At 40.1% G+C, this 144,179-nt stretch overlaps 1 protein-coding gene across 8 annotated transcripts; it reads right to left on the bottom strand.

The window, feature by feature from the left end:
- Nucleotides 1-93,343: 93,343 nt before the first annotated feature.
- Nucleotides 93,344-141,160, bottom strand: LPIN1 (lipin 1). 8 transcript variants are annotated; one of them, XM_071807068.1, is made up of 22 exons: nucleotides 141,010-141,160; nucleotides 131,911-132,111; nucleotides 130,510-130,605; nucleotides 128,623-128,957; nucleotides 128,130-128,249; nucleotides 126,894-127,001; nucleotides 123,533-123,662; nucleotides 121,358-121,667; nucleotides 119,762-119,855; nucleotides 118,252-118,439; nucleotides 117,019-117,112; nucleotides 115,634-115,703; nucleotides 112,910-112,987; nucleotides 112,693-112,785; nucleotides 111,238-111,314; nucleotides 108,709-108,853; nucleotides 106,998-107,146; nucleotides 104,853-104,939; nucleotides 101,904-102,056; nucleotides 99,952-100,066; nucleotides 97,876-97,979; nucleotides 93,344-97,083 (listed from the first exon to the last, which is right to left on the bottom strand). In XM_071807068.1, the coding sequence occupies exons 2-22, from the start codon at nucleotides 132,100-132,102 to the stop codon at nucleotides 96,924-96,926; spliced, it is 2,898 nt and encodes a 965-aa protein (XP_071663169.1). In that variant the 5' UTR covers nucleotides 132,103-132,111; nucleotides 141,010-141,160; the 3' UTR covers nucleotides 93,344-96,923. The 8 variants fall into 8 exon arrangements, 7 of the variants coding, with proteins under 7 accessions (XP_071663169.1, XP_071663168.1, XP_071663171.1 ...); XM_071807067.1 differs by lacking the exon at nucleotides 141,010-141,160 and adding an exon at nucleotides 140,829-141,001; XM_071807070.1 differs by lacking the exon at nucleotides 141,010-141,160 and adding an exon at nucleotides 140,865-141,001.
- Between the last annotated feature and the right edge of the window lie 3,019 nt (nucleotides 141,161-144,179).

Below are 144,179 nucleotides of genomic sequence, written 5' to 3'. Positions count from 1 at the left end.
TCTGTGGCAGTGACTCTTTGACCGCATTACAATATAACATTGTTTGAAGTGGTGAGTTTGAGAGGGCTTCTTAGTTTTAAAAATATGGATTATAGTCTTGTCCAAAAAGCTTAGCTGAGACTGAGCTTCTTTCTTCTTGGTATGAGAGAACTATATAGTAATATACAGTCACTGTCCCTGTAAGTCAATGATCTAAATTGTAGGTACAGAAGAGGTAAAAGTACCTACACTAGTAATTTTAAGAAACATCATACTTCTTGCATGTGCCTGACTTTGCATACACTAATCCACTGTCTGTGCAAAAATTACACTTATGCAGAAATGTTTGAAAACAATAGATTTCTGATCCGGACATCCTCTGCATGCAGATCAAGAGCACACAGCTGGATGGATGTGCTTTTTGAAATGTATGTTTAATGTTTGTAGAAAGCACTGGCACAGAATAGCACCTGCACAATGCCATGGCTGTCCTTTCTCTGTTACTACATGTGAATAAACTCATACTTTCTACTGAACGTTGCTTATTACGTGTTCATACAGCCCCATGGAAGGCATCTTTCCTCACCATGCCATCAAAAAGAATGAGAGCAGAAAGACATTCCTCCCTGTGTCATGTACCCTACCTCAGGCTTGCAGGGGCAATAGCAGATCTGCTACATAACCTGGAACCTTAGTTTGGGACTTGAGGAAAACATCCATTGACATTGCTATTTCTGTGTGTGTTTGCAAGCTGAGAATGGACAGTCACAATCGGGTTCCTGAAACTGATTACAGTGATTCCTTCTCAGGCTCTCAAAAATGAGTTAGATACTATGTTGTCAGAGCTGTTCCAAGTCTCTTGGTGTAAATGTGAATTTGCCCTCCAGTTTGTTAAATGTCTTGCGGTGATTTTAGTAATGGTCAATGTAGTGGCTAATTCACCATTGCATTCTTATTTCTGCTTCAGGATATGTTTAGTCTTAAGACTCAATTCTGAAAAACCTCCTTAGTTTTTTGAATATTAACCAGCCAGATGAAATATCTCTGGCAGAATGCAGGAGATATATGTTCTCTTTTTTCTCTGCACAGCTCCAGGGGACAAATTCTCACAGTATCCTCTGTGTTGAATCCCCACAAATGTTACAAAATTGTATCACTACATTTTAAGCAGACAATGTTAATGAAATGTTACCCTGACTTCAGATACCACTGTTTTCTCTGGTACTAGCATGACCGGATTCCCAAGTGATACTTGACATTGTAGAGCTTACAGTTCTTTTTTCTAGTGCAGAGATCTTTAGTGCAGATTCAAGGTACATTCTGAGTGCAACTAGTTTTACTCATGCCATTTCTGGCACAAAGAAGGGTAAAAAACAAGTGGACTGATCTCTCTTCAGAGATTTCAGGACGACTCCATTACCAGGTTAACAGCCAACCCTGCAAAAAAATCAACAGCCTCCAGGTGACCGAGACTAAATATTTCATCACAGACTGAGAAAAAAAATTTAAAAGGGCAAACACTGTGCAAAAGCAACCTTTAGGAAGGTTGTTTTCATTTGATAAAAAATGACACAATTTTATGCCTATGTAGTAAACTGGCAGTTGGACTATTCTATTCTATTCTATTCTATTCTATTCTATTCTATTCTATTCTATTCTATTCTATTCTATTCTATTCTATTCTATTCCTTAATGTCCATATTTTCATTCCTTGCTACTCTACCTGAGCCTCACAATCTGGAAAGTGAGTCATAACCCTTCACCACTCAGTGACTTAAGCTGCCTCTCATTATAGAACTTGTAAGTTTGGCTGTATCTATATTAACAAAATAAACCTAGCCCAGACTCAGATTGAGTACTCACACCTGGTCCATGCTGCTGCATGTTTTCAATCAACTAAAACATTCTGACTGGAGTCAGAGTTCAGCATAAGCCAGGGAATATCCCCAGCATGGATGATTCTGATTTTGGTTGGAAAGAGGGTTTAAATGAATGAAAGTCTTTCTGTGCCATCTGTCCTCCACCACAGAGGGCGATCCCTAAGTTATTATTACATTGTAGACACAGCCTAGCAGGCTCATGATTCAATCTGTCCTGCCCTAGCCTAGACCGAAGCAGTCCTCTGTAAGCCATTAGTTCTATTGATCTCCCCACGGTTATTTTAACTTTCAGTCCCAGTCCCAAACAGTACATTGTTTAGAATAAATTATTCCTTTCACCTAAGCAGAAAAGATTCATAGTAGTTCTTCTCTTTTTTTGTGCTGTGGCTCTGACTTTGAAATATAGTTGGGTTTCCATAAGAAACACTCAGTTGTTTGGAAATAAACTGTATTTATCTTAGAAGTAAAAGGCTGTGCTGTGAAATCAAAATGAATCTCCTACTGTTTCTTATCTAGACAAACAAAGGTTTAGAAAGAAGAAATTAATGAGTGAGGAATAGTAACTCCAAATGAAGGAACTGTTTCATTAATAGGTTTGTGACACTCATACCTCTAGCAGCAGAGAATGGACACACAGACCCTGGGCTGACTCCCAGATCCATGGCCATGTGTGACAACGCTTTATTTCAACTTTGAATCACGCACAAATCCAACTATTTCAGAATTATTTGATTTTACTTCCTCAGCTGTACAAACCAAATCCAACTATCAAATAGAGCAGATAAAGATGTGTCCTAATGCAAGATTTATGAATACAATGATCAACAGAGTGATATTGGGACTTCATCTAGAGTGGAATTTCTCTCACCTACTCATCATATCTGGAAGCTGTACATCTAGTGTATACTGGTTATTTTGGCTGTTTCAACAGAGAAAGATGCCTGCAAATGGTGATTATTTCCATCCATATTAGACCCTTATTTTTAGACAAGATAAATTGCATTCTGGAGATAATTCTCCAGCTAAAACTAACTTTTAAATAGCAAATATGAAGTGAAGTGAATCTCTTCTTCTGGTAACCTGTCCTTGAAAATCCAGCTGCTTTCCATGAGGAGTTTTTTCTTTTTTTCCAAAGAACAGCAATTTAACAAGCAATACATTGTTTTTTACCAATCTACTCGTGTTCCTTCTTGCTCTGTCAAGTGTCTAGTTTGTATCTCCACTGTGTCCAGGTGCCCTTCTGCCTTTCCTTCCTTTCAATAGTGGCGATCTGCTAAATCACTCTCTTTTAATTACCTACTCACCTCTGCTGTCAGGCTTACTATGTACTGCACAAAGGCTAGGCAGCTGGGATATAAAAGATGCACCTCATTATGCTGACAATGTTTGGTTTTCTCTTCACTTATCTTTCTCCCACATGTTTGTTTAACTCATTATATATATATGTAATTTTATGCTTTAATTGTGAATCTTTGGTGCAATTAATCTATTTTTTAACTACATCTGATACAAGAGATAGCATAACCGTGCTCAGATCCTCAGAGCAACGCCTAGCTGTTACCATAATTTGGAAAAATAACAATTTTAAACTGTAGTTGTACAAACAAAGGGTAAAAAAATAACATAAATTAATCATGGATGAATCATTGCTTTGATTAGCATTCATCGAGACATGAATCAGTGCAGCATTAAGTATTTTTCAGTAGATATTCTACATATCTTAATTGATCTCTCTTTCTGAAGAAAAATGTAAATATCTGGAAAAAAATTTTGTCATTTTTCCAGAGAAAGCTGACTATTAGATGTTATCTATATGGACAGTTTGCACAAAATACCTCTTGAACCATTTATAGTTAATTTCATATATGCCTGCTCTTATTCAAGGATAAATGCTACCTTTTTTTAATAAATGAACTTTATCCACTGTACAGTCCATGTAAAGCACAGTACTTTCATTCTTGAAGTAAGCATTTCCAATCAGCTATCCTCCTCACCACCAACAATTGATGCTCAATTTCCTTCCCTTTGATGCTGACTATCAAATTCAATTTTATAACATTATATCAATCTTCTTTCCAGGTAAAGCACCAGATCTTGAAAGTTCATTTAGACATTTCGGTATGGTGATCTGGGACTTGACTCATTTTTCCCTGACACAAATGGGATACAAACCTGTGTGCTCCACATCTCCATTTGGGACCAATAATTTGCAAAATACTTAAGAAAACTCATTAACAAAGATATAAAGCCTATTCACCACTTCTTACAATGAACAAGATATAGGAAAAGCTTAATAGCTTGTTTTCTGCTAAAAATAAATTGCTTTCCTGCAGCAATCAGAATTCTACACAGAGTGTGATTCCAGTAAATAGGTATTGGTTAGAGTAAAGGCTTTAAAATCAAAACTCTTTGGGTTATTGGCATTTCGCATGTCTCTTCATACTCCTTAAGATGACATGTCCTCAGTTTACACACTACTAAACCAAAGACTAAGTGAAACTTCATTTCATAAGATACAATAATTCTTCAGTTTGCTAATACTTTTATTAAACATTTTGAATTTCTTAAGTAAGAGCACTACATAAAGTGCATAGCATTTTTGCTGTAAGACTCCAGGACTTTGAGAAATATCTGCTAAAAATAAGCAAAGTTAGCAAAGTCTGTAAATGTAGCTTCTGATTATTTCAAATTGCCAATGTTGGAGCAGACCAATAAAGCCCTAACCTTGTTTCAGATGCTGAGGATTCACTCTTTGGACCACTAGGAATATCATTCAACTGAAGACACACAACTCCCAGTTTGAAGCTGTGTGTAGCTAACATGTGAAGGGTCAGTTTTGGTGCAGTGGGAAGTACTTTACTCCTGCAGGTCACCACCTGCACATAGAGCAAGATATAGATATAAACATTCCCACAGAACTTGGAAATAACTTGTTTATGAGAAGAAACAGTGCACTCATTTTTCTCAGTCCAGAAATACGGAAGTTCAGAGGTTGATATAAGCATTCCTCAGAAGGAATAAACTGTGAACTGCCTTTCACAACTTTTTTAAAATGTTTTTTAGGGAAGGATAGCTCAAAGAACCAATGATGAACTGTAAAGCATTCCTACTGTAGGACAACATTTTAATCATGACCCAGGCATATGGTCAAAAATCTTCACCATAAGAGGCAGTACAGTTGTCTATATAAAACGGTCTTGTGGAAATAGGTAGTTTCACATCACGAAAAATAGCGCCACAGCTACTGGAACTAACCAAAGCCCCTTGTTTGCCGTACTAGTGGTGAGATCAAACATGAGAGAGTAAACATTAAGTCAGGTCCTTTCCTGCAGTGGTCCATCCCTGCAGAGGTCCATCACACTGGTACCAAGGCCCTTGCTGGGCTGCCCTGGCAGATTTTTGGGCCACTAAATATTCCCGCCTTCTAAACCCTTCTGCAGATGTATTCCAGAGTGCGTTTTGATAGCACAGAAATAGCACATTCCCGCTGCTGTTGAATACCTGGGATACAGATCACATCAAGCAGAAATCAGGACTGAGGTTAACTGATGGACAAGTAAAACTATTTAAAAACCCTCACCATTCCTCACAGAGTATTTCTTTCAAGGCATGATTGACTACGTATTCCTCTGAGCAGAACTTGCGTGGCTATCTTTAACAACACCATCTGGTGATTTCCAGCACTGTACTAGATTTTTCTTGAATGAACTGGGTATGTAGAAAATTATCACTATAGCACCTGAAGGTTGTGTGGAAGTCTCATCTTTTGAACAGGAATCAATTACGTAGCTTTTCAGTATCTAACAGTAATGTATCCTAACCAGGAACCAGTGCTCTATAGTCAGCTCTGTAAAAATCCATCTCTGGATGATGTTGAGGAAACTCAAACTGGGTGCGTGCAGCTGCTACTGTTTTGAAATGCTTCTGTTACATTTTGAGACAAAAGTTCTGTAAGTATCTGTTTCTACATTTGAAGCCTTGTGTAATATGCATGGTTTCTTTATGAGATGTGATATCCTGTTTGGATTTTTTCAATTTTATGCCAGAAAGAATACATTTCAAGCTTACAGTACCAGACTAAAAAGAAGAAATTATAGTCCCTTAAAGACAGAGAAGGAATGTTAATTTGCAAAGGTGTTCATTTAGGTATAACTAAGAAATATCAATATTAGGATTGAATAATTACAAAGAATGATGTAAGGAGGGAACAGTCTACAATAGGAGGTTCTGGTAAATATTTCAGTGATTGGAATCAATATTTACTTTACTTGGTTTACCACTGTACAATATATCTACTAATCCCTGGGAGTCCGACCCTGCAGCCAGGGAGGCCGTGCTGGAGGGGTTTCTGCACAACAGGTGTTGCCTTTATTTTTGCTGCTCTCTGGAATGCACTGACCTCTCATCTGAGACATTCTGCTTTTTCTTTCCTGCTTTTAAGCCCAAACTTAAGGAAATACTCTCCTTACCTAAATATTTGGCACTGCAATGTTTTTAGATTTTGTGTTATTAGCATTTAAGATACAGTTTATATCAGAGATTTGCATGTCTTACTGGAAAGGTGTCCTGCAAATAAAATGTATTTTTGGTTAGCACACATACATATAAATATGTGTATATATATATATATAACCACCCTGAATCTGATGTTATTTGTGGATATCAGATGTAGTCAGAAACTCCAGCCCTGAGCATTTTTAAGTATTAATATCCAACATAAAACATGCAATACATGAAAGACTCTGATTCAAGGCATTTCAACTGGAATTTTCTGAAGCCAGAGGTTGAGATCAGCCTCTTCAGATGCATTACAGCTAAGAATACTAATCAAAAAATAACATTGGACTTGCAAAAACCTAGCCTTACATTTTATACTAACTTCTGTTTCTAATTCAAAACATGATTCAAGATCTATGTTGAAAAATAAACTGCAAATGTAGAAAGGCCTTCATGCACAGTCTATAATTACAGTAATAAAGTAGAAGGAACTGCTTATTTTGTTGATTTCTTTTTACAGAATCATTTCCACATCCTCTGTTGTGTGGCGGTTTTTCCAAAAAGAAAAAAAAGGTACAAATGGTGAGGCACAGAAAATCCCCCATGGGGTACGTTGATCTCTCCATTGGGCAAATGGGAAGTGAAAATAGATTCGAGTTTCTCTGAAGTATTAATGGCTGAATGTAAACCACACCAACAACATAAGTCTCAGTGTAAACATTCATGAATGACACCCAAGTTAAATAGGAAAAGGGGAGAAAAACGTCCGAGCCAACAGAACAGTAATTGAAATGCAAAGTGCTATTAAAATCAATATTTGCACCTCTTCCTAGGAAATTTTTCCTGGGAAAATAAAAAAATGGAGAACTGTGCAAGATTAGACCTTAAATGCATCTCTGCAAAAGATGTGGCTATTTAACATAGCACCAAGGCAAAGCAGACAAGTTGCGTGCTGGTAGAGGACAGCTGGCCAGGAGGATGAGAGCTACTGCAGTGACCTCCTACCAGTGGTTCTTTCCCTCTGCAATCAAGGCAATGCCCCAGCACATCTCTACTGCAATGACCTAACTTTCACAGCTGGACATTGTCAGTAGTATTTACTAGCTGCATCACTGCAAGGTCTGGATGCTGAGATCCAGGCCACCAGCTGCTCCCTTTTATAACTTCACAAAAAAGGCACCCGGCTTTGCTTTAGATGCCTTCCTGATGGAAGAATTTTAAGTTACCAGTAGCTGACTCACCTCAGCTGAAGTTGTGTGTCTAAAGCCACAAATGTTGGAAATCCTTCCCACACTGCATAAGATAAATTCAAAAAGTGCTCATCAGGAGATCCAGTGAGTGGCAGGATATGTCTATGTAAAAAGCTCTGCTGGCACAAGCTGGTGATCAGAGTGTGGCTGACGCATTCAACCAGTTCCAATGTGAATGATGCACACAGAGAGGCCTCTGCAAGCCAAGGTAGCAGTGACAACCTGTTTCAGAACCAAAGCTGATGATTTTAAGTGTCTTAATTCCTGAAAACTCAGCCATCTTTGTGATGCTGCCTTTACTGCCTAAACTACTTAACCATGTAAGACTGCAATGAAAAGAGGAATTAACTGCTAAAGGGAATGAATGTGGTTCAATTTCTCTTGCAATCATGTTTTATCATCTTACTTCATCTACTTAGTCTACCTCAAATTCACTGTGGTAGTTAAAATTTCAGATTTAAAATAAATACATTTCACATGGGAAAAAAATAACCTAGATAAAGAACAGTCCAGCCACATTAGAAAACATACAATCTGTAAAAAACCACTGCCCCATTCCAAGAAAAAACCCAAAGCTGTTTACAATCAAGACAAACACAATGCAATATGAACTAAAGATGCTGATTTTGCAAATAATACCATGCAGGTGCACTGCTGTTAAGTTTAGCTAGATTTTACAAGCAGGTACAAAAATTAATCGGTGTAGAGAGGGAAAAAATCCAAGAACGGTAAAAGAGTGGTATTTGAAATTAATATAATAAATAAAATTCAAATAAAAAAGTAAAATAAAATAAAAGGATAGTAGTTCTTTAAAATAACAGAAAGGTATTTCTTCATAATGCTGTGGTTGGTGAAATGGTTTTACTCTGTGATATTAAAGTAATGATTGTTACGTATATAAGTGCATACATTGTAAAATGTTTCGGCTGCATCTGGACACTGTATTTATCTTTAAGAAATAGTACCTTCACCATAAATACAGATCAGGTTATCTCAAAATCATTTTAGATTTGGGTTGAATAAGTATTAACAGTTGCAACTGCAAAGACTTTTCCCACAAGGTTGTAGTCATCTAACTGCCAACAGCCATATGGCCAAGGGCTAAGGGAGGTTGATGGGAATGTGGCTTTCCCTGCTCTTGTATTCACAAATCACTTGCATGTCCCTGACCCCAGAGGATGAGCAAAGTGGCCATGTTCTCACTATCCTTGATTGAGGTTGCTTTACATTATATCATGGCTAAACTTTCATGGGTGTGGGAACAGGTTCTCAGATTATCTACCTGCCTGGCAAGTGTCCTTGTTATTAGGTTAGAGATATTTTTGTCTTTCTCAGAGATGGAGTATGGCACATTCAAGTAGAAGATGCTCTTGCCTGATCATTAGGTCACCCACTTGAGTTTAGTTCCCTACCCAAAATGAGACAATTTTTTTTATTGAACATACTTCTCAGATCATTTATACAGCCAGCAATCTGGCAGTACTTTAAGGAACAATTCCCTCCATTCTGCTTCAGGAGGTCTTTTTTTCTATTAAACAAACAAGCAGATACCAGCAAAATTCAGCCCAATCCTTCCCTGCACACCTACAATTTAGCATTACTGACAAACTTGCCACTGGATCTCTTCCATCCCAGATGCCCAGGCACTAAATATGCAGCAACAGGGGAAAGCAGCAGCAGCTTCTAGCAGCTTTGCAAGTGTATCCTTCATTTCTTCTGCATTTCTTGCAAGCAAACAAAACATTAGTTTCAACTTGAACACAGTTTTGTGGCAAATGCCTAAAGGTCTAATTGTGATGTTTTAAACTGGCAGAGCAATAGTTAAAGAAGTTGCTGTTGAGTCCTGCACATACAGTAGTACAACATTCTTATTCTAACTTCGCTTGAGCAATTATTGTGACTTTCAATATTAATCCTAATTATAGGACTATAATGCTTTCATAAATAATTTTAAACACTGTTCTAATGACTAATAAATATAATGAAGAGCAAGCATAAAGTAGGATGGATCCAGTTAGATTACTCTTCAGTGTCTAATATCCATGGCATGTTTAATGATTAGACTTCTGTCCATCTATAAATAATTATAATTATTTGCATTTATTACTATCAAACCCAGTAATTTGGCTAATTACTACAAACTGTAGTTAACATATTTTCAGTTTGCAGCAATAAGTCTTTTCTTAATTTCTAATTATCACCATGTCCTATAAGTCTCTTATTCCTGATGCCATTTAGCTTTGATAAAGTGTCATAAATAAGCCTTCCAAAGTTTCTTAGCAATACAATCTCCTTTATTTAAACAATAGATTTTCATCAGTACATGAGTATGTCACTATATATTACTTGGAAAGGTGTTGCAGCCTGTGGTTTTCAGTGAGGATTAGATCATTCAATGGCACTCTCCCATCCTGATAGCCCTCTTTGTCTTCTACATAGTGGCATGCAGTCCCGGATAAAGTCTCTCCAAGGGCTGTAGTAGTTTTAAAATCACAGAATTTGAGTCTTACTGTAACAGGTTGCCATTAGTGCAATTCTATTGACTTTGTTGGCATTACTCCTAATTTACAAAAGTGTTATAATTAGATTGTGACTTTTCAATACACCACAGAATGCAGGTTCCCTCAGGAGCCAGCCTTCCAGGTAGGTTTCCAACCTGTGCAGCTTCTGGTCACCTCACTTGCTACCTCAGCAACCCACATGAGTGGCTAATAGATAAGGGAGATAGTGAGAATCCTGGATTTCACCTCCTCAGGTCTCAAGGACTCCACAGCCTGACTTTTGGGCAATTTTGTAGGCTCCTAGAGCTTCCAGGTTCCTAATGAACAAGAGGACAAGAGTCTGCCTTTCGAACTCATTGCTCTTTAGCAACCTCATCTCCCAGTCTACCAGCATTTATGGCTTCAGTTCATTGGAGCAAGAAGCCATCAGCCCTATGGCTGCTGACCCTGGGCCACCCTATTAGAAAGATTGCACTTATAAAACATAGGCTTACTTTAGTTGGAAATATTGTAATTCCTGTCATTAATTCCTTCACAAAACAGAATTGCATTTTCTCACATAACTCTAATTGGGACTGTCATCATGCATCAGGCTTTTATGAGCAGTGAATTGTAACTTTTTTTTCTTTTGTGACTGATCACTTTCACACATCCCAGTTCACAGTCTGGACACCTCAGAAGCCTTTCACATTTTGTGTGAATATATAGTTCAGGTCACCGTGTATTCAAAGGGAAGTTCAGACTATGGGCACGCACTCTTCAGAGCCTTAAGCCTTTCAGTGCTATTTGTCACCTCACAGAGAGCCTGCAAAGCAATTTCCCATTCTAACTTGATTATGCTTTATACCTAGAAGTAGATACAGCAGCAGAAGTGGGAGTAATTACATGTTTTTTCACAGACTGCAAATACCAGACCCATAAAAATATGGGAGATTGCTCAACTTCTAATTTTATTTACAAATAAAGTCTGATGATTAGCACCATTCATTCATCTCCCCTGAAAATGTTCTGAGCTGGGAAAACGCTTGGTTTTACTGGTCACCATTTGCCTTTTTAGTGAGATCAAAGAGCTCTTGGAACACAGAAAGGGAATGGAAATTTCCTTGTACTGATCAGAGTAAAGACGTTTATTTTAAAAAGAGAGAGGATCTAGTTCTGGCTGATGTTAGAGAGAAGCATGCATGTGCATGTTAGATTAGTGGAACCATTCATGAATCATACATTCTTACCCAAATATTATCTCTGAAGTGCTAGCAAAGCCAGTGTCGTCTCATGTTACCCAGTAGGGAAGTGCTGGCCTTGAAACACAGGCCTGCCCAAGGGCTAGTTTAATTGACACAGCCAGCTTTTCTAATAATGTGTGTTTGCAGATTTGCAGGCTTGATATGTTGTAACAACACATCCCCTTGTAGTCTTTCTCCATGACTTGCCATCTTGCAAGACCTTCACTCTGCAGCCAGTTTATCATGTTATCCACTGAGAAACCTGGGCTGGGTGCCACAGACTCCTTTTGTGATCTTGGTAAGTCATTTGGGGCCAGAATTTTACTCACGCTTAATTTGAAAGTTATTCCCTTGGTTTTAGTGGGATGACTCAAGGGGTGAATTGCTGCACAGGGAGAGTGCAGTTGTGAAATTCTAGGCCTTTGGATATTTTTCTAAGGACCATCTAAAGAACCCAATATTTGCATTTGGGTAATTTAATGAGTAGTCCTTTTGATCCTAAATAAATTTGGGAAAGACCACTTCTGAAGAAAAGATGTTGCAAAAGACATCCACAAAGTGAATCTTCTTGCATTAGTCAATCCAAGGAGTTCCTTCTACACTTCAGGACTGGTATGTGTGAAGATACCACTTACTTTACCAAAGGATTTGGGTTTTCAAATGCTTTGAGTAACACTGAGTTCTCCCTTGCAGAGTTGAGGACAATTCTTCTGAAAGACGTCTTTCCTGCTTGTAGGCATAGTGATGATGCCTGTCCTTGTTACCGAAAATAGGACAGTGGACAACCTCCCAAAGCACTGTGAGGTTGTCCTGTTGAATGAACTACATCTTAGCAGCTGCTTAAAAGCTGGCCACTTGGTTTTGCTGCTTGAAATAGAGAAAGGCCACCCATTCCAAGTGTTTTGTTCTTTGTCTCTCCTTAGCATGTTTCTGCTTGGCTCATAGAGAAGCTGGAGAAGATGTGGGGAAACAGATTTCTAGATCCTTCTTCCTATTTCTCCACTATCTTTTCACCTTCCTACCAGTCTGGCTAACACAAGATGTTTATTAATAGCTTCCTTTTCTAGACTCAGGGAACTCAAGCCAAATTAGCACCTGAGTAAATGTGTTTTCTTCTCTAGGTGGTATCTCAAAAACATGAGATTTGTTGTTTGCAAAAAGGTTGCAGCTAATGTGGATGATAATGGAAACCTGAAGGTAAATGTGCTTTCCATCAGCTTTCTGAGAACAGCGGTCTTTCTATGTAAACAACTTTGCTGTTTAGTGTTTTGCAAACTTATATATGAATCACAATTTAGGCAATTAACTTTGGTCCCTCAAGATTAGCAATTTGAGCCTAGACCTATACAAGAAATCTCAAAGGTTCTATAAGAACCTTTTACATGTTTGTGCATGTATTTACTTGCCACTTTCCAGTCCTGAACTTCTATAATTATTTCTGTGCTGGAAAATTGCTTAATATAATACATTTTACAAGATTTGCTCTTATAAGTTCAAAACCAGAAAGAGTTTCTTACCTGAGCCAGCAAATGTTTCCAAGAGGTTATACCTGAGGCTGTCTGACTAGTCCAAGGTCAGATATTTCTAATACAAAGCAAGATTCAGCGGTAAGATCAACAACCTTACAAAAAAAAAATCCTTATACTTTCTTCATGCCCTGTGCAACTAAATAGGACAGGTATTTTATTCAACTTGCTATTTATTTGGTTTTTATGCAGAAAGGAAATGGAAAACCAATGTAAAAATTAGCTATGCCATTCATGCTCATTGATAGCAGTTTTATACTTGCCAAGACTTTTTTCCTGTACCACTCAAAAGTGGATCTTGGCAACTGAGTGACTGGTTCAGACACATTCTTTAGAGACAGATCTTTGGTTGCTAACATCTCTTATTCCCAAACCATAAACATCTGTGTAAAGTGCCTGTAAGGCATAAAGACTGCATAAATTACAGAATACCAAGCTTTGATTTCTCAGCTTCAACCATCTACAGAAGAAAAATATTACCATTAAGTTTTGTGTCCTTATATTTTCCCTGTGTAAAGCAGCAGTCTAACCTATTTACAGCTGTCGGTCGTCTGTTACCTCTGGAACAATGAGTTCCTTTGCTTCAGTTTGGGTCCCAATTAATTCAGCTCTAATCAGGGTGTCCCACTACAGCTAGAGATCTAGCCAGTAGGCAAGTGGCTGTAGAGCCCCAGCTCACAGTCCTGCCTCTCTCCACTCCACCTGCATCTCATGTGCCAGCAGATCAGGTATCACTGACTCCCTCCAGATTCACATGTATGTCCCATGCCTGGAGTACAGGAATTTGAGAGGTCCACATCTGGAGCACAGCATCTTGAATGCAATGAAATATATTTCCATTGGGAGCTTAGAAACTGATCAGTGATGAACAGCTCCAGACCAAGGCATTTTCACTCTACAAAACTACAACAGTGGGTTACTGTAACTGGTAAGGACACAGTCATTTAGAGAACAGTGTGGGTTTTTCAGTCTTGACCTAAGTTTAAAAAAATCAAAAGGTAGTTCAAAAAGTCTACTGAATTAATCAGAAAGGAGCAATTTTTGAAGACTATGGAAAAAGCAGGGTTGGCTCATGAAAAGGTTTTTAGGAAAAATATTAACAAGTGCTTAGCAAAAACAGGGTGGGCCAAGCTTCTACAAGCACTAAGCTGCTTTGAACAGCCCTGACTTTTTGTCTGTGATTTTGTTTCTGAATGCTCAGTCTTACACACCAGAAAAGATGCTGACTTTCTCCTAGAAACGCTGTGCTATCTACTCAGGCCCCTGTAAATGTGCTCAAAATAAGCAGTTAAATTATATATTACTTTAAAGTTGTAAAATGAAATTAATGGCAATTTGATTCTATTTTCTTAATACTTCTCCATCAAAACAACACTGTCTGGTCTGGGGGTTTTTTGCCCTATCCCTGTATACTGTTGCAAGAAGACTACAGTTCAGACTAAATAAAAGGTGTTGAACAGAGAAGACTTACAGGTTTTGATGAATAGTACTGGAAAATCTACACTCTTCCCACAGGCAAGTCAAATACTCCAAACAAAACTAAAGCTGATTTTTAGGAGATAGGAGAATATTTTTTTCTTTTTGAATACAGAACTTTTGGATACAAATACATATGGGATCATTCCTAAATTTAGAGCCAAACCTAAACCTTCTGTGGTTCACTCAACCCTGTGTTTCCATAAATAAACAGATCGTAAAAACGACAATTCAAAAGGCAGATAAAATCAGGAGAAAAAAAGGAAATTTACAGTATAGTGATACAGAGATGTAAAATTTTGCTCGTGAAAAAAAAAAAGGAAAGAAAAACTACATTGGATACTGAAATTATAGAGAAATGCTATCAGTACTTTTCTGAAGTTTTATGTAACTCTATTTTCTAATGTTTCAGATTTCTGCTTTTTCTTCTGTTATCTTTAGAGGTTTTATGAGAAGATTCATTCTGAATGCAACAGAAATATTTCCTTTTGAGTTTAGAACAGAAAAATGCAAGCCTAGTTCCATTAAAATATTTTCCAAACAACCTTGCTTACTAGGTTTGCTTAGATAGATGAACCAAATTTAAAAGATTTCAGCCAACAAGATTTTCAAAGGCACCTAACGATTTTAGACATATCTCCCTTAACACAAAAATGAGAAGGATAGTGCACTGAAGAAACCAGTAGCCCAGCTCCTCAAAAGAGCATTGAAAGCCTCCTCCTATATATGACAACATATCTTCTGGACTTACATCAACACCGAGCCAAGTCTACACTTCAGTTATTAAAGACAGAATTTAGGTACTAATAGGAAAATGAAACTTTCAATTGGGGGGAAAAAATGTACAAACTAAATTATTTTTATGAATTCCAGCCTGTTTCATGTAGTCATTCATTGTCATGTCTTGTATTTGCCACATACTTGCATATTTTTTTCCCAGAATACTGAACAGAACTCATACCATAAGTGCTGGCTGTAAATGGTAACTGTAGGAAACAAATAGAGATATAAGCAGATGGGGATTATGCAGAAGCAGGCCTGTGTCGGTGGAATAAGTTACCATCCTCAGCCTGCCACCAACTGCTTATCATGCCCTCATCTCAAAGGTTATCCAATATCACAGCAGAGCTGCTGAAGGGGAATCTACTGTACTTGCTGCAGTCAAGATAACACAAGTTATCAAAATCCTAGTCAGGATAACCGCATTTGACTGAGACAGATTAGGGAGCTTGCATTGGACAGGTGTCTCTGTGGGCATGCAAAAGCAGCAGCTTCCAAATGAAAGCTGAGAACAAGGACCCAAAAGCAATGTCTGCTAGCATGGAGGGATCTGGAACAGGACATTCATCTGCTGCCTAAAACACATTCTCAAGACCTTGTCTTCCTCATATGCGCAGTTGATATTCAGCAGGATGGGGATGAACAGTAGAAATTCTCTCAGGGAAGTAGTCCTGATAGGCAATGTTAATATTCCACATACTGTTTTGAAAGCCATGCTTGTGCTGGTAGATATTACCGGATAGGAACATTTGAGAATCCCTGCTATGTTTGGGACTTTTGGTAGACTGACTATAAACAGATATTCTCCATTTCCTCAATCCTTTGTTCCTGGTCACTTGTTTTACAACTGCCTGTTGCACAATCCAGCTCTAAATCCTTGGTGCAAATGGCTTTGATGAAATTCCAAGCACTACTCTATTTTTTTAACCAACTAATAGCTCCCCAAATTCATATGGTTTGGAAGTCTGGTTTTAGTCAGTCACATAGGGATCAATAGCTTCTCCTTCTTGCTTTTCTTTTACCAAAAAATACTGTCTTTCTTATATTGTTCTTTCTTCTTAAGAGTCATGCTCTAGACTCAGCCAGGATCCATTTCAGTTCTTCTTTGGCTGCCGTTCTATAGAGCACAAAGCAATCAAAGAGTCTAATTTTTAGACATGGAACTTGTAAACTATTTTTGTGCCTATGGAGTGCGAAAAGAGAGCAGGTAAAATTTTAAAAAGCTTCAGAAAGCGAAGTCAGACTGAATATCAGAGATTAAACACAACATATTCTAATCTAGGAGTCTATGTATCAAGAGAGGTTACATCCTTTTAATTCTATAGGTAAAGCATCTCAGGTCCTTCATTCCCAAATGTGTGAATTTCCCTAATGTTCACAACAGATGTGCTACTATATGCTTTTAATGTATCGGGAGAGGGATCATCACACCGTTGAAATTATGCTTCCACTTTTTGACTGAGATAACCTTTGAATAGATGAACAGATTAAAATACATTTGTATCAGACTAGCAATTGCTAAGTCTTTTAGGATCACAAATAACACGAGTTAAGGATGGGGAAAAATAGTAGCATATAGCAAGGAAAAATATCAGCTCTTCCCAGAATCAGGGAAGTGTTGCTAAAGCTTAGAGGAGAGGACTGTTCCAGCAGACCCATACCAAACATTTTCAGCACTGTAAAAATAAATTATTTACGAGAACCTGAGGAAGAAAGAAAAGGCCTGGCTGGAACAGGACTGATCCTACCATAGGATGGAGTAACAGAGTAGGAAGGGATGAGAGTGGTACAAAGAGCAAGTGAAACAACCTTGAGAGTAAGCTAATGTGCTCCCTGCTGCTATGAAAGAGGTGGTTTGGATAAAGAAAGGGGAGCAAAGAGACTGCTGCTTCTTGTGGAGCCAGGCCTCCATCCAAACCATCATGTGCCTTCAGCAACAGCAGCAAACCTGGCTTACCAGGGTTTGGGTATAGACAAAGCAGGAAGCAAAGCCAGAGCTTTTTGGCTGCTCTTGACAATCTTCTAGACAACTGCCAACTCTGCCCGTACATAGGCACCTTATCAGCTCTCTGAATTTCAAGTTAATTCAATTCCCAGATTAACTCTTCCTCTGTTGTGGGAGGTTATCTACGTATTTTTAGGGATACTACTTAGATGTCTGGTTTCTAGGTGAACAAGATGTCAGGGGAACTAGTGGGACTTTGAGTCCCTTCCAGAGCCTTTGCTCTGAAGAATCAGGAAATGGCTTCCTCTCTACTGTCATTATTTTCCCCGACTCGTATACTGCTGTGAGGCTGGACAAGATCTATTGGGAATCTAAATGAGGTCAGGGGCAAAGTCTCTCAACCAAGGAGAGCATGTCAATTTTGATGTTCTACAGGAGACAGTTTAGCTTGAAGCTTTGTTTCTTCAGCCCCAAATCTGCAGAGATTCAATACACAGCAATTTCAAAAGATCCCACGTAATTCAAGGGCACTTTTATTCACCATTTAGTTAAGGACCAAATTGCAGTAAGAGAAGAATTTTAGCTGGCCCCCAGAGTACAGACATCATCAATTTCATGTCCCAGAAACCCTTCAGGAACGTATTTTTAGCCTGTCTGAGCTTCTGTACAATCCCTGAAAGGCATCCTGTTATGAAGTAGATAACAAGAAAAAAAGCACACACTGCTGACATGCAAGGGCCCAGAGCTGTTATTAAAAGAAGTAAATCCCCCTCGATCTCCCTCAGCCATTCCTTCCTCTCTCCTTTATATAAGGATGTGAACTCGAGACAGATTATTGCAAAAATACATATTGTTGGATTGTCAAGGCTGAGGCATAGCAGACTAAGGCTGCATCTATACCAAATTTAAATGGTATTACAGTGAATTCTCTGACCTGGATGACAATCAGCACAGTCTGGCCATGTCTGTATTCTCAAAATCCAAACCAAGGTGTCATATCCAAGCTGCTTGCTGTGAATTGGGCTTGGCCCATTCTGCCCCCCAGACTATGACTGCGAATTGCTTGGGAGACTCTTAACTGTCTCCTGCTGAAAGTATATCAGGTATCCTGCTAATAATTTGAGATGTTATTACATTTCAGTGCTTATGCTTGGACCCTGACTCAGTTTAATAGATTAAAATAGTTTTAATCTGAGTGGCCATTAGAGAGATAATTCAAAATCAGTCTGGGGCAGAAATCACAGTCAGTCCGATCACAAATGTCACACGGGCAACTGCAACATTCTTACCTCTAAATCAGGCTTTCCAGCTGGACTTCATCTCCCATGCTGTCCTGTAGCAAAGCAGTGAGAGTGTTGGCTGTGATGACCCAGAGGAATTGCCATCCAGCATGGCAAGCACAAAGCCATGACACACACAGATGTGTGAGGTACCCGAAATACACCACACAACTAAAAGGAAGATCATTAATTAGGCCTATACATTGTTTTGATCAATAAAACCAATGCTATTCTCTAGAGATTTTTAGTCTGAAAAAAGCCTAATTTGCCATAAAAAATATTTTGACAGAAGATTTCCTGTTTGTTTCAATGTGTCATAGTAACTGACTGCCACAGGGCAGAATAACACTGCCTAAAGCACTTCTCCCTGTGGCATACGTTCTGCATGCAAGGCAGATGAACATTTGCTTTTCACTCTCTCACATTTTCTGCCACATTTCCTACAAATCTTTATTTTCTTGACAGTTCTAATTGGTTATATTTTAATCCTTATCTGGCATTATGCACAGAATTTTGCTAGTTCACCTGGTAGAAAGAAGAATTATTACACAAGACATAAATTGGACTAGTTTCAAACGAGTTACCTATCAAAATATTCTTATTGCCTCACAATATACAAATCAGCTTTACATTGTCCTCATTTCACTAAAGAAGTTAGTCCTATGTCTTCAGTCAACCTTAAGCATTTGTTTAGAATGGAGCCAGGCCCAGTTTTACTGAATAGAGATAAAGTCCAGTGACACCAAAAAGACTGTGGTTAGTGAGTCACAGAGGAATGTCTTTTTAATAAAGTGATTTTAAAAAAGGTAATAAAACAATGTGAGTTCAGCATGTGCTCTATTGTTTTGGTGAATTGAGGCTCTAGGGTACTGTTCAGTTGTTCTTGTTCTCAGTGAAATGTCCCAGTCAACATACAATTAAACAGGGAAGTTATGAACATGAGAAATATCTCTTTTCTTGAAGTAAAAAGAATCAGGCTAACAGGAAACAGTAAAAGAAGCATGCATTCTGCCCTGCTGAAGTCAGGTAGAACTTTAGTCCTGATTTCAATGCATCTAGAGCAAAAATCCCAGAAGATGAAGCAGAAAAACAGAAGCTGTATGGTCATGAATGGTAAGATGTCTGGAATTAAATAGAAATCAAAAAGGAAGAAAACAGATGGAGGCAAAGTCCCATCAGGATTTAAGAATGAATCTAGTCTGGCAAAAGTTTGGACAGACTTCCTAAAAGGAGAGACAGATGATGGAATATAATCAAGTCAGAATGGAGTTTAATGGTTCACAAGACTTTAACAAGACCATGGCAAACAACATTGAAGGTTAAATAGCCATTTATTTCTGAAATCTCTATCTTTTGCCCAGAGCAAGGATGCTTAGTGCTATGGCTTACACTGATTAATTCCTAAAATATATTTGGAGAGAGAACAGATAAGCAATAAAAGACAGAGAAGTTGCTGTTTAACTTAATGTTAAAGAACAATTTAACTGCCATGAGCTAAATTCTGAATTTTGTTGGACTAAAAGATGTAATAGTGAGGTGACTCTGGGTTTTGACAAACTAGATTCTTCCTTTGAAAGACAATGGTTTTAAGTGGCCAGAGCACCATTGACAGGGTTTGTTCTGCCCACTTCTAAATAAACCAACCTGCAAGTTTTGGAAGAGGAGCAGAGTAACTCTGGTCCCATACTGCAGGTGGGATGGAGACAGAAGAGGCAATCATGAGAGATGAGCGAGAGCATGTGCTGCTCCAGGGGCAGTGGAGGAGACCATGACCTCAGCAACAGAGTCACAAAGGAGTCAGGAAGACGATGTGACACTCTGAGGTGTGATAGCTCTGGAGGTCCCATACCCCTATTTCACCTGATAGAGTACACTTTTTTTCATCTGGAGTTCCTGGTCCCTTCCAGGTTTTGGGTCAGCACAGGCTGGTTTCCAATGGCAGGGTAAAGTCTCTGAGGAAGCAGTACTCCAAAATTCCAAACCCTGCTAACATTTCCAAGCCCTTCTTCACATTTTTCCTTCACACAGCACTCTTAAATTGCTGTAAAACTGAGTTTTGCCACCGTCAGCTCCAAAAGAAGATGTTGGTACACGGTGAGGCTTGGGGCGTTAGGGGGATGGAACGTGATCCCCATGGCAGGGGTGGCTTCTGTGGGAAGAGGTTGGTGCCTGAAATAATAGCCCCTCTGCAGGCCAGAACTGGGCCCATCAACAGTATGTGGTGCCTCTGTGAAAGCACGTTCATGAAAGGGAAGAAAACACTGGAGACAGAGAGAGAGGAGGAGAAGCAGCAAAGGAGGAACACCAAGGCCCGAGGAGAACGAGATACTCCACAGCAGAGCGGACATTTCCAAAAGGACTGCAGATCATGGGGGATCCATGCCAGCTCACAAAGATTGATCAACCACAAGCCCATCCATGCCTCTCTTTGCTGAAATGAAGGGATTGAGTGTTAATGGTGGTAATAACAATTGAGGAAGAAAGGAGTCAGGAGTGAAACTGAGCCTGGGAATGGAGAAGGAAGGTTTTTGTCCATAAGTTTATTTTTGTTTTTCTTTCCCAATACCTTAATCAGTACTCAAATATTTACATTACCTGGCAATAAATGAAGTTAAATTCCCCAGAGTTGAGTCTGTTTTGCTTGCATTAGTTACTTCCCTGTATTTTGATGCATGAGCCCTCTCATTCCCTCATCCTTCTTATTTTCTCCTTCTCCATCCCACTCAGTGAAGGGAGAAAGCAAGTCGCTGTGTGGGTGTTTGGCTGCCAGCCAAGACCAACCCACTACAGATGCATTATCCATCAAGATGACAAAATTCAATTTTGTCTGCGGTCTGTAAAATCCGAAGATTGGTTCAATATAATGTTCAATTACTGTATATCCCATGTGGTACCCAGGTATTTGGTGATTCCAGTCTTTCTTATAGAGGAAGTGATTTTAAATTAATATATATCAGAAGGAGAAATTGAAAACTGTTCTCATTTTGATGTTTTTGTGGTGAGGAAGAGATGAAGATCATACTTCAGTATGATTGCACTGGGAGCAATGGGGTTATTCAAGATCTGACCACAATATTACTCAGTTTGGAATCTGAGCAGAGTCAAGGTATTCTGTGCTAACAAAGAAACATCATGAAAAAAAAGGTATGTTCATGTAAAATACAGGAGAAAGCCAATTTCTCCATCAAGGAAGTTAAAGAAAGCAAACCTAAGGGCTGAATATCTTTTAGCATACCTCCCAGGTACTGCAGTGTATTCAGAATCACGCTACTATCATTGCAAATTCAACTGCAATACGTGATAAATGCCAAGATTTGAATGATGTTTGGTGGAAGAAAATCTAATATTGGTTTATTTATAATTAAATTTTATCATTAAGGAAGGTGTGAAAATTACAAGGTTCTGAGCAAGGAGTTGAAGCATATAGTTATTTTTCTTGCCAGCTAAAATGTCAATGTTAGATAATCTCCCACCATTAGTGCTACACAGATGTTTTATATTTAAATCTTACACAATATCTGAGCCCAAGAATATGTAGAAATCATATTGTCTGTCTTGAAGGACTTGGTCTCTCTAGATCAATCGAATATTTAGGGTTAGATGCATTGAAATGAAGCATTGAAATGACTTGGTCTTCATCATACAGTATGTCAGTGATGGAAACTAAGAAAGTTTGAATCTTGTAAGTCCACATTAATGACCCAATCTCAAGAAGTCGTGCTTCCATCTTACATAGTGTTAATGAGGTAAGTTTTTGTCTGATAAACACACAGTTATCTCTAGCAGTATTCAGTTCTTCCTCCTAAAAGTAGAAGCAGATCTGCTGACTTGTATTACAGGATTTTTTGTTCTGGGCACCTTTTCCCAATGAACTTCACTGTGTCTACCAGTGCATTTTACACAGGCTACTAAACATCCATCAGATGGAAATGACTCACAGTCTTTACTGATCAGGTCATATTTGAGTCAGTGACCTAGAGATGAAGAGTAATAACAGTCTAAATTGCTTTCTACCATACTGCAAATATCCATACACTGAAATACAGCTGGAAGATGCAATTTAACTTACTTCAGTTTTATAACAAGTATTATCTGTTGCAGTTTTAATTTCAAAGTAGAACCTTTGACAGTTCACTACTTTCAAAGCACTAACCAACCAAATATAGTTGTGAGGAGCTGGGAATGCAGGCATTTGCATGCGAAGATCAACATTGATTTTGTGTTTTTTTTCAACAGCTGCAGAGTTTTGTCGGCATACCAAATGCTTCATTTCATCTTTGCAAAGTTTGTTGATGTTAAGATTCAGAGACGGAAAAAAAAAATTGTGAAAGAATTGCAAGAAATATTGTTGCAGTCGCAGCATTCTCAGTATAATCAAGTATGCTTTGTGTGTTTTGAAGTATTCCCAAATCAGGATGGGTTTTCTTTTTCTTTGGCTGATTCTTCCATGGACTGAAATATTTGATAAATGGTAGCAAGTGCTATTAACCAAATGATCATAATTGTTGTTAATGGTGGCCTTCTAGATGGTATCTATTGTAAATTGACTTGAATATGATGTAATTGTGTTAATAAACTTCAGAAATCATTATAGTATCTTCCACAGTTCAGAAGGAGAATTCCAGGGCCTCACGTATGATATTCTTTAGATCAAAAGGCAATAAATCTGCAAAGAAATAATTACTTTTCTGCACTTCATTTATAGCATGAATTCAAATCTGATTTGCATTCAAGATAGCGTATGAATTTTCCATTATATTCACTTCCAAGGGTATTGAGGGAAAGTAAATTTGGTTCAGTTTTATGCAGACCTGAATACAAAGCACAGCTGTACTTGACACCCCATTGTTCTCCTACTGAAAATATTCTTATGGTGTTTGTTCAAGAGACTTTTTATGCCAGCTGCAGTTTTCACACTATTCCCAGTAAGAATTAAAAAAAAAAAAAAAAAAAAACATATAGAACAGCAGAAGCTGTTTTAGCTCTCTGCAGTAGTGTGTTCTGTGAATATGAAGTTAAACTCTTGTTGCTGTCTCCCTTCACATTTTAGTATTGGTAACTCTATTTGCTCTAATAAACCAGGCCACAAACAGTACTCCTTATCTAAGGATGCTGGCAGTGCTCCCTGGTACACTGTTGATATGCATGCAGAAATACCTTCTTTTATGCCTTGAATGTAATGCATACATAGTATTGGGACAAATATTTCTCCACAGGAGTTGAAAGCAAAATCTGTCATTTCAGTGAAATGGTGCATGTTACTAAATGACATATGGATTAGGCCATCAAGGCCAGTAGTAATTCAGAAGAATATTTACTGTAGGAATTAAGGCATTAGTTTGGTGAATAGTTTCTTGAATGACCATGTGTAAACATTAGTATAGTTGAAAACAGCTTAAAATCTGTTTATTCCCACAGTACAGACTAGATAGACTCCTAATTTAGAGCCTTTATAAAGGCTATGTAGAGCATCTGTATACAGAAGGAACCAAGAAAGAACTGAAGGATACATTTGCATTGTGTTGATTTGGTTGCTACTTTTCCTTGGTTTTCCCATGTAAAAACAGCATACATTTGGGTTTACAGCCTGTCAAGGTCATGCTGAAAAGCTGCTCTACCCTGAGGCATATTGACTTCTCTCCCCAGTCGGGTATCATCTGTGAAGTCACTAACAGATGTTAGATTGACCAGCCTTTACTTCCCAAGATTATCCTTGTTTAGACATGACAGTCATGAGTAACCTCCCCTCATCATCACAGTCTTCCCATGATGACAGAGAGCAACTTTACAATGACATTAACCTGGCTCTCTCAACACTCTTGGATATATCCCTTCTTGCTGCACAGACATGTGTATGTCCAACCTGTTTACACACTCCTTATTCAATTTTTCTCTACTGTGGACAGTGCTTCACAACCCTACACTCTACTGCTAAGCTCAGGGACCTGGAAGCCATGAGGACCTAAAACAATAAGCATTGAGTACCATGGTATTTTCCATGCCCTTTATCCCATTGAGCAGTGTGCCCATATTTTCATTAGGCTTCCTTCTGCTAAACATGTATTCACAGAAATCCTTGCCCATCTGTAAGTCTTGGTGCCTCCCTGCACTGTCAATCCTGGGAATGATGTTCCCTATGGTTAGCAAAGGCCTGGAAAATGAGGAATTTATATATTTTCTAAATGCAGTACCTGTAAACACTGGTGTTGGGCATGATACAGCATGAGGTGTCCGAAAGCAACACTGCTCATCTCTCCCCACCCCCTCGCCAAAAAAAAAAAAAAATAGAAAAAAAACACCTCACTTTCTCTTCTGCTGCCTAACAAGAAAGGTATTAATCCTATTCACCTTAGCTTTTAACACTGAAGCTTCCCAGGCACCCAACATTCCTCTTCAGTGCGGACCTGGAACTGCCTTTGTCTTGGCAGACCTCCACATCATGCTGCCTCTGTTGTCGTGTCTTCTCAAACCCAAAATGGATTCTAGAAATGAGACAATAATCATCTCTGTGTCATCTTTAAGAACTCCACAGGCACACCCTGAATGCAAGCAGCCAAAGCTCACCCCACACAAAACAGATGTCTGTCTTTAAAGTTGTTCTTACTTAAGACAGCTCCTCCTTCCCATGCAAAGATACCACTACAGAGACACAAGGCAATGCATGATAAAGGCGAAACTGAGAGGTAGAGGGAATGGCAGTTGGCACATGGTAGTGACATCTCATGCAGCAATATGGAAAGAGATTATTCCACCGAGATGTTTAAAAGAGTCTTAAGTCTGTACTAGAACAGAGGACAAGTATTAATAGTCTTGGACATATGAATACAACAGAAACATCTTCAATAAAATCAGTATTTTCAACAAAAACACACATGATTAATAAAAGCCTTCTCCTGCTCTTCCTGTCCTACTTCCACTGTTATCAGTGGAAAACCTTATTTGTTCCTCTCTATTTCTCTGGTAGCTAATCAGAGTATTTCCCTGAAACTGAACATTCAGTTTGACAGTCTCACTTATGAATATGTTTCTCAGATGCTGAAACCCCACTGAGACTAGTATTTCAGTATGAGTAATATTTCATCACAGTATGTTAATTTAGTAATTCATTTCCATTGAGGGATTGTCTTATAGAACATGTCAATGGAAGCCTTATTGTTTCCAAAAAATATTATGTCATCCTAATGCAGTATATATCCAGTGCCTGCAGCTGCCTTCTGTTTAAGACTTGTTTCATTTAAGTTTATAACATTCTGAGAGACTTAATTCCCATTCATAGCTGCTTGGATCTAGGTCTTTAGTTTTATTATTGATGTGATGCAGTGCGATTTATCCCTCTAAAAGCTGTTCTCAGCTGAATGGTTAAGCAAAACATCAATCCAGCCCCAGGGCTCAAAGCTAATCTTTCAGCTCATTACATTTTAAAGATTGCAAACAGTCAGAAGTCCCGGAATTTATGTAACTTGGGTTATATACAGTAAAAGCATGTAAAAGTTATATAACTTAATGTTCATATCAGATGTTGAAAAATAATAGGTATATCAGATGCAGGAACATTACAAAAATGTCTCAGAGGAGTACTTAAGGTTATCCTTTGACTAAACACACACAAATAGCAATGTATTTTCACATACAATTAATTCTCTCACCATTTGAAAATGAAATGTGTATTTTTCCACCATTTAACTTTTATAATAACATTCTCATAAGTACTTGAATAATACTCTCAAATCTTTACAAGTTTAAATTGAATTTATGAACAGGTTAATTAATTTTACTGTCCTCATGATGGGAACATCAAAGTTCCTGTTTACCTGGGCTGTTAATAGCTTGGTTGTAGAAGAGTATTACAATTAACACCAACATTTTTTCATAGAAATATCTAATGAAGTACACAGTCAGATTTCTAAATAGAAAAGCAAAAATTATGTCAATTCAAAAACAAGATCAAGAATCGCATTCCCATGTCTTTGCTTTTACCTCTTAGGACACATTGTAAGATATGCAGTCCGTGAATAGAATTGCACTATCAAAATAATCCAGACTTTCTGTATTTAATTAAGAAGAGATATCTCTTCCTTATGGCACAAGATGGATATAGAAACTCCTGTGTGGTTCTCCAGGCTGTGTTATTAAGGAAGCCAAGTGAGAAGTTCCTAGACATTCTTTCTGACCTTGAGCTCTATAAATCCCAGCCTAACACCCTCCATGCTTACAAAAGTATAGAAATTTTAAAAACACTTTTTTTTTCCTCTTCTTCTTCAGCTATGTCATTTATATATTATCTCCTGTCAGGCTGTGGTGTAACACTGTGGGTTTTTTCCTACCAAAACAGCCCAATGCCCCAGATGCTGCCAGTCATTGGAATACCCCGTTCAAAGAGCCACAGAAGCTGGCATGCCCCTCATATGCAGTGCAACACTGTTATCTCTCATGCACTTGGCCTGGGACAGCTGATATCCCAGCAAACCGGTTGTCACACTCATAATTGGATTGCTCCATGCTACATGAGGCTCAAGCACACAGGGAAAAGCATCAGGAGACTGGGAAACACAGGAGTATGAAGGACAGTGCATGAGGTGGATGGAGAAATCATGTTATTTTTACTCAGGTAAATATAATTCCTCACTTCTTTTTGTTTCAGACAACGCTAATGTAGTCATTTACTACACCAATATTGGAACTCTTAAAAAGTACTAAATGAAGACTATCACCCCTCCAGGATCCTATCTCCTCAATGGAAAACTAAAGACTTCTACAGAGGACAATTCAACCCAGCTAAAATCCAAATCAATTCCCAAGATCCTACCGCTATATTCAGATCTATTACCATAGAGCCCCTTCCTCTGGAATAACAAGTCTTCTGCTTCAGCAAGACCACTCCTAACAACACCCAGGGAAGGATTCAGTAACAGATGTCATGGCTCTCAAGAATTCCAGCATTTTTCTGGCTGTTTGTCCTTATATTCACCTACTCACAAGCAGAAAGCACCAAATTCAAAGAGGTTTCATTTAAAATATCGTTATCAAGGAACTTGTTATTCCCTGGATAGCCATGGACAAAAAGCATCTCAGTTTTTAAAAGTGTATCAACAGATCCACCCACTGAAGTCAGCCTCATGGAAAACCGCTCTCTAACCTCCTACTTACATTAAAATAATTTTCAGAGGGATTAGAAACAGTTCTTTAATCATTTAGACCTTTTTAGGTACCTGGGGAGGAGAAGAGTTTTGAACTTGTGACCTTACTCTATTCCCATTGAAGTTAATGGGAGTTTTGCCATTAATTTCCAGAGGAAGAGGATGAGGCCCCAAGCTTTTGAGAAAATGATGCAGTAGTGTTTAATGGATCATGCAGACCTCCTCAGTTGAAAATATCTTTGTGGTTCCAAGTTTCCATCTACCTTTCCTGGATAAACATGGACATTTCATTCTCTATTTCAAATTGTTTCCAACATTTGCAACACAGTTGTATTCCTTTTTTGTCTTCTGTTAAAAAAAGAAATACTTCGCATGTTCCATGATGTTAGGAAATGCCAAGGAATCATTCCAGCAAGTAAAATTTTATACATCTAGCTGGCTAGGAAGAATAAATAATGACCTTTTCCACATGCCAGCAAATATAAAACGTTCATATTTCCACAGGCACAAGCTTAATGGCCATGTGAGTTGTCTGATTCATTTATGATTTAAACACTGTTTATAGGAGTTGATGAAAGAATTTACTTGATATCGCTGAGGAATGCAAAACACATGAGTAAATTATACAATGCAGATATCCACATGCAATTCACCAGAAATGAAATAAAGCACACTTACACTGAAAAAGTAAACTTTTGTATGTACACGCACCTCTATGCAATCTATGCAATCACGCATCACTTCAAAGCTATTCTGCAGTTTGTCAGTTAGCATATTACAACATCACATCAGAAGCCTGATTCTAACTTATGCCTCATTTTCTTCATATTACTCCCTTTCCACTATTGCCTGTCTTTCTGTGTTGTGCTTGTGTTTACTATACAGCTGCTACCAAGTGCAGACCTCATCTCATGCTGCTGTAACTGCTGTTTATATGAGAAGTACTAGACTCTTGACCAAAATAGGTATCTGGAGCTGCTGGAGATTGGATTCTTGTCTGGCAGGAGCTGCTGCAGAATGGTGTGGGCATCCGCTGGTCATGTGTCATGTCTGTCAAACTTTAGCACACAGCACTAAATACTCCATCTAGGCATGGGAAACAATGCACAGAAATCTAGGTTTCTGTGCTAAACTGGACACTTAAGCTCTTTCAGTGTGCCTGTAGAACCTCACCCCAGTCAACACAGGTACCTCCAAAAACAGATTAATCCCATCTATTGTAGATGGTTATAAAGGCTGCAAGGAACTGAGGTCTGGAAGTGCCCATCTCTCTTCAATGCTTATAGTTATGTTTAAACTAATTAAGTCATTAAGGCTAGTGTACATGCTCAGTCTCTGCCATGCAATTGTCTGTACTGCTTAATCATTAGCATGGTCCCTGGTGTAGGTTTGACCTGAGTCAAGTAGCACGCTCCAAAACAAAGTCCGAACATATTTCAGGAGCTTTCCAGGGACTTTTCCTGATAACGACAAAAGAATGGGCCTATTTCATTTTATTTACTGGAATAGATGTAGCTTACGTAACTAGTTTAGATGATGTAGTTATAAATACTGCATGGCTCTAGACTAGGTAAGATGAATCTCATCCAGTATGACTGAAGCATTCACAGCTGACCAGTGATTGCAAGCGTTATACTAAGGAAAAGAACTTTGGTCCCACAATTTCAGAGTCACGGGTTGCTACTTCAAAATGTTGTCTGACCCTAAAACAGCTATGATAGCATTTTTCAGTCTTACTTAGAACTGGCCTCAATGCACTAACTCTTATACAAACTAGACCTAACAGGAAACATCTCAGATTCACTAAATGAAACAAAGAACATGAAAAGGCAAGGGGAAAGATGGGATATAAACTGATACTATATGTGTCATCAGCAGTATGGTCATTTCAGTTTAGCAGTGTACATTTTATAGAATCACAGGATCACAGAATGGTTTTGGTTGGAAGGGACCTTTGAGATCATCTAGTCCAACCCGCCCTGCCGTGGGCAGGGACATCTTTCTCTAGATCAGCTTGCTTAAAGCCCTGTCTAACCTGATCTTGCACACTTCCAATGATGGGGTATCCGCAACTTCTCTGGGCAACCTGTTCCAGTGTCTCACCACCCTTATCATAACAAAATTCTCCCTTATCTCCAACCTAAATCTATTTTCTTTCAGTTTAAAACTGTGATTCCTTGTCCTGTCACTACAGGTCCTGCTGAAAAGTCCCTCACTGTCTTTCTTGTAAGCCCCATTTAAGTACTGAAAGGCCACAATAATGTCACCCACCCTGGATCCTTCTCCAAGCTGAACAATCCCAACTCACTCAGCCTGTCCACATAGGAGAGATGTTCCCTGATCATTTTCAGGGCCCTCCTCTGGACCCGTTCTAACAGTTCCATGTCTTTCTTGTACTGGGGATTACATTTATACATGTTTATCCATATTTCCATGGTTGTCCAGTACTGATACACAATTTCATCCTAAAAGAGATATACTGTACATAACAGATGTAATACCATGGTGCATAAACAGGCATGCCATGATTAAGACATTTTCTTGACTATTTCAGCTGGAAGTTAGGCAGAATGAATGAAGGCTGCTGTGACCAAAGGAGTATTTTCATATTAAAGATTGTCATGCGGTAAGGTAGACAGCATGTAAAAACAACATGAGCAATGTGTTTTCCCTTGCTATCTCTCACACTACCCATAAATACATTATTTCCTTCATAACAACTCCTCAATGGCATTAGGCAATCTGGATGTGATTCATCTGATTTATATTTTGCAGGGTCATATTCTCCTGTGTTACTGCTTTGCCATAAAGGAACTGCACAAAGAGCATCCCAGAACACAGGCAGACTTTAGAAGGAAATTTTTTCAAAGCAGTAAGCTGGCTGTTTATTATGGCCTGTTACGTGGAATGTAGTCAAAAGGTATAAACAATCTGAGTGTCTAGCCTGTTAAGTGGAGAGTGGGACTTGTTTCATGGTCAAATACTTAGACTCCCTGGAACAATTTGTTTGATTTCTGGAAGAGCTGACTTTGACGCTGAGTTTTCCAAGGTTCCACTGGATGCCGTGGAACTCATTGTGGGAGCGGCCGCAACCTGCTAGCCAAAAAATTAAAAACCTGAGGTCCTCTTACTTGTGGTAAACTTTACACACTGCGGCAGGTTTCACATGACTCAAATGAGTCATGACTTATGGCCAAAGCACTACTTGTAGTCAGTGGTAAAAAGTATGTCATTGTGGTTTTTTGGCTAGTTCTCTCATCTCGGCTGTAGTTATAGGTAAAAACTCTTGTTGATTAGTTCTAAAATACACTTTAAGATGACCTGGAATTAAAAGAGTTCTGACGTGATGCAACATTCACAAGCATTGGTACAAAGTGTCCCATAAAATTCACATGGGTTTTGACTCAGGCCCTGCAGGGACATGCTTTGCTAAGTGGGCAGGGAAAGTAGGCAGTCAGAAGTGATTATCATTTTTATATAAGCCTAACGCCTGACTGCTGAAAGTAGGAATTCCAGCTGGGAATGTTCAAGCCACTGTCTGTGTTGAAGTTATGTCATCAATAATGTAGCTCTTGGCTGAAGTAATTTCAAATAATAAAAGTTTCTGTAGTTTGTAAAACTGGGTTTTGGATATATAGAAGACAGTCTAACACATCTCACTGTTGCTCTCCAAACATCATCTTTCACTCTAAAACGGTGTTAAGGGCCAAATTCTCTGTGTGGCTTCAACCCAGAGTCTAACATTACAGCTGCACATTCTGCACAGGGTGAGTAGCCATCTAAATATACTGGTCTCGAGGAGTGTACAGTTTAATTCACACACAACCCAGCAAGGAATGACAATGGACCAGCACAGAGGGTGAATGATCTTAAATAAGCCAGAACATTTCATTTGCTTCTTTAAAAAAAAATGTCAGGAGGGTTATTGGGGGTTTTACTAGATGGGCAGCTGGAAGGAAAAATACATCAGATGAAATTAAAAAGAGCTGAAGGAGGCTTCATAATACCTTATAGTTCATAGTGAAGTTTAAAACAAGCAGAGAAGCAACATGTCTCAGAGTCACTTGTGTGAAAAAGAGAGAAACAAAGAATGTGTCAGACTGTGTTCATCCTGCCCTGTAGGAGCAGCAGCATCCTAAAACTGTCACTTCTTTGGGGTTATTGTGCTCAGCTACCAGTGCAGCTGGATTATACACCACCATTGTTATAACTTTCTGAAGTTACAAGCAAATGTAGCACACCGTGACTCATAATCTATTGCACATTGACATTGGAGAGGTCAGATGCATTTTATTAATCTCAGGTGGCATACAGTTTTCCTAATTCAAGTTGTGGACGTAAATGAAGCATTGCTAGGGTATGGGCATGAATGACAGAATCCAGCCACCCACACTTCTTGTCTGCTGGCATGACTCTGGCACATTTCCAGCCGGTTAGTGGTCTTGCAGGCATGGTTCAGGCACTGGCATGCACCAGGTGTTCTTTCAGTGGGGAAAAGAAAAGGAGTGAGAGATTTTAATGATATGGACACGGCCATTTTGTGTGACATGGCCTCAGAGACAAAGAACAGGCCCTTGCTCTGCTCAGTTTACTACCTTGGATCTTGTCTTGGATGCCTGAACAAGCTCAGAGTTCCTTGCTCGCTTTAGAGGTATTGAAAGCATCCAGCTCTCTGCATGTGAGCAATCTGCAGTGTTCTGTTTGGAATTCAGTATTTTATTGGCACCCGTTTGGATAAGGCAGCAAGGTCCACACATTGATTTTCTAGAGTTGAGGAGCACCACAGGGTGTCTGCAATTCCTTCCACCTCTCTATGAGAATGTAATGTTTCCAGCAGAAACCAATGTACAGTGATCTGATAACATCAATGTGTTCTTAATAGCAGTGATATTAATTACTGACTTATTATGTATTCCCAGCATAGAATAACATGTTCAACACAATAATGTCTTTTCTTTGAATTATTATAATAAAGCTGAAGATTTTCTTAACTCAGAACAAATTACTTGAACAAACTGTGTCATGTAGGCTAAGATTTTAATTGAATATGTAATTCAAGGCAGAGGAAAACAGTACTGCTTACATTTAGGAAGCCATTCCTTAAACCTTCAAATTCACTTCTAACATATTTTGTACTCTGTTTAAGACTTTTTGAAAGAATCTCACAAGAGTGAAGAATTTCTAGTTTCAATATAGAAGGCGCAAATGCAAACAACAGTCCTTTTTTATTTTTAAATGATCTTTGTGTTCTACCACCCAACACAAACTTATCTTGGCACCAAACATACCTACCTCCAAGCCTGTCTCAGCTTTAATCCCACTTGTAGCCATGAGCATCACTTGTGACAGGTTTGCAGACCCACTTAGCAGCAGCAACAACTGAAATCTTCTGTCTGAGGACACCTTTCCTAGCAGCAGCAGCCCTCTTGGTCAGACCAATTGATTGGGAAGTGTGACTCCCCATATGCAAACCATGTAGCACCCACCTGTACAGGAGGCTTCACTGATTTTACTGGAATCTGAGCCCACTGAAGGAAGTATCCAGACGACATTGCCCAGTGCTTGCTTTGCATGCAGACAAATTTATTCAAAGAATAATGTTTTAAATCCCTGTTTGTAAGGCAAACAAGAGGTTTCAAATCTTGCAGCACAGTATTTCCACAGAGCCATTCTGTGATTCAGTTCTGCTTGTGATATGCTTGAATTCAGCCATGGGAGTCACTCAGACCTTGTGAAACACAACACTAAAGACAAGGAGAAGTCTTATACCACTTCTTTGGCATTAGGCAGCTCTGGGAGCTTGAAAGAGGCAGAGACAGTGCTGAAAATCTCTGTTAGCTACTTGATGCTTCATAACTCTTTTTTCCACCCCTGAAGACTCAAAGTTCTGCCCCTATACCTGCTGGAAAACAGCAGGTTTTATCATTCAGAGAGGTGATGGTGGCAGTCTCAGCAGGCAGGCATCCAGTGCCCAGCATGTCTATAGATCTTTGAGAAAATAAAATAGAATAGAAAATTTTCTGAGGCTGTCTAGTTAGTAAAGTTTAGGTACTGATCAATGCAAAACAAATCCGAGAAGAAATGAAATCTATGTGACAGATATTTGTCATACTACTTAACACAGTGTGTCTAACACTGGTGTGTTAGACTGCCAACCTTTCCCACCCTGTCAGGCTGACCTTGAGACAGAACTGGGATAGGAAGGGATAGGCACGAAGTAATTCAAGCTGCTCTTTCTTGTGCACACAGAAAAAGCTCTTGATTCTCCTCAGCAGCATCATTCAATCCTGATCGTCCATCACAATCAAGAGCAGACACTTCCTATATTCATACACAAAATGGAAGGTACTTGTAAGCAGAATTGTAATGAGAGATCTCTAACTTATTCCACATCTCTGGGAGAATAAAAGAGAATGTGCCTAGCTGTATTTTTATTTCCTCTTTAGGAAAAATACCTCATCACTCTTCAAAATTATTAATTGTCATTAATTTGCTACAAGTCACGTCAATTAAAGTACTAGTAGCTTTTCTGTTCAAGTAGATATAACCAGATACCAAAGTTAATAGTGCACTGTAAAAAAGAGAGAAGTTCTCACCTTTTTAGGCCTTCTCATCTGAAACTAACTGCAGAGAAGTTAAGGCTATGAAATAACAGTTTGAGCCATGAAAAATGTCTTTGCAGCAACAATTTAGGAGAGAACCCAAAAACTCCAGCTCTGCCTCACAGTCTTCTATGTTAGACACAAACCTTCCCCTGGCCTTACTGCTCAGGCTGTCTCACAAAGGAGAACAAGAAGGAACCTTGTCAGCTACTATTGATTATTAATTTATTATCATATTTTATTGTGGCACTCCTGCTCCATGACAGATAAGCTGTGTCAAGCAATTTATAGGTCTTTTGAACTTCCAGGCTAAAGTAACAGTGGCTATTAAATAGTGAACTGTTATAAAAGAAGCTGAGGCTCCATAAAAAGAGTAAAATGGGATGAAAGGTGTCTCCACAGATCTTCATCTTGTCTGCCACATACTTATCCTGGTCCACAATTTTCTGATTAGTAGCTCATTAGGGGGTGGGGTAAATTTCTAGGAGAAAAGTAAAATCTGTGTTAAAGTGACACGACTTGCCAAAAACAGCAAACATAATCTCCTTCTTCTAAGGGCAGGTAAACAAACATTTGGGCATGAATCAGTATGGTCACTAAGCATTGATCTTAACCACCTTTACACTGATAATCCACAATTATGTGAGGTGAAATCTGAGAGATCTTGAGCTTTCCATTAAAAGCTATCGGTCTTCCACGAAATTTTCTGGGCCAAATTATATAAATCAGATATTCCTCCTTTGCACGTACTTGCTGGGGCAGGTGGAGGAGCACAGGCTGGGAATTAAAATCGCAGGTATATTTCATGTCACTTGGATATCTAGGTTAACACTATTTAAGGGTATTCAGCACATTACATTTCATCAGCTGTGTGGATGCAAAGGAGATACTGGCAGAATTATTTTTTTCAGAAAAAATGTGTTATTTCATTTTTTAAAAGGAAGACTCAAAAGGGTTTCAGCTGAGTTGCATTTCTCTTTTATGCATTACAAAAAAAAAAAAAAAAAAAAAAAAAAGAAACAGAGTAGCCATCATCTTTCCTTAGTTTAAATTCATGAATAATTTCAGTTCAGACGAACCTGCATTTTTGAAAAATCTACCATTTGGTCCCCAAAATTGTTGCCTTGTAATCAAATAGATCAGCTCAAAAATACAGCGTTCAGCTCTCTTAGTGTGTTCATTTCTTAAAGAGAGTGGATGTGAAATTAAGTTTACAAACTTATAGACTAAGAAAGAGAGGCAGAATCAGAGTCCCACTCAAAATCATGCAACTGAAGTATTCATGAGACTCACCCATTGTGTAAATTCTGTGGCAGACATGTAAGTCTATGTGCATTTTATGTGTCCCACTGGTACATTTAGCAGAATTCACAAAGAAGCGTTGGTCAAAACTATACATACTCAAGGAGAAGAGTGTGAGAGATGCAGAGAATGATTTCATGCACTGGCCCACTCCTGAGGCCATGTTTCAGCCCCCTTTGCAACCAACTAACTCCACAAACTGGAGGTGCCAGTGAGAACCATTGTGGTCCCCAAAAGACAGGAGTTTTATTTCCCCGGCCCTCCCAAGCAGCACAGCAGTCCTCTTTGATTCATTTCTTCCCTTCTTCCAATCTCCAGACACACCTGCAAATATATAATTACTCTCATTTTCCACTTTCAATAACCATTTTCAGCATGAGCATTTATACGTATTTTGAAGTAATTTCTCTAACATTAGCTTGTTCAGGACTTCCTTATATCTATGTGTATTTTAGACATCCAGAACCTTCTCAAATAGCTGCTGCGTAATGAACCACCACTTTTTGTTCCTTCTGAACCTGACTTCGTGTGGCTTCATTTGATGGTGCTGTTCTTGCCCCGGACAAGAGAGCAGAGATAGACAAAATTTCACTCTACACGACTGCTCTGAGCCTGTTCAACAGATTAACAGCAGCTATGAAGATTAGGTCACCTCCTTCTACAAAGTACTTTTCTGTCTGCAGAAACATTTTTCTGACTCATTTCTGATGCTAGAGGAATTTTCTTCCCTGTTTCCCATTCAGAAACATTCATTCACCCAAAGATGGTCTCCCAACCAGTTAGAGGCTATCAAGCTCTCTTGCTTCCAGATGTTACTGTGAGGAACCAAATTGCCCATAGCACTGTTGCCAGAATTGCAGGCCTGAATTCAGTATCTCGTTAAAGCAATAATTGCAGCAATATTCACAGCGGGTCTTGCTTTGCATCCTCTTTTCTGCTTTTTGTCCAGGCACTCAGGAGCACATATTCTGATCAGCATCAACACAAAGCCCACCAGTGCTCTTGTCCTTTATCTTGTATTTAACACAGTGAGAGGCAGCAAAGACACTGCCTTCCCAGAGAAGTTTCTATCCAAACATCTTATATTTCAGCCCTGCTGCTCACATCTCTCTGTGTTCATGTTTAAATGAAACCACTCTTCATCTTCCTTGATGGTGTCCTAGCTCTGTGTTGCTCACATCATTGTGCCATATGTGCAGTATAGATGTGTTTTTCCTAGTGTAGCTGTTAAGCCCATATGCTTCAGTCTGTGGGAAAGAAAATATTATATACGCAATCAGAAGGCTATTTCTCACGTAAGTTTTTCTTCAGTGCATTAAAATGGATTTTTCAGTGAGATATAGTATTCCTCATTATTGATTTATTCAAGCAAATTCTGCAACCATGTTTGAAATTTATTTATTTATTTATTTCCTAAAAGTCAAGGGCAGTATGTGCCACTATGATATGAAAATTCCACACGAATAGCAATGGGTACACAAGAGTAAATGAGAAGAACATGGAGTCTACAGTCTGTGTATGTCATCTGATATTTTAAAGTGTTATCCATGCATGCCCTTCTTCTGGAGATTCTTCTGCTATTGTACGTTGTGGAATTTACTACCACCAAGTAGCAGATGATGTAACTTAATTCTGCAGTTTTTTACGTCTGGAATAATATTTAAGCTTAATTCCTTGTTGTTCCAAAGTCAAGCACTATGTAATGCAGATATAACCTGACACCCTTCCTATGGAAAGAATATAAGCAATGAGACAACATCACAGCAGGGAACTGGCTGGCTTATGCAATAAGTAGACTGTGCTGTGTTCAAGTCACTTAATGATGAATTACCATTTTAAGAAATGATGCCCTTAAGTAAGAGCAGTTCAGGACTCTTAGTTGTCTTGCAGGGTGAGATCTTAAATGCAGACAGATTTTACAATGAGGCTGTAATTCTAATGTGACTAGGATAGCTAGTGTTCCCTCTATGCCCTGGGAGTACCCAGGCTTATATAAATTATTTTAATAATATGCAAAAGAACATTTTAGGATTTAAACGTGACATCCATGTTCTCAGTAAAACCACATGGTGTTTGCTTTGCAAGACTGTTCTTGATTTACAGATTGTAGAAGGTACAATAAAATACTATTATTTAAGTGACCACAGTCAAGCATTTTTTAAAGAGCCTGCCAGCTATTCAAAGGTACCAATGTCTAATGTGATCTTCAGAACAACTGAGTTTTTCTCTTCTTCCTTGATGTGGCCCTTTTTGGTTTTTTTCAAGCATTCCTCAAATATCTAAAAGCAGTTAAAGTCTTCAAAACTATTCAAACAAAGCCAATAAGAGAGACAATTATCTCAAGTTTTTGTCTTGTAAACACTAGTATAATACAATGCTAATGGAAACCATCACTTCTTTTAGTACATCACTTTTGATCACCACTAATTCACAAATGATGTAATAAATTTTAGGATCCAGACCCAGTCCAATGTTGTTTAACAGGCAGTGATGAGGAACACACATTCAAGCTCCAAACGGGTCAAATTAACTGCCACTCTCAACAAGAAAAAGAAGGCTGAAACACAGGTCTATCTGAAGCCTGCAGATTGCTTAGGCATGTATGGAGAGCAAAATCAGCAGCCCACTTCTGGCCAGCATCTTCCTCTGCATAACCTCATGGTGCCAATGAAAACCAAATGAAAGGTGGAGCAATCAAAAATTGCTTCTCAGTCTATGTCTAGTAAATTTAAAGAGCACCAGAAAGAATTGAACTGCCCACAAGTATGTTCTCTGGTGTGATTTTTGGCTCAGGTCAGCCAGGTAGGGTTCAGGAATTAGTATTTTGACCTGTTAGAAAGGGTCCAGAGGAGGGCCACCAAGATGACCAGAGGGATGGAACACCTCTGCTGTGAGGACAGATTGTGGCCTTTCATTGCTTGAAAGGGGTCTGTAAGAAAGGCAGGACCTGTTATGATAGGACAAGAAGTAACGGTTTTAAACTAAAAGGAAGGAGATTCAGGTTGGACACGAGAAGGATATTTTTTACAATAAGGGTGGTAAAATACTGGCACAGGTTGCCCAGGGAGGTGGTCAATGCCCCATCCCTGGAGACATTCAAGACCAGGCTGGATGGGGCTCTCAGCAACTTGATCTAATTGAAGATGTCCCTGCTCATTACAGGTGGGGTGGACCTTTGAGAGTCCCTTCCAACCAAAACTGCTCTATGATTCTATTGCCCAGGCATCATTCTCAATGGATGGCTGCACATGGCACATCTTGTTTCATACATGAAGACATTTAAATAGCATGGATGTGGCTAGAAGAACAGATCTGTTGGCCTTCAGGCTAGAAAACAGTTCCTGGTATTGTTTAGTTTCCATATCTGAATTAAAGCTTACTTTCGTTTTCCTCTGAGTTACCTGGGAAGCCTGAAACACAGCGACAAGGAAAGAATATAGTGCAAGACATGATGTGTGTCTGTGTAAATCCATCTGTCATTCCCAAGAAGGAGAGGAAGCGGAAGGGAATAAGGTAACAGCATGATCCTGGGGAGACCATCACTGAAGGGACAGCATCATGAGCATTTGCACAGAAAGACAAGGAGAAGGACCTCCATCATTTTCTCAACTTCTCACAGCTCAAAAGGAAAAACAACTATTGAACACAGCTGAATAGCAAGAAAGGTAAAGGTGTTGATCTTCTCCTCCTCCACAACACCCAGGTTTTCCACCAAACTATATGGCAAGAGAAAGGCTGAAATTAAAAATGTAGTTTTGTTTGGATTAATCCATTTAATTGATGCTTAGTTATTGGGTTATGGGGGGGTTGGGTTTAACTTTTCCAACTACCAAAAACATAGTGAAGAAATTTTTGTCCTTTTTTGTTTTTACTATCAGTGATCCAAAAAATCAGCTCATGATGCAGCACATTCAGGGATTCTTTGGTACTCAGCAAGCTGCAGAACTAGCGAATCATCACAGCAAAAGCACTACATTGTCAAAGGAGGTCCACTCAGGTCAATCAACTCTGAGATCATAGTTCTGCAGTTAATGAAGGACCTGATCTCTTTGGATGATGAGGCCAGACAGAGACCACGTGAACCTGCCTTGGCAGGGACTCTGACCCAGATTCTGAAATCTACATGTGTATTAGATAACTCTCCAGTGCCAAAGACGGAATTTAAAAATTCAATGTAAAGAATGCCTATCCATCTGCTACTTTTACCAAGCTACTAAATTCCCAAATTGACCTCTTTTTTTAACCTGCTCCCTCAGGTAGATGAAATCCTTACTCTAACAGAAACGGTAAGGGAATGAACAAGTGAGAACATACACATATACATGCAGACACTCTTTGAAAAGCACATTAAGACAAGACAGCATTTCAAGCTGTATGATAATACAGCACACTAAAATGCACTCCTAATACATTATTTGTTGTGTGATTGAGTAGAAACAGCATATGCAAATTGATTCAAAGCATGTGATGTAATTCCCATGTATATGAGCTCTGCAAATGAGAATTCAAGTTTGTTGTGAGCACTGACTGAGACGTGGTCTTTGGTTGCTTCATTTTTTTCTAACTCTCAGTCATCAGTCTCACTGTCTGATAATGAGTTTGAATATGAGTCTGTATAATACTTTCTCATTCTCAATCACATACCCTCCTGTCATCATGTCATTTCCAGGGAAATACAGTTCGAATCACATCTCACAGTCATGAGGCGAGAGATTGCTTTTTCTGAAGGAGGAGGAAATATTTGTCACCTTAATAACTTCAAAAAATTATGTTTTTGAGAGCTGTCCACATCACAGTTTCATTAAGCTCAGAAGCATTGTGCCCTTTGCCTGGTGAGTTTCATCTTCATGGCAACTGAGAATGTGCCCATCAGGCTCACAGAAGGAGGACACAACTCAAGCGAGTGAAGTGACACTGTATAGTGTGCAGCCATGAAAAGCAAATACAAAATGATTTATTTGTTTTCAGGACCCAGTGTGGTCCATTGCTGCAATTTTCAGCATGCTCTTGAAAAATTAGGATGGCTCGGAGTGGACTCTTTCTGCACCCCACTCAGTCTATATTTTCCCTCGCACATTCTTTCAAGTGGCTTTATGAAGTTATGAGCATAAAGACAATGTCTGGGCTGGAGACACCTGTGGGGGATGTATGGTATGTTTGCTACTAGAAAAAGAACATTGCAGGTGGAATGACAGATCTATGGACAGACTGTCTGTTGCCTGGAATAATTCAGAGTCTGCTGGGAAGAGAAAAAGGTGATCGAGTAACAGATCCAGGATGTATTTCTAAGTCTTTGAAGTCCTAGGCTTGAGAAGCCATGGGAGGACAATACAAACTGTATGGACTGCGAAGCCAGCAACTCAAAGTGACAGCTATCTTTCTCCCTGCATGCATCTCAAGAAATTTTCCTTGAGAGCTGCTTAACCATGACTAATCCCACACAGACTAATCAGGTCGCCAGCATGGTTCACAATATTTCTGGTGGGATGTGGTGCTTACAAAAGGAGAAAAGCTGATATCCTCAAAGGGAGAAACCTGCTAGTAGCAGAGCATGCCTGGCAAAGCTTCCCACCCCCAGTCACTGCTCATGCCATCTAACCACAAGTGCCCTCCTTGCAGCTGCCTGCACACAGCAGAGATCGTTTCCTCCATCTGCCTCTGACACACCGCAATAAACACTACTTGCTGTCTGTGTGAATGCAGAGCAGCCTCAAGCTAATGGATGAGGAAAGTCCACTGGACTTCAGGCCCCTCAGCACACTGCCAGTCCAGGAGCTGACAGTCTCATCCATGGTCCCCTGGAACCCCATCCAATTTCATACAGCAACTGAGCACCCAGTTAGGCAGTGAAAGATCTAGGCTTCAGCCTTTCTCAGCCACAGATCAAGCTGGTTTTATCCATCCCTTAGACCATCATTGAATCAGTTAAGGACACCCTCCATTCTTCCTGAAGAAGCTATGCCACATAACACTGAAGTTAGTGATTGCAACACTTAACCAGGTTACAGGAAAGCCTAGCTAGTGGTACCTATTTACAAATCGCTTGTGTAATGTGCCATGGATAGACACTTTAGGCACAAAGACCAGGACCCAGGCCTCTTTTTTTATGTGCCCTAACCACTAGCACAGATGATGGAGCATCTTCTTACCTCTTATTTTTCTATCCCCATGGCTTTTGCATTTTTTGATTGAAGGCCAGGAATAGGATGCAGAAAGGGGGAGATTTCTTGAAGAATGGGCAGAGTTGACAGAAAGGTGGATGGATAATTAATAAGATCAGGGAAAGGCCAGAGGCAAATGCCAAGATGGGAAAAGAGAAAGAAAACTCCTAAGCAGAACACATTCGATCAAGAGTTCAATACAGGTTTCAGATCACATGTAAAAGGGCAGAGCATCAAATGTGAAGGGCAGAAGATGGTAATAACAAGAAGGAACAAGAGAACTACCACAGCAGATAGGGGCCAGCAATTTAATAAGTAAAAGCCAGAGAGAAGGTTGAGAACAGAAAGTAATGGGGATGGTAGTGCAGTAGCACACGTTCTTTCAAGAACTTGCTAATTAATGTCTCATTCCTCTGCTTTTGCTTTCTAACAAGTTGTTGAGACACACTGGCAAAAGTGTATGTCTCCATCGCCCTCTAGTGCCAGGTCCACTCAGGAGATACGTGACAGCTGTGAGTCCTCTGGCCGCTCTGGGAAGTTGGTCTGAAGAGTCCAGACTTCTTGATAACCTCCATAAAGCATCAACAGGAGGAAACCAGGAGATCTTTTTTCCTCCATAATCAAAAATAAACATAGTAAATCACATTAAAAAGTCTAAAGTAAAAGATAATTGGGCGCAAAGAGCCATGCACACAACCACTTAAGAAAATACCAACAGATAATTGTCATTTGGTGTTGTTGACCTTGCTTGACTTTGTACTTAGTAATATTCATGTTTGTTTAGCATTATTTGCCTATACATCGAGCAAGACGCAAATGAGAGAAGGGTTCAAATAATAACAAAGACTTTCCCACTTTTTAAAATTTATTTTTATCAGATGTGCAAGTTTATTCTTCTTCTGGACTTAAAGACCAACTGAAGAAACACGAGCGCGGAAATTGGGAAGTGGAAGGAAGAGATTTAAATACTGTTTAAAACCCTTTTGATCTTCGTTTGGCCAAACTGCTTGTTGACTTTTTATTTGGATTTAGTTTTACATGTATAAACTTGGTGCTAACCGGCAAAATACTGTGCATTCACATAAAATGCAAAAACATGTACTTTTGAAACAACGTTTATGCAATTAAAGTAGTACTGTGGAAACTTTAAGGAAGGTCCTCTCTACACTGTGTTTATTTCAACAGGTGGAAATGCCAGTTATTAAAACTATTGCCGAGATTTGATTTCATCTAATTTAGTCAAACATCTGCTAAATCACAGCAATTCTCAAAATACCTTTAAAATTTCAGCATAACCTGGTCCTTACAGCTGCACCCTCTCACCCAGATATCTTACCACTATTGCTTAACCCACTGCAGAGTTTCTCTGCTTCTTCCCTGAACTAGCTTAAATTCAGACTCAGAAGTCCTCAGCCTCTGAAGGAAGTTGTAGAATAATTTCTGCTCCTTGGAACCAAGAAGTGATTCAAAAATATGTATCAGCTTGCAGTTTTGACCCGCTGCATCAGAAGGACTCATCTGGAAACCAGGAAGTCTATATGGCCATTCTGCAGTACCAGAGCTGAGATCCACTTGAGGCAGGTAAGCAACTCCAGTGCAGATACACTGTAAATGGACATTTGTTCAATTTCGTGACTTCTACATTCGAAACAGGAATGAAAACACGTTAGTTACTCAAGCCCCATAGGATCTTTCAAACCCCCATGGCTGGCCACACACCTTAGTATTTTCTAATCATTTGTGAAAAGAAAAACATGGGATTGATGGGTGGATGAATAACAGCTGTGGGTCATTTTTAGAGCCCAAGGCTCTAAGTTCCAACTCATACGCTGCCAATTAACTAGATGATATTAATTTCTGATCCCTACCAGCTCCTCTGGGATGCTGACATTCCTGATAGTTCCGAAGCCATAAGCCAAGCTGGAATAAAACCAGCCTGAAAGCCGCTATCATTTACTTATTTAACACCACGAAACAGAATAGTCAAGGTGGAAAGACACCTACAATAATAACTTAGTTCTCCTTTTGTGTAAGAATCGCCACTTTTTAAATAAATATTAGGGGTCATTCAAGCCTCAGTTACACAATGAAAAACAAGAAAAATACTTTCAGAGATCTGTCTCTGAAATCAAAAGATAGACAGGACTTAACAGTCAGAATACTGATGCACTCTTTGAAAAATGTGCATGGCCCCAGTCTGTGTTTTATAAAACTGTGTTTAACACTTTATAGAGTTTGAACTGGCCATGCACACTTTATTAAGTATGTGGAAACAGCTGTTCACAATTAAGTTCTTTATTCTTCAAATACCTACTACTGGGCACAGAATTGACTGCCATATGTAGTTCCAGTCAGTGATCTATATCTCCATATAGACATACTCCACAGTATCCTTAAACTGCTTTTCTTTATAATAATGTTAGTTTTCCTGCATAGTAAAAATGGAAACTCAGAGCCTAATTCTCTCATTCTCACCAACATGAATCAAGGCACTGGAGCTGTGTTGGTGAAAGCAGATGTAAAATAGAAGGATAATCAAATCCCTAGAGCCCATTTTAGTCTTTGCAAGTTACATATCTAAAAACTACAACAAACCCCTGCCAAGCTGCTACCAGTAAAGAATGTCAGTCTTTCAGAGAGCAACAGAACTTCGCTTTGTGACAGATATCCTTTCCACAGGAAGGAGGAATTGTGTGTCACCACTGTTACACATAAACCATGGGAACAGCAGAAACACCCTGGTCAGAAAGCTGCTTTCCTTGACTCTACATACACCTTTTCCCTTGGCATTATTAAAATATGCAGGAATGGAATATTCTGTTACTTCTGCAGAACAAGATACGCAAAGGAAATGGTTTGGCATGCCTGTTTCCAAGTGTAAAGGGCTTTCTTAGTTCCCAGTAGCCCTGCCAACAAAATTAAAGCTCTTCAAACAACACTCAAGCTGCTCTTTCCTTAGGATGCATTTAAATGTTCCTAAGTCCACTAAGGTACTTCCTTTCTTTAGAATTCTTTGTCTCTAAATGTCACGTAATTACTAAGGAGGAATGTGTTCCAACAGATGCTTAATACAAAGCTCAGGAAAGTAACCCCTTGTGTGTTGGAAGCCTCAGATGTTTGAGGCTGCCTGATACAGCAAGGTATTTAGACAGGTGTTCAGTTTGAACAAACACCCAATTCTGCTGGATGCAAAAACAGAGAGAAAAACCTGAACCTACAGTTTACAGAGGACACGTGTGCTAATGCCTCCTTGAGTAAGAGAAAGTTCAGTCACTTGTCTGCTTGTTAACTGTGTCTAGCCCCAAGACAGCAGTAACGCAGAGCACCAGAAAAGCAGGTTTTGTGGCATGCTTTCCTTTTTGCAATGTGCAATAGGCCTTGCATTTGGCTCTTCTTTGCATCTTAATCTCACTGGGAAAGTATAAACACAGCAAACACAAGAAGTTCCCAAGAAGTATTAACTGCCAGGTGTGTTTGGTTGGGGTTTTTCTAATGGCAGGTGACAGATCAAGTCAAGTTATCAGCCAAGAGCACTTGGGACTTCCCATTGCAGCCTGAGCTGTAAGAATGAAAATACCTGAAATGATACTGATCCCAGTTATGTAGAAATCTAGATTCAGCAAGATTTGCAGTGGTCATTTGACTGTTATAATATATCACAATCACACATACTTGAATATGTGATAATAGTTTAATAAGTAGTAGTTTGATACTAGTCTTGTGTTAGGCAGTTACAGCTGCTGGGAGAAACGTCCAGGCACAGAGACTGAGTCAGTCAGTGTTTGCCAAACTCACAGAATTTAGCCACAGTAATGAAATAACTAGATGTTACCTCATGGTTTTTATATTAATTTCTTTTATGAAACTGTGTTTTATAATGGTCAGACTAATACCTCTTTGCTTGCTCCAATGGACTGAAGTCGTGTGAAAACTGGTGTTTCTTTGAAAGCTAGGAGGAAATTGAAGATTAGCTTGAAGGTTCTTGGAAAAGCAACACAAATCTTCATTAGGGCAGTAATGTGCATTAATGCACTGTAACTAAAATGGTCTGTTACCTCTTCTTGTTAGAAACAGGATGATAGATGGAGACCATTTCCTCTGATTACCACTGCAATTCAAATGAGTTTGGTGAATAAATACATGGTTGAACTGATCATGGAAAAAAACAAGAGCATAAGGCAGTGATTTGATCATATAGCTACATTTCTCCCCCTAGAGACAAAGCTATTTAATTTTAATGGCAAAGTACATGGATGTTACACAATTACAAAAATGTTCATATGTCTTCCTATGGATTTGGGAGGGAAGTTTTTTGCTGTTTTCTCTCTAATATTATAACCTTCATTTCCATGTTTTTTCTCTTGCTTTCACTATTTCTCATTCTCTAACATCCTCTTGGTTTTACTTCAAAATAGCTTCCCAGTTTCATCTTATGAGGATATCTGTTAGGTTCCCAGAGTTAATACGACACTCCACCAGTGTGCAGTGTTTTGAAGAATGTAAGAAAACATATGGGATTTTGACATGACAGTGGTCTTCAAATTATTGTTCCCTTATAATAACATTTTAACGACAACATGAAGAAATGTGAGTTTATAAACACCCATAAACATATTATCAAGAAAAAAACTACCTTGAGACTGCATACATATCAGTCATTTAGGGTAAAAAGTGTTGCTCCTATGTTGCAATTATCCCATAGTTGAATAGTCAAAAAATTGGGAATTCAGAAGCAAAGTTGTCCTGGAAAACAATCCAGACAGTAAGGCATGAAATTGTATAGTAAAGGCACTAAAGAATACTTCAACTGTCCAGCTGCACCCCATGATGAACAAAGAAATAATTCTGATATTGGATTTTTAATATCTTATGGTACTTCTTTAAACTATTTCAAAGATAGATTCAAATTTTAAAAATATCTTTTTCTCCAGTATAACTGTAATAACTTAATACCATGTATAATAAATAATCCAGGCTATTTTAAATGTAGAAGATAAAAATTGAAACCTTTCTTGCCTCCTTTGTGTTTTTTTTCTGAATGTTTCCTGAATTGTCTTCCAGAATATGTGATCAAAATTTTGATCACCTAGAGGTTTCATGAAAATATCGTACCAACATTCTTATGTGAACAGTGGGAAAGCCTGCGTGTTCTAGCATGTAGGCAAGAGCCCACAATCCAAACATAAGTTTCAGTTCTTTTGAGTACTATGTCTTCAGTGCCTTCCAACCAAAGCACATCAGAGCTGGCCATGAATTCTGGTTCAGAAGCAAAGTGGAGGAGAGGGATTGCATAAATTAAATTGTATTGCATATGTTAGGAAGGTCCTATCTCCCACCTTCTTCTATATCCTATTGTCTTTCTTCTGCTTTCCTGGTATAAAGCAACATGTCCAAATCTAATAATGCCCAATACATTCCCTTACTTTCCAATTCTCAACCCCGTAGCAGGGGTTGCCAAGGATACCAATGCCAAGGCTCAGTACTGGGGCCAGTTCTGTTTAATCTCTTTATCAATGATCTGGATGAGGAGACCAAGTGCACCTTTGGTAACTTTTCAGATGACACTAAATTGAATAGGAGTATATATCTGCTGGAGGGTAGGATGACCATACAGAGGGATCTAGACAGGCTGGATTGTTGGGCTGAGGCCAGTTGTAAGAAGTTGGACAAGGCCAAGTGCTAGGTCCTGCACTTGGGTCACAACAACTCCAGGCAGCACTACTGGCTCGGGGAAGAGTGGTTGGAAAATTGCCTGGTGGAAAAAGATTTGGGGGTGTTGATTGACAGCCAGCTGAACACGAGCAAGCAGTGTGCCCAGGTGGCCAAAAAGGCCAACAACATCCTGGCTTGTATCAGAAATAGTGTGGCCAGCAGGATTAGAGAAGTGATCATCCTACTGTGCTCAGCACTGGTGAGGCCCCACCTTGAATCCTGTGTTCAGTTTTGGGCCCCTCATCATAAGAAGGACATTGAGGTGCTGGAGAGAATGCAGAAGAGGGCAATGAAGCTGGTGAGGGGTCTGGAGCACAAGTCTGACGAGGAGTGGTTGAGGGAACTGGGGCTGTTTAGCCTGGAGAAAAGGAGGTTGAGGGGAGACCTTATCACTGTCTACAGCTACCTGAAAGGAGGTTGTAGCATGGCAGGTGTTGGTCTCTTTTCCCAAGTAGTAAGTGATAGGACTAGAGGAAATGGCCTCAAGTTCCATGAGGGGAAGTTTCAATTTGATGTTAGGAAAATACTCTTCACGGAAAGGGTTGTCAGGTGTTGGAACAGGCTGCCCAGGGAAGTGGTGGAGTCACCATCTCTGGAGCTGTTTAAGAGACATGTAGATATGGTGCTTAGGGACACAGTTTAGTGCTAGAGTTAGGTTAGGTTATCGTTGGACTTGATGATCCTGCAGGTCTCTTCCAACTGAAATGGTTCTATGATTCTCTGAAATAATCCTTTACCCAGACGGACATCGGTATTTGCAATGTGCCAAACCATCTCTGTGTGCCTGACCACATTTGGTTATTATGTCCTGGCACTGGCCCTATGGTCAGGTAAGGGACCTGTGGTTTTGTCCTTGAGGAACCATGCCGAAGCCACAGTGAAGAAAGTAGACAACTCCCGACATCCGTATGCAGATACAGTTTAGAGTACTTTTTTACAGTACCAGTAAAAGAAGGAAAATAGCAGCAGCCTTTGCACCTAGATTTTGTTTGTCTCAGAAGAGGGATCTAATCTCAATAGATTTTCACTAATAAATGTATCTTGATGTGTTTTATGTCCTAACATCTCACACAGACTGTTTAATGGAAAAATCTCTACAGGTAAATACCAGTTCTGCCATGGAAAATTACCTCTATACAAGCAGCCACTGTTGTAGGGTTAGCTCTTGAAGTGATCAAGGAAAGTGTGACCCAAGTGGGACTCATTTGGCCCTTCACATATGGCATATAAACCTATGCATAGGAGACCACTAATTTGAGGAAGAGGCCAGCCTAGCATTAATTGTGTCTCTAGGCTACACATTCTTCAGCTGATGCAAGTGAAAAAGTACAGATGTCATTTTGGCCCATGGACAGATTCCATATTTTTTTACTGATGCCACAGAAAAGTTGATCATGAACAAAATGACTAGTAAAAAAAGCATATCGTATAAAAACTCTCAAGGTTAAACAATTCACCACTTCATACCAAAATAACCGTACAAATAAAAAACATAAAAAATAGAGCAATGGTCAAATTTAACTTTCTCTATGTAACTCTTGCTGCAAAGAAGTTGCCGTATTTTGGCTATAAATTTCTTCATAAAAATGGCACCTATTAATATGAATTTTATATCATATTAAAGTACAAAAAACTCATGAAGAATTATACCATGCAGTACAATTTTCCTTTGTGTTGTGTCTTTCCTGTAAACTATGATCCCAAATCATTTGCAGAATGAAATCATACTATTTAATTTTATTATTTATATTATTAGTTCATATAACTATCAGGCCATGTACCTGGGGTTCTCCATAGACCAAATCGGAATGGGCCATGCAGTCACTTTGTCTAGTCTCAACATGCTAACCACACAGAGGCTGGGCCAGCATGAGTCCTCAAGAAAACCCTTTTTGCCCTTTATTTCTCCCCTCTCTCTTTCCCCCAACTGCAGCCAAGAATTAGTCACAGCTGCTTTTCTTTGGGTTTTATAAGCCCGTCTTAAGTCCTGCTTCCAAAAGGAAGAAGAAAAGTCAAGCTCAGGCACTGCAACTCATTTAAATTCCACCAGCCCTTACTACTAAGTGCAGTGTTTAACCATTTGTTAAGGGTAGAGCTCTGAGAAGAGGCTGAGCCTTGAAATCCTTCTGCTGCTGTTGCTGTTGGTTAGGGCACCAAGAGAGACACACACTTTATCTTCAGGATGTTTTGCAAAGTGCTCTATTGCTCCGCTGTGGCTGACAGAAGCAGTCCTGTGACTCTTCTCCTGCCCTGGCGGAGTCTCACAGGGACACACATACGTGGAGCTATGAGATGCTCTGCACTCTGGAAATATATTCCAGTGCTGTCACTCCTGCAAGCGTCACAGAAGACAGGAAAAGAGATTTCACTCCAATTTCATTTTCTCTTGTTTGTCTAAGAAAGCCATTTTCTCAGCCACAGTACACACAACATGTCCTTCACCATGAGGTAGTCAAGTAAACTGCAAACTGAGATACTAACTCAGAAAGTCCTGTGTCTGTCCTATCTCTTAGCTTGATTGCATGGAAAGGACAATTCCCACTGGTTTCGGTGCTAGAAGGCATCATGAAAAACCTCCAAGGGCTTTCACCTGGCTACCTGACCTGATACTATTTAGAAAAATACCTTTTATTTCCCAGGTCTGTGCTGCAGAGACAGCTGGATAAATTACTTACGTCCTATCCTAAACCACCTGACTGTGCTCTGTGTGCAGTTGCACAGCTGTTGCTTTCACCCCAGACGCCGCGGGGAGATGGGAGCAGGGTCTTTGGTGCAGGGCCGCAGGGCAGCGAGGGATTGGGCACAGAGTGACGGGCAGTACATCAGCAGCGGCACGGGGCGCGCACAGAACATGACCCTTGCCATCTGCCTAGGGGGACGAGGTTCGCTCACATTGCAGGGGGTCAAGGACTTTGCAGCAGGAGAATGAGAAAGTGGAACTGGGGAAACTGTTACACAGCAGAGGGGCTGAAATTTTGAGTTATCTTTGAATTTGCGGGGAGTCTGAAATCCATTGGGTCGCACTGTTTCCTCTCTTTTTTAAGTGGCTCTTCTTCAGTGGAGTGGTGTCTGAAAAACATCTCTGCCAAGCACAGTATAGACGTGAGATGATAATGCCCCTACTGAAGTGCAGTCACCTTACATAAAAGAGAGTTATTTTTTAAATCCTCTGCAGTCCTGAGCCATTACAATCACATGTTATATAAATGTATGCTAATATTGTGATTTACCCAACTGTGCCTCTTTCTCTTTTTCTCCTCATTTCCTTGTCACCTAGGAGGACTTAGTATAAAATTTTGCACCCATGTTTGTGATTCACAAGCAATAACTTAACTTTTTTTTCTTTTTTTTTCTTTTTTTTTTCTTTTTTTGTTTTTAATTTATATTTACGGCCTACACAATGCTACCACGTAAGACTTAGCTTCCCCTGGTGATGTGCAGATCTGCCTGAAGCTCTTGCCACTGTTAACAAATATTCCAGTGGTGGTACAGAGATCATCTCTCAGAAACTGCAGCTTAATTTAAATTCACTCACTGCAGCTCTTCATCTCAGCTGGTGCCCTGCTGTGTTTAATTTGCCTTCTGAAAGTACGTCTTCTTTATATCTTGATTATTTTGAGATAGGAGAAGTGAGGGGGAGATCTCTGAGGAGTGGAAAAGGGGGATGGAGGAGTGGCAATAGGCAGGTGTTGCCGCAGTGGAGTGAGTTATTGCAACACGCTCCTCAGAAATGTGGTAGGGCAGGTCCTCACACAGGATAAAGAACTATAGCTAAAAATCCAGGTAATTACGGTTCCTGCAAGAAATGGATTAAAGACATTTTGGAATAATTCATTTAGTAGAGTTCATCAGCACTAGTAAATTAAACAGTGCCATGGGGTGTCTCAAGGATGTGAACTTCATTGTCTAAGATTTGTCTAATATTTTAAGTATGGCCCATGGCACGATTTTGGCCTGAGCCAGGCAGGATTCATACAAACAACTCCCGTTTGGGAACTGGTACAGTTCTGGAGTTAGCAAGGCCAAGGCCCATCCCTGACCGGCAGTCTGGATGCAGCCACCTGTTTTAGATGGTGACTGAGTTCAACGGGATGAACTCAGCCAAACCAGACCAGGACCTCATGTTCAGTGGAGAGGCCCTGGTGCTATTGTGTTTATAGATGTAGATGATGCAAACAGGAAATTTCATCTTGAATGGATACTGTACATTTTAGGACTTGATGTGTCTTTATAGCTCACTGAGTTCACAGGCAATTCTCAAAAAAACAAAAGTTGCAATCATAATCTGTTTGAATCTCTCCCATACTGACAAAGAACATGATCTCAGTCCACCGTTTCCTGGGTAAGTGCTGCAGCCAGGAGTTTATTTTGAAGACAATGAGCAGTAATTCCTCCCATTGAGACAGCTGAGGAAGGGTGAGCCCTCAACAAGTCAGTGTTGAGGAGCCACAGCCCCCAGGGTGACATGTCCTTTGGGTGACTATCTGCTCAGATTCAACTCTTCATTAAGACTCCTCAGGCTGTACATATTCCTAAAAAACATGGGCTAGGTCCACATGAGATACAAAAAATACATCCTTTACAGGCTTCAGTGGTTACTCGCATCCTTCTGCATACAAATCTAGGTGATCTGTAGAGGTTTGGTGCTCTTTTTACCAAAATAAAGTCCTGAGCCCAGCAAAAAGTTACATTTCCATCTACAAAGCCATGTACTGTCACTGTATCCTCATGCTACAGGGAAAAACACTACTGTAATTAATTTAAGAATGTGTCCTTTCTAAACCACGCTTCAATCAGGTTGTATTTTTGAATAATTAAGCTTTAAAAAGAAAGTCTAATGAGACTAATGGCCATCAAATTACTAGATTTTGAAAATCATTGATTTTCTCATTTACACTCATACATGGCTGCTAAAATTAATTGATTTCATTTGCATATAGAAATTGCATTTGCTTTGACTTCCAGACTGTTTCTCTCCCGAGTTTCTCATCAAACTTTCAATATTCATTTTCATAAAAAGGCAAGTGATCCTTTAACTATGCTCATTTGCATAGGAACTGAGACATTATCCCTCATCTAAATATGCACTATTTTAATTATCCTTTTTGTCTGACTATATTCTATCCCAGAGTGCTTAGATATTTCATCTGTGCTCATCACCATGGTATCTGAGTGCCTTACCAAAATTATAACAGAAAACTCTAACAGTAGATTATTTCAAACCTTTTGCTTTCTCCCTTTTCTTAGAGAAATGTTTCTCCTTCTCTTTTCTACCACATCACCTAAACTAAGTCATTTTTTCCACCCCTTACCAACTTTCCACTTTCTGCCTCATAACTTTCCCTTCTCCTCCTCTGACTCCCTGGTTTAATGGGAAGGTTGAGCTGTTCATGCATTTGGAAAAGGTTAAGGTGCCAAATGACTCGTCTTTCCCCTACGCTAAAAAGTAGCACTAAGAAAAACAGAAATTCTTTCCAAGAGGACCTCTCCCAAACAGAAGAGACAGAGATGTAAGAAGAAAACCAAATAATGATATGTCAATTTAATAGTAGTGAAATATGCTGGTGCTGACCATTTATCCAGAGACTTGTCTACGTAGTATGAGGAGCCAGCTTCTATCAACAAGAAAGTTGCGTCATGATTAGTACATTTCTCCTATCACGTCTCCCTCATACCATATTTCCGATCATCCTCTAAACTGCTTACATGTTTTTTTTCCTTTGTTTTTGAAGTATGAGATGATGCCCATCATTTCACAAGGTATATTGGAGCTTTTGAAAATAATTAAAGGGAGAATCTCTCTTTTACTGTCAATGTCTCCTTCCCAGCCCTTCCCCTCTTCCTCCATCATTCTGCAAAGATCTATTTTTATTGGTTTGTTGCTGTTGAAGTCTTGTTCTTTAAGAAATCGTTTTGTCAAATTGTGGACAGGATGCTAGGTCATATAAGTGGAGTTGTGTTCTTATCTTGGTGTGTTTGTGGTCATCCTAGTCTCTCCTTGATGAGGGAATCACTGTGGAAAAGACTCATTTCTTGGGGAGATGAGTTGTAGGGACCAAACTGATTGTGCCCAGAGACCGTGGAATGTGGGTGCCGTAGGAAGCTGCGAGACCCTGGCTGAAAGGGTGCTCCCAGAAAGGGCTTGGAACAGAACCCCTGCAGTCATCAAACTGAGCTATTCTGCATGAAAAGAATATTTCTCTAATGTTGATATAGTAACATTTGAACCAGTAGCTGTTTTTCTTCACCACACGATTTTATTCAAAAATGTAATTTATCAGAGGAAGAGACAGGGATGCTCTGTCAATCTTAGTCTCTCCTGGCTCCTGGTACTGTAGTAAAAGAAGGCCTTATTGCTTTGGTTATCCAGTATTAACAAGGAATAATTCAAGCACATGACCATCCAGTCCCACACCTCTCTTCCAGGAAGAGGGTCACTTTTACTGGAATAGTATTTGTGATGCTAACATATTTTTTCTGAGATCTCAGTGAGCCATGCCATTTTATGAGGCTTTTATTGCCAGTAATTCAGACTTGAACCAGGACATAAGGCCATTTTGGCTTTCCTGGGTAGCGATGATCCACATACTGGATGGCACTACCGAAATTGGTGCAAGTCATATTCTAGCTTCAAAGGAGCTACAGCATTACAAAGTAGCATAGGTCCCAACTTCTGGCATCCTGATACACCTTTGATGCTTTGTTTTCGTGTTGTGCTACTACTGGAAGCTAAACTTCTCAAGCAACAGGTTAACAGCACATGTACAATAGCCACGGCTACACCTAAATCGGAAATTAAGAGAAACTTTAAAACCATTAGAAGACTTCAGCTCTTAGAAAATCAGTCTGGCTGGAGAACTGGAGGTAGGAAACCATGGGATATTCAAGATGAAGTTGGTGGTTTTCTGCAGGAGGGGTTTTCCAGAGATGAAATCTTCCAAATGATTGAACCACTGAGAAAACCAGGAGCATATTTAATCTAATAGATGATCTCCTGCAAGCTCAGGTCAGAAACTTACTGAAGTAAAATTTACATTGGGAAAAGCGTTCTGCCAAAGCATAAAGGCCTGAGCATGATTTCAAATGTGCTGAATCATAGAATTCTGACTATTTTGACTATCCAAGAGTTCCTGTGGCTTTTTTTTTTTTGGTTTACAAGTCTTGGTTATCATTCTCTTGCTTCATGTTAGTTTACCTGTGGCTATGCCAGATTGAATGCACAGAGTTTTGTCTCATAACAGAAACTAAATAGTTTTGTGCCTCACTGAGAATCAATCTGGAAATCCCTTGCTATAGGAATTAGCCAAGGAGTCATGGTGAAATATTAATATTAAACCAGAGAAATCAAAGGAGTAGGAATATTTCTTTGGCTGCATCACCTCTAGTGAGATGATAGATGTGAACAGAATAAAAGAGAAAACCAAAAATGTGTTTGTCTTGCCAATGGAGAACATTTTCAAAATTATTCTCTGTCACTGTCTGCACTGTTTTTGAGCGTTATCATCTGTGTTTACGCAGTGATGGAATGGGAGCAAGAAAGATCACCTTACTTAAGCTGAACAATAATCAGTATCAGATGATCATCTCATTTTGGGTACGCAGAAATTAGTTCTTAGAAAACCATGCATGTAGGTGATATGCCACAAAGGCAGTCTCTATGGACCACAACAATAAATGCAGTTAGGCACCTGACCATTCGTACATTCACTGGCATTTGGTTTGTGTATCATATAGGAGCTGGGTAACTTCATAATACCCATGAGTTCAATGTAGTTGCAAGAAACATATTTTGGCATTTGCAGGGAAACTGTGGAGACCATTAATGTGAGTGTCTATTTATTTCTGTACAGAAGAAAAAAAAAAGTAAAAAATAGTTCATTCCTATAAGTACAAACCAAAGTCCTGATTCAACCAGACACATGAACATAAGTGTAACTTTAGGCTCAGAATTCTTACTATTGACATTTAATTTAAGACTATTGCTTAAATCAGATTTTTAATTACTACTTTTTTCCCCATAACTCTTGTGTATCCTTACAGTGGTCTGATATGCCCCAAACCAGATTTCCACTGAGTCAGATAATCTGAGTAAAGACACCGAGGTGCTATAGGTATTTTTCTTCAGAGGTTTTGGCTGTATTCTTACTCAAAACTCACTTGAAGATCTAGCCACAGAGATTTCTAGATGTACATTTGAAGAAGAAAATGGGGGGCGGGGAAGGGGAGTGAGCTGGTTTTAGTCATTTAGCAGGCACCAATGTATTATTTCCCAAAAGCACTGAATTACGTCTCTCCATAAAAAGCCCATTACAATAGTTAAAGGAGAAGAAGTATTTTTTGTTGTTGATAATGATTCTAAACACTTTCTCTATGTGACTAATCTCAAAAGGAGAGGATTACTCATTTACATACATGGGTACACGTAAGATACATGTAATGTAACAAGGTAATTAACCCTCAAAATAGATCATTTTTTGTCTGGTCTCTGCGGACATTCCAAGTGAATAACAGCTGACAACACTCAGTGCTAATTTGATTAATGTTGCTGATTATTATAAGTAGTTGAAAACATTTCAATTTTTTGTGGGCACACAGTGTGTTAGACTAAAGTGTATGCAACTTTTTAATTTCTGAACAATAATACCCAGATAGGCTTAATGAAGTAAATCATCGGTCAGAACAGTCTCTACAGGCAAATAAAGGGATGGAGAACAATGGAAAACCCCTGCTTTTCAGACCAGAATCCTAATCAAAATCTCATAATTACAGCTTACAATGTGAAAACATGTGCTGGTATCCTAGAGCTAAACGAATTTGGGAAACAAAGAGATTTTGTCTATCTTACAGTCAAAGTCTAAATTCTGCAGATTGATCCCTTTACTACAAGAATATCAGTACTGCCAGGAAATGAACCTGAGGCTTTCTGCTTAAACAAGATAAAAGGCCAGCACAGGAATTGTTTGGTTGTTTGGTTTTTGTAAATTATAACATTTTCTTGCGTTGAACTTACGCCTTTTTGGAAAGGAAACTGTTAAACCCTGAGTGTGTTCATTAGAAGCTCTTGGAGAACAAAATGCAGAGCTAAATGAAGCATGAATACCATCCAGAAATTGCTCTGAGGATGAACTGTAAGCCATAGATTTTAAACAGGCTTTGCTGGTTTGGGTGAAACTCTTGTTTAGGGATTTGTTTGGGTTTCTTCGCAAGTGGAATTACATGAAGGTATGTAGTAGAGTAATGAAGCAAGGCATTTTAATGAACAGCTCACTGCAAGGCTATTGATCAAAATGGGAATCAAATTTTTTACATAAAAATGATTTTAAGATGCAGAAATCAACAAAAATACATGAAGAAGGTGATTTTTTAGTCCATTCAGATGATCAGGTACTCTGCAGTAAGAATAAGAATAATAATATTTAACATGTCTGGGTCATTCCATTACCAAAGTGCAGGCATTATGGACTGTAAATCGTGGCTCTAAGGCACCAGCTCAGCTAAGAGAAAAAGCAATGAAGCTGTGTTCCCACAGGAACTTGTAAGGGCGATGTGCCTGAAGGCGTCACTGAGGACAGAAGCAGAAACCCATAACTGCAGGATTTTGCAAACTGCAGCGTGTACTCCCCCTGGCTACTCTGTGCTCTGTCATTATTGCACCCAGCACACAAAGGAAGGAGACTTCTAGCAAGGGCAGCATCAAGGACCCTGGCCCTGGTTCCGCGCTGGTCAGAGACACGGCTGGTCATTTATTGCAGCTGAAGGGAAGTGCAGACTTCTTGAAGAGGTGCGGGGAGAACTAGGACAAGCTTGATTTTTCTCTGCTTTAGGAGCTGAAGGAAATGTGTAAATTATTTCAAGATTTTAAAACACATATCAGTTGTTTTGGTTTGATTGGTTTGGGGTTTTTTTGTTTCTTCTTTTTTTTAATTTAAAGTGAACTGAAAGTCTGGGAGAAATCTGGTTTGGATCACCTATATTTTTTTCTAAATATAAGGGTTTTGTTGCACTTACAATCAAAAAAACAGTTGCACTCTTTCAAATATTTTTAGGTGAGGAAAAGTTTGATTTTAGTTGCAAGAGAAAAATCATATTCTGGAAGTGTTGAACAAGGCCTGAAAATTAAGGGACAAGGCTCATGTCTGTGCATCCACAGTTGAGAAAAGTATAAGAAAAACTTCCTGTACCCTGTGATTGTGGTTACTTAATCTGGTCTTGACTAATGAACTAATTGCTAACTAATAGTCTGCAGCTATCAAACGATACCTCAGGGTCCCACAAGCAGGTCTTTCTAACACTGAACCTTTAACCAAAGTGAGATTTTAACGTACAGTAAATTAAATCAGTGCCACTGCTTGTACGGACTCAAAAACTAGTTTTGGCCTCTCTTCTGTTCCTAGAAGTATGTTCTGTTTCAATGCAAGCTCATGATGGCTCACACACTATGTTTTCTCCAATTTGTATTGATTAACAGTGGGTTTCTCTGCACATGGGCCTGAAAGTGATTTCTTATGAGGGATCTTCCAGCAGATTCTGTGCCTGTGCTTGGGACAAGAAGAAGGATCAAGATACATCCAAAGCAATAGATAAATAAATAAATCTCTTACTTTTCTTGACCCTCAGCGCAGAAGGGCCCAGTAATCAGATTCCTCTGTGCTCTACACTGTGGATAAAGAGAGATCATGTTTAAGAAAGGGCTCTACAGAATGCTATCTCTTGATAGGGACCTCTGCAAACATTTCTGTGGGATACGCTGACAAGGATGAGTATTAAAGGCTTCTTCCTAGGACTGAGGTCCTATGTTCTGGACTGGGACCTGAGATATTTGGCTTTAGTTCTCTCTTCTCCATGTGGGGATTACACTGGCATCCAGCTGCCCAATTCAGCCCTCAAACTAGGACTTGATTGTCTGAGCACAGGCATCTAGTGACACTTTATGAGTTTAAGAATATTTTGAAGCCATAGCTTTAGCCATAGCCATAGTTACAGAAGGAGGTAGGTATCTCACAAGTCCTTCATCCCATCTGTGATCCTTGAAGATTCCTGGAATGGCAAAGGATGTCTCAAAAAGCAGTGAGCTCCAACACCTCAACAACCAAATGCCATCCTCCATGCCCAATTCATTTGCCCAAATATAGACACAAAATATTATCTAACTGGTCGCCTCCAACTGTTGCCACTACTCCAAAAAGATGGAGATCTCTGCTAGGTCATATCTGCTAAGTCCATATGGATGTTGTGCATATCCCAGAGCATCTTCAGTGGCACTAGATGTCTTTGGTCAAAAGACAGACTGAAACCTTTCAGATGGGATTTTACTCAAGGGTAGGACACCTAAATAAAGGTAGATATCTGAGATGTGTACTGGACGTGTCTAAGCTTGCTTTGTAGTCACTGGAGAGCTACTTAATACAGCCAGCAGTGATCAATGCACCCAAAGGAGGTAGTTACTAGCTAGTCATCTAAATTGTTTCTCAGGCTTCTCTGACTGCGCTGTCTTTCCACGGACTATCACTGGAGTTTAGAGTCTTCCAGCACCAGTAGAGACCTTGGTGTAGACACTTAGCTGTCTTAAGATGAAAATTAAATCCTCAGCTGAGAGTTGAAAGCTCTAACCATTAGATCATAGGCTGCTCTGGTTATTGGGGTAAACTAGTACAGGGGTAAGAGTTTATAATACCCCCTTTAGAAGCTGGCAGATTTTACAGAGGATAAATAAGAAATCGTTACACAACTGCAAGATAAAGAAGTTATTTTTATGCAAGCTCGAAGAGCAGTTCAGGAGATTCTTGAGGTAAATAAGGATCATATATTCCTGCCTAAAAGGCAAAAACATTGTCAGGGTTCCTTACTTTCAGGAAATGTAAATCAGTCTGCCACAACTGACCAGAATGGTCAAGCAAGAAAACTAGAACAGAGAGATCAGAAACACTAAAATTAGAAAAGCAATGCAAAGTATGTGAAGTACTCACTTCTACAAATAATCAGGGCCTGTTAGTTGTCCCTGATGTTTTTTAAATGATGTTTCTGTCTGAGGAAGAAATCTGATATCAATTCGACAACTTTGTTGGTGATGCGTTTGTTTGTTTCTTTTAAGTTAGGCTACAGATCCTTGTCAGCTGCTCTTAGGAGCAAAAGAGAAATGTTGCCTGCTTAACATCTGCTGTCAGATTATGTTGCCTCTGCTATCAGAAATGAATGCAGAAGACCAATTCAAGTTCCTGTCAGCTGTGATGCCTTTTGGACATGTTTCAGTCAAGCAGCAGGCTTTCCTTTACACTTACAGAATCATTAGAACAGTTAAAGTCTTAGGGAAAACACGTTTTGATTGCAATTGTAAACTAATGTCTAATTCATTCAATTATTATGTATTAAGTAAATATTTGAACTACTTTGATATCCATCACACATAATTGTAGCTCTATCTTGCTTTTAAATATTTCTCCCTCCTCCATATTCTAATCAATAGAAAGCAAAACATCTTTTAGAGTTAGTACTGCAGCAACCTGATATGTCAGTGCATATGCCCACAAATTCTCACCAATGGTCATCTGATATTTTGCACATTAAACATTGAAGGTTTCCACCCCTCACAGCAAACTTGGTAAAAGTTAGTGATAACCCTGAACATACCTCAGACCATGTTTTTCTGTGTGATGTGTCAACTAAGCTTGGATTCTGCTGACCCTATGTCCAAGTAAATCTTTCAGGTGTCCATGGGCTTCCTATGTATGGCACAGGGAGTTGTGACCCTATCTGAATTCTCTTCATGTCAAATAATTGTCAAAACAATCTGAAATCCCTCACAGTGATAAGTAGGGATGAATCAAGCTTGATGTTTGACAAAGGGCTTAGTGGGTTCCTATGTGAATCGCTTTTTTCCTATCCAAGAACTCATCAACAACTGCAGTTCTCTCATTTTCCACACAGAATGAAACAAAATGTTATGACACCTATTCTAGTAACGTAATTACAACATTTGGTGTTCTCCCAAAGCCTCTATTTCTAGAGCCAAGTAATTAGCCAAGTATCTCAGTTTTCAGCCTCTTTCACAGAGGCTTCCAGGAGAAAACTTGGAAATGTTGTAATACGTTACCCCTACTGGCTCATAAACCAAAGGCAAGTAAAAGTAGTTAATAATGTTTACTCATTTCTAAAGCTCATTATTTTAAGCCAAACAAATGTCTTCAGATGTCCTGTTTCATGATATAGTTTCAGCTCTAATGATGATGTTAATATCCACTTCCCACATCTGCAAAGGGAACCCTCTTACTGTGAAATTTCCTGGGTGAAAACTCTATAGTGCTGCCTCACCTGAAATCAATTAACCTCTTCAATTCAAAGTAGTCAACCGAAGTTGGTTTCTGGTTGAGTAGTGTCCAACAGATTCCTTTGCAATGGTGTTATCATGTTATTTTCTTTTAGACTAGCTTCCAAAGCTTTCCATCAGTCCTACTTCAAATCTCCTATATTCAGCAGACTGGACATGCCAGATCCAGTCTATGCATCTTACCAGGAAAGAATGAAAGAAAACAAATTCTATAAACTGGAAAGGAGGGTGAGTAGCCTCAGAACAACCATGTTTAGATACAGAAAAGCAGCTGCAAAGAGGAAAGGAGTATTCTTTTCTCTGTGTCTATGGGCAGAAAAGAAAAGAAAAAATCATGATGAGCTTAAATGGCACTGCAAAGAAGTAGCAAGAAAAATGGTGAGCCTGGTGTAATATAAATAGATTGCCTTGGAATGCTGTGAGGCATCTTTAGGAACAGGCTACCCCAATAATTTACAAGAGTCACAGAGACATTAGTGATCTAGGGCTGAGGGGCTGGAATATAAGATTTCCTGAGATCTTTTCAGCCCTACTTCTCTATGATTTCATGCACAGTCTGTCTGTGAACTGCACACATGGTAAATGTGACATGTCCCAGGTACATTGATCTAACAGAGTAAATGTTGTGGGTGCATGCAAGGGTTGTGCCAGTTGAGCAACCCTCAGATACGAGAACCCTGCTCTTTGCAAGCCTAGGCTGAGATTTCTGCAGTTAGTAACAATAATATACTAAATTAAGCCAAGAGTGTGTAAACACTGAACTGAATTTCAGTGCTCTGCATTGTTGTTCAGAGAGAGAAATCCAGTGAAAAGCTATCTATGTGTCGTGTACCACAAGTCACAATTTATAGGTACATGATGGAATTCTATGTCCTTGCATTGGCATCCTGCAATTCCTACGAAGTTTTTGTAGGAAAACATCACCAAAACAGAAAAGAGAGATATTTAAACTCTTTTAAGTTCCAGACCTTCCTCAGCACTGAGGCACTTCATGGTCTTATACAGAAGTGTCTTTTCCTTACCATTAAGAAAGAAGGATAAGAAGGATGGGGTAGAAGAGGAGAGTGTGCTGTAGTAGTGGTGAGGTAGCTCAGAGGAGAGAGCAGAACGGTGATGTCAGTGGTATGTTGCAGGAGCAGGTGGGTGCTGGCAGGCTGTCACGGGTCCCCAGTCAGCAGTACCACGGGGTCTGGGTGCTGCTCTGCCCAGTTGTCCCACCACCTGCCGGCTGCTCCAAGCTGGGCACAGAGCTGCAAAACACGCACAGGGCCACACTGGCTGAACACAGGGGCCTGGAACTTCAGTGGCCTCGGGATCACAGATGTTACTTAGTTGAGTCATTTTTTTTTTTAATTTAGGCTCATCATTTTCACTTAGATCTTAAAAATTATGAATCTGCACCTCAAACATCAAGTTCTTCCTGCATCACTGCCCCACAGATGTTAAGTACTCAAATCCACAGTGTGTTCAGCTCATTACAAAGAGTTAATTCTGACACACATATCCTTTATTGTTTTTTTCTTATTCTAATAGCTATCTATCCTTAAATTGTGATGAGTAAAACAGAAGCTCTCTTTCCAGGATGATGGGGAAATATCTAGAATGTCCCACAGAAAAACAAAACATTTCTCTTCTAATTTCTTGGGGAAGGTAGACAAAGCAGCAAAACAGAGAGGTGTACGAGGACTTTCATTTTCTGAGACCTGTAATCCACCAAACCTTCTGCTCACTTTACATTTTGAAAAGGCTCATTATCTTCTTCTCAGCTCAGATTACTGGCTCCAAATTCCTGCTGCACTGGAGTGTCAGGGTAGGTTGCAGGGAGAAGCCAAAACACACTTCTAAAACAAACTCATTTGTAACTTTAACTATGAAGAATCACTCCTCAATAATGTTGAAAACTAAATCAGTGCCAGTGAGTGGAAAAAGACAGGATAAATACTGTACATGCTGGAGAACTACCTGTTCTACTGACTCACAACTTAAATATCGTACAAGTCAGGTGACATTACCACAGTGATAAATCTGATCTGTATCTACAGGAGAAGATTCCTGAGCCAATCCTTTTTTGAACACTGAGGAAATCATTGCCATATGTGAACATTTTTTGGTGGTGCCTTCTGACTAAATACATATTTTCCATTCTTTATTGAGCTGTTTATCTAGACTGGAATTATGATAAACTTCTCAAATGGTTCATTTTCCCAAGATTCATATGGAACAAATTAAAAAATGAGTTTCCATAACAAAAATTACTTAGCAGTAGAGCTATGAAATTGCCCTCTCCTCCTCCTCTCAGACAAGCTTCACAGCCAGACAGATGTGACTGGGCCTGTTTGTGGTTTCCCGGCACTCATCTGCACGTGCCGGAGAGGCAGCTCAACTGCTCCAGGAGGATGCACAAGGCCAGATGCTGCCATTGAGAGCCTCCAAACCACCGCTGCAGTGTGGTGAATCCAGCAGGATCACATGTATTCACTTTTTCCATTCCTTTTAAGGTGGTTTACTCCTCAGTGAACAAGGGAATCTGGATCTGATTCTTAAAAATAAAGTTGAAGGATGGTGAAAGGCATTTGCTTTTTATCTACATGCCTATATCATCCTAGTTGGGTGTCCTGGTTTCAGCTGGGACAGAGTAAATTTTCTTTCTAGCAGCTGTGTTTTGGATTTAGTATGAGAAGAATGCTGATAATACAGTGATGTTTTGGTTGTTGCCTGGTAGTCAAGGACTTTCCAGCATCCCATGCTCTACCAGGTGCGGAAGAAACTGGGACAGAACAAATTCAGGAGAGCTGACCTAAGCTGGCCAAAGGGATATTCCTTACAATATGATGTCATACTCAGTATATAAACTGGAGTTGGCCATGGGGCAAATACAGCTGCTTGGGAATTAATGGGTTATCGGTATTGTGGACAGTGAGAAATTGCGTTGTACATCACTTGTTTTATATATTCTATTTTTTTCTCTTGCTCTGTTATCCTATTAAACTGCTTGTATCTCTGACCATGAGCTTTTTTTTTCTTTTCCAGTTCTCTCCCTCATCCCACTTGGTGCAGGGATAAGGAGGTGGCCACATGGTCCTAGTTTCCCACTGGGGTTAAACCACAGCATTGTGGTACTTGAGTACAAGAACTAAAGGTAATCTAATTGGCTTCTAAGAAAATTTGTGGCTAAATGACCTGTAGATACGGGCATTTATAGCAGGCTTATCTGTGCTTCAACTTGGTGTCTATCCTTTCATCTCAGCTAAGGCTTCCTGACATTTCTTATTGTATAACCATGTTTTCATTTGCAGCTTGGAGAAACTTTCAGAGATTTCACACTTGTCATCGCTCATGCTACCTTATTTTTTAAAAGCTGCTAAGATCTTTTTAAAAAATGAAAGCAGGAGGAAAAAAAAAAAAAAAAGAAAAACAACTACTAAACAACACTTAAAAAATGTAGTTGCAAAGCTTTGGAACTCTGTGATTTGCAGTGTGTGGAGGAAGAGTGGGGCTTTTGTTAAGGGTAAACCTTATAAATAAGTTTTTGTCCCCGACAATACATATCCACATCCTAAAACTGTACGAATCTTTGACAAGTAGCACTTCACACATACTTCATAAAGACTTGCCAGAGTTTTACAACTGAAATCCCCAGGCAGTCAGACTTCACTGAGCATGTCCCAGATCCTTACAAGCTCTGTATGTGATGGAATCGTATGTGCTTCACAGCCACAGGAAAAAGAAAGTTTTTCAAAAAGTATTCTGCAGCACAGGCCTCTAGAAATGAAATAGTTTTTTTTCTCTAATGTCTGTCCCCAGGTGCCCTGAGTTGGAGCAGTCCTGGGCACTGGGTGTAGCACCAGTGAGTGGGTCCGTCTTGCATTCAGTCCACCCACTGCTGAAACTGAGCATCACAGAGAAGGGAGCTACCTACCTCCTGTTGGACGTCATTACAAGAGGTAGGTCAAAGCTGGTGAGGAAAAGAAATTAGGTAGAAAAGGTGGATTTTTTTTGAATGCAAACCGATCTAGATGTCATGAAAGAATAGAAACTGAGACTAAAACAGAAGAAGCCAGCAAGCCGTGAAATCTGGAAGAGGAATAGGGGGTAGATCCTGGGAACAGCGAGATGTGCCACAGGTCCAAGCAGTGGGCATGGCCATGTTGAGGGGAGAGGTGGCACTGTGTGCTGCAGAGAAACTGCTCAGGAGAGCACAAGGGATGGGACGAGGACCCATGGGCAGGGACTGAGTGGTAGTGCAGAGGAATAACACGGACAGGAAGAAGTTTGAGGGCTGACCTAGACTGACACAAGATTCGGTGAGGTAAAAGGAGTCTTGGGAAAAGAAAGAGTGAGAATGGGATAAGAATTCCCGAATGGTGCATATCTGGAGTTTCTGGCATTTCGGTGGTCATTAGTGAAGAGGTTGGCGTGGGCCTGGGGTGGGACCAGAACAAGAACAGGCAGCCCAAGAGTTCAGTGGAAAAGCTGAAAAACTGAACACAACCATCCTCAGAGTTGCAGACTAAGCCCCAAATCTTTCATCTCAGTCCTTTCGCTGCCTATATGTCCCATGTCTTGCTAGTGTACCTGTGTGAGATCTTCAGCATCCCTATTATGCCGGCCTCTGCCAGCTGTGGTACTGCTGATGAGCAGCGTGGTATCTGCATGGGACAGCACTAGGGAATTGCTGGGAGGAGGAGGAGCTCATTTCCAACCTGTTTAATGTGAACATAATCTGATATAATTTAGTTCTCAAAACTGAGGAAAACATCACGAGGTTAGTGAGCGATACGGTCCTCCATTTGTTGTAGCTCATGGTCTGTACCTTCACCCCTCCTAGGACATTTCTGCCCTGTCCTGAGTTATTTTCAGGACTCAAGATCTTTGCAGGTGCCACAGAACCTGCAAGGTAATTGCCAGGGTCCTGACACAGTCCCTGCTGGATGAGGGGACCCAGCTCTCCAGTGTGTTTACCAGAGCAAGGGCAAAGCAGGAGGGCCAGAAAACATATGGTTGTAACAGGGAGATCCACGAAGGAACTGAAATCTGTATCTGGGCGACAGGAAGATCAGGTTGTAACTTCCACTTATTCATGAAAGGAAATAACAACCCTGGTTTAAATTATTTGCACAGCTCCTCATACAACCTTTGTGTCAGAGACAGGGATGAAATCCAGTTCTCCTGAGTGACATTCATCTACCTCAGCCACCAGACAACCCGCTTTCTCCCTGCTGTCCCCCGCCTCATTCATTTCACAGCATCCAACTTGCGTAACAAGTGACTCAGGGGACTTAACAGACAACAGATGCCTTCACAGCACAATTCTGATTCATCCCTCTGGCAGAGTGGCAGAAATCATATGTGATTATTTTATTCAAGACTGCAACCTAAGAAACTGAATGAAAAGTCACTAACAACACTAATTCTGGTATTTTTTTAATTTTTAAATCTTTGCATCTGTGAAACTAGAAATGTTCTTCCAAGAGTTGTAAGCTGTTGCATGTAAGTTTTTAGTTTAATTTTATTTTCTGGTAACTAGCTTAGACTGCACCACATAGAAATGGCTTCATAATCCCGGGGCAACAAGAGGACAGAGATTCACTGGATTTATCTTTTTGGATTTACTATAGTCAAAAATCTGAAACCACTAATTTACTGCAGTCTTATAAAAAAAAATATTAAAAAAAAATCTAAAAGACCTAGATCATCTTCAGTTTGTACATTTCTAGGTACTTGCTTTCCTTGCACTGGCTCTGTAAATACAATTGCATCTTTTTTCAATATGTGCTTTTACAGGAGTCCTGATATTGAGGACTTCGGAGATCTGCAGTCCAGCCGGTGGCAAATGTGATGCACAACCCATGGAACAGTTCTGATACTTCAAACATTCAAAACAGGGTAAGTTTATTAAGCAAAGCATGCACAAACACACACAGACACACACACTGGTTAAAATGCCCCAAATGAGTCACGTTTTCATTATGCATTACACTGGGCTGCAAACATTTGCCTTGGAAGATAATAATGCAACAGATTCCCAGCAGAAAATTTCTCTGCAAAGGAAGAAAAACAAAGTTCTCTGCAGAGTACATCACACCAAAACTGTCAGCTGTGGAATGGTTCGTAGAACTGGCGCATTCAAATCGGATGAGTGTTCAGCTTCATACCCCTCTAATCCTCTTCTGTTCTCATGGGTTATTGTTTGACAGGGATTCTGCATTCTCATTATCTTCTCTTCCATATCACGATACACTCCAGAGAGATGCAGAGGGTCTGGATAGCAGCAGAAAGTAACCTGAGCAGACATTTCCTTCCAGACTACAGAAATACTCACTGGATTTGATGAGTTAAAAAGATTTTTCAAGTATAGGTGACACAGCTATGATTTCTAAGCAAAACCTTAAAATGTCTCCAGTTTAGAGACTCTCCACGTACTGCCACTGATTCTTCAAGTATTTTACTATAGAAAATTCTTCATGAAATAAATATGAATTATATTGAAATATTGTGCCCTATATATGGCCAGGCTTCTTGAACTGCCAGTTACTGAAGAACTGGAGACAAGGAAAGGACTGTACTGACAAGATCAGGCTCAACTTTAGCTAGTGGCTCCCACCCTGTGCCTGATCTGCTGAGACAGAGGCTGATCTGGATCCAAAGTCCCATCAGCCAGTTCATGAAGAAAGCCAAGGTTATAGCACGATAAGCATGTGAGTCTTCTCAGACTGTATGATTTTGTCCACTCTTTGATTATGAAGAAGACAGAGGAGTTATTCCTACCATTATTCATCCTGGTTTAACTTGCCAGTTTTATGCATTCCTACAGAGCGAAAAGCATTCATCTAGAAGACCATTCAAAGCAAAAAGATAACCTGTGTACTGTCAGCTGAGATCTGTATCACCCTTCGTAACAATGCCTGCAACCCATGCGCCTGATACAATGGTACAGACAGAAGCCTCAGAGCTTGGAGAAAGCTCATGAACTCTCTTGCATGAGTTTCCCTACCTGGAGAACCTCCCAGCTCTCCCCAAACAAGTAGAAGCAGAGGTGTGTGCAAATTTGGCTCAGGTGTTCAGCTCACAACCTGACCCCATCTGACAATACTAAGGATGGCTTATGAGCATCTGAATCAGGCTTCACCTCTGAATCACCTTCTGGAAAGCTTTTCTTACGACTGAGAAGAGAGGTTGAGAGATTTCCCAAGTAAATCACATTTGAGTTTGTGACTACCTCCCTCCTTCCCATCTTATTTACAAGTCGGGCACGTTTTTAGCATAGAAACCAAGCCAAATTCAGACCCAGATATCCTTGAGGTTGCTAAACAAACTTATGAACTTCAACATCTCCTTAAGTATCAATTCAAGCAGGTTTTTTGACTTATCATGCACTGTTTTATTACAGCAAACTATTATTATCCACCATATTATCCAACAAACTGCAATACTTGTTCATAGTTGTTTAGTTCTGTTGGAAATAAACAGACCTTGCCATAAATATGATGCAGTTAAAAAGGGCCATCTTTTCACACATATTCTCCTCATTATCGAAAATAAAATAACAAGGAAATATCAAGTCAAGAGCAGAAAGGTATTAGGATACAATTTCTATCAAATCTTCAGCATGCCTTTCACCAACTCTTATATTTTCACTTTGTAGGCACATGATGTATAGTACAAGCAGTGCAAATGTCATCAATCTACTGTTTACAGCCTTTCTGACCCGAATGGCTAATAAGTTTAATGCATTCATTTTTCAGTACAAATTAAGCCTGTCGGAATGACTCACACTTCTATATAAAGGAAGTTCTAAACATATTTAAGGGGAAATTTGGCTGTCAAAGTTAGTTAGTTTGTTGGAGTAAGAGGAATTCCACATTTCTTTGTAACCTTTCAGAGAACACGGTATTTGGTAGAAGCAGACCCGTGCAAAGTAGGCATTTTTTTAAACTTGTTTGTGTATGAATGTGTGTGTGAAAGAGAGCAATTATAGACTCTGGAGAGCAATTCTGGAGAAGGCGAAGACATACTTCTTTGTCCTTTATTACTAGCAAGGGTTTTTCTGTAAGTTACGTTAGTGAGATCTGAGGAAGGACTTGCATGCCCATTTTTTTCCCCAATTATGTAAGCTGATATACTGAAAGACATTACTCTCCCTACAAATCTTGCCTTGCTGGTGTCCCCAGTTATAACGCCACTGTTTGTTGCAATTCAAGATCATCCTTTCATCACTAGTTTCTGAAATGTCTTATATAAATATTGGTGCTCAGGATGATCTTTTCCTGAAAAAAAAAACTGATCTAGCACAGAAGAGATCTTGTAAGCTAAACACGGCTGAAAGCTAAACAGTTTTACCTTATGAGTTTTTTATTCAACCAAAGCGGGGGGAACTTCACAGCTTGAAATCCCATCCAAAAGTATAAACATCATTTGAACCTTGAGTGCAGAAGACCTACAAAAGCCATGGGCCCAAAAGAGAAAGAAACAAGAGGGAGTCTAAGTCTGGAGCACGGTGGTGAAACACTCGGCTGGGAGGAGAAGGATGCCAGTCTGGGAAGGATGAATTATTACTGGAGGGGTAAGGGAAAAGGGACCAATATCCTTGCTGATTCAGAATGGCCAATGCTGCTTCATTCTGGAGAGGCTGACAAGGAGAGTCCCAAGTTCCTTCCCCCAAACTCCACTCCTGGACTACAGCCCACATCCCTGACCTGAGGTAATAAAAAACAATTCTGAGAAAAGCAGCAAGCCTGAGGCATCTGAGAAGAAGTCTGGTCTGCTTTTTAAAGGCAGGTTGCTCTCACCTTCAGGTTATATACACAATCTTCTTCAATTTACTACCCTTAGGAAATCTTTGCATGGACCTTAGCAAGTTGGGTCACACAGACAGTTAGAGCCTTTCCCTAGATGCCTGGAAAACTTAACCAGTGATGGCATAGTCCACGCTGACAATGGGCCTTGTGATTTGCATTCTTGGTCTTTAAACACTGATAAACCATGTGAGTCCTTTCTTAGGAGCCTGTGTCCTTTTGTGGATTTGTTCAGCCATTAATTCAACGCATCCCAGCATGCAGCTGGAGCTGCAGAAAGATGCCACTCTTTGCCTTTTCCTTCTTAGCATCCCTTCCAAAGGGGAAAAAAAAAAAAAAAAAAAGCTTAATCATGAGAAGATCATCTTTTAATCCAATAGAGGATTAAAGTAAGATGCATGCTAATGATGAGGTCAATTAACTAAGTTGCTAGGATCAAAGAAGGTTTTAACATGCCACTTTCCACCTTATCTGTGGGCAGGTAATGCTGAATTCACCCATTACAGAATTCTTGTATTTTTAATCACACATTTGAACTCTTCACTTCCATTCAGCAGATGCTAAATTAGATAGTGGCCTGAGAACAACATCCTTTTACATGCATAATGTTTAGTTAAAATTGGGGTCTACATTCAAGCCCACTTTTCTTTAAACTCTCCCTTTCTTCTCAGAGTGTTAATAAGTCAATACAGCATCAACAACATGTTGTGAGAGGTTGACATTACCTAATCAAAAGAAGAATTGCCTTTCTGAAAGATTATATTTAATTCCTTTTTTGGGGAAGGGAATGTAAGCTCAACATCAGCTGAACTGTTTCAGGTCAGTCCAGTCACCATGGCAACAAATTTTTCTGATATTAGAAAGTATCACTTGGGAAGTGTAGTTAGTGTAAGAGCATCGTGGATCATTTTCATATATTCACCTTAGACTTAGGGCTTAAAGGAACTTTGTCCTTTTCTTCTGAAAAAGAACGTGACACAATGCACAACATGCAGATCATTAGTGCAAAAAATTTTGTGTATCAATGACACCATGCAGTCTTAGACAAATATAGGCCTTGAAAAGTTTGACTGGAAGAAATCAGAAACCTTAATAACCTGATTGACAAGCATAGCTGTCCTAGTCCCTTTTTTTCTCCATTGACTGTAATATAATGGCTTTTGTCTGCTATTTAGCTATAATTAGGTGCACAGATGAAGACCATTTCTGAGCAGCAGAATATTACCTTGAATACTGACTGTGCTTGAACTGTTTCATTTCTTGTCACATTCAACTGAGCTGTGTTTAAAATACGCTGGGTTTGCTTTTAACAGTAAGGATAAATACGTAATTTGACTACATTCAGGGATTTTCAATCCACAATATCATTCTTTTTGCTTTTTTCCTCACTGGAGGTAGACGCATAGCTTCTAAAAGTGCTTGAAAAGAGAGGCTTAATGATATGGTGTATTCTTATGTCTTTTGGAGGATTTGCTCTGATGACATGAAAAGTACTGGTTTCAGTGCAGGTTGTATGAATAAAATCTGATGTGTAGAAGGCAAAAGGTCAGACACACCTATCAACTGAAATAAAAGTATTGAAGATTCTTCCTTTTCAGCTAAACAAGTCCAAAATTCATTATTGGACCAAACAGGCCAGTTACCTCAACTTCACCTATTCAGTCTAAACATCACACATCAGGATAAATAAATGTACCACAAATACGCAAATATGTATCTCACACTTTTTTATACAGGGGAGTAAAGAAAGCTTTTCACTGGCTATCATGTTGTGAGGAAGGGTTAGCCAAATTCTGATTTCACTTTCATCCATGTCAGCCCTGAGCTGCCAAGTGAAACTCCTGAGGATTTACAAGCTGGTAAAATGAGCTCAGGATCCGGCCCAGTACATTGCATGAGGTAATGCTCACCCATAGAGCTGGCTGGAGAGTTTCCTTATGGACCAGGGAAGAACCACTTGGTTTGTGCAGGAATCACCAAGCGAAGCTCCATGGCCTCTGCTCTCCATGAGGTCAGACTAGATAATCAGAGAGCTCCCTTTTGGCCTTGAAATCTATGAATCTATTAAATGAAAACAAATGTTACAATTAATCAAGCTGCCTTTCCTCAGCTCTAGCCTTCAGGGTTAGTCATGAAAAACTGGCCTCTCAAGACATGGTTCTTTATGGCTTTTTTGACTGTTGTTTGGTGCAATATTGCCATGTATTAAAGGCACAAAAAGCGTCAATATTTTGGCTTCGTTTTTGCATCGGATACCTGCTGTAACTGAAATAATGAAATCCTTTCTCAGTTCTGGCTTAGCTGAAGCTTGAATCAAGTTAGACCTTCGGCAGGTCTGAATAAATAAATCCAGGGACTGGATGCAGTTAACTGTTGTTGGACGGGTAACACAGAGCTGTAGCGGAGATGTGTGTCTGTCAGCTGCAGCTTGCAACCGTAGGATGCTGAATAATAACAAAGGGCATACGTCACACACGTGGGCAGAATTTAACCTCCTAAAATGGAAACCCTGTTGCATCATTCTTGTCTAGAGGATTGAATTATTATAATTGTGTAAGTGTAAACAGGATACATGTCATATATTTTTACCTGGATCCTGGACTCATTATATATTTGGCATGGTCATAAGCCATGTCCAATGTGTGCTGCAAAACCTGAGACCCACTTGTGGGAGCACAAAGCACACAAAAATAGAGATGCTTCTATCACACAGTAAAATTCAACATGCTAACAATCCTACCCAATGATTAAACTATCCTGAAAACAGCTATTCTCAGTCATATTTGTTGCTCAGTGTAATAGCTTAACTTCCTTCTGTCAATAAAAAAATAGGAATTATCAAACCTATTTATCTGATATGTTGAGCAATTTGCCAAGAGTTGAAACCAAACAAAATGTACAAGCTGGGAAACATGCACACTTTGGTTACAAATGTGATCTTCATTATCACAGAAAGCCCTGGAAAACAGGATTTATGAAGCTGAAGTTTTGCTGTGTGTAATGTAGGTTGTTTATCACACTTGATACAATGATCTGAATAAAGATCTTTGCACTGGGGATAATATTTTCAAATAAATTTTCAGAGCTTATTTTCCAGATAAGATATAAAGTGAAAATACTTTCTTCCTCCTTTTTCCCTTCATATTTATAAATCCACCAGCTTGTAGTATTTTGAAACAACATAATGGAGTAAAAGATTAGAAACTTTCAGTTATTCTGAAAAAAAATAGAAAACAGCAGTCATAACGTTGTTTGGGTATGAAAAAATATGTATTGCTTCATGCTTAAATGTATTGCAGTTCACTTTTGCTGTCATTCTTCAGGCTTAGGCATCTGAATTAACAAATATGCTGGTAGAATATGACCTGACAATTCACAGGAGTGAGTTTGAAGTGGCAATGTCTTCTGTGATTATCAAAACTACGAATGACTGACGCAGGCTTTCCCATCAGATTATATAAAGCCATATAATATGAATATCATCTAGATGAACATATCATTATATGAATTATTCAGAGAATGTTATCATTTGTATTGAAGTGACTTAATGTATTGTATCCTATGATCTGTGACAAAAGCCAGAGTTTTGTTACCCATGTGGAGACTTCTTGCAATTTTTTTGGGTGTCATAGGATGTCTGAGAGGTCTGCATTGGGCTGACAGAGATGACCTGCTGCTTCTGAAGATACAGCTGGTGGCCACCCAGGAGACTCTAGAGCATTTACCATGGTACTAGGTATCAAAGTTTACTCAGCTGAACTGAGTCTGAGACATCCAAGTTTGCACTGTGTTAGCAGAGATCTACTCAATACAGTCACCAGGGTCTGGAGGGTGATTCAACTTGTTCAGTTGTAGACAGATAGTGGCTAAGCAGCCAAATCACTTGCTGGGTTTCAGCTATTGCATTAACTAGATCTCCACTGACTATAACAGGAGCCTAGATACCTACTTTATGTGTCAACAGGTGTACCTGGGCATGGGGAGTCTTAATCTCAAATAGATTCCCAACCACAGGGCTCAATACAGCTCCCCAAAACATTTAATGTCATTTCAGGTACCCAGGGCATCACTCATGGCATGCAACTGCTTTTGAAGAAAAGCAAGCGTCTACTGTATGTCCTGCGTTACACCTACCATTGTTATTGGGATGTTTGACACACTTTGGCATATCAGCTAGCACTAAGAAGATAAATTCAGGCAATTAACCTAAGTCCATGTCTTGCTTTCTTTCTGTAATGCCTTCAGCAAGTGCCGACGCATTCCAGATTGAAAAGAATATTGCCTCTAATAAGGACTAAGTATGCTTAAGGTAACATTATATGCAGAATTGGGGAATTAATTAACCAACTGCTCGTCCAGTCTGGGTGTGGGAAAAACCCAACTCACTAGAGCCTTTAGTCAATGGCAATCACTATCCTTCACCATTATCCGTCACCACACTCATTTAGTGGTATTTTAAATCTTTGCCGTCTATGACTGCATTGACAAAATGGATTGTCAGGGGTAACCAACCTCAGACTGTGCAGAAGAGGATCAGGTTAATAACTGGGAGGGGGAGCTCCAAAACTGTCAAGGACAATCAGAATTAATGCTTGAGAGGAAATAAAATCAGGCAGATGAAAACCAAGAAACTGGGACTTCCCTGAGGGATGACGAAAACACTTTAGAATAATGGCCCAATTATTTAATTCTGAATTTCAGTGAAAATCCTATAAAAGTACTTAAAACACCCCCATTAGCACTAAATGAGCTCATCTTGATTAATGTTATTAAAACAATTGCCAAAGGGTTTAGTAATGATTAAGTCTTTTATCTCAGATGATAAATTCCGAACGTTCTAGCTACATTAGGGTAAAGCATAAAAATAAAAAGTTTATTTTAGTTTAATTTTTCTAATCTATTATCTTCCTTCTTCATCCCTCAGTCAGACCTAGCAACGTGTGTATGTTTTCACCCTAATCTTACAAAGTGTTGCACAGGAAAATTATGCAATAATTTTCCCACTGTTTCAGTTGGGTACTTAGGTGCTTCCACCTGTTCTTCCCACTAAGTTTAGGCACTATTCAAGGCACCAAATTAGAAGATTAATCTTTCTAATGACTCTTAACAGCTAATGGTGTGCGATGTGTTCAGTCAGATAGTCTGACCTGCTGCCTGACTGCATCTATCTCTTTGTACTGATCTACCTTAGAATCCCTCATCAAATGCCCACATTTAAGTGGATGAATCCCAGCCTTCAAACCCTGCATGTGCAAGCAATTAGAGTAAGAATCCAAGCCCAGCTGAAAACCCTGTTGATTTCAATGCTGAATTTACTTAGATTTATGGTACTAGTAATTGAGAAGTGTGTTTGGTAGTTTTCACATCCATCCCACAGTACCCTGGCCTTTCCCTCCCAGGAGCCTCAGAAGAACAAAACTGAAAGGAGGTATGGGGTTTCTCTGTGACACACACATGAAGGAGCCAGGACATGGTAGTCCTGCACCACCCAGGAGCAGACCATTTCACGTGTGGAGGAGGTTCGTCCTCGTCCACCTCTGTCCACATTGGGACAGCAGGGAGAGAAGCCGAGGACACAGCCATGGTGTTGTCTTCCTCTGCCAAAGCTGGTTATGGGCCATGGCAGAGAGGGCCATGACGGAAAAGGCCATGCTATCTTCCCAGGGTAGCTCTGCTTACTCTCTGGATCATGAAAGCCCAGGAAACTCCAGCTGCCTGTGGGAGCTGACATCTCACTCTCAAATAGCTCCAAGTTTTCAGCATCTTGATTTGCAGAGGACAAAATATGCAGGAGGTTTTTATTTGCATGGGTCAAACCTCAGAGAGCACAGCAAATCACCTTATTTGAAGAACTTCAGTTCTAATTCTTTTTCCTCATATATACACATGCACATGCTAAATCCCTTCATCCCCTCTGTCCCAATGATGACTGCATATTGGTGTCACTCTACTGATGCTGGGTTACAGTTTTGCTGTTCTTCAGGTTCAAGTGATGTGGTGTGCATGTCAGAACACCTTGAGAAGACCCTTACTTTCCTCGAGTTCCTTTGTCACGTCAGCAGGTATTTTCCTTCAGTCAGGGCCAAGAACAAACGGTGACTCATGAGTTCTCAGGCTGTGTTGCACTGAGCATGATGGGAGGTTTCTTTTCACCATCTTCTCTGAGCTTCTACAAGCTCTTCTGGCTGTATCAGGGTACACTGAGGTTCACTCTTGGACAGATATAAAAGGGAGTTTTTTCTCCCCTGCTGTTGAATGATCTCTAGTCCTTATTACTGACTATATAAATATCTCTGTGAAAGGCCTTGGAAACAGTTGCAGACAGCAACTCTTTGTATACGTGGCATCTTCTTTGTATACATGGCACCTTCTCCCAAGAGGTACTGGGAGCATGGTGCCTGTGTGGCAAGACCTAAAGATCTTCTGTCCTCAGGTAGACACAACACAGAGAGCTATAGGCACCATGTGAAAAGCAGACACAGTGGACTTATAGCCACCAGCTGCAAATCCAGTATCTTGCATGAGCATGTACAGCCTCTGGTGAAGACTGGGCCTTTCTAGCTGATTATGGCATGTCTACATGGATCTCTGTCACACCTCTGCAATGCCCTGCTTCACACCACACAATGCCTCCAGCTCTTCATCCACAACCCTGCAGACATCAGTATTCCATGTGTTTTTCACAAGTGGCACACAGGGCACCCACTGTGGTTGGATATAGCAATACACAGGATGAGGGTCCTCCCGGCAACTCCCTTTAGCGATACCGAGAAATCCTGGAGTAGAAAGAAAAATGTGGCTTCAGTCCTGTGAGTTCTCTTGGCAAACCTGCTTCCACATATTGTTATCAAGCTGTTAGTGATGTGGACAAAGAGCTCACTTGATCTGAAGTGACCTTTGCTCAAAGAAGGTTTTTGATGTTATTTGTGTGCCTGTATATGGAGCAGCTCTTGGTCTGTATAAAGGGAAGTGACGAAGAAACTTGAGCCTGCAAATGCAGACCTGGGAAATAATAATACCAAGGGGCTCCATTAAATCCAAATAAAGCCAAAAAAGTTTTAATTACTTTCTCTGACTAGAGTACTTTTTTTTTTTAAAGTTATCTATAAGTTGTGCAAAAACCTCTGGTTTTCCATTCCATTACTTTTCTTCAATGGCTAAAAGACCTGATGAATTCTCTGCAGATGTATAAAGCATGAAATGTCCTGAAATGTCACAGATCCTCTCCTTTTATCCCACATTTTGCAACATGTAGCCATTATTGGGTACCAGTTTGCAATTTGCTTGTCTTCACCAAAGCTTTTGCAAAATGTCCTTATTTGCTGCTGCTGCTGAAAAACCTCCTTGAAGTTTCAGTAGTTTCTCCCTACACATCAGTGAGCTGGCAGCAACATGTGCTTCCCTGCAGCTTTCTGGAAAATATCTCCTACTCTAGTTCACACACTTTGACTCCTAAGGACTCATTTGGCCTCTGAATTTATTTCTCTTTGGCTTTATTCAGTCTCCTACTGAAGTCCAGACACTGTTCTCCTTCTCACCCAGAATTTAATCTCCATCTTCCGTTCTCACTAGTTTCCCATCCAGTTTCTCCAGACCAACGTTGTTTTTTCTTCTTTCTAAAATGAAGATTCCGAGTCCTACAAGTGAACCCTGCATAGCCCACAGGAATCCATCCAGCCACATCCATACTAGCAAGTTGAGCAGAGCCAGGACTCAAGGACAGATCCCCATCATGCAAACCAGGAGTGGTTACAGCAGTACCAGGACCATTTCTGACCGGGACCAACCAGCATCCTCCAAGCAGTTAATGGGCACAGCTGGAGAGGTCACAGAGAGCAAGGACCAGACTGGAACAGGGACTATTCACTAGCCAAGTTAGATGAGGCCACCCTGTTTTGAAGGCAAAGAGAGCTTAAGAATATAGACATTACCAGATGCTTCAGGGACAGAGCATGAGACCTCAACAGATGTTCTCTCAGAGTCACAGCAGTCTCTTCTCGAAGCCTCTGCCCTGATGCATTTGTGCAGACGAAAGCAGGATTACTGGGGGCTGTTAACCTTCCCTGACCATTGAATGTGTGTCTCCATCCTTCAGAAGGACGCGTGCCCACATGAGCGTATGAACAGGCTCATGAACACTGTTTGCAAATGCGGGTGTTTGTCTTTTGATTTCACCCTGACATGGGTTTTGCTGAGCTCTCCTCCCAATTCAGACATTCCCCACACCGACAAAATGCCCTTCAGTGTGGCTGGCTGGATTGTGCCAAATGACTACCAGTGTTCAGGTGCTGGTAAATTCTCATTGAGAAATAATGCTGAATTTGGCTGTAGGTGTTTTTCCCCAATTAAAACTAGCAGGTCTGTTCTTTCTGTATGGAGGGGAGTGTGAAAAAATAAAAGAGCCCCATTCAATTGCACAAGCTTCACGAGCAATTAGTAACTCAGAGGGGAAAGAAATCATGAACCAAATCATAGGAAATGGCAATGGAGCTGCAAAGGTGACATCATAGTTTATTGGAATTATTTAAACATCTTAGACATATGTGCAAAGCTCAATGGAGTACTCCAGTGCTACATGCCAGCGAAAATCAGCTTTTCACTCAGGATCGAGTCAAATATTGTTGTGACTTCATATTGGAATGCTTTACTCATCTTTTTCTACACAACATCTAAATAAAGCCTCTGTCACAATTAGCTGCACTGAAACAACCTTGGGTATCACATGATGATGCATATGCTTTAGCTGATGTGCATCCGGAGAGAAAGCTAACCAGAACCACAGGATATTTCAGACCTCAGGGGGAGGGAAGTGAGCAACTCTGCTGTGGAAAGTAGCTGGAAGTTATCCAGCTTCCCCAGGCCAGTCAGTCATGAATATCCTGCTTTGGCCACAGAGGGGTTGTGGAGGAAGCAGGCTCACAACAATTGGGAAAGATTTGTAACCACAGGAGTCAAATGAATGAAGCCAAGAGGCCGCCAAGTGATGCAATCCATGGAACGAAAGAAAAAAAAAAGAAGAGAGAGAAAAAAAAAACCTCCTCAGCTCCTACACAGGAGCATTCATCATTCACTGTGACCTTCCAGGAATGTGCTGACAGACACAAAGCGTTTTGTGTGACATTGTGCCAGAGAACTGGAGTGGCTGCTGCTGGCAGGCTCATTCCCTGACAGCAGGGCACCATCTCCTGGAGGCTGCAGAGGCTGTTCCTCCACTCCGGGGCCAGCGTGGGGTGGGTTGGAGGGGAATAATGATGCACCATCTTTTTGAAAGCAATTTAGCATCTAAAACAAAATAAATCAGTGTTCAGACCTCATATTAAAACCAGCCACTGCCTCAACTAGGCACCGGTGCCTGGGTGCCTGATAGGGTGATGGGAGGGAGCAGGGTGATGCTGCGCAGGGATGGGATAGAGATAGGGGAGACCTCTCAAAAATGTCATATCTGCGGGGGTGGCTTATCATCACAATACAGACAGACAGACGGAGAAGGAAAAAAGAATGTATTACAAAGAGAACAAAGTTCATTTCTTACTTTTGCTGGGCTTTCCTGTATTTTCCAGGGACAAAGATACATCTGTGTGTTTGTTAGCCCAAAGAAGGATCGATTTAATCCACTGTGTTTGATGTCTTTGCTGCTGCTGTGGTACTCATGGTTCTGGCAGCAGTAAACTGGTAGCTCCTTAAGCCACCACAACTTGATATCAATTACTTCTTCCCAGAAAATTTCAGAGTGAAATGCACTTTAATTTTAGGTTTATTTTATGGAAAAAAATATACAGCTTATAGACTAGATACAGGCATACCAGTTGACTTACAGTGCAATTTAAAAGACAAATTAGTGGTATTAGGACACCATTTCCCATCGATATGTCCATTAGGTTGTTCAGGCTGTTTTGGCTATTCCACACTTCATTTTTTCTTCCAGAGCACAGCATCCCCACCACTGCTGCATTGCCTGGGAACAACCTCAGTCCCCACAAGCCTGCAGACACATTTGGCTCCCTGCTCAGGGTCACCTGTTGGGACTGAGGGAATCCTGGAGCCGTGACATCCCACAGAGCTGCAGGCTAATGCAGCAAGGGGAGGAGGAGCACCCAGCCCAATCGCCAGCTTGGCAGCAGATGCTTCACCAGCTTTTCACATAGATGGAAAAGGTTGCTGAAGGCACAAGGGAAGGGACATGTTGGGCAACTGAAATTTCCCAAATTTTTACTGTGGGAAACCCCTTCAAGTGATCCCACCACAGGGTCATAAAGACACAAGGAGTGCTGCACACAGTATTGACAGATACAGGCACTTGTATAAAACCAGTAGCCAAGTAAATATGAAAACATCTTCTGTGAGTCTCAGTCTACACCAGGCTAGTGTCTGCTAGGAACAGAAAGATTCAGAAATGCTACCAAATCACTCTGCCAGTAAAACTGGTACAAGAGGGGACACATTTGGGGTGGGAAGGCATTTTCCCTTCAGTTGCGCCTCTGCTGTGGACTTTGCTGCTCTGGGTGCTGCCCATGGGGCTGTAGCAGCACAGTGTTTTACAGACACCCCATGGCCAGGGCACATTCTGATTCCTTATGAGGAGAAGATGTGGCCTTGGAGGTTGAGAGGTTGTACCTAGCCATGCTTAGTGCAGATGACAGTGTCTCATTCTTCAAAAAACACCTCCAGGCTCCTAATAATTCCCTAGTAAGTGTGGTAAACTTTATTTTCCAGTGATGAGCCAGGTAACAGATTGCTGGTTTGGTTATGCCTCCAATGGTGTCTCTCAGACTTTCTTCATAGAGTCCATTGCCCTCTCTTTTCTTCCAATCCAGACACCAACTCAGTACAATTTGCCTGAATACAAGTAGAGTGGATTTTATTCTCTCCTATACAATACTGTTGTTCAAATTCTTAGACTCATTAAATATATATATATATGCTTCATTTTACACCTGCGAAATGCATATATGTCTTGCTATTTTGCTCTTATTAAAAGAGAAGTCACACAGTTTAGCTGAAGGACAATGCCATAGGTGCCATGAACAGAAGTGTCTAGGCACCTGGGTTTGTCTGGGAGAACAAGCTGCTCACTATCAGCTAAAGGGTGGCTGGGCAGCCAGAATGCTTCTCCTTCCAGCACATCACATCGTGCGAAGGGAGACGGAGAAAGAGTAATACAGGGGTATGTAACATTAGGCTGCCCTCGGCTCCATGGTGTCTGCCTTGCAGAGGACTTTGGGCCTGCCAGGCTGGCAATGAAGAGGATGCAGGACAGCAGAAAAGAGGCTGTCATGCTGCCCTCACAGCACAATGAGTCTGGTGGAGAGGAGGAGAGGAGTGAAGCCTGCCCAACAGAAGGGATGGATGTGGGAAGCCATGGCTGGGGTTGCAGACTGGGGCATTCCCCATGTGCCTTGCTGGATTTCAATAATGCAGACTGGAATAGGCTCATCTGAACAAGAAAAGATAAACAGTTACAAAAAGAGGTACAAGGAGCTGCTGGCTCTACTGTGTCCTCCACAGAGACAGTGAGTCACCTGGCCAAAACCAGGGAGAGGACATGGTCGGTGACACGTGACAGACTGAAAAGTAAGGAGCTGGTACAAAAATGAGCTTAGGATCGTCGTCCAGGTTCAGAGAAGTAGAACATCAGGAAACAGAAGAAATAATAGACACCACAACCCTTTAATAAAAGAAGAGCAGAAGATGCTAAAGATAAGCCTACTCTTCTGTCCTTGCCTGGAGGTAAACTTTCAGGCAATGAAACGATCAGTCAGAGATAAAGAATTCACAGCACCTCTCTGTAGGACTGTCACTGTAAAACTGGGTGCTCAGTGATGTCCAGTGTGCTTTAGACAGGCAGTTGGATTTCTCACTTCAAAACTGAACATGCTGTTTCATTTCTCACAGTTCAGCTGCAACTCTCTGTCACCCACTGCTGCCACTGGCTGCGGTCACAAGGCTGTTCCCATGGCTCTTGCCAGCTCGCTTCTTGGCATCCACCTCTGGGAACGGCCATCCCTGTGCGTCGTGTATCTGGGAGCATGTGATCCTGGGCAAGCGCCTTGTACCCTGCATGCTGTGGGTCAGACTTGCTGGCAACCATTCCCAGGGACTTCCTCAGTAATTGCCCAATGGTATCTTACAGTGTTTATTGGAAAATGGGGAGTCAATCAAAGTAAACCTGTAGTGAAGCATAAAACGATCAGATCTAAGCTGTGGGTAACAGCCCAGCTAGACAGAGTAAATGCTTCCAGTTACAATTCATTTAAGAGACTAACTTCCTCCTATTCTGTGTCTCATGCAATAGCCAATTTTTATGAGATAATCAGCCAGAGCTCCCCAGTTATCTAAGGGAAGACTTCACCTCCCACTGAGCAATGAAATACTAAGCCCACCTGGTGTCAAATGGCATAATATAACTGGTGGTAGTTTGCACCAGTGGATATCAGAGAAAGATCTGACTCGGTATCTGCAAAGGCAGCGTTAGTGAAATGTGATATCTGTCCACTACACAACTGTGGGTTGTGGCAGCACAGCACCAGAAAGTCTTTGAAATAAATGGTATTGTCGGCATGCGTGAGACTTCCAGCCCCAGGTGTCCCAAGTCTTCTGTGCTTGCTATGTCCTGTGAATCATTCCTCCCTAGATAGAAACAACGGAGTTGTGTCTACCACTGCAAAACAGAGGCTGAATTCCTGTGAACAATTCACTGATTTATGCTGAGGATCTAGAAAACTGACAAAATGCTCTTTAACAGCAAGGTTACAGATATTATGATTTATCAGAAAATCAGGGCTGTAGTACGAAAATGAACACAAGGTTTTGTTTATCAGAAAATCAGAGCATATTGCCTTCAATAATTGCCAATTTCTTTTTTCCTAATTCCACACATGTTGGGACACAGAAAATTGGGTAAGAGGAGGCTTTTAAGGAGGAAATTGCATTTTAAAGTTTTTAATATATTTACATAACTTCGAAGCTTTTCAAGAGTTACTGATGAATTAGAGGATCTCAGTCCTGAGAGATGAATTTAAACGACCATAAAAGGACTTAAATTTCAGACGATGGGTGCTCAGCCATTCTGAAATTCAGGCATTATTACAATGTTTCCAGTTAGGCACCCAAAGTCATTAGTCACTTCTGAAAACCTTGGCATACAGTAAAAGAGAAAAATCTCCAACTGAGCTAACATCCTTCATGTACAGTCTTGTAAAACAAAAACCAGAAAAACATGTCCTGAAGCCCATGAGTGAGTCAATCTCATTCATTGTGACTGCAGTAAGCTGTAAATTATTTTATTTAGTAAGAGCTAATACCTGGCTTTTATACAGCTTTTTTTTCTTTATCAGTGGTCTCTTAATGTATTATAATCTCTAAATGCAGCATCGTGGAGCCATTAGTACAACAATTTAGTCAGTGTAGACAGACCATCATAGCAAAAGAATCCAGCTAAACAAAGTATACACCAAAGTATTTGTTCCTTAGAAGACAATGGGAGATTTTAAGCAGGCAAGAATCCTGATCCTTTCTCACATGTTATTCTTAAGAATTAATTTCTCAGTCAGATCAGAGACAGTCGTGGTATTATTTCTTTTTCTTTTGGTTTTTCCTACCAAGACAAAGGGAAGAAGGTTGCATCACAGATCCCAGCATCGGGTTTTCCGTCCTGTCCTTCAGAGCAAAAAGGCAGGAGGATGCATGCGGATGCCTGGTGTCTCCTAGAACTGCTTGCAGGGCATTTACTCAAGGCTATACCTGAAACAATCCCCTGGCCCATTAACCACAAGAATGAACTTGACAGTCAAGGGGACAAAACCATCCCCCGCACCACTCCCAGTCTGGGTTATTTAAATATCTCAGGGTGCTTCTGGGGGTACCAGTAGTTCAGCTGCAGGAGCAGATTCATGTGGGATGTGCCAGCATCGTGCTTCTGCGGGCCAAGCTTCTTTTACCATGGAGCTCACCACCACCAGCTGAGTTACCACATGCCTGCACGGATCCATCAAGCCAAGGAGCCATTTGCAGATGGGTCTGGCTTTTGCAAATTCAAAAGTTTCAGCTTTTCAGGGCCAGCAAGCACCGACACTGGACTCTGAAGCAGAAAATCCGAAGCAGTGGTGGTTGCCCGAGTAGGGCTGTGTTTCATCCAGCGCAGTAGGTCTGTGCCAGATCCATCACTCCGTGGCTTAGATAAGCCCCAAACTGAGCCTAAGTTGCTCTGAGCTCCAGTGCTCTCACCACAATATTCTTGATGTCTGGGGCCAAATTTCCCGAATGCTCTTACACAGGATTGAAAATATATGCAAAGACAGGTTAGAGCTACCAATGGAGCCAGTCATCTGGCTCATATATGAAGGCCTTATAAAGGTCACTTGATAATTATTGATGTAAGCACTTTTGTAAGTGATGCTATACAGCTTTTCTGCACAAACCCATTGCATCATTACTAAAACTGGTGGTTGGACTGGGCAGGCTGAGGGTTGATTTAGGTGTGGTAGCACTGGCAGCTTTCAGGAGGTTAATAAATATAGTAAGTCCTTGTGAAATCTTTGCAGACAGCCTTGGTGCCACAAGCAGCTATCATTTTGTTCCTGCCGCAGCCCTTCAGCTGAGCCTCCTGACAACAGAGAAGCAGATGAGCACATAGGCAGGATCAAGCCTGATGCAACCTCATCTCACAGTTCGTCTGAAACAGAAATTGATCCTGACACTGGCACACAAAACAGGCAGCTCTTAAGGAAAGTAAAAAAAAAAAAATCTAGGAAAAAAGCGCAATCTGAAATGCAAACACAAGTCTCCAGAAAAGAAAGAGAGGTGGATGCAAAAGAAGAGAGAAATACATAATAGGCAGTAATCCATCCAAAACACCAAACCAAATGTCCTGAATAGATACGGTCAATACAATTTTCTGGATATTTTCTTTCTAGCCCAATCTTGGAATTCTGTGGCTATGTGTTAGTTTTATGTATTCATTTAACAGTCAAACCAACCCTCTGTCTCACTTTTACCTACTTTCAGAAGCTGGAGTTCCATTTGCTTTGCAAATAAGACTTTCTTTTAATGTAAAATGATTCCAGGTTAAAAAAAAAAAATCCTACAGCTGACAAATAGTCACATAAAAGCTTTAAAAAAGCATTTCTATAGCCCTTCTTTAAAATAAATAGTATTTTTTCATCCCTAAGTGCAAAGTATGAAACACTCACATAGGACAAAATATTTTGAAAAAAAGGAACATAAAAATGATTGTGCCACTCTGGAAAAATAGGCAATGGTTTTATTTTACTTATGTGCTTACACCTCTTGAATTTAATAAGCGTTTGCTTATCACTGTGGAAGGACATGCATGTGGTTACCACTAATGCATGTCAATCAGTTTCACAGGGGAATTAGTAGGTACCAAATTTGACCACATATCTGGAATTTCTCATTTTTTTAATTAAAAATTGCAATCACAGCGTTGTTTTCAGGAATGGCCATTGCTATTCTCTACAGTATTCCCCACCAAAAGTTCTCTCTTCAAAGTAGTGTTTAGAAATTCAGATTAGCCAAAATTCAACCTCTGTTTTTGTCACCAATGCATTTTAGAAATGTAATCCCTGGGTCAGCACTCATGTTGCTGCATTTTAATGAATGGAATGAGCCCTTCCAATTTGCATAATAGTCCATACTTTTAAATCCAGCTGGCGCTAACACCATCTTATCCCCTTTCACAAGAGTACCTGGATAGCAGTGACCTGGACTCTGTTGCCATTATTCAGTAGATGTCATCAGTGCTCAGAGCTTCTGCAAACCAGCCTGCAGCTAATCGGTAGCTAAAAATACACATAGACAGGCTTGCTTATGAGGGGTGGCCCTTCAGCCTCCCTGCCCTACACACCAGTGCCCCCAACTATTTCACTATCTTCTTGGAGATGAGGGTTTGGAAGTGATCTGATACAGAACTGTATGGCTGTCACTTAGCAACCTTCGCTGGGTTCTCTAAATTAAGTGTTTTATTGAGGAATCCATGTAACTTCAGCATTTATAACCAAATCAAAGGCTTTTCCCTCTGTCACCAGATAATTAAAGTATAATAATTAAAGTTTAAAATAAACCCGTGAGGGCTGTTTCTCACTGATAGAAACTGGGAAAAACTGATCCAAGGTTCTGCGTCAGCTACTGAGATCGCATCTACCTAATTTTAACCTCTTACCTGCTTGTTGCAAAAGGATATTGCTGAGGTGGGGGCTCACCAGGAACAACTCTTTGGAAATTGCCTCTTGTCAGAGCCTCGGTCAAGTCTTAGCCACACTTACAGTTTAGCACAGTAAAAGCAACTTTGGTGGAAGACGTGATTGTATCCTGATTTATTTATATCAGTGTAACTTGTAGGCTGGAGGAATTTCAGTGTTATGGCCTATTCCCCCTTTTAATGCAGATAATCATACACAGCATCCTCACAGCTAAATTGAGGAGGTGTGGTCTAGACAATAGAGTAGTGAGGTGGGTTGCAAACTGGCTTAAAGAGAGAAGCCAGAGAGTGGTGGTCAATGGTGCGGAGTCCAGTTGGAGGTCAGTATCTAGTGGAGTGCCTCAGGGGTCAGTACTGGGGCCAATATTATTCAATATATTCATTAACGATTTAGACGAGGGAATTGAGTGTACTATCGGCAAGTTTGCTGATGACACTAAGCTGGGAGGAGTGGCTGACACGCCAGAAGGCTGTGCTGCCATCCGGCGGGACCTGGACAGGCTGGAGAGTTGGGCGGGGGATAACCTGATGGAATTTAACAAGGGAAAGTGTAGAGTCCTGCATCTGGGCAGGAACAACCCCAGGTTCCAGTATAGGTTGGGGAATGACCTATTAGAGAGCAGTGTAGGGGAAAGGGACCTGGGGGTCCTGGTGGACAACAGGATGACCATGAGCCAGCACTGTGCCCTTGTGGCCAGGAAGGCCAATGGCATCCTGGGGTGTATTACAAGGGGGGTGGTCAGTAGATCGAGAGAGGTCCTCCTTCCCCTCTACTCCGCCCTGGTGAGACCCCATCTGGAATATTGTGTCCAGTTCTGGGCCCCTCAGTTCAAGAAGGACAGGGAACTGCTGGAGAGGGTCCAGCGTAGGGCAACAAAGATGATTAAGGGAGTGGAGCACCTCCCTTATGAAGAAAGGCTGAGGGAGCTGGGTCTCTTTAGTTTGGAGAAGAGGAGACTGAGGGGTGACCTTATTAATGTTTATAAATATATAAAGGGTGAGTGCCACGAGGATGGAGTCAGGCTCTTCTCAGTGGCAAACAATGATAGGACAAGGGGCAATGGGATCAAGCTGGAACACAAGAGGTTCCACTTAAATTTGAGAAAGAACTTCTTCTCAGTGAGGGTAACAGAGCACTGGAACAGGCTGCCCAGGGAGGTTGTGGAGTCTCCTTCCCTGGAGACATTCAAAGCCCGCCTGGACACATTCCTGTGCGACCTCACCTAGGCGTTCCTGCTCCAGCAGGGGGATTGGACTAGATGATCTTTTGAGGTCCCTTCCAATCCCAAACATACTGTGATACTGTGATAAAGTACCATCAAGTAGACATGGGAAAATCTGAAGCAGCATTAAGTACATAGGAGGCTTGTTCAAATGTAACAATACACACACGGGTAATGCAGGAATGTTTTCTGCATACATGAAGCCAGTGACCTTAAAAATGTGACCCAGTAGCCCTGAATGGTTGAAAACAGCCATCAGTAGACACTCCTCTCCTGAAGAGACTGTGGGTGATGGTCATCTCTCTGCCCATCTTGACCCTCTGTACCAGTCCAGCCAACCCTTGGCTGGCAGAGACAGATCAGAGTGGGGAGGGAAACTGAGGCAGGTCTGCATGTGGCTGGAGACCAGGTCAGAAGGACCTCAAAAGGATCATGGTATGCCAACCAGGGTGTTGGTGCTCTGGTCCATCAGCAATGGTCAGACTGCAGCTGGGACAGAAAGCCAGGAGCTGGCTGCAGCGGCTGCGTGGGTGCAAGTCCTGCTCAGACCTCCGTACAGGAGGGTTCCCCATCCCCAGCCAAATTCTCCCCCCAGAGCAGCCCTGGGAGGCACCAAGCAGCAGACACAGGTGTGTCAGGCTCTTCAAGTGATTTTTTCCCACAAGACAGCACTAAAGAAGGAAATGAGAAGCAGCCACCTTCATGGCTGAGATTCGCTCTGGAGGGCTGCTTCTCGCCTGCCGCTCTCCTCCGATGTTGCAACACAGGAAATTTGCTTTTGCTAACACCTGGTGTTGTTTCAAACAGCCAGATGGTCCTAACCTCAGTCTCCTGTAATTGATGGCCTACTTGTCTAACTCTGTAACTATCTCTCACTTTAGACACAGATGCCGCATCTCTCTAAATACCATTCCACATTAAAACATCCTACCTTCCTGTTTCGCATATCAATCAATGCAGCAGTTTTTACAGAAACAAAACAGCAATAGCCTGTGTAAACCAGGAGACAGTGGGTGTAAGCAAGCAGAGGTAAAATTATGCAGGCTTAAATTACAAAATGGATGTGCGGTTGAAGGATTTAGACTCGCATTGCAAAATTAGCTGGGACATTACCATCAAGCAAACAAACTTTATGAAGTGACCCCAAGAGCAGATCTCCTAGCCATTCGGATGTAGCCCACAAAAGCCACGCTGTCCTGGCCTATACCACTCTGTCAGAATGACTAACACTAATTTGGTGTTTCTACACACCACCCTAACTCTCTGTCCAGCAAATCCAAATAAGCCTTATACATGCAATTTCAATTTTCTGCATTATTCTCGTAGGCAGTTCCCTCTGGGTCCCCTACTGCAGGGATCATGGTGAGACATCCTAGAGGCCACCACAGTACCAGAGGCCATTGGCAAAGCAGTGTCACTTTGAAAGTCTGAAGGCCAGAAGGTCTTTACTCGACAAATTAGGGTCTGCCCTGAGCTCCCACTTCTTCTCAGTCCTTCTTCTGAACAGACCAAAGGCTGACGTAGTACCTGAGATTCTGACATCGGACTCAGGAAATCGAAGTTGAGTTTACCAAGGCTACCAAGACCTTTTGTTTCCTGTTGTTAACTGGAGACAGTGTTTCTCCCCCTCTCATAGGTCAGTGAGGACAAAACTTGACTGTTGGGTTTTCAGAAGCTGAGCCATTGATGGTGGTTCAAATATCTTTCACAAACCTGCAGCTTCATATCACAGCATCTCATGGGCGTTAATGCCTGGGACAGAGGAACTGCCATCATTCCCATCTTGTGCATGGAGAACTGAGACACAAAGCACATTGAAGGATCCACCTTGGCACAAGATGTCTGTGTCAGGATCTCATTCCTGACTTGGGACCAGAGTTTTGCTTCCCAGTCCCTCCATCTTGGGCAGATAGTTTTGATCCTGTGGGTTTTTTTCTTGTGGTATGTCACCACTCATAGTCTCATCTGGATGTGGTTACCTCCACGTTCTCAAGTTCACTGATAGACACCAGGCATGTCACTTTATAAGGTCTGCCCACAATTATATGATGATAACTACAAGAATGAAAAAGTCACGTGTAGGATGGAGATGGGCATAATAAAATTTAGGTTGTAGTTTTGTGGGACATAGGCATAAGGTCCTGCTTCCCCCCGGGCCCATTTAACTTACTAATGCAAACAAAGTTATCCCAGGAGTATAGAAAGGAGGTGGGGTGGAGAAGCAGGAGGAGCAAAGGAGGAGACAGGGAGAGTGACTTTTTCCTTCAGGCAGTAACAAAATGGTAGATCAGATCAGCTGCCCATGAAACCACAGCTTTGGTTTACAGGAATTTACTAGGTCAGAAGAAAATGGAAGTGATTCCTTGCCAACGATACATGCAGAGTGAGAGAAGAAATAAGTCTTGCAGGGAAGTGTAATATTAATATTTGCATGAGCTCTCAAGCTGTGTAGAGTGCATTAGAAAGCAACATGCGTTTGAACAGCTGGACTGCTCTGTAAGTCACCGTATCTCAATACAACCTGTTACTGACACAAAGCAAACAACCCCTTCAAAAAACACTCCACCCCATCGTACATTGAGAAATAAAGACATTTCTCATATTCTTTCATTTCACACAGTACACGGATCAGAAATGAAGTCCACAATGGAAGACACTGCATTTTTATGTGATGTCAAGACCCCTATAGGAAAGCGTATATGACAGTATCAGGTCTCCCTCTTTCTTTCCTCTCAGTACTTTCCCAATAAAGCTGCTCCAGTTTCTGATCCTCACAAGTTTTCCTTCCAGTTATTGTCTGCCAGCTTGAACTTGACAGTTGAGGTCACATTTTTACCATGATCTGTTGAATTCCTGCTTTCTCAACATGTTTATTTGCTCTCAAGTATTATTTTCTGTACATCCCCATCCACACTTTGTCTCTAAGAAGCCTATGCTAGCAGACCTTTTAGATTTTTCCTGGGCTTTTGCAGACCTGCAGGGATGATCTCAGCCTCCCTAATGTGCTTTAATATTGCACAGACTTGCACTAGACAGAGGTGAAAACAGTTCAGGACCAGCCAGTTCCTTCTCTTGAAACGAAGCTGAAGGAGAGAAGAACTGAGGCACTTCCTCAAGCCCATAGGAAGAGCCCAGCTCATTCCAAACCCCCTGGAAGGAGAGATCCCAATGTCTCATTACCCAGCCAGCTGCAACACACATGTAGAAAAGAGATAGGGCCTGGGCCTGGGATGTAGACCCGGCTCTTCCCAGGTACAGCTTGGACACATCAGCAAACCAGCAGGGCCGAGCTCAGGCTCTGGCACACGGTCACTTGTCTGGCATGGTGCTAGCATGGTCCCCGGCCCCAGCTTGGCCAGGCCAGTCCGTGCTGTGCCAAGCAATGCCTGAGCACAGCCTGAGGGTCAGCAGAGGCCACTAATCACCCTGACCTGGCAGGGGGGTAGCTGGACACTCATCAAAGCCTGCCCGTTGACAAGGCAGGCAAAGAACAGTCCCTGCCCTTTACTGGGCAGCAGTTTATCTGTACATACATAGCCACTGAGCCTGAAATATAAATAGTTACATCTAGCAATGGGGAATGGAAACTGTCCCGGTCATTGGTTTTGATGTATTTATGGCTGCTTTTAACGTAAATCTAAGTTTTCAGTGCTAACGGTCCCAGCTTGCAGAGGATTCTCTCCTTCCGCCAACATATTTTTGGCAAAAGTCAGAAACAAATACATTCACATCTCCTACCTCTTTGCCTCCAGTATCCTAAAGGAAGGAGATGGATCGGGAGTTGGATGGAAACCTGTAGCACTTGCTATTCACGCTTCAGGTTGCATTCGTAGCTGTGCATATCTGAGCAGCCATCCAGATGCTAAGGGAGCTGCTCCCGTGGAACATCAGAGAAAGAACTCTACTGTTTAAGCTTTGGATATTTATTGGCTAAAAATCAAAGGACAAACACATATTGAGATATCAGGGAAAATGCCTTTTTTGCCTGTGTTAACAGCAATGTTCTCAGATAAAGCTGTTATTTTAAAACATGATCTGTTTTCACTTTGCACTAATCTTTAACTGTCCTGAAAGAGAAGGATGTTTATACAATTTTGCAAAGAAACGTGAACTGTTCTACTCCATTTACATTTCTTTGTTCCAAAATGTATTCCTCTTGTTGAGATTCCAGCAGACAGGGAAAGCAGACACAGCGGTTACTTTCCAACGTGAAACTTAAAACCACAATCTCCCGCTCAGAAAACACAGAATGAGTCACAGGAAGGGGCCACTTGCTTGCAAAACTCATTAAAAGCAAGGCACGGCAAAATGGATTTCCTGTATCAATAAATAGATTGCTGGCAGCAGGCAGAACACCTGACAGCGCTGGAGGCTAAAAACCGGGCCAAGAGTAGCCTTTAGAAAAGCCAGATCGATTCTTCGGCTCGGAAACTGTATCTCCCCAGTTTTCTTGGCATTAGTTCCCCTAATCCAGCAAAGTGCTTAAGAATACACCTAAGTTTCAGTGCAAGGAGGGGTGACTTGAGCATATACTTAAACAGGCTGATAAATTATGTCCTGTATTTATTTTCCGAAGCAATCCTTATTAAAAGGTGCTACAGAAGTGTGTGTATTCCAGATGAACGCTTTGTTTCATCAAAGAACAAAGCATCCCTAGTCCTTACATAAGCTTAACATTTAGCTGTAATTGCAACTTTGTTTTGCTGTTAGCAGCACCCCTTGGACACTTACACATAGATTTCCTTTTGGTCAACGATATTCTCTCTGGTTTGGCAAATGAAGCCAAAATGGCCTTCTCACCTCTTTGTGAAACGCAGACACGCGGGATTTCAGGCCAGGCTGCTTGAGAGGCAAAGGGCAGAGACAGCGCCTGAGCTGGTGCCACCCAGACTCAGCATGGGGATGGAAACAAGCAGCTGCTTTTTGGCCACTTGCTCTGGTTTTGTTTCATTTCTTTAGTTCCGCCTTGGGACAAAAAAAATAAATCAATAATCATCTCTCATTTTACCTTTATTTTTCTCCTTCACATCCCAATGGCTGGAAAGGTCTTGATGAGGAGGACCTCTTCCCCACGGCATCCAGCAACTGTAAATCCTCTGCACCATGGCCAGGCTTTTTTAGAGCCAGTCTCACCTCTCATTTATAACTAGCCCATTCCTTGCATGTCTCCAACATGGTACAGAACAAAATCAGGGGCTGGATTTTATTGCAAACAAAAGAGCTATGACCACCTGAGGCTGTGGCACTGTGAGTACTCCCTTCACCACTATATACTGGTGGCACTTTTATAACAAAAAAAACACCAAACACAAAACAAAAAAAAACCACCACCACACCAAGAAAAAAACTCCAGGTTTTACCTTTTATGCATTCATGGAAGAGCTGAAAGCTGTATTATTTATATTTTTAGACACTAACTCTTAGCACCAATGGCCTCCTGCATCTTGCAATGAACTATCCTGAGGTACTTGATGGCATCTGCAATGCATATTGAATTAAGACTATTTATTTATAAGGAAAAAAAAAAAAAGCAACAAAAAAACATTCCCCATGGCATTGGGTTAAAAAAAAAAAACAAACATGCCACACAAACACAACAACTTCATGATCTTCACCCCTCAGGAGATTTGCTCCTGCAGACTGCTCTGCTTCTAGTGTTAATGGAATATTCCAGGAGCAATTAATTTGTCCTTATAAAGTTTGTGTTGCTGATGCAAAAGCACCATTTCTCCAACTTTTAATTAAAAAGGCACCTTCACTTCAAAGCCTGTCTCCAGAGCTCCAGCGTAAATGTTTACACAAGCCAGAGACATACAGAAAATAGAGAAGACTGAAGCGGCAGTGACTGCAGTCTGCCCAAATACGGCTGCTCTTGTATTTTTAAAACAGAACTTGAGCTCCTGCAGAACCTTATCAACCCCAAACATCTTTGTTTTCATACCGACTGACACAAGCCTGGCAGACTCACTAGGGCCACAATCAGTCTGCTCAGCAAACCCCAGGGCAGCAGAAGGCAGCTCTGGGCTCACGGACAGGAGGGAAGAGAATTTGCTTCTCACCACCAGCACGGCCAATGTCAATGGGAACAAAAAAGTTATCTGGTCTCATTGCCATGAATAACAGTACTCCCATTCAAAATGGATAGTTTTTCCTTAGGTCACACTAGGAATTAGACAAAAGGAAGATTTTAAAAAATTCTGGGGTGGGGTATGATCCCTGAGTGATCCAACTTGCTCCAATTTCCACCTCATTGCTCTTGGCTTCAAGGTGCTTTTGCTACCCCCCAAAACAGCCAGAGCCCAGACCCTTGCCCCGTCTCCTCAAAGAACTCTTTCCACTTGAAAAAAGCTCTGGGTCAAACGCTGCAGATAAACAGCAAATGTTTTGGAAGTGCTGGAAGTTACAGCAGATAGCCCTGAGAAGAGACAGGCAATCAAGACTGGAGCTACAAACGCCATGTTATACAGAGTTTCAGCAGTCCTGCAAAAGCACTCTGCCACAGTCAAAGCGTACAGAAAAATTGAAAAGTCAGAAAAAAATTATATTTGCTTTTATTACAATATAGATTTCTACCTTTGTTGTATTCAGCAGATCAAAATCAGGTGTTAAAATGATTTTCATTGTTGCAGTAGCACACACATATACAGAGTCAATACTGTATACAAACAGGCTTTGAAATAATAATCCATCTCTATAAGTAAAAAATACTCAATACCTTCTCTCTCCTCCCTCCCCAAATTACAGCAGTAACATTTTATCTTCAACATAACTAATGCAGCAATCATGGTCTTCTTTCCCTCACACGACACAGCTGGAGCAGTATGGTCAGCAGCTTCAAGAAAATAAACATTAGTCACTCCTCACTGCTGCTTATTCTAGTTTATGTGTATTGTATAAATAGATATACTATGATTTAATGTGTCTGTATTTTTACGCAAGCCAAATATTCTTTCTGTAACAGAAACCAACATTACACTGCAAGCAAGGCTGAATTTTTTTTCTTTCACAGAAAGAGTACAAGTTTGTTAAACCATTCATTTTTCTTCTACATAAATTAACAAAGCAGTTTAAATGTTATGCATAACATTGCTCCGCTACCAAATCAAAATGTCTTATACTCTCTGAAAAAGTACAGCGATGTTTGTAACAGGTCGAAATTCTGATTTCTGTAACTGTCTTTTCTGTGAGCAAATCTAATAGAACATCAGTTATACGAACAACACGTTCATTTCACTGTTCGGCTGTATTTCAACTTTCAGACACAAAGGGCTATAACAGGATGTCAGAACTCAGGCGTTTAACTTGACACAATCAGAGAAATGTTGGTCAGAAGGGACCCCTGGAGGTCACCTAGTCCAACTTCACGCTTGAAGCAGACGGTTGCCAACACCAGAACAACTGAGCCAGAACTGCTCTACTGCCTTGAAAAACTCCGGGGTAGAGATTCCGCAGCATCACGGGGTTACCTGTGCCAGTGCTGCACTACAGCTAAAAATCCAATGGAATTAAAATGACCACTCATTCACACTATCATTTGGTTTGAAATACTAATTGCAAACAACAACCCTGGTTTAGCTATTAAGTTATAAGTAAACAAATCACAGGCTTTAATTGTGAAAAACTTTTAGGGATCAGATTTTAACTACTGGGAAGGATGAAAAAAACAAAAGCGACAGCCTCTCACTGAAGAGAAGGGTTGGATTGGTTTTATTTTGCGTAATAAATGGATTGAGACAGGCCTTTACCAAAACTGAATTAAAACAGGATGTAGTTAGTATGTTTACCCATTTATTCCATCATTAATGACACATATTAATATATACTGTGTAGATAAAGTGTGGCTATATTTAGAGATGCAACCATCTCAGTTTGGTAACCTGCAATCCACACTGATTGTCTTTCAGAAAATCCATACCACATTCCTTCAATCCATAAGTAAAAAAAAATATTTGCATTTTCTTTAAGTTTTCGAGAGAGGATAATCAGTCTGGGTTGTTAAACGCACATTTCTTCCCCTTTGTGTCTGTCTACTAGCCCTGGTATCTCCAAACCAGGCATGCAGCTTGCCTGAAGCAGCAATGTCCGCGTGAAAAGGAAGGCTTAGGAAGGACTCACCATTGAACATTGCAGCTGGATAAAGGATTGCACTTGTATTCATTACTACTGAAGGCACAGGGAAATCATAAATTGGCCCCTGACATCCCAGGTAAAGACTTCAGCACTAAAAGTTAGAAAACCCCTACTGTAGAGTTACCATGCTACCAATGTTGCGATCACTGATGACATGCAAAACCAGAATTTGTTGAAACACAACAAATGTGATACAGAGCAGCCATTCCCAAACTTTTGGGTGCTAACCAACCACAATCATGTATCAAAATTTCTCCTGGACCACTCTGCCGTCCTATTAATAAACTCTTAACTGAGAACACTACAAAGCAGTTGCAAAACATGCACCACAGCCTCACAGATCATAAGCTGGTAGAGACCACAGTTCGTGAACCACTGTTATAGCCATATTGAAATACAATATACATGGAATACCATGATGCCATTTTCAAGTGTTTCAGAGAATAATTAGACTTTTAAATACATTTTAAAAGGAAAAAAATTGTTTCTTTCCTAGCCACAAGCACATTTGAGGATCATTTGGCATGTGGCAACTTGATGGCTAGATTTTAAGTCAAGTACCGCATTGTGGAAAGGCAGACCATTGGGAAAACATTATCAGCTGATCTGCAGTATTGCTTTTACCATGCACAGCTAAGGCATAAGGCAGTCAAAAGCAGGTAGCAAAACCAGTATCTGCAGCTTGTGTCTGGACAAATACGGAAAAAAAATATATATTAAAAAAGGAGATTTCATTATCTTGGAGAATAAATTGCACTAAAAACATCCATTCCTTATGATACAAAAACAAAAAAAAATCCATACAGTAAAAACCTGAGATGCATCATTCACCAGCATCAAAGTTCACATTTTCACATTTCAGCCAAAATCATGTTTCAAATAAAACCATTCCATTTTGACAAAATCCTTAGTGTTCCTGGCTCAGTAACAATCTTGAAACCCAGTACATTTGGTGGGTAAGAAGTCTTTACTGAAAATCACTGACTTCAGTAAGATGGGCACTGTGTGCAGTGGCCTGTATCGTCCACTTGCACGCTTACTTTAATCCGAATAACAGAATCACTTTGGTTGGAAGAGACCCTTAAGATCATTAAGTCCACCATAACCTAAACTTAGCATCTACATGTCTTTTAAACCCCTCCAGGGATGGTGACTCCACCACTTTCCTGAGCAGCCTGTTCCACTGCATCACAACCCTTTCTGTGAATAAATGTTTCCGAATACCCTTCGCTGGTGCAACTTGAGGACATTTCTTCTCGTAAGTGGCTATTCTTGGAATTTTTCTCAAATTGAGAAAGACTGCCAGGATCTGGCCACCTTATTTCCTTTGCTTTCTATTTAATTATACATCATTTCCTCAGAAAAGTGTTACCGTGTCAAAACAACAGGCTGGAATAAATCAACACAGCTCAATTGGCTTTGATAGCTGCACTGATTTACTATGGCTGAGGATCTAGACCAGTAATTAACTCTTAAACAGTTGTTGGTCAAACAAGGGAAAAGAGGATCAATCACTCGCTCCTTCAGAGAAAGGAATTTTGACATACGGATTGCAACCCCCTGTCCATGTCACCAGTTGTCAGGACAGGTGCGCATCTTCAGCTCCCTTACTTACTCGCAGGGGGTTCTGATGAGATGAAAGATGACTTCAGCGATGCAGAAGAGATAGGGTACCACTTTACAACCTTATGGCATGTTAAACTGCAACTCCACCATCACTTCACTTTTATTTGACCTTAAAAAAATGAAACTGTATGGCACAATTTGAGGAGCTAGAAACAGAACTTCTATTCCTAGTGAGACTCCTCATCATCTGGAAATGTGACTACGTATGAGAAAGCATTTCTAAGTTTGCTGACAGCAAAAGAATACAATGCTCACATCACAGATTCCAGCTGAACTGTCAAGAGCCAAAGCCAAGTGCTGTCCGTTCAATACAAGCTAACACCTTCTTTGAGCTGAGGCCAACAGTGTGGAGATGCAGTTAAGACGAGGATGGATGTGCATCCTGAGTTTCAAAAGGCGGCGGAGGTTCTCTCCAGTAGGTGAACTGACTGTAGGTATCAGAACAAGGGAAGTCTGAAGAATGGCTTCTTTTCAACAAAGGGAAAATGTGGTCTACCACTTCACATAGTCTGACATAGCTGAAAAATAAACAAATAAAAAGAACACTGAGCCATTTCAGATGGGTTTTGAATTTTTATAAGTCCCTAACCACTAAGGTATGACTACTCTTACACAGACAAGCCAGCCCACTCAAATAAATAAAACTAAACTCGATTTGGGTTCCTAGCTTCCAGGGAGGATTCACAGTTCAGATAAGAAATCCATAAATTCCAAGCAACAATACTTATATAGTAAGAAATACATTATATTTTCCATCCAGATCGCCTGCTAAAATATTCAAGCCCCCTATTTTGCTTCTCCATTTCTGTCTGGCTCAGTTCAAACAGATCCCTGCTCAATACATTATTCATATTTTATACACATATGGCTCCCCTTCAATTAAGGACACTCTTAACATTACTAAAAGACCATTTCCATTCAGTTTTAAGGTGCTACAGTGCCTAAGTATCTCGCTGGAAGCCCTCAGCCCTATCTTCAGATTTTGTTTTCTGTCCTTCCAGATAGGAGCTGCACGAAAGGGAAGTTTTGAAAAGGCGGATGGCTTCAGGAAACCAGCTAGTCTCATTTTTATGCTGACTAAACAGTACACTGATAATTCATTTCCATCTGCTTTACTCATGTAATATATTAAACTAAATACTAAACAATTTCTTTTTGTCAGTTTAACTGAAGGAAAGTGTCAAGTCTATTTTTTTCTGTTTTGTTTGAAATGTCTAAGGAATCAAAAGCATCTTTGGGCAACTTGAGTCATAAATTAGAACAGCAAATTAATTTAGTCTGCAAGGTGTTAGGGGTAAGAGATTACTTACGATGAGATGTTTGTCTTTGCATGCTCTTGTATAAGTTCTCCTTTGGGGTTAACTGTAAATATTCTGTTTAAAGAAACTCCCACCTGTTTGTATGAATAAACATCCTAAACAGAAGAGAGGAAAAAAAGAAAAGAAAAATCATGATTCTGCCTTTGCACAATAATGTTTATCCTTGCTGGAATATTTCACACAGAAGAACATACTTGCACAGGATTGGTACTATATCTCTATCTACTTATTGTGTATCCAAAATTCTCTAATATATTACAAACCTGAGGTCAGACTAACAAAATGCTCATGAAACAGCCAATTTGCAGCTAGGTAAGGAGTTTGCCACTTCTGTTTAAACTAGTGATCAAAAGCCTGTTTTGTTGGATTTGGGGTTGATGTTTGGTTTTTCATTTGGTTTTTTTTGGGGGGCGGGGGTGTTTGTTTTGGTTTGTGTTTTTGTTTAGTTGTTGTTATTGTTCTGTTTGTTTGTTTTTCAGTAACTTCCTTTGACACAAAAATAACATTCAATTAAAAACTAATGATATCTGGTTCAAAAGTATTTGCACTTCCATTTTTCTTTCAGAGAACATCTAATTTCTTGAATGTGTTGCACCAAGTATCTTGCAACAGTGTAAAAAGGTTAAAACATAACTGACACGTAAAATAGCTATTAGTTTGTAAGGACAAGATCACAAGAGGAAGCCACAACAGCTGTGTCTACACTAAAACCCCTGAAAACATGTCTTAGCTCCTGAGTTCGGATTTGTGCCATACCCATATATTGATGCCATGTCAGAGCACAGGGGAAAGAAGGGAAAGGAAGGAATAGATGCCAAAATAGCAGCAGTGAGCCCCAGCAGGCAACACAAATGCAATGCTGGGAAGCAGTAGAATTAGAAGTAAAAATTAAGAATGTATTCTAAGAAATTCAAATTGTTAAGGAAAGTAAGGCATCAGTTTTGATCTGTTCTGAAGAAATGCGTTACCAAAGCAAAAACAAAAATAACTCCCAGAAGATCAGAGCAAAAACAAGCTTTCACTTTACTAATATAAGTCAGTGGCTTGGTTTACAAAGCTGAGGTGGTGGAAGACTGGAATGCTCATGAAGATTAAAGATTAAAATAATCTCCATATTGTAAAGAATATTCCAACAGAATAAAGTAACTGAACAAAAGTGAACAGCAGTCACTTCAAGAATTCAGCATCATGGCAGTCCATGCACTATCTACACCTGTAATGTCCATAAGCACTGAAACTTCACTGGGGGGCCAAGGGTATACAGTAAAAACACAACACCAAAAAACATCAGGCTCATCACTTTCTCAAAGTCAGTAGCACATCTCACACCTGAGGACTGCTCTCCAACAGCAATCAGAGTGAGCTACCAGTAATTCCTTTAGAAATATTGATTTACTTGAAATTTTGTTGAAGTGTGCATGAAAATAATGATTTTATTTCCTTGGTGTTCAAAAAAATTGAACTAGAGGTAGGCGTCTTCCACAACACAAAACCAGAAAAATGTCTAAAAAGTTACTTCAGAACAGGACAGGAGTAAGAAAAGCCGACAGCCCCACTATCCAGCCTTCAGACAGGTGACAGAGATCTGTCTGCACCTCTCTGTGTCAAACAAGATACCCCTTCCCATGCGAAGTAGAATCTTTGATTTCAGTGGGATGTCCAAGTTATTTTGAGTGTACTTAGAGTTTCCAGAATAAGTCCCACCAGAATCCATACAAAAAACTTTGTCTGTCCATGGGTACCTCACTGACACTGTATCAGTGTGCAGTAAAATAAGATCAGTGTTTTCATACAAGCTCAAGGATTTTTTGGTTAGGATTTCAACCAGTATTACTGTTATGCTAACTTATGCAGATATAACAAATTTACTTTACTGCTCTTCCATCTTTGTTTGTATCCTACATGGTGAGATCTTTAAGAAAAAACCTTTATATTCTCCTTTGTACTGGGCCTAATAAAACATTCCAAACTGCCATTTAAAGCTTCTAGGTTCTAATGTAACAGAACCACAAAATAATAGCAATGTTTTTGTTCTCTGCAATAGAAATGAATTCAGCTATTACTTACAGCAGGTCTGTTTCCAAAAGCAGCATAAAAGGGTTCTGTGTTAGGATAAAACAAATTTTTGATGTCTGTCAAACATTGAACTTTAAATTTTTCTGGCTTCTTTTCTATCACCTCCCTGAAATGATAAAAAAGGGAGGCTGAATATGAACATAAAATATAGCACAAACCATTTTGTTTTCTTTATTCAAGATTTTCACCTGGCTGAATACTCCTACAGACCCCCCATCCTCCTCCAATGAATCTCCCTTTGGAAATCACAGTGCCCATGAAGACAGAATAGCTTTCCCAAGCTTACATAATGGGCACAGTAAATAAATGCTCTGAAACAAGGGAGCTTCTATTGAAACCTATGCTGTAAAGATGATACTGAGCAAGGATGGTTGATTACAAGGAGTAGGTGCTAAATAAAGACTTATGAGACATAAATTGTCATCAAGTAAACTGCTTCCTGAGATCTGCAGAATGATTCATAGATTGCATTAGCCTTCACTGGGTATAGCTTTTTTTCTTTCTTTTAAGGGATTGCAATTACCTCATGTGCTAGAAGCACCTCAACCTGTTAAGATATTTCTACAGTCAGGGTCCTCTTTCACTGCTAATTAGCAGAAGTTAAGGAACAAAGTAATCTTCTGCTTCTCTTCAGTTGCTCCTTACAGCATACAGAATTCATTAATGAACAGAGCAGTTATCTCATCTCTGGGCAAAAGCCCTTTCACAACAGCTTCTCTTGGCAAGGAGATGGAACAGGTGGCAGAGTCTGGAGTTCCCAAAACATAGGAAGATGCCAGCATGACACAAAAGTGCTTAAGAAGCTCAGAATCCCACATCCTAGCACCAACACATATGTCAAGGAAGATGTGAATAGCACAGAAGCTTCACAGGAGTAATACAGCCCTTGGGAACAGCACCTCCAAATCAAAGTTTGAGAATGTGCAGAAGAGGAATAAAACTATCTTTCCCCAGTCTCGCATGCAGCTGATCTCAGAGCCCTCAAATTCACAATAATTAAATCTATGGATGACCATAAAGTCATTCATTGCCCACACATCACAACAGTTATGATAGCGTATATTGAAAGATGGGCATTCTTTAGTCTAAACAAGGTACCAAAAAGACTGTCACTTTAAATATATTTCTAGATATGAGTATCATAACAGTAACTACCCTTTCACTGTATTTATTATTTAATCAGTATAAGAAGTACACTGTAATACCTCCACAGTCTCTTATATTTAGAACATGACTAGCAAGACAGTCTGTAGCGTGTCACTCAATCAGGAGAACACCTGAACAACCATCCATTAAAAATTCTAATGAAATACATCCTGTCACAGCAGCTTTTAACAGCTTAAAATATTTTCAGTAATCACTTGACATGCTTCACTGAATTAGGAAGAAGGTACAATATTCATAATCTGTGTTGTTATAATTCATTTATTATAGTTCAACACCTAGAAAAACCAACATTGTCCACACAGAACATCACCCTGCAGTTAGGAGCATAAAAAGTTCATTTCATTTTCACATTAATTTCTTCAAAACCCACCAAGCAATATTCTTCCACAAAAAAAAATATATATATTATATATATATATATATATGCGCCAGTTGGAACACCTTACAAGTCAAGACAGAAGTACTTGTTATTAATAGGAGAACAGTTTTCCCATAGCTAAATATTAATATACCATGCAAAACACATCAAGTCAACAGAAGTACCAATTCATAAACAGTGAATATAGATGTATATTGAGGCACATTTAAGAGATAAACCAAAGTGATTATCTGTTGAATTTTGGCATTTCCCTAACAAAATTTCTTCTTAAATTTTGCACCAATGTGTAAGAAACAACAGTATGAATGATTGTCAAGCACTATCCTAAAAAAAAGCTTAGCATTCAGCCCTCACCAACCTCTGAGTTTCTTTCTGCATACAAGTGACATTGCAATACCTGTGAAAAGCTGAGAATAAGCTGCTCGGACTCAGCAACAGCGGCCCTTGAGGCAGCACCGTTCCTCGCTCATTGACCCAGTGCAAGTATCCTCTGGTCATGTCTGCCATTCCAATGGCACGTGCTGAGCAGTACAAAAATTTATACCCGTTTCTGCAAACAGAAATAAAAGAAGAAATTACTGTAGAAATAAAGCAGGTATTTTTACATTAATAATTTTGCAGGTTTATTTTTACGTTAATCAAATCATGACTGCTAAAAAGACATAAGCTTAACCTAGGCTTATTTAAAAGGAATGAAAACATTTATGCCAGGACCTTGGATAATTAAAAATCTGTCCAGCTTCACTGCAGTTAGCGATTTACACCTAAAGAGGGCTCATTTATCTCTGGTCTTCTTGTGGCTTAAGACTTCTTATGGCTTTCTAAGTGTCCCTGCATACTGGAATCATACTCCTTCGAATTAACTGACAAGAAATCTGCTAAGAGGAAAACACTTGGCATAAAGCAGACAGGAGTGTATTAGCCTTTGCTGTATTAACGGTGTTGCGCTCCTACCTCTTGGGCCTCTGCAAAAAAACACCAGTCTACGTGCAGCAGCAACATATTCCTTAGAGTCAGAGCAAATTTGAACTTCAAAACACAGTATGAAAAGCAATCTTTGACTTGGTACTGAAATAAAAGTTTCAGCAAAAGTCACAAGTTATCCTTCCTTCTGTTTATGATAGAACAGAATCAAATGATGTTAGTTCAACTTAATAGTAATTTACTTCCAAAGTCCTATACAAAATTATTGTTCAGAAAATAAATACGATATTCAGTGCACACGTCATAAAATCTAACCACTGAACATTAATATGGTGTTCAGTTGTAATATCTAGCCCCTACATAATTAATTCAGTAATTTCAAATACAAAATGAATCAAATCTATTTTTCCCCCATGTTTATGATCACTAAAGCCCTAATGATTCATAATGGTGGCAGACATAGAAATAACAACTGCAATTAAAAAAAATAATTTTAAACAAATGTATTGCAGAGGTTATATACAGAATACTGCTCAGCATGTGCATTCCCAGGCTATCCTGTCTTTTCCGTGATCGCATGTGTCTATACAGAATAAAACCACAGACAAGTGTCTCTGGCATAATTTAGTTTCCATCATCCATAATTTATAATTCATCATCCATGTAAAACAAAAAGCATTAAATGAACCTTAGCACAACCCTAGTACACAGAACAAATCAGATTAACTAAGAGGACAGGGTGATGTGTACCAGAGGCTCTTCAAACATTTACAGTAATTTGAATATGTAAGAACAGTTGAATTTAACATAATAAAGAAAACCAATTTTATTTTCTGCATAGAGCAAAAATATCAACAGACAGCAATCAGTAATTCTCATTGTAAAAGTTAAAATCTGAATGTATAACATCAGAATATATCAGATATTTCATCCGATTCCATTCAGACATCAATTAATTGTTCTCCTTGTTTCCTTTTTTCTCCCAATTGCTAATCACAAAACTCGCCACATTCTCTCTTTGATCCTCCAGATTACCCCATGTCCTGACTACATTGCAAACTGTATCCAGGGGACCAGCAGTACACCTGTGCTCTTGCACTAGCCTTGCTCACCTAGAAGGATTCCCACACATCACCCCATGGGAGTTGGTACGGTCTGATTGTTTTTTCTCATGTTCATATTTATCAGAGGAAATACCCAAGTTTTTTGAAATATATTGTTCTAGGTCATACCAGGATAGTATCCCTGTTAATACATTAACTGACCAGAAGCACAGTTCATCTACTGCTGTCCAATATTTCAAAAGCTATTGGGAAAAAGTGTTTTTTCCAAATATCATTAGCTCTCAGGTATCCTGAGCTACTTTTTGAATATGCTTGTGTTTCTCCATGAATTACACAGAGTGTGCAATCCACAAGTAAACATGATTAATCCAGATCCTTCTATCCACTGTAGCACAAAAGGTATTTATTGCTATGGAGAAAGAGGCACTAGCACAGATCAACTACTGAGCTATAATAGAGCAGCTCACACGAGTGTTGCCAGGTAAAGGCCAGTTCTTCAGAGTCGTCACAGCATATGTCTTACTGACTTTTAATGTCTTTAAATTGCTCTTTAAGCAGTAATTTCTTATCATCTACTCTCAAAATTAACCAATGACACAAAAATATTTAAAGATTGATCCTTCCTAATTATGCAATTTAATAATGGAATTGGAAACAAATATTTAAATACAGAAATAACAAAATAAATTGTATAATCATCAGTAGCAAAAATCATCAGTATCTTTGAAATCTGTTATTTATACAACAAAAAAACAACAAGAACATCAGCAGTGAATATCCAAAATGTGTCCATTTCTACTCAAGACACTGTGCTATACTATAAGGGTAAGATTCACTAATCTCCCCTTCTGCTCACTGGAAAACACGGGAACTCCCCCAAATGGATTCACCCCACGTGCTTTAGATTTCATCCTTGCATGACTCCAGGTGAGTTAAGTTTGGCAAGAACTCCACCTACAGTGACCACCCCAGTCCTTACACATCTCAGAGTCTCCTCAGCAAGGAAAGAAGGGAAGGTATAAAAGCATCTTATGAATTAATGCTGCTGCAATTCCCAGTTGGCAAAAAAAGTTCCACTTGCTGCAACTACACAACTCATTCAAATTACTACTGTGTTTGGAATTAAATGTAGCCATATGTTTGGGATGGTTGGAGGAGAAATCACTACTCATTAATTTGGGGCTTTTGATACCACAAAGCAGGTTTTGCCGTGGCTATCATACAGCAGAATTGACAAGATACTGATAAATTATCACCCTTGCAGGTTAAGAGAAGCCTAGAGAAATTTTAATTTTTATATGCAAATGAATAAACACAAACAAGCCACAGATGCACAAACAGATTTACTGAATACTCACTGGCTCACTTTATGGTACAACTTTGCAATCCCTTGGTGTGTCCAGTCTTTCCCAAGAGTTGGCAAAATATGACCTAAAGTATCTGACCTTAATAAAGGAAAAAGAATATAAATGAACTGAAAAAGAACAATACTTACAACCACCACTGAGGTTCATACAAACCCCACTAACTTATCTGGCTAGCCGTAAAGGAAAATAAGGTTTTCTGTAAGGTACTGATTATGATCAGAAGAGGATTATTTTACTGTCCTTTCTTTTGAGACAGAACTGACATGCCCATCCTTAGCCACGTTGTTTTAATTACTCTTGTGGCCCAGTACTTGTCTTCATGGGTAAGCTCATGACCCACAGGTAACATGGAAGTCACAGCATATAGGTTATCCATCAGATCGGTGTGGTAGGCCAGCCAGGACTAAGCATACTTTTTGAGGTTTACATAAAATGTTTACTAAATAAACCACAGATACCCATATGGGAAGTTTATGGTAAAGTGTAAGCATAAGGTAAGTCACATTCTAGCTGACTTAAACCTCTCCACAAAAAGCCAGCAGTTGGTCATGTATAAAGTATCATGAAATAGCTATACTATATGGATTTCCTGCTTTGCATAGGAGAAAATTATTTACACTATAGTAACACCTAGAACAAGTGAGCAGCTCACTTGGCTATGCATTATGCAAATACAGAAAGAGACCCACACCCTGAATCTCTCATCTTAAAGAGAAAACATTGGGCATTGTCTTAGAATGGATTTGCAATGGTATTGTAAGGTGAAGTGATCCAGTAACTTTCTGCCAGCTCAACAGCAGAAAGAAGAGTAGATTTCATTCACTTTGTTGAAGTTTAAGAAAACAAAGCGGGGGATACTAATTTATGCTGGCACCGAAAAAAAGGCTTGCCCTACAATGGATAAATCATGACAAAGAAAATAGTTTCATTTTAAATCAAGTATTTTAATTCACCCCAATTGCTCTTGGAAATGATTCTTCCTTATTCTTTTTTTCTAATTATAATGCAATCACAGAATGGTTTGGGTTGGAAGAGACCTTTAAACATCATCTAATGCAACCCTCCTGACTTTAGCTTCAACCAGATCAGGTTGACTCAGAGCCCCATCCAGCCTGGCCTTGAATGTCTCCAGGGATGGGGCATCTACCACCTCTCTGGGCAACCTGGGCCACTGTTTCACTCCCCTCATGGTAAAAAAGTTTTTCTTTATATCTGGTCTGAATCTTCCCTCCTTTACTTTAAAGCCATTAGCCCTTGTCCTGTCACAACAGGCCTTGATAAAAAGTCTGTCCCTGTCTTTCCTACAGGCCTCTTTTAAGCACTGAAAGGCCGCAATAAGGTCTCCCCAGAGCGTTCTCTTCTCCAGGCTGAACAACTCCAATTCTCTCAGCCTCTCCTCACAGCAGAGCTGTTCCAGCCCTCTGATCATTTTGTGGCCTCCTCTGGACCCTTTCCAACAGATTCATGTCTTTAGATACCACCAAGCTTGATTTTCAAATAAAATTATTTTGAAACGTATGTAAGCATTTCATTTTAAAAGGTCAAAAGAAAATATTTATTTTTTTTATTAGGTGTTTCCCTGTTGCACACACTACTGTTTTCCCCAATGTTAAATGCCTAACTAAATGAAAATCAGCAACAGAGTGATTCATTTTGGTCACTCCAAAATGGTGGGTTTACTCAAAGTACTAATCTGAAACTTTCCATCAAATTCTAATTCTGACATTGGAGTCTTGTCTTCTAACTAATAATGCCTCTCACTGGAATGCCCTAATAATGCCTTTTAAAACAGAATTCACATGTTTCTTCTTTTTAATGTAGCCAGTGTACTTCATAGGTGTGATGCAGCGAAAATTTTGCAGAAGTTCCTCTAAAACCACTGGAAATACTACCATGGAACACCAATAGGTGACAAATAATGGGTGCAGATGGCATGTGTCTTCATGGAATTAAGAATTCAGCTAATGATTCTTGCATTGTTTGAAAGCTAAAAAACCAAAAACAAAACAACCACGCCCTCAACCCCCTAGAATATGATGATTCTAGGACTCAAAATTCCCTGTCAATTATTTTTTCCTTTAATTTAAAGGACAGCTTGTCCTCGCAGCTAAGGCCTCTCCCTGTTCATGAACTCACCGTGTGATTGTTCCATCAATGTCAGAAATAATAACTTTTTCATCCCAGTTCCATAGGTAAATGGTGCCTTCACAGCGGCAAGTCCCTTGATACTGTGTTGTAACACTAAAGGTCACATCGTTGGGGCCATTCTTGAGCTTTAAGCTTTTCTGCAAGACATTATCAGCAAGGTAATCAACAAACTGAGCATGTGAAATGGACACAGTGCAAACACAAACCACAGATGATCACTGCCTTCATCATAATGAATCTTATTGCTTTCAGCAGAGCTATTGTCTAAACAATGACAGCAGGGGTTTGCATAGTGTACATTAGGCATTTATTTATAGAGCAGAACAAAGCAAACAAAGAAAAAAAAATCAATTTCACAGTCAGAGATATTTAAAAATATCCCCAATAGTTCATATAAACAATAACTAATTATGGAATAGGGACTATCTATGGAGGTTTGCCATTTCTGAGATACTGATACATATGCAGAAATGTGGGTAAGTCTAACTAATAGTGTTCATATGTGGATTTGTGTTCTATAGTATTACACCTCTTTCCTGTAATAATTCACCTCTCATACCATATGACCTATTGCCCTTCAGTGCCCACCAAATTTCCTGAACTCTGCCACTTCCCTGCCCTTCTCTTTCACTGTCTCCTGTGTCATTCAGTGACTCATTGGGCAAGAGACTACCTTTTTGATTCTATTTGTGGATCTAACCATTCATTTTCACAAAACTTGCAGTTTAAAATATTAAGTCTCTCTCTCTTTCTTAGTTACGTTTCACTGCAATTGTTCAGCGAGTTAAAAAGTGAAATGGAGGTGGGAATGCAGAAGAACTGATGGGTACCTGATGACCCTCACCCACTGTTTCATCAAGAAACCAATCTAACAGTTCTAGCTTCAGCTGATTTCTGCGAGGTTTCTGAATCTGAAATGCATCAATGTATTTGTGTAACCCTCCCTTTTTGTTTGCTATAGAAGATTACCAACACATCCCATCTGTCTCTTGGGAAAAATTCTGTATTTCTTGCAAAGTATTCAGGCAGTGAGTGATGGGCTATTTAATGCTGTGTGCCTTGTGTGGGTTTCCTTCAGAAAATTAATTGCCTGCAGATCAGATGACAAAAAGTTTTTCCTTAAAATAGTCCATTTTTTCCAGATCAAATTGTAATGTGCAGAACAGAAAACTAACAGTTTTGTCAGCATAAGTCAAAACACCTTTGTCGCAGAGGAAGAGAATTGGCTCCAAAGAAATTAATAGCCTGGCCTCATAGTAAATTCACAAGCAGAATTCACATTCAGAAGTTACTAAAAGAAAACTGTATTTATGTAAAATATGACTGACTGCCTACAAAGGAGAGGAAAAAAAGAGAGGCCTATGGGTTGACATATACACATCATACATAATACAAGAAGGACATGGTCCTAGTACACTTATTCATGCAACTAACACATACTTTGGGAATTTAATTCTGATATTTTTCTAAATGGGATCCCGTCTTCCAATCTCTAAACCCCAGCACTCGCTGCAAGGTAAAACATTCATGCTTAATAGTGAAAAGAGAAGGGAAAACATTTTTTTTTTTTTTAATATATCAAGAGAAGTAATTAAATGCAAGACATAAGAGCTAATTAAGCTTTGCAAGCCTGAATAACAGTATTGTCCATGTTGTATTAGAAATTACATTCTAAGACAAGGATGTAAAATTAACTCACAAGCTGGTCAGAAGTGAGTCGAAGTGTTTTTTTGTAACTGATTCCAGACAATAATGAGAGATGACTTGAGTTGGTTTGTAATGACCCAAGGTTTTGTTTGGCAGCTCTAGGGTCTTCATCGCTTGAAGAAGATTCATCTTTTATTCTGGAACATTGCACACCCAGAAAATGTTATCATGTCAGTAAATGCATCTCAGTATCCACTAAAAATGCATTAACAGTGAGTCACCAAATAATTCATTAATTCTCTACTCCTAAGTAGTGTCTCACAGGAGGCCATTCACATCGTGGCTCTAAATATATCAATGAAGTGCGGAATTTTCATTCATGCATGTTCCCCATTAGTCATACTTGGATTGTTCTAGCTGTTCACTTGCCTACAAGCTAGTTTTCATTAGTTATGTTTAATGGCTTTAAATTAATGTACCGTATTAACTCCAAAATCTCGTAGCGGTAAAAGAATAATAACCATTAGATACTGTAACTACAAAAATTCTTCAGTTCTCAGAAGAAGAAATAGGCATTTGTTATGCTGGCTTTCTCTTACCCACTTCTTTCCTCCCCCAAAGAATTTAGCAATTAATAAGAAACAACCCAGGTGATGGAAATTTTATTACAGAAACTAACTCTTCTTTCTCTTTCAATGAGCAACTTTAGATCATTGGATTATTCTTTTCCAGAATTTGCAGGATTACCCCATTCAGGATGTGAAGATAAAAAGTCATAAAACCTGAGCTCCTTTATACAATTCCATTTAAATACACATCAATATATTTTTTTACTCTTCTTTTCCTGCTATAACTATTTTTTCAGAAATGTTTTAAGGATATTTTTCTTCAGAGAGAAAGTTTTCCTACAGTAAACAAATCTATCACCTTATAGAGAGGGTAAAATATCCTTTGCGGATCCAACAAATCTCATCTCTCAAACAAGCGTCATTTGGCCTCTTATTTCAATCACACCTGGCTGTTGTTTGATGTTAAGAAATCTTGACCAAATATCAAGATACCACATGTCATGACTAGCAACATTTAAAAGCCTACTTTATCCTTTGTAACAGCAGATTCAAAAGCTTTACTCAATATCCCACTTATCGCATTTTGCTTGCAGGCAATAAACTTTTAATGACACATTTCTAAGGTCAGTTAAAATTTAAACAAAGAACACCAATTACAGGATCTCTTCTGCTTGAAGTCTTAATCCTACTTTAAAGATAAGCTTTAAACAGCCATGTAAGAAACAACAGACCTAAATGTCACTTGTCACCCCTTAAAGGCAAATGAGCCTTTCTTATTTATTCTGTGGTTCTCACAAACTGGGATGCAACTGAGATAACAACTAGTCTCCTACGGAATGAGGAATCCTCCTGCCAGCACGTTCTCCTGGACTGCAACTGCTGACCCCTTGAAAGAATGACAGCTAATGCCTTTTTGTTTCACAAAGGTGATCCTTGAACTTAATGAGCATAAAGCATATTCGAATCTGGCCCTTCTCAGCTTTAAGTACTGACAGCACACAGAGAGGTGTCTTTACAGTGAGATCTCTAAGTACAGTAAAGGGCTAAGGTAGGAGAGCTGACCCTGGCTAAGTCATCCCTCCAAAGCAAGTTTAAGCTCATCTTACGGAACCCTCCTAAAGGAGGGATTCTGGCCACACATTATAATTAGTTTGGAGCACACAAAGGAAGAGACTTCTGCAGTCCTTGATAGAACAGAAAACCATGACTATTGCCTAGGAAAAATAAATCGCTGGAAAGACTTAAGCCCCTGAACTTCCCAGAATATGCAGGAACAAATTAATTATCAGGACATAAGTATACGTAAATCAGGAATTTTAGCAACTGGGATCTGACAACAGCATAGGGTCACCTACAATCTTAGAATTGCATAATTGCTTTGGTTGGAAAAAAACCTTGAAGATAATTAAGTCTAACTGCCAAATCCACCTCTAAACCACGTCTCTAAGCACCACATCTACACACCTCTTAAACACCTCCAGGGATGGTGACTCAACCACTTCCCTGGGCAGCCTGTTCCAACACCTGACAACCCAAGAATTTTTTCCTAATATCCAATCTAAACCTCCCCTGGGGCAACTTGAGGCCATTTCCTCTTGTCCAATCACTTGCTACCTGGGAGAAGAGACCAACACCCTCCATGTTACAACCTTCTTTCAGGTAGTTGTAGAAAGTGATAAGGTCTCCCCTCAGCCTCCTTTTCACCAGGCTTAACAAGCCCAGTTGCCTTGAAAACTCTAGAGAGATACATACAGCTTATTGTTTGTTTTCAAGGGGCTGGAACGTGTGTCACGGAGCTGCCAGCCAAACCACAGAAATGCCAGAGCACTCACAAGGTCTGCAATCCTGCCATGGGTATAGCGCTCCTATCTGCACCCATTTGGTGCTGTGAATAACAAATTAAACATACTTCACTGACGCAGTGTTTCTTTATTCAAAAGTAAGAGGTACCTTGCTTTCATTTTTAAATCGTAACTGCTGCTTATTTCAGGGACAGATCATTTTGGGGGTACCTGTTTGCCATGCTCATTTGTGAAGAGCCCGTTCCTGTAAGTCTGCTCTCACTCATACCTTGCTCTGGCTTTGTTTCCTGTAAAAATACAAAAATGAGAAGCTGTGCATCTCCTGCTGGAGAGAGAGCAAAAGTTTTTAGAAACATATTTGAAAACCAAATTCCGTCCTGTACAGACTTGGTAAAAATCAACAGCATGTTTGTTTCCTTTACTTGTAGACAAAATAAAACTTAATGGTTTTCTTATAAAAATAAAGGTTGTACAAAGAACTAAAAATCACAAATATAAAACTCAGAAGAAGAATTAAGATTTAGTATTGCATGGAAGAAGTACAGAAATATCAGATTTCACATCTGGTACTGTTGAAGTTCAGGGATCAATCCCATAACTACTCAGCTCATGCACTTCAAACAGCAAGATTTCACCTGAAAAAGCAAAGTATGGCTCTGGAGAAGAAAAAAACCATACTGTTACCCATCATACAATAATTAAAATCTTCAATGCAATAAATCTTTCCAAGCTGTTTTTACCTTGAGTAGACGCTAAGCTCTATCAATTTCATCCCACAAGATTTTTAAACAGGGAAGGATTTTACGAGATAGACAAACAACAACATAGCTGCCACAGCTCAAGAGATAACCAAACACTTCCACTCAGAAACTCTAAAAAACTTCAACCAACTGTATATAAATCTCATGCTCTGAATCTCATATCCACAGATCAGTACAATGGTTATTTCATGCAAGGTTGAAAGATTTCATCGACTGAGGCACAACCAGGAAAATGTATTAGAAGTTATTTTCTCCCCTCAAGTACTACTGCTTTAGTAGTACAAATTAATATGAAGAGGTTTTATTAGCCAACTTTAAAGATTAAATATGTCTAGACAGAGGATCAATATTTCATATAAAGTTTTGCTTTTTTCCCTGTTTTTAATGTTCATCCATGGCTTTAAGACTGTTACCACAAACTTCTAATGCTCAGAGAAGAAATTCAAAAATACTTTAATATATAGTCAGTTTTCTATGTTAGGTTTTTCTGAATTTTACAGCTCACACTACTCATAAATACGTCTGTTCATCAACTATCAAAAGAAAGCTGAAGAAGGTAGGTAATCTGCATAGAAACATTAAATTAGTGGCACAGCTCTTTGATTCCAGGTTCCTACACACAAATTTAATCCATTAGATAATATTGCCTCAGGTCTATGTCAGGAAAATAAATGCAGAACCAAAACCCTGCAGGCAAATGTTTCAGGTAGAGTCTGATCCAAAGCTTTCTGAAGTCAAAAGAAGTCAGACTTTAGACCCTGTTTAAACATCTTTTAATGTGTATATCCTCAGTCAAATTGAACATTGCATTACTCTCAGAAGCAGAGTTCAAAGGGATGACTATGAAGGCATCCAGCCTTCCCAGTGCAACTAGAAGGAAACTCCTCTTGTTTCTTAAACTTACCTCTTTAATAGTGCTGTTCCTCCCTCGCCATGAAAACCACCACCTTCCACCTTTTTTGGGCATCTTGTCCCTCATTATAGATTCCACAGTGGCCTGTGATAAATGGATGGCAACATAAAAAAAACCCAAAACAAAGGACAGCCTGATATATGTAAATGAAAGGAAGTGTCAAACACACAATTTTAACTGATAATAAATAGAATAAAAGTAAACATACTGTCTGTGGACCATAAATTCTACTAAAGCAAAATCTAATGGTATCCAGAGCTGCTCTGAAGTAACTTAAGCATGAATACTTATGATTTTTTTAAAAGGAAAATGAAAAAGAGATAAAATCAAAGAAGAAAAAAAAAAGCATAAATAGATGTTAGTATAATGTCTAGAATGGAGAAGCTACTGTTTTTAAGTTGAAATTACTTAGTGCAAATCATATTTAAAAAAAAAAAAAGAAAACATCACTTCTTGAAGGAGCTCTCGTGCAAAAAGGGTAACAAACACACATGCAAGATGGTTATTCTCATTTAAAAATAACTACGAAGTCCATATTTAATCATCAGTTTGGAAAAAAAGCAAAGAAGTCACTAGCTTTTATGAGTTTAGTATGATGTTATGAATTTGACAATGTTAGAACTGGGGTTTTTTCAACCATGGCTACTTTTCATTGGTTGTAAATACAAGACCTCAGTAGAGAAAAGTTTCTTTCAATACCTGCAATGACTGGAGCCTTATACATTGTAACAAGGAGAGCTGAATTCTTTCACCCAGAGAACAAGAGAAAGATAAATGGGGAAAATATTACAGCAAAGGTGGCCACAGTGTTTGGTACACCTGAGAAGAGCTTGGCCACTGGCTTTCTGAGCTGATGCCCTCAGAAAAAAACTGTGACATTGATTAGTGATTTAAAAAAAATAATAAATCATTCTGAGAACTCTTCACAGTTAAGAGAGAGGGTTCAATACAGCTAATAGATGGTACAATGCATCCCTTTTCTCAAGTTTTCCATAGGTTCTCTTCACTGTACTATCTAAAGTACATGAGAAGAGAAGGAAATTACAAAGGAATAAAGTTGAGCAAATAAGTTGAGAACTTTTTAAACAAAAATAGGAAAAACAAGGAGCAGATGGAGCTACAGAGTATGGAATACCACTGTTGAGAACAGTGGCTAACTTTCAAACATATGGACAACTTCAAGCAGATGTCCTATTGACTTTGATTGAGATAATTCACATGCTTATGATTAGACATGTGGTTAAGTGTATTTTGCAGAAGATGAGTTATTTTTTTTTTCAAAAACTCCAGTTCTCAATCAGTTCATAAAGCCTGTTTCGATTAAGTATCTTAGTATTTTCATTCCTTAGTTTCATTATTACAGCAAATCAAACCTCTAATTAACAGGTCATTAAGAAAACCAGTAGGATGACTGGTACCATAAATGCGCAATTTTAGTTTCACAGGTACAGTTCAGCCAAGTAAACCTCCCCAGCCCTACAGACTGTGCCAATTATATATACTGGCTTCTCCATTAAATTAAAATTGCACTGTCTGAAAGTTATCAGCATTTAGAATACGTTATCCACTAAAGAAAATTCACACACTGAATTTCACACTCATAGAAGACTTTTCTTAACGGATAACCTACATGAATAATGATGTAACCATACCATAACGCTGTTTAAAGAACTGCCATTTCCCTTTGCTGTTAAGCAAAAACATTTCATACCAATTCTTTCCATTTACCCATCCTAGGCAAAACCCAAAACATCTGGCTTAGGCATCAAAATGTTTAATTAAAAATGCTGTTTCCTTTCATTATATTTATTGCCACTGAAGACCTAATAGGCTCCTATCAAAGTCTGAATCACTCTGTGGAATTGCCCAACAAACACAGAGCAGGATAACTATACACCTTCTGTAGGCATTTGAGTTCCATGGTATAAGTCCCACCTTTGATGATTACTAAAATATTTGCAGTAAACCACAAAACATCTGGTTCTGTGGCATCCTTGAAATTCAAGCCAGGTTTACCAGATGTTTGGGACTTTTAGGATAAATTTATTTTATACTGGGATGCTACAGTACAGATACACATTACTTCATACATAGGTAACATGGCACTAAGAACATGGTGGCAGAGAGTATTCTGGACTCTGAACAGATTTTTATTCCGTGTTCATGGCAACAGAGATGGCATTTGAATTCACATAGATTAAACCCAAAGACATATGAAGTGCTGCAAATGGCACAGGGAAACCTTAGGTTCCAAAATTTATTAAATCCAAGACTTGCCAGGATACAAAATAGTGCCAACGGCGATGCTACTTGTTTATATGCATTCTCAGTAGTGTGTATTGCTGTCCTGAGCATCTACGTGGCACCTGGTCATGTGGAATTGGACTAAGTTCATCAATGCATTTAATATAAGCCAACATACAGTGCTGTCACATAGCTGTAGCTATCTGTTACTACCTACCTGGGTTGGTTATGAACAAACAACCAAGAAAGAGAAAGCTAGCAAGCTACAGGCCTTCCTTATCTAGTTGTTGAAGCTTAATCACTGAAGTTACAATCCCAAGCCTCTATTTTTATTTGATAATGCATACTGTATGTAGATAAAATGGCAATCAGTCATCAAGTATTGAGCTACAGCAAACACTAACACAGGTTGATATAGTTTATGTTTACAATCCATATTAATGAAGGAAAACAGGAATTTCTCTCCCTTCAGAATATTTGTAATGATCTTAGCCTAGCAAATAAATACTATTCACAGATCAAATTTACTCCTGCTTATTTAGCCCTTAGCATAAGCTAGATGAATGGTTATGTTCAGACAGATATTACTGATGTGCAGATTGTTTTGCACAACGACCCTCTTCCCTGTCTTAATAAATGGCAGAACATCACGCCTTTTCCTCTGACCAACCTTCAGGTTCAATCTCACCTTTGGCAAAGGTTTCTGGAATGCCTGCATTGCCAGCAGAAGGGGACCAGCTGTCGTCCAGTTGTAGTACCTGGCCATGCAAAAGAGACAATTACTGCATTTTGTAATCCAATTCACAATCTACCTTGTATTTATCATCTGGCAGGTCAAAGCCATGAGGCCTCTTTAGCACAGCTCAAACTCTGGCCTGCACCAGTAACAGCAGACCCACCTTATTCCACAGTATGTTCATAGGTATTTATGGCACATACTTTCCAAGATATGCAACAGATGCTAGGTCCTTAAGCAGAAATGGTATTTGTTGTACATTCCTCATGTCCTTACTATACCTCATTATCACAGCATGAACTACATTTTTTATGTGCTGTTTTAACTGTTTTTCCATCAAGGAATTACACAAAAGGTAAGGGTCGTAGTCTGCAGGATGTCAAGCTTTTGCTATTACATGGTGAACACACGTCAGCTCTTGTTACAAACAATAGGAAAAACACAGTATTATCATCCGTCTAGGGAGATGAAGCTCACATGACATCAAGAGAATATGACAGTAAGAGCCTCACTAAGTACTCTTCCCAACAAATCAGTAGAGTAGGTAAACACTACCATCAAATTCACCTCAGATCATAGAGGTCAGGTAGGAGGCTGTAACAAACTACATTAGGATGTACCAGGCACATCATATCTGTATGAGCGATATCCATGAGTAAGGGTAGCCTAACCTCTAAGGGCAGCACAATGCCATTGTCTCTCCTCTTGTTACACTGTATGCCAGGTGCAAGGAACTCAAGTTAAAACACCCTCCAAAAAGCTGCATCAGACACAGACCATAGCGCTGCATTGCTGCCAGCAATATAAACGTAAGAAATAATGTCTTAGTCTTGCAGAAATAGAAGTCTCATACTCAGTGGGTGAAGTTTGACAAGTCTTGAAAAGCAATGTCTCCATAGAGGCATATTAGCAAAATATTCAGTATACACAGACAAACTGCTGGGTACAGAGTGCTTGCAAGCAGACTGCCATATCCCTGTAAATACTAATTATTCAAAGTAGCTCAGGGCAAGCCTTAGCAAGTTCACATCCTATTTCATTTTTAATCTGTCAATTGAGTGTGAATACTATTAGCATTTAATATCAGCTTCTTGAAATTCAAACTGTGCCAATAAGCTGTAACAGGTCGTCTGAAACTGCTCTTTACTCTCAATTTAAAGAAGGAAAGATAACTGAAGAACCTGAATTCACTAAAGAGTTGACTCTTTCAGAGCAAATCTAAGCTGTGAATGTTTAAAACCTATTTTTTCAGCTACAATGAAACTGATCTAACACATAAGCATCACATAAGTTTTTGTTACAAGAGTAAAATATTCTTTTTCCTGAAATATACTTACTTATTTCCAATCTTAACCACAAGGTTAGGGTCATCAATGATACCAGGATTGTCCACGAACTGCTGATATGTTACTGCATGTTCTAAGAACTCTTCTGTGGGAAGAAGAAAGTACATACATAAAGTATGTGTTTACAGATGCCTAGGATGGGCCAACTTAAACCTCTTAGCATCTCTCAGACACATAACCTTGGCATTTCGGGTCAGCCCTTCATTACTAGGGTTCTGAGATGAGTAGTAATATGGAAGAAAGATGTTCAGAGACACTCAATCTCAGAAAGATGCCGAGGGTTTCTTTGTTAGCTGCTGGGTGCCCTTCCCGTTCTAAATACAAGCTAAGTGAAAGCTCAGGGATGAAACTGCGAGGGAGGAAAATCAGGTTTCTAAGCAAGGCAAGTACTTTGTCATTGTCTTTCACTGATCCTCTTTCCAAATTAGGAACAGGAACTGACAGGCTCAATGTATGTGTAAACCCATAGCCAGAAACTTAATTATCACTTGTAAGGCCTTCAGCAAAATGAAAATGTTTATCCATAAACACCCTTTTCTACTGCCTGTAACACCTTTCACAAAATCTATGCAATTCACAAGTGATGCATATAATAAATACAACTCCAATAAATCACAGTATATTTCAAGTTTTTTAATAACTGGTTTCTGAACAGCAATCAGTGTAGCATCAGGCTCATATGATTTTCAAAACTGCAGAAACTGCAAGTCTTAACACATTTATGTTCACCTTATGCAGCTGGAAACTTAAAGCACAGAGCATTCTCAATAACTTATCTGAGAGTTACACAAGAACCCGGATGTAGAGCAGGAACTCTGGTTACAGTTTCCAACTCCTCCTCCCATTGTCTCCATTTACAAACTACCTTTTTCATTTCTGACACCAGCAGCTGGGAATTTCCTAGCTATAGACTGTACCAAGTGGCAATAGTGCCTTTAACACTATTGTGATATAAAATTTAGTACTGTCAGGAAATAAAAACACCAATAATATACTTTGAAAAAATTTAGTATATATTGGATTACTGAGACGTGTTAAAAATCACAAGACCTACGTAAGCCCACTATTTCAAGCCTGAAAATTCTAGGAAACTTATTTCAGGGACAGTATTTATCTTTTCAACACATTCTTAAGTACAGCCACAGGAGGGCACTGCTTCCTCGGTCTAGGATGCTAAAACTTGGCTGACAGCGCAAGCCTGGAGTTCTGAAGGGATTCCTGTACCTTTGGTTATCTCTTTGTTGTCAGTAAGGCCTCCACAGAGAGAAATGGCAATGGAGGGCAAATCTCGAATTCCATCCGAGGTGCTTTCAACTCCACTGTCAACACCTGAGCTCCCGACAGACTGCGGAGACTGACTGGCGGATCGTGGCCCCATGTCGTTCGTGTTCTTGCTTTGGACAGCATCCCCACTGGAAAAGAAAAATCTGGAATTCAGTCCTCATGTATTCATTCCCAATTTCTCTCCCTTCAATAAACACCATTTCTTTCTGGCACACATTTAGGGAAAAAAAAAAAAATTGCTTGGTTTTGCCATAAAATTTAAACAAAGCAGCAGAGACCTCATGTACCCTCAAATATTAGATTGCTTCCACTTTCTTGCCTAAACTAGGCATGTATAATGATACCTACACTTACTTGCAAGAGATAGGATAAATAAAACAATAAACTATACAACCTTAGTAGACAAAATAATGCTACTGTAAGCCGAGTTTATACTAGTAGAACTATTCCCATGCTGGAACAAGAACAAACGTATTAGTTTATTATTTTATATTAATTATATAAACTGATAGCTAAAGCCAAAACAAAGGATGTGTATGTGTATTTATTTGTCATGTACATACAAATAAAATACTGAATATATAAACCATTAGGATTAAAATTTTAAGAAACAAAAATTAATTATACCCACTTAAAAAATCTGTGTATAAATGAAATCATTATTACAGAGTGTGGGCCCCAACTCTGCTTTCCATTCCAGATTTATATGAATGCATTTGAAAAAGGAATTATCAATCCAACTTTTTTCTCCATATTACTGATCCTTCTCTGTTTTACTGAAATGCTAATATTACAACAGCTAAGTTTAAGCAAGCAAGAAAGAAAAATAAAATATGCAAGCTACTTTAGTTGTTGCTCAATGACTTTAGTCAAGTGACTAGAGTCTGATGTGGAAAGCGGATGAAAGTCTCTAATATAGATCAGAACAAGCCGGAAATTATATGTTCAGGGTAAAATATTTCCATAAATAAATCTGTCATGTGTCATCCAAAAATTATTTTCTAACATTCATATTTATAGGTGATCACCCACAGTAGAACAACATTATAGCAATTATTTTGTGCTAATGCTCTTAGTAGCAAGACATGTTCTTCACGGTAACAGGCAAGGACATGCGGATAAATATATCCCAAGGCCAACTGCTCTCCCAGGGCATGTGAGTAATACTCGCAAACATCAGTGTACATTACATAACAATCCACAATCAATATATGATGCTTAATTGACCCCAATAGAAAAATCAGCTTCAAGTACATTTCTCAGGCCCAAATACAGAGCCTTCTAAAAGCTCTAGTATTTCCCTTCACAGAGTTTTATTTTCCTTCTGCCTTCATCTCTGCTTGTACTCTGCAAAAGTAGTCTTATTTGGTTGGCAATTAAGAGTCTGATCGAAATCTGAAAGGTGCCAAGAGCTCTTTAAGTAGTAAAAATATAAGAAAAGGATTTATACTTCTTGGGGAAATAAAGTGCAGCAACTTCTGGTTCCATGTCAGGGAGGTCATCTAAATAGACACCATCAGCACCAAGATGACGGCTTCGTTTGTCTGTAAGGGATGGCACAAATAAGCCTATTAATGGACTTCTGAGTAACACACCAAAACTATTATTCCTGTTTAACTATTTATTTCAAGATTGAGAAACCAGACAAATTGTAACAGTGTGTGAACTTTTCTATGAAATGGTACTGCCAAAAATTTCAAAACAAGTTGCTCATATACATTGTTCAGACTTTGAATACACAACATGGGACAACAGGGAGCTAGTTCTGAGGTATGCTGAAGCCTCTTTATCCCAGACAAAACCACTGGGAATTAGAAGTCCGTGGTCACTCTAGGAAAACAGCAAAAGGAAAGCTTTCTGTGTCATTGTGTAGGCCTGTTATCGCAGTAAGGCAATCAGGACATTTAATCTCCAAGAACTAATCTTCAATGCCCTCCTGCAAAAGGATAATAACACAACAGACTATACTATAGCTACTAATAGACTGTAACCAGCTTGTTATGGAGACAACTCACTGTCTAGCACATACATCCCAACACGTTGCATGTGCACATGCACCATTGCAGGGGACAAAAAACCCTCCTGGGTTGTACCAACACACAGAGCCATCGCTGCCCTGCCATTGCTGGTTCATCTAGACAAGTAACCACTGTAAGGCCAAGGCCTAATTTGGAATTCATTCTAAAACCCACAACTTCTCACTGACCCGATTTGCAACATCAAACATCAGAAAAGCGATCAGAAAAAAAGTTACACAAAGAATTAGTAGTAAGCAGAGTAACACTGTCATTTTTTCCTTCAAAGACAGTGGAATGCATGGGGAAGTGGCTACAAAACTTGTGCATTTATTGACTAAAAAGCAGCCGCACAAACTGGGCTTATTTGAGGTTTATGTAATTATAGAAAAATCGGAGCTCTAAAACATAACATTTGTAAGCAAATAAATTTCATCTGAATACTGTAACACTTATTATAAAGCACTATGAGTACAGAGCCCAGAAATCAAGTAGAAAAGTGGATGGAATTATATTTCACAATTTCAGGATAGGACGTGTACCATAGGGAACTGAAACTGCTCACGTGAAACAAAACACCTTATTTTATAGTAAATCTGTTGTTTGTGCAAAAGACATACTACTACTTTGTATTATCACAGAGAGGTTCCACAATTACCAGCGACGGATAACACCTCCGAAAGTAGTGAGAGCACGTAAAGCAGCAGACTTACAGTGTGCTTGTACCAAAAAGTGAAATCTCTGAACCTGTTGAATATGGATGAATTTGGAGTAAGTTTTGCAGTCTTGCTCATATACAGAGAGCTGACAAAAACCCCAGACCAAGAAGAATCTTATATCTTACTACATGGCTCCTGTGAGCAGCCTGCTGCACAGCTCAGGTTTTGAAGTTTCTTTCCAAAGCTTATTTCTTTTCAGATCTGAAAGTGCCTTCAGGGCACAGATTAATTTATATGACAATGAGGTGTTTTATCACCATGAAATTTAAAGACCAAATCATACATATGAAAGTGCAGAATCAACAGCTTTACCTTTCTTTCTGGAAGGAGAATCTGTCTTGCCAGCTGATTGGGCTGAGCAAGCTGCAGCTTGTTTTATTTCTTCACTGGCAGGCAGTGGTGGTACAGCTGCTCCTGGAGACTCTATCTCTGCCTTATTTGTCTCAGCTGATAAGGGCTCACTGTCATCCCCAGTTGCTGTACCTGCTTCTTCAAGGGCAGGTAGAGGAGACACAGTGTTAAACTCCTCTACAGGAGAACTCTGAATGACCCGAAAGTGAGTGCTTTCCAAAGGATTTACATCCACCACACTGGGTTCCTTTGCTTTGAGCATGGAACTGGCCTGTGAGGGGAAAAAAAAAAAAAACAGCTCGCTATTAAGGAAAGCTCTTACACTCCAGTGAGATCAGATTCTCAAGGTACACAACTACAGCAGAAAGCCACAACTAACTCAGGTAGAGACTACAGCATACAAAAGACCTCTCTGCTGTGCACTTGCTCACACAAAACTCATCTGCATCTTGGGGCCAGGAAAGCTTTGTTCTGCAAAGTGCTCTACAGCCCTCATTTCCCACTCACCTACCTGGGAGCATGTCACAACTCCAACCCTGCCCTCTTCCTGGCAAGTTCCGGCTTTTCATCAGAAGGTAACCCCGACAAACATGAGAAGGAAACACAGACTGGAGTCCTTAAACAATCAGGATGCTCTCAGGGACCAGCACGGGGGCATAAAGTCATTCATTTGTACCCCAGATTTAGATTCTACATCACTTTATGGGAACAATTCTACATCTTCTCTGAACATTGCTCAGGAGGTGTTCTTACAGAAGGAAGCTGAGCTCCTACAGCAGCAGCTGTATACCTGCTGTGACCTTCTTGTCACAGCAAATTCCTACACGAAGAGCAACAGCATCCAAAGTGTAACTCCCAGTTCAGATACGGCCAGATCATTGCCAAATAACCTGGCTGGGACATAGAATGGGACTGCAGAGGGAAAAGCCTCCAGGAATAAGATTTGCAATATAGACCAGGCTGTGTGACTGGGACAAAAATGAAACACCTAAATCTACTAAGAGGAAACCCCGAACTCTAGACTGGAAATGCCAATTTGAAACTCCTGCCTGGGTCTGCACACTTGAATCAGGTCTCTATGTACAGAAGATAGCTCCCAATTTTCTTGCAATATATATGATGAGGAGAATAATGCAGAGGTGATACGACAGCTCATGTTTGGCCTAGTAAAAAAGAGGCCAGAGCTTTTCTGAAGGAATTAAGAATTCTGGATTCCCATCTCTGCTTTTTCACTAGCTACCAACAGTGAATTGAAGATAAATTATAATAGTCCAATTATGATTCTGGTGTCACCACCAGAATGAAAAAGTCATCTTCTTTCTGAGGAGGATACCCACTTCCCTAGCCTGCAAGGCCAGGGCTTTGTTTCTTTATACTGCTCCTGATGCCATCACAGCCCTCAAGTCAGTCTTAAGCAGAAGGGACCAGACCCCACACCGTTCCTGCCTCAATAGTTCCAGTACGCCACGGGAACTCCATCATTATTTCTCAGACCCTGAGGCATGTGTAAGCCTCAAATCTCCCCTTCCCTGTAGGAATGCTCCAACTCCAGAGCTACCATAAGGAGACAGCCAGTACCTGACTGCCCCGCCGTGTGCTCCTGTGCAGCATGGGTGACAATGCTGCTGGCACACTGCAGATCCCGCCATCTAACACGAGACAGGCACAAAGCCAGTCACTCAGCCAAGGGAACAGCACGTCTTGGCACGCAGAGACACGGAACTGCAGGTGTTTCTGGATGCTTATGTACTCAAGTAACACATTTTAATTTTTGTGAATCACACTGCAAACACCAAGCACCTAATTTCCCTCTAAGACCATTTCTGAATTTCAATGATTTACCAAAGGACAACGGGTTTGATTTTCTATGTTATTTAAGCTTCTAACTTCTACAAGACTAGGTCTCAGATACATCTTAATTTTCTACTGCATATCATCAATGTTGAGAACATCCATAGCACAATGTCCTTTCCTGTACCTCCTAAGGAGCAAGATCCAATTCTCTTACATAAATATTGTGATTTTATGTAAAAATAGGATCCATTCCGTCTTGGGCAATCTGCAATAGAATAAGCACATTTGCCCCACTAAAGCACCATAGATGCTAGCAGGAATTAAACAAATTATGTTGGATACCTTTGCAGCCTGAGGTAGTTCTCCCCAGGCCCAGTGCATGTGGGGATTATTCTTCAGTCCACTTCTGTCCGCAGGCTTACCTACTAATTCTGAGTCACTTTGGGGAGTAGGAGGGCGTGAATCTGAGGGACTGAAGAAAACACAAACAAACAGAAACACTACTTATTACAAAAAAGTTACAGAAACAAAAGTAACCACAATGCACTACACACTTTCCAAACGGATATCCACCACTGCAAAGCATTGAAAATCTAAATAATTATCAGCCAACTGAAAGTGCACAAGCACGGAAAAACAGTTTAAACAGTTCAGGATCCTCTTAGACTGGCATTCTGAGGTCTCATCTGTTTTTAAATGTGCATCACAGAAGTAGTATTTCAGAAGCTGGAAGAGACTGGCCCTGAGCATTTCAGGAGGATTTTTGGGTTTCTGTGTGGAAAAAAGAACAGGGATGGCATAAGCAGCAGCAAATGAATAGATGTTAGTATTGTTATAATGGATATGAAGAGCAGAAATTACTCACATCAACAAGACACTTTATCCAGAGTAAGTAATAAACTAGTTTAAGGAATCCAGTTGATTATTTCCTTCTACTAACTTGTTCAGTTCTACCATTGGATGCACATTTATAGCAAAACCAGGAGAAGAACCATACAAATAATTTGAGCCCTTTCAGTGAAAAAAAATTTAACTGTTGCTTTGCTGACTACTCAATATAAAATTTTTAATAATTAATTAGTAAATTATCAGTTTGTAGCGTATTTTTAATGTGGTGAAGTCAATAATCTTATGTCAAGTCAGCCATTAACAAATAACAATTCACCGATTCCAGTGACAAAAGGTAAAATTCTGATTATCTACTCTGCCTTTCCGCGTAAGGCAAGTCATAGAATTTCACCCAGAACCCCCGAACAAAGCCCATTATTTTTTGTCTGAGCTACAGCATGTCTCTGGTATACTCACACAATCCTGATTTAAAAACTAAAAGCAACAAGAGAATCTAAAACATTCCTAAATCAAATGTCCAAACTGAGTTACCTTCACTCTCAAAAACAAAAGGCTTCCAAGGTTTAGTATTCTTTACCTTCTTCTTGATAAACTGAACATCCAAACCAGTTTTACTCTTTCAATATATGGTAGTTCTGCAGAGCTAGCTGATAGGGAATTCATCAGTCACAGGCAAATAATTACTTCACACTAACACAAAGCAGCTTTCAAAAAATCTGTCAATTTCACATCTGAAAAAATAGCAACCTAATTATCTCCATTATTCCTTGTTTTCACCTATGTTGTAGTAAGGGATACTTTGAATACAGACAAATACTATGACTTTTTAGCTACATATAATTATGTTATCCAACTAAACTATAAAATATATAAGCCATACTGTGGAAGATCTTTTTTGGCCCTAAGAATTTCAAATTGTTATTAGTCCTTAGGATATAACCTACCAATTGACAGATGAAGGAATTAATAAATGTGATTTTAAAACTACTTTCAAGCTTTAAGGATTCAAGAAATGCCTGGTGACCTTTTCAGCATCTTCTGCATCACCCACTGACAAGTTTGTAGGATTTGCAGTATTTTCCTTGCATCTAAGGCCCACTGAAAGCTTGAAAATCAGGAATCTGGACACTTTAGAAAAATCTCAGCAGGCAATAATGCTTCTACCGCTGCTTTAAGACCAAAACATCTGGATTTAAGGAAGTGGTGTCACTGCACAAAATAATCCGTCAATTATATATATTTTAACCTTGAAAATACCCGTTTACTTAGAAAAATCTCTGGTCTAGGCTTTGGTTCACTTATCCAGCCAGATGACCTGGTAGTAGAGGGCTACAAAGATGATTAGTGGTCTGGAGCACCTTTCTTATGAGGAAAGACTGAGAGAGCTGGGTCTGTTCAGCCTGGAGAAGAGAAGGCTGAGAGAGAATCTCATCAATCTTCATAAATATCTCAAGGGTGGGTGTCAAGAGGATGGGACCAGACTCTTTTCTGTGCTGCCCAGTGACAGGATGAGCGACAACAGGCAAAGACTGAAACACAGGAGGTTCCATCTGAATATGAGGAGAAACTTCTTGAAGGTGCCAGAGCACTAGAACAGGCTGCCACAGAGAGCTTGTGGAGGCTCCTTCTCTGGAGACATTCAAAACCTGCCTGGACGTGACACTGTGCAATCTGCTCTGGGTTGGACTAGATGATCTCCAGAGGTCACTTTCAACCCCAACCATCTTGTGATTCTGTGAGCCACCCAGAACACACCACTGCTCCATCCCAACCTGTATGTCTGTCCTTCTTTACCATGAAAAACACTGAGAGCAGCCTTGAATGTTTCACGATCTCACCTTGACTTGGCACTGCAACATGGTCAGGTTAAAGAGAGCAGATCTGATCTAGAAGCTGAGAAAACCTCAAGATTATCAATTTTGATACAGCCTGAGGCACCTAGTATGCCATCTGTTGAGATAAGCAACGAGCAATTTAGCCTGATTCATTACTCAAAGCTTCCCCAGCATCACTGGGCAATTGCAGAGGTCATATTCAGACACTCACTTCAAATTTTTTTAACTGAGTTGCTGCAACTTCTCTCCACTGACTTAATGGAGAGAAAGTTCCTGGCTGCAGAATCTTCATACATCTCAAATTTAAAATATCGTAAAAAGTGTCTGTATCCACTTTTAGCTCTGTAGAAAACACAGTCAGAGGAATCCTACACTACAGCAAAGGCTTAAGTCTCCTAAACTTTATCTATTGCATCACCTTTACTCTATAAGATGCTCCCCCACTGTAAACCAACATACTGAAAATTTTCCCCTCTCCTAAACCAGGGAACAAGGGAAAAAAAGTTCTCTTTTGGTATTGGGCTCCTTCTACCACAAGCTTTGCACTCCTTGTTGATCACTCAGTCCCTGAGGCCTTTGCTTTGTTTTTACTTCTGCACAAGCAAACAACTCTGGAAAACCACTGGATAAATATGTCATTAAAATATATACGGACTGTAAAAAGCCACATGGAAATGTCAGTCTTCAGAGGAACGCAAGTTTTCATTAGCTAAGTTCTCCCTTTTTTGTTATCACCTTAATAGAATTCAGTTTTAACCCAGGTTTTCATCGGCCTGATTTTATATTAGCCACCCTCATTCAAGGGATGATTCAGCAAGGCAATTTACTTCCAGTCGATGTCCACAAAAAAGTAAGCAGAAGCAGTAGCTTTCATTGTCACTTTCTTTCAAAGTGTCCTGTTAGCAGTAAGTACAGTTATAAGTTCAACAAAGTCCACATACTATTAACGGGTTAGAAGTGCATTAATGTATTAGAAGGATTAAAGAGCATTCCAGAAAGAGGGAGGGCAATTGTTCTACCTGTCTGGAGGAGAAAAGTGAGAAGACTGTTGAGGACAAGAGTTAGATAGGCCTCCATCTGCTGGAACACTGAGAAGAGAGGATTGCCCTGTGCAATCTATAGGTTTACTGGACAGCACACAGTATGTTGGTAGAAAAAAAAACAGGGTGCCATTATTCACAAGTGTTGATTAACGTAAGCTCTTTGTGTGTTAGCTACATGAATGCTGAATTTACATCTAGAGTTTTCAAACTCTGGAATACTGCAATCAAGAAACAAACAGAACATACAGTTCAAAAAGCTACTGAATGGGCAGGATACTGACACACGCTATCACTAGACTGGTGAAGCTAATCACGTTAAGCTCTACAGTCAGTGGAAAAAGTTACTTCCGGAACGCAATTCAAATTAAGCCCTTGCTCTGAAATCATCTCCTTGCTCTCCCTTCCGCTGTCCCTCATCTACAGCGCAGTCTATTGAGATTAGACTGCTTAGGATACAGTCTTGTGAATAGTGCCTCACTTCCATAGTTCACACGGAAGACGTGCAGCACATGCGCACAGATGTGCACAGACTTCATGGGATTGATAACACGATGCACATCAAGAAAAAAATTGTCCATTTTTTACAGTGTTCCACAGACACAAGAGTAGATGTCCAAACTAATCTGCTCTGTCAAAGGTATACACATGCACACAAATACACATACAGGAAAAAGTAAGCGAAGTCCTGTATGTGTTGTTGTCACACAATCAATAATTTCAGGTCCATCTACCTCTGCAATTCAACAGATTAGCTTTCAAAGGGACACAAGAAGCTCATACACTTGTTCACTAAGAAAACCTTCTTTAAACACCAGTTCAAACCTTGATAGTTCTTGAAAGGATTACACCCAAAGCACTAGAGATTTATATACTTGCATTCACTGAAGACCTTACAAGGTGTGTGCATCAGGCAAAGAGTCAGATTTCACAAAATGTTCATCCTCTCTACAGTATTTATATGCAGTGACATTATCAAGTATATATACGCTTCAGAATTTGTGGACCTGTCTTTGTATGCAAGCATTTGTTGAATCAAGGAAAAAGTGAACGTGAAGTTTTTGTACACTACCTGATCTCAAATATAGAAAGCATTCATCTTGTAGTTGAAAGTGATGATGTTTGATACCAAAATTTTTCGTAAGACTTCATACATCAGTGGCACATAAGAAATTAAAGGAAGGTAATCTAGAACTGTACTATCAGAAAAAATACCTTTGAATAGGTGACCATTCTCCATCTGAATGGGGGTAAGATGCAGACTGAGAAAATGTAGAAGCTGCAGGAGCCTTTATGTTAGATACTTCATCAACACAGACATCTGGAACAGGGACTCTAGGTACAGGGAAAGATGTGATATTTAAAAACCATCCTTGATTACTGAACTGTCATATACTCCAGATAACAAAAAATCCCTACTGTAGAGAAGAATTAGTATAACTTGAACTAAAGAGATAGAAAAATGCTACCTGATTCACACCTTCCAGATCACAGTGATTGAGGATTGTTCTTATGTTTTCAATGTCATTTTCATTATTTTTGTTAGTAACATTTTTAATAGCTTTCTAGCTTACAGGTTTTTCTTAAAAAAAACCACGTTCACAAACCATAGATACTGACTTAAATAGAAAATACTGTTAGAAGGTATGTAATGGAACATCAACCCAGCGTTAGGTTTCCATTATATATCTCATTCCCACTGTGATACCTCGCATTGTCCAATGGTTCTTTTTCTTCCTCTGAGCTAATCTCTATAAGAAACATGTCCTCATCTTCTGACGTGTCTCCATTGTCTTCTCTTTTTAAGCTATCTAATTTATGGGTAGACTTCCTCCTCTTTTTCCTCCTTTTTTTCACAGAGCTACAGCCTGAAGATGTTTCAGTAGAAGGCTGGGATCCATGGGCTTGAGGTGGTACTTGTGAGGATGCACCAGTGTCCAGGTTTCTTATTCTGTCTACGGAGTTTCTCTTCAGCTGAGTTTCCATTAAAACAGTTCCCTCAGACAGAATGGGAGATGTGGAGAGATGAAAAGGAATCACCTCCTGAGAAAGAAAACATGCAGACCATATAACATATTAGTCCCTCTGCCAGTTGTAAATGTGGTTCTAAAATCTCTGCTCAATTGCCAAAATCTAAAGTCATTTATTCCCCAGAAAAATAACAAAGATTGGACATCTGGGTGCTCAGTATGATCCTATAGCACAGGGGAATCGTTCCAGTGCTCCATCTCCTTAGACAAGCCAGGAATGATGCTCTTAATAAAAAGGATTCTCTGAGCACCTGTTATTGGCTAGGTTATGTCATAAGTCTCTATCCACCAGATGTTAGATACAGAGCAGAAACAAAATCCTAGTTTATAACCTGAGCATTTTCTAAAATCCATTCTTCCTTCACAACTCAGATGACAGGAAGTAGTCAGGTAGGTCAGCAGTATATAACTAGGTCACACAAACCTCCTCTTATTCCATCATATATGTACATCTCTAGACATCCATGGAAGTATTTCCAGCAATTTTCACCCACCAAATAAGTGTTACCACAGAGAAGACTTAAATATAAAGATACAGAGATTAAGACTGCATGTGCACACAGCTCTCATCTGAAGCAAGTAGTATCATACTCAACAGAGAATCATAGAATCGTTTTGGTTGGAAAAGACCCTTAAGATCATCAAGTCCAAACATTAACCTAACACTGCCAAGTGCTAGAATGGTTTGAGTTGGAAGGGACCTTAAAGATCACCAAGTTCCAACCCCTGCCATGGGCAGGGACACCTTCTGCTAGACTAGGTTGCTCAAAGCCCCATCCAGCCTTGAACTCATTGAGGGATGAGGCATCCACAGCTTCTCTGGGCAGCCTGATCTAGTGCCTCACCACCCTCACGGGGAAGAATTTCTAATCTATATCTACCCTCTATCACTTCAAAGCCACTACCCATTGTCCTACATAAGAATTTTAAAACTCATCACACTCTGGACAGTGACAAAAATTATGGGAGATATCTGAAGTGCCTGTATAAAACTCTTCTTATGTTACATTATGTAAGGACTATTCAAAACTAGTGTGGCCATAACTTACATAGACTAATATTTAATCACACAGCTCAAAAGCAGGCATTCTCATTTAACAGAATTCCACATAAACAGTAGTTGCAAGATCATGTCTTTGATAAATACCAGAATTGCTGTGTGCACCAATATTTACAAAGCATGAACACTTTTACCTGTGGTGTTCAGAGTAAAGATTTCTACAAAAAACAGGTCCATGGACAAATTAACCTCTGTTGTACACATCTTTGGAGTATGTGAACTCTGTACATGCTACTTCTGTTCGCACACTGGCATGCACATCACTTCTGATTTATTTTTCAGTTATGTGATTACTATCTTTAGATTTTTTTCAATTTTGGTGACTCAAAAAACAAAGTAACTCCACAGTATTATATTAAATTTTCTTAGCAGAAAATTGTTCTGAAACTTTCAAAACTATAAAATGGGTAGAGGTATGCTTTTCAACAAATTTTGTTAACTCAAAACTGACTCGGAAGAGCAGGCATTGAATTTTTAACAAATTAAAATTAGTTTTGACTCTCACCTGATCATTATCCATCTCCTGCACAAAAAAGGCCTCTCCATTGTCTCCTAGTTTCATGTGCAAATCTACAGCCTCTCCATTAATTTCTATGTCAACCTGGAAGAAAAGAAATATATTCTTAAATGAAAATAAAGTTATTTTAGGTACACAGCTCCTGTTCAGGTCTCCTACCACTGTCACTGGACAAATGCTTCTCAGGGAAGCGTAGGAAACCTTATATTAAATATAAAATACTGAACTTGTCTGTTTTTCTCCCCACCCCTTCACAAGGCCATCAATTGTCAGCATGTTTTTCTAACTCATTCAGCTCATTGCTGTCTTGCTCCTCTACTCAGGAAGGTTTATAGTCATTATATAAAGTCCTGAATCTTTTTAAATGTAATTCTGAATGCTTCACTCACCCCACAAATATTTCTGCTCTTTTTAATTCATAGCCTTATTTTGCCTTGTGCAAGAAGTACTTCAATATGCAAATTCTTAATATACTGTCTTTCAGTGTCATTAAACAGACTTCTCTTTACACTATGAGAGTCACAAATGTGAAAAATTGTCTATTTCTTTCAGACATTTATCTAACCACTATACAGCCTCAACTATTTCCATTTTTTGTCAGAACGATCTCTCTCTTCACCTATAACTTTTCTTGCCACCAACTCTGTTCTCACGGGTGGGTTTTTTTGGATGTTTGGACAAGCCTACATTCAGTTTATATTGCAGGACACAGTATACTATTGGCACAGTAACATTTTTAACTTCTGCCCATCATAAATACTGGTATTCTTCTCTGATTCATGTAATAATTTAACACAGTCCACAGTGATATTAGGATCTTTCTGCTGAACAATTATAACTACATTAGAATTAGACTGTATGTAGCTACAAATTATTTACTAAAATAATCCATCATGCATTATTTACTGGCAACTTTGCATCTGATATCATATTGCCGGGTCATTCAGCTTGGTTACACTTATCTAAAGATCCTCACTGCTTTTTCTGTCTTCAACTAGCCTCAACATTCTGTTATCTGAACATATTACCTCATTATTAACTCCCTTTTTATAACTATCAAGGAACATGTTAAACAAAAGGGTCTTGATACACAGTTACTAATTAAATACTATAGCCCCAGATCAGCACACTCAAAACTTTGCTCATTGAAAATAAATATTGCCAATTTCACGGTTCTTCTTGGTTTCTTTTTATAGTCAATGTCTTAGAAATTATGCTTTGAAATGGAAGAATAAGTAACAATCACTTTAACTGAATCTAGCCTCAACTTGGGCGCTTTGCAAAGAGTGTCTTAAGAGAAGTCTTGACTAGCACATCATAGAACACTCAGTAACTTTCACACCATTAGAATCCCCCTCACAGAACATAAAAAATCCTCAATTTTCTTACCACTTTCTCCCTAGAACGTAGGACTCCCATTTTCCCAAAGCGTACATGGAAAGGGGAACACTGAAGATTTCCATCTGGCTGACGTACAACAATTATATCTATACATCCAGACAGTGTGGCTGGGTTCAGTCCCTTGTAGAGCTCCTTCACAGTCACAAATACTTGCCCTGCTAACTGTCCAACGTAATTCATGGTTTGGACCTGAAAGCCAAAACACAGAACAAATAAGATTTTGAACCCTGCTTTATATTCTAGAGACATCTGAAAGACCGAGACTCCAGCAGTGGGGTATTCTTCTGTTTCACAAATAAAAAACTTCACGTAGAATCAGAATTTCACACCTAACTTATTTACCGCTGGCAAGTGTTTGTAGAGAGCTACAGAAGGACAAAACCAAAAGAGACCTTCAAAGTCAGAGAATTGTAACAACTTTCGAAAGTTCATAAAACCACTCGCATTCAAAACCACTGTCAGACTTTCAGATTCTGCAGCTCTTAAATGTCTCCAATTATCTCTGAAAAGCATTACTTCCAAAATAACATCTCCTCCGATCACTTATCGTGCCCTCAACACTAAATATACCTTTCTCATGTATTTCTACAGGCTTTTAAGTGCACAGCAAGTGAACGGTTTTAAGCTGAACTAATTTTCCACTACACTCAAGTCAAAGACTATTTTAGCACTTTCCAGGGATCTATCCCATTAAAATATTATAATGCATATGCACAATAGATACGCATTAAGGTTTGACAAGCAACCTTTGCTTCAAAGCATCTGAACTTTAGAGTGCTTCCTAACTTTACCATTTTTGTTTTAAAATTGTCTTTTAGTATCAGCAGCTTTATTAAAAATCAGGCCTGTGTTGATGGTTGAAGTGGTTGGCTTTATTTCCCATGCTCCTGGATTTATTTAGTGTTTAACATTTAGCTTCCCGCATCTACACTGTTAATGCACATTCTGTTTGCGCTTCATTAATACACTCAGTCCCCTAGACAGGACAGCATGCATACTTAAGACATACACTTGCAGGGTAGGCAAGGGTAAAACTCCCATTGATGGTGATGAGAACAGAACTGAGCTCAGAGCCCGAGAGACAGTCACAGCACTGAGCTGCGCGGCATCAGCTGCTACAAGAGACTCCTTCAGCTGTGCTCTCCCATAAACAAAGAGATGCAAGTGTGAAATGCCATAAAAATAGCTCCAATTCCTAACTGTGATTTATGCTTAGAAACAATAAACTATTAAAAGAATACAGTAAAAGCAAAAAGCATTACAGTAAAAAAAAAAAAAAAAAGGAAAAAAAGAAATCAGAAAGCTAGGAAACACTATAATTAAGGCTGGTATCTTCAAGCATAGCTGTTCTAGTTAATTAATGCTCACCAATGGTTTTCCCCCAAAAGTCCATCCACATAGGATGGACTGAAGCTTTGCTTTCTTCTCTGTTTCTATTGCACTACATGAACATCAGGACACGGATCATGCTCTGAAGGAAGAATTATTTATGTTCTTTAGGTCTTTCTGATAGTCATCACCACATTGCCTCTGAAAAGCGATGATGCTCTCCCCATCTGACAACTAGGGAATCACAAAAGGATAAAGATTAAAATTAGTCACTAACTCTGGAAAGCAAACAGACTTTTTTGAAGTATTTAGTATAAAAGATGTTAACTAATGCAAGAAAACTGTTTGGAGAAGCACTTCTGCACAGCCCTCAATTAAGGCATCTAGGAAATGCCACCTACTGAAAAGTCAACAAACAAAAACTTCATGGCAGAAAGAGCAATTATATTCAGTTCTCCGGCATTCAACTGGTACATCACTTCTATTATACGTTAAAAACATGCCTTCTTGAATGCAAATCTAGTGGTAAACTTCCATAGGGAACTGCACTTGAAACTCATGCCACACCCTGTGCTGAGTCACAGACCAACAGGTTGGAACAGTCCTCTATAGGTCACCTGGTCCCAAATTCTGCCCAAAGGAGGGACAACTTGGACCAGGTTGCCCATGACCTTGGTGTCGTTGAGTTTTTAAAGGATGAAGACTTCTCACCCTCCCTCCACTCGTGTTCCTGTGTTTGCCTCGCCTCACAGTGAAATATTTATTCCCAGTACTTAATCTGAATTTCCCTTGTTGCAACTTGTGCCTGTTGCCTCTTGTCCCATCACTGCATACCCCTAAGATTCCAGTTCCATTTCCTCTATAACCCTCAACAGATAACTGAATATCCTGAAGACTGAACAAAAGGAGTTCTACCAGCCTCTACTTTTAAGTCATAAGCTCTTAGCCCCTTCATATCTTGGTGATCATAACCTGAACTCCTTAAAAAAGCTGGTACCACACAGGCACAGATGTAAGTTCAGAAGCGAGCCCCCAGGGTGACGGATGTAAGCAAACTTTTAAAATTACTCCTCTGCTTAGGAAAATGTTTCCATTTTTACTGGGGATTTTTCTAACCTAAAGCACAGTAAGAAACGCATTTCTTACTGAGTTAGGATTGAATTTAAAGATGGCTACAATTAGACTCAAAATTACATGGTGTAGTTCACCCTAGTTAATGCTTGGTCTGCTGAAGCAACAAAATTTCTAGGTGCAAAATAGCCACAACTTCCTTGGTGGGGAAGGAGTTACTGGGACAGTACATACACCACGCTGTTTGGGAAACTTAGAGGCAAATAATCCAAATATGAGGACTCACACATCCTCTTCACAAGTTTCACCAGCCGGTCTCCTAAACCTCTAAACAGAGAATTTTGCAACTATTCTTGTTCACAACAAATCTTAGCTGCATTGTCTGCCCTGTCTTAAGAAACAGAGATTATTTTTATACTTGTGAATTTAAAAAGTTAGACACTATCCTCAAGCTCTGAGGCCAACTGGCACAGCACAGCTTGCTTCCATGCAGTGAAAATCTCTTATCCCTTAGAGTGTCACATTCAAACTGTCAGCTGTTGATGGACAATCCTCTCAAGCTGGGCTAAACCTGGCCTGTGCAACAATATCACTGTGGAATGAAAAGACAGACTGGCAGACTAATCATATAAACCCCACTTCCTCAGGAAACCAGACAAAAACAGGTTTATATTTCAAACACAGGGAACAAAAGATGCTGTAGTTAAAACAGGGGAGAGTTCAGAAACTGGACTCTGATGGATATAGACCCTTTAACCTAACTTTTATACACGCCAACCAAAGCTGAGATTGTTTGGAGTCAGAGGTTTTTCATTTTATACTCTGAACCTAAAGTCAGTCCATACTATGTCAGTACTCCCAGAAACCAGCATTCCTCAAACCCCAGAGAGACTGCATGTGGTTCTGGACCATTACTTTACTCTGGCCACTCCTGGAAGTCTTTCACTTACTAACCAGGCAGCAGCAACTTCAGCAGCAAACAAAGAGTTTACGTCATAGGCTAACCCCCCAGAGCCTGCCTGTCAATTATACTGAATTTAGTAAAACTCTTGTTCTCATACCATGCTAGGGGACATAGCATAGAATATTTTTTTTGCTGCTGGGAAAAATCAGAATCCTTTTGATCTAAGCTTACAGAAAGTGAGAACAGCCTGTACTGCATCTGCCAGGATATTCAAACGTCTTGAGTCTTGGGTTTTTTTTGGCAGGAGACACTACACAACCCCTACACTATGTATCTATTATGAAATTTAAAGTATTTTCTAGTATTATTTTTAATGTCAATTTAACTAGCGTCACCTGCCAGGAGGCTCAGAAAATTTTCAGATCTTTTGAGTTAAAAACAGCAGTCATTTCTCAGAATTGATCGTCTTGTGGAAAAAAATGCAAAAAAATAATAGCTAGGTGTTACCTTATTACTGAACTGATTTATTACCTTCCCAAAGATTGACCTAATAAAGATAATTCTTTAAAGTAACGCTCTGTTGGACGCCATAGTAAGATCAAATGTACTATCATCTCCATAATCCACTTCTTTCACACAGGTACAGGAGACTATGTCCTAATTTCACTGAAAAAGCTAGTAACTGCACACTTTGTGGCCTGTTTTTTACAATCCAGCTCCTCCCCACAACATTTCACCTTTCTTTACCATATTTTGTAAAATAAAATACTGAAAGTCATAGGAACTAAAGGCCAATTTTTCCTTTTGCAAGTCTCAGAGTCTCTTCAGGCACCACAATGCAATGTTTAACAGGTTAGATATTCGCACACATCGAAATTAGTTAGGGATACAAGTGCCATTCAACATGCTTTAAAGACGTACAGTTTTTTGGAAAAAAAAAAAAAAAAAAAGGACCATTATTTAGGTAGCATGCTGTAAGGGTAATTAAAAACTGGAACACACTTCCCTTGGAACACATGAAATCTCCAGTACAGAAAATTTTGAAAAGTAGGACAAACATCTGTTAGGACTGGTTTAGGAACAGGCAATTGTAATCTTTGGAACAGAAATTGTCACTGTGCCTGGGTCCAAAGCAGTAAACTAAACCATATCACATGACAGACCCGGCCATTACATCTATACTGAATCTATTCCAATCACAAAACGTACTTCTGGCACAATTTAGGCACAGGCCAAAAATCACTCTCCCAACAATTCCTGGGCAGAGCTGATAAGATGAACTGGGGACTACGCCCACGACCAGTTTAGAAGTAGTCATCTTCTTTTAAAGGTTTATAGAACAGATGTGAGCAGATGGTGCTAGCTGGTCTGGCTGCCAAAAATGGACTTTGGCACCATTTCATTCACTAGCACAGATGTAGCATTTAGGTCCCTTCCAGCCCCTTTCCTAGAGTTCTACAGTTATTGACTGTGCACTCAATTTGTAGGCCATGAGAGCAAAGGTAAGCATAACACAAACCAAATGCTTAGCACAAACAAAATGCATACAGATACATCTTTCAGTTAGGCCTCTAATACCTGATGTTATGATGAGACCCCTGTCTGTGATGGAAGCGACAGGCATAAGCACAGAACAAACCAACTTCCCTAAGAAATTCTCCATACAACTTACAAAATGGTAAAAGGGAGCCAAAAACTGTTGGGTCAGTGTTCAGTTAAAACAAATCACTGCAGCTCTGCTGCTGACACTGGAGCTATAACAATTTTACAAACCTGATCCATCTGGTTCCCTGATCTGCCCTTAGCTTATGTTTTGAAGATGTAAAGCTTGAGGGAGACTAGATTATATTTGGGAATCAGGCTGTGGCCCCTTCAAGACAATTATTCCTCATTTACAAAAACAGTAAACTACAATATTTCAAAGACTCCTAGGTAAGTGCTTACTCTTTTACTATGTATCACACATTTGTTTTCTTGACTCTGAAGCAATCAGTTTTGTTTACAGTGTTGAACACCAACTCCCTCTACAGCAATTAATGGAATTCTGCTATTGACATATTCTTTACCATGCAAAACAGTATCAGAGGTTATGTTCTAAAAAAGATATATGATAAAAACCTAAGAGAGAGAAGGAAATATTTCAGATGAAGATTCCCTAGATGGACTCCTTCAAAATTAAGCTTAGCCATTCATGTCTGTACCACAACCACAGTAGCAATGATTCCTTAACTACAACAGCTTATAATAAGTATAATCCTATTATTTTCTAAAAAGGTACTTCTGTTTATTAGTAAACAGTCAATACATTATAAAGCCACTAATGCTGTACAACCATCACATTCAAAGTCCTTAATATTTTAACTAATTTCAGGTTGGAAACTGAAAATCAGCAATAACTTTCTAAATATTTTTTCGTAACTATTTATTAGCTCCCACATCAATTCAACCCAGAGTCTCTGCCATGAATTCCCATCCCACTTTTTGTGGCGTAAATTCCCAGCCAGAAGTTGTGCATTTCTCAAAGCAAAATCAGAGCCTGGATTTAATTTCTCTAGAGGAGCAGTGCACAGGACTTTAGGAGACCTCAGTTTGGGTCCCTGCTTTGCCACACGGTCTTGAGCAAGTTGCTAAGGCTTAGCTCCTAGAGGGTCTCTCAAGCAGGGTCTCTCAATGTGGCTGTCTCTCAACCACAGCATGCCAATCTCATCCAAGTGAAACATAGACAAACACTCTCCCTTGGGCATTTATTTTTTACCCTGGACATATAAGCTGGAAGGGAGCCATAAGCAGCCATGGCCCTGATTTGTACAAGTTTTTGAGGGAGAACTCCAGAGCATTCTGCTGAGCAACATGATTCTGGTTGTTCTGTGAACAGGAGGGTAAACTCTGTCCAAACCTGATTATGTGCACATTTTTCCCAGACCTCCTCACAGCCACAGCAGCATGGGACAGACCACAGTCCTGCAGGTGATTTGACAATACCTCTCATCAGTCAGCAAACAGGTGCAATTCACTTGTACATCCCAAATCAGAAAGCAAAATGTAGCATGTGGCTGCCTCTATACCAGTGTAAGAGCATTTTGATTCCTGACAGCCAAATCTCCAGAAATATTTTAGGGTTGGGATTATCCTCGGCTTAATTCTATCAGGAACTATTTGACTCCTATTCCAATTTATCCAAGGTGCCAAAAACTGTGACCTCTTATAATAGCCAGAGAGTCAAATGGATCAAATGTCAAACTTATCTGTCAAGCTTCCAGTCTCTCCCAGAACCCACTCTCTCACACTCACTCACAAATACATACTCTGACTATGAGATGACAATTCACTTGGTATTGCACTGCCTTTCGAATATCTGAAATATTACTTGGTTCAATACTTCACAAAGTCTCTGTAAAGGACAGAACATTTTCTTCAGAGCAGCTGAAATAAAAAATTCGAATTGAAGACCTGCATGTAATGAATCCTCAAGTTCAAAGGGAGGACTGGCCTGTAGTGCCACAGTCAGGGCATCGGACTCGCACACAGGGGTCCAAGAGAACTATTTCATGGCCAGTTCAAGTGTACAACCATGGTCTCCACACCAGCCTCCCAATCGTGTATTCCCAGTTCTCTCAAATCTTGCCCTTGTGTCAGCACTGAAAACACCCCTAAAGCCATACAAAAATAATTACCAACTGGATCAATGAGATGACATGACTCACTGCACACCCATACAAGTGCTAGCCTCAACTAAAAAGAGAGAAGCCAAGAAAGAGTAGGTGGTGGGTAGTACTCTTTCGGCATTTTGGGCTTCTTGAAATCATCTCTCAAGATTCATCTCCTCCTTCCACTGGGATCTCCTGGGAGACCTTCCACATTTCCCTCCCTTTTCCTGTGTTTCAGCCTCCCAGCTGTCAAGGGCTTCCCTCCTCATGGAGACACTTGGGGGGAACACGCACAAGGGCTGACACCCCTTTGGATTGACACTGCATAAACAGGATCAAACTTTACAACAAATTTAAAAATATAAACTGATGCCTGAAACTGAGAACTTCTGAAATAACTGTGCTGCCCTCTGCTACTGTTCTGATGTCAGAGGAGGAACATAAATCAGCATGGAATCACAGCAGTAGCTCTATGCTGATACCTCAGGTGACTTGGCATCCTCTCTCTCAGTGGAATCAGAAAATAAAATTGTTAGACTACAACTTCACATTTTCTGCACTTTTGGAGTTTAAAGTAAGTTCTTACTGCATTCCAACTGTTTCTGATGGTTGCTGAGTGTATGTAGATGTGTTCATAAACAAATGTGTGCACCTGCACATCCTCAGGTATGGAAAAGGGTTAAAGACTAAAATTTGCCCAACTCCCTTGCAAACAGACCATGCTGAGTCAGGTAAGTAGATATCATCAGGTAGTCTATATTCCACATTAGTGAATTTGAGCTATCAGAAAAGCAGAAAGTATCTAAAACCATTAGAAGCTACTTTCTTGGCTTTATGCCTAACATCATAACATAATTGAGTCTCCCCCATCTTATCTCCTTCACTGTCTCCACACTTTTTCTCCAGTTCTCGTAATGGAATTAGACTCATTTTACTGTAACAGGCCTGTATCCAGCTGACTTCTAACTGGGTAGACTTGATGACAGCAAAACCGTATCTACGTACACTAAACATATGTTGGTATTTGTTTTCCTAAGACAGCAGAAACACAGAAAAAGCCAGCCACAAAATAAAATAAACAAACCACTCCAAGACACCCTCCAGACTGTGGACCAAATCAGAGGTCAATAGATCTATTGAGGCTGATGACTTTACACATGAAAGGAAAAATTATCTGCTAGTTAGTCTGCAATATCTGTGCTGAGACCCTGTTATTAGTACAGGCCTGTACGTAATTCCTCTTTTTGACAGAGATAACAACAACAGTCAACAGTTTTGTCTCCAACCGTCTCTCCACAAGATACATTCTCTTCATCTTCCTGAAGGTAGAAAAATTAATACTGTTCGAGGGTGGGGGAATCACATAAGAGAAAACAAAAATTAAGTTTAGTTTCATATGCAGCAACTGCACTACTGCCAGCCAGGCTCAGCTATGGCATTAAACCCCTCTGGCCTGTTATTGCTTTCCTTATTCCATCTCGGGGCACTAATGCAGCGATTTGCATCAGCAGTTGCCACCCAAAAGGAGGCAAAATACCACCTCTAACGTAAAAAGCAAAGTAGTGCATAGAGGGGCATTGGACTCCACAAGCTCACACACCTCGGCACGGGCAGGGACTCCAAACCGACACCCCCCGCAGCTGCCCAGCGCTGGGTGCCTCGCTCTGAAGAGAAATCAGGAAAGCATCAGATTTCCCCTTTCCCTCTCACCCCGTGCACACAGCCCTGTCAACCCCAGATGAACCCAACAGCTCTGCTGCTCGCTGTCACTCCCCAAAGCCAGACTCCCCGCCAGGGAATCAGCAGGTGCTGCGGAGCCCTGCCGGGACCAACGGGATGCCCAGGCCCAAGGGACCCGCTGCCTCCCACAGCCTACCCTGGCCAGCTCAGCGCCGGGAGCAGCGCTCCCCTTCCCCCTCCGCCTTCTCTTCCCCGCCACAAACCCCGGCACCCACCTCCGCCGCCCGCCGCCTCGCCCCGGCTCCGCTCACCGCCGCCGCCGGCTTTGTGCTCGCCGCCCGCCGCTGCGACAGGCACAGGTCCCGCCCCAGAGGATGGACCGCAGCGCACGGGGAAGGCGGGCGGCAGAGAGCGGGCGGGGAGGGTGCTCAGCGGTGGCACTGAAGCGGTCCTCACCTGACCCGCCTCTCGCCAGGCACGGTGGCAGCGAACGGCACCGCGGGGTGCGCGGAGCTCCCCCGGGGGCGGGCCGGCCCCCGCCTACCGACCGCCGGGGGGGGGGGCCGGGCAGCGCCACCGCCCCCAGCACCGCGGGGCCGACAGCCGGTGGTGGCGTAACGGCCCCGGGGCGGGGGACGGTTGGGCCCTGCGGCGCTGAGTCAGCGCGGGGGGCGGGGCGCGGGCGGGCGCGGGCGGCTCCGTCCCTCGCGCCACCGCGGGGCCGGTCACGGGCCGTCCCGCAGGCCGCTGCTGTGCCTTGGCCCGCGGGGAGCTTCGGCTGCTCGGGTGGTACTTGTGTTGGTGTATTTAAACCTTTACTTCAAGCTTGAAATTATTATCACAGACGTACCTTCTCTTTTCCCAGCTCATTTCAGTCGATGTCAAAAACATTTAACAGAGGCATCTTTTTTCAGATTTGTAGGTAGGAAGACCAGGGAGCGGAAGAGGGGATCGTCCTGTCCACGCTGCTAAGCAGGCCCTTGAAAGGCTAGGGTTGAAGCCAGGGATCCCAAAGTAATGGGCCACAGGGGAAACATCTTTCAGTATCATATATGCTTTATCACTGTAAAGAAATGTGATGAAATACAGTTTTTCCACCAGGTAGTGGGTCTCTTCCATTAAAATAATATTGTAACCTCCTTTTACACTGAGTGCCTTAAACAACTAAACAGGGAAGTGGATGTCTTTTATAAAAATTAACCAATTAGAGAAGTCTTCCAGCCTTTTTCACCTTTGTTTACAGAAAAGGCCAATGCTAAGTGCAAAACAAATGAGCAGGAAGCAGAATAATGTGGGGGGAAAAAAAAAAAAAGAAGACAAAGAATATGCATCAAAAAAAAGGATCAAAGTTCATTAGTTGAAGATGATCCTGCTAATTTTAGGTTTGAAAACAAGTTTTTCAGAGCTGGATTTAGTGCATTTGCATGTTCTAGTCCCCAAAATGTACATGCAGCTGGAGCCTGGGAAGGATTCCTTTTTGAGCCTTCAGCTTTCTGTTACCTTTCCAGTTACTATGTAAAACAATCTCAGTGCAATCTCCTCTAAATCCTCACCCAATTAAAACCCTTCCTACTGTTTTCCTCTGACATGTTTCCTCCTGTAGCTCCGCTAACTCTGTCTCTGCGTTGGCTGGTCTTTGCACAGCTCACAGCTAAGACAGAACGGCTGGGTGACAGGACCTGGTGCACGCTTACAGGCTCGAATCCCTACCTTGTGTTCTCCTCCATTACCTGTTATGCAGCTACACTAAGGAGTTCACCTCCATTTTAGAGCAAAAAAGTCAGTGAAGACAGTTTCTGCCCAGAGACAACAAAGGTGTTTACTTAATCCCGAAGAGAAAACAATATACAACTGAGCCCAGGAGCGTTGCTGCCGAGGCATATCGTATCTAACCCCTTGTCAGTGGGCAGCCAGTCATTCTGGGCAGAGATGTGTTGGTAAATAATCCCATCCCTGATGAAAATACAAGAAGCTGTGTCTGTGCTGGCTGTGGATCCTGGCCAGTGCTCTGCCCACCACATTTGTGTGGAACACAATCCTGAATTGTGCTCTTTCTGAGGGGGTGGTATTATCGTCCAGCCATCACTGTCCAGGACTGCTCTAACATACTGTTTCACTATGGTGTTTCACTACTATACTAAAGTTGAAAACATGATTGTAACATATTGAATCAAAACCACTGTCTTTCCACAGCCTCAGCAACACCCACCCTTCTCTGCTTCTTCTCTGCTTCTTTCAGAAATCCAGAAGCTGGAACCTCAGCTTTGGGAAGTACTGTATTGTTTTTAATTATTTATCGTGTCCAACAGTCTGCTGCTTAATGTAAAATAACGCATAGAATAATGCTTCACATTTTTGATGGTTCCATGTGCGAGGTCCTGTTTTCTCTTCCTCCGGAGCAGTGTAAATATAGCCATGACACAAGATGCTGTGGAAAGTGCTGAATGCTTGCACAGCACCAGTAAGCTTCTGTTAACAGCAGGGCACCATCTTTGCCCTTCTGTGCTTTTGTACTCTGTTCTTACTGATGGTGTGACCACAGTGCAGGGCAGTTTTCCTCATATTACTTCTCTGGAACAACCTCTGCCAAATGATTCTGAAATCCTTACTTGTCTTGTGCTGCACTTCACTCATAGCGATTCTCACCAGTTCCATCTATCTAGAGGACTAAGCACTAGTAGATAGTCTTCCGTACCACCCAAGCCTTAGCATGGTCATGGCTGTGGTTTTGGCTCAGCCCAGTGCAGAGTTTGGGGGACAATATGGTCAGGGACAGCTCCTAAGAATAATCTGGAGTTAACCACAAAACTAGATGGCTGAGGGAGTTCAGACAGGAGGCAATGCTTTGCCACTGCCAGAGAACAGTCCCTGGCGGTGTCATTTCCAAAACAGGAATGATGAAGTTCTGAACTATTACCATTTTGTTTCAGTAACATTTCCCCCTTGACAGGTTTATTTCTGGAGGCATTGTGTTGGGCAAGACAAGCTTTTTTTCCCCGAGGTTTGTGTTAAAACTTTCCACAAACTTTCAAAGAACCTGTTCATGGAAGTTTTTTCTTTCCACTCATTTGCTGGTCTGTTCATACCTGTCCATTGTTACCTGACCCTTGATTCCTGTCACAAAGAGCTTATAGTTCACATATTCACTCTGTGTTTGTATGGTTCTGGCAGAGTGGAATTCTAGCCTATGATCTGGCTCATAGTTACCATGAAAATACAAGTAAGAAGGAAGTTGAGCTGTGTTGTCTTTTCTAAATTAATAAAACTGAGTTTAAAAAAAAGTCTGCAAGCACAGAGAGTTTCATAAAACTCAAGAACAGATTCCTAGAGAGCAATGCCTAAGTACATGCAGGGGGAGTAATAAAAAAAGGCCTTCAGTTCTGACTTGGGACACCAGATTTTCTCAGCAAGAGAGCAAAATAACCACTCAAACCAAAAAGTTCATTATTTAATGCACTATCAGTACCATGTGGCATTTCTGCTACTAAAACTGGAGCCCACGTTCAGGCACATAGTACCTGGGTTATGAATGACCTCAATTGTTAATGCATGCACACCATGCGTGTAAAAATGATTCAATAAATAGAAGAGTCGACCTTTTAGTTTTTAATTTATAATGAACTCAT

Source organism: Patagioenas fasciata, chromosome 3, assembly GCF_037038585.1.
Source record: "Patagioenas fasciata isolate bPatFas1 chromosome 3, bPatFas1.hap1, whole genome shotgun sequence".
Lineage (NCBI taxonomy): Eukaryota > Metazoa > Chordata > Aves > Columbiformes > Columbidae > Patagioenas > Patagioenas fasciata.
This window is presented reverse-complemented; position numbering and strand designations above follow the sequence as displayed.

Bases quoted from the DNA above. Each gene is read 5' to 3' on its own strand.
- LPIN1 (XM_071807068.1), bottom strand. From the start codon at position 132,102: ATGAATTACGTTGGACAGTTAGCAGGGCAAGTATTTGTGACTGTGAAG. The intron at 107,147-108,708 runs GTGAGTTAATTT...AATGTCTTGCAG, and splicing joins GACTCACTTCTGACCAGCTT to AAAAGCTTAAAGCTCAAGAA. The intron at 100,067-101,903 runs GTATTGCAATGT...TTATCATTTCAG, and splicing joins TTATTCTCAGCTTTTCACAG to GGAGGTGATAGAAAAGAAGC.